The sequence below is a fragment of the Xiphias gladius genome, chromosome 10 (genome assembly GCF_016859285.1).
Source record: "Xiphias gladius isolate SHS-SW01 ecotype Sanya breed wild chromosome 10, ASM1685928v1, whole genome shotgun sequence".
Classification (NCBI taxonomy): domain Eukaryota; kingdom Metazoa; phylum Chordata; class Actinopteri; order Istiophoriformes; family Xiphiidae; genus Xiphias; species Xiphias gladius.
The window spans coordinates 14,006,556-14,128,451 of record NC_053409.1 but is presented as its reverse complement, the minus strand read 5'-3'; the positions used below and the strand labels follow the sequence as shown (position 1 = coordinate 14,128,451).

Sequence of the window (121,896 nt, the reverse complement as noted above, 5' to 3'; positions counted from 1 at the left end):
ACCCTCTCCTTTCCTCTTCTATTGAAATGCAAAATTTCAAATTACAAACAGCTTTTCCAAGAGGGTCTCTGCGTACAGTATGACATCTGCTTTGGCTATAGTTCTTTCTGCAGCTGTCTGGTTGCATTTGGGTTCAGTTTTTCATTACCCGATCAGGTTTGCTTCTAACATAAAGTTAAAAAAAATAACACATTGTGCACCAAAGCAGTGAATAATATGAACATTTTCAATTTTGTGGCTCTCTAAATCACCAGGGGACGTTCAAAGACAGCAGCCGTAACCAGAGCAAATCAAACAACTGCCACTCTGACTTGTTACTCAACGCTGTAAGTTGTTTGCATGCAAACAAGGTCCATATTGAGGATGGGCACTGCTGGTCAATGAGGCCTCTGTTCAGTTTAATAAAGCAGCAGACAGCTTCTGCTTTGGCACCTTTTTTCGGCAGCAAATACAACTTGTTTATAACATTTAAAAAATCTAAATTCTGATACATTTATGATACCATAAAAGTACAGTATAGACTATTTGTTCAAAGGCTACATTCATGACCCTTGTCCCGCATTTTTACGTTTCCCTCATTGATATGCCTGGTGGTGCTTTTCCAGGTCCTATACAATATGAAACAATGTGCTTCTCATATTATGTTCTCAACCTGTACCTGCTGTGTGACCCTGTTTTTACTTTAGATATTTTTAGTTTGGTTTAGTCTTGGTTCGAAAGTTTAAAGCCTGCATTTAGAAAGGCAGATGGTACTGAAAATATAAAGCCATGTCAGTGGTGAAGAGGAGGGCTGGTGTTGTTTGGCACCGCTGACCTCGCTGACTGAGCTGCTGTGTCTCTGGATAGCAGATGTTCACTGGGAGTGTGTTTATTCATTTCATAAGGGAGCTGAGGCCTGAGTAGCCAGTCAGGGTCAGCCTGGGTCTTGGGCTCTTCATTTAGCAGCTTGCCAGGAGACGCTGCAGAGCTGAAAGAATGTGTGAACACTGCCCAGATTGTGATTTAAAGGCTGCCCGGGGTTTTGCCTCGGCCACTGTGATACTATTTATACCGGTAGCTGTCCTGCCGGGGCTGAATGAGCTGGGAAACATCAGCAGATTTTTCATCCCAAAGCACAGGAAAAATGCAAGAGCTCTGGGAGCAGAGACTGTTGTTTTTTAAACTCCTGTTGACAAAAAAATCAGGCATGGGAGAGCGTCTTCACAAGTTTCAGGCAGTGCCCAGTGATAGATTGTTTTCTTTCTCCTCGGCCTTTTTTCCCAACAGGATTTTGGGAGATAGTCTTTTATGTTTTTCATTCTTATTCTTGGCTGTGACCTATTAAAAAATGCTAAACATATCCTCACATGGGACCTCTGTAATGCAGTAGCTACTTTCATGCAAATTCTGGAGCACAGAAATATACAAAATTGATAGTACTCTGTTAATTATTGGTCTAATTAGCCTTTTCATCTGGTGCACTGTGATAACACACTATCAGGTCTCAATACCAGTGTCAGTGCTGATCCTGCTGAGGCTTATCACAAAAGTCTGGATCCCTTTTCTCTCTCTATCAGAGGTGTAACAAAAATGACTCCTCACAAGACAGAAGGTTACATTAGATACAGTATAGTGCACCTGTTGACGCCTCTTAATTGATTCATGTAGTTTACATTAAATCAATTCCGAATCCAGGAAATGCAGATAATGAGCTCTTTGAACATCTGACATGGTCAAAGGACCAGGAGAGTAAATAACAGAGTATTTTCCATTTTAGGGCTTCCATGCGTGAAAAGCTGGCTGCACTTCTAAAGATAAAGCACGTTGAAAACTCATATTCAAGGGTTTGTTTGATATTACAGTCAAAGGAAGGCTGCCTTTTTAAAAAGTCTCACGCTAATCGGCCTAGACTGCAGTGTAGTTTTATTACGTACATATACTCACCACAGTGCTTGTCCCAAAACAAGAGATAATACAATCCTAGCACCCATCCTCCTGTTATTTCTGCTGCAACCACCACTAATTACAGTTGATCTAGTTATTTGTCAAGTGTGCATTTTAATTTCGTTTATAAATTAAACCAAGGTGAATGGTTTGTTCTTTCCCCCTCTTCAGTACACTGAGCTTTGCTGTAGCCAACCCTTGACTGAACGTTGAATGTTTAGGCCATACAGTTACCTGGTATTTTGAACTCCGTCTATGGTCACAATCAGCATCTGAATAAACTGAAAACCTAGTCTTACAAAAAATTAAATGTTATTGGGCTCCTATTGTTGTAACAATTAGTTGTACAATGGCGCTGGATTTGCAGCTTGTCCTCACAGTTTATCATCCAAGGCAAAGCATGCGTGTACAGACCGAGCTCTGTATGTGCCTTTCCCACTTAACGTTACAGCAGAAAAACATACATTACACACACTAATATGCGCTTTACCACGACACTGCATAGTTTTCACACAGATAATTGCTTCTCCTATCTCCACCTTAAGAAAGAAACTACTAGTGGTGCCGTAGTCAAGAGGCTGCTTTTAAGTGCTGTCGGAAATATTTGAATTACACATACCCTGCACTGCACTGGATCAATCAAGTGCCCAAATGAGTGGAGAATAAATTTGGGAAATCTGTATGACATCTGAGTGAACAAACTGAGATTCTTAGAGTATGGAGGGTGTGGAAATCGTGCCAAGAATTGATGCATTTTACTTTATTTATGTAGTTCTTTTTGTGAGATATAGGTTTCATAAAAATTGCTGATTTAACATGGACTGCAGTTTTCGGAAATTACTGAGTTAAACATCAGTTGAATATCGTTGATTGTCTTCTTCCCAGTACAGCAACAGAAAGTCTGTGCGTAGTCAGTGCAAAGTTAGTTGTCCATAACTGTACCGAAGTCATGTTTAAAGTTAATACGGGCCTAAAAGTGTTTTCCCAACTGGGAATCAGAACTACATTGTCTTTGTTTTCACGGGCACAAGAAACCAATGAGAGAGTAGTCATGAAAAATTATGAACGTGTTTGCACTGCAATCGTTTTTTCTGGATTACAATAAAACCCCAGTTTCCATGCAAAGTGGTCGATGCTGTAAACCATAAACACAACCACTGGACCTTACGACCGGAGAAAATATTGACTTACCTTATACCTAACTACGGGGTTTATAAAAAAAGTATATATATATATAAAATAATGTAAACACACTGAGAAACGTTTGTATCAAGATGTAAAGCTTATAAATCGCTGAAACATCAGCTCATGGAATAACGCCGCCCCTGCAAGTTTCTATGCTTGTTCACTACAGTAAGAAACGTTTTTGTTTTTTGTTTTTTAATTTTCTTTGTTTTTTTTTTGTTTTGTTTTTTTAAACTTTGCTAGCTTTAACACCGCTTGGCATGTGTCTTCTTAATTTTCGAGTCTGTTCCCCTCGAGCCACAACGACTCCTCCTACATTGCTTTGATCAAAAATGCACAGTATCAAAGTGTGCCCACTGCCAGGCGTGTTTTGCTACTGCTCGAAACATGCCGCCCACTAGCTTTCAAGCTAATCAAATGCCGTGTGTTCCTCATAAATAGCGGTGCTTGTTAGTGTAACTGAGACTTTGAAGTAATGGCTAGTCTTAGTTCTGTTTTCCAATTGAACAGAATTTACAGACATTACAGATACGGTCTTTGAGCCCATTTTATGAGGTTTTAAGTGTGATTTGTGTATCTTGCTGATTCATTTAACTGGTGAAAACATTTTACTGTTCGGGCGGTGTTTATGGATTTAATGTCCCATTAGAAATTGCCACTGCGGCGAGGACGCGGTTGTTAACGAGGAGCACGTGAAGGCAACATGAGTTCACGCCTTCCGTGAATTCTGATTGGCTCCCAGTTACCAGCCGGCGTCCCCCATTGGCTGGTGCGCGTCCATTGAATCCCCTCCTCTACCTTTGTCAATTTCTTGCGCTCCCGTTGAAACGTCTGGTTGTTGTTTCCCCGGGCACGGAGGACGAAGTTGCTCGCCCCGCACGGTCTCAGGCTAGGGAAAACCGAGAGAGGCTGTAGGCAGCTCCACTTTCTTCTGTGACCAGAGGAGGACCCGTGCAACCGAATGGAAAGGGAGTAAGTGGGCCAAAAGGCAGGAGGGATATAACCTATCCATCACCTTGTGAGCACCGCGCGGTGTGAGCCGCAGCACTGCAACTCCTCGAGCCAGCGTGCGACGGCGGACCGTGTTGGGGAGCAAACAAGGGAATGACATAAACATACCCAGAGATGGTTTACTACCCGCGGGGACCTTCGGAGACACTACAACGACCGCTGCTGCTGTGAACTTATTCTGTCATAAAAACCGCACAGCCGAGACGGAGAGGAACAAGAGAAGCGCTTCTTCGTCTTTCCAGCAAAGGGATTAATTATGCCGGACCAAATCACAGTTTCAGAGTTTGTGGCAGAGACGAATGAAGACTATAAATCGCCGACTGCCTCCAACTTCACCACCAGGATGTCCCACTGCAGGAATACAGTGGCTGCTCTGGAGGAGGTGAGTGACTCCGGTGGGACCGGGATTGTAGTCCCCCTTTCCCACAACCATGAGTTAATAAGGCAAACATCCATCAAGGATACTTATTCTCTCTTAAATGACCCTACCATGATTTTTACGTATGCCTGATAATATTTTCGATCTGGAAATGAAATAAAACCCTTTCAAAATAAAATAAACCTCTTCCAGAATAGGTTGTAAGGAAGGAATATGCGTCTTACTCCTAATTTTAGGAGAGCTGTTACAGATCTTTGTCAACTCAGAGTAGTAGGTCACCTCTGTTCATTTTGAACACAAACTGCCCTCCACTACGCCTGTACCATCCATCATGTTACATACTCCATATTCTGATAAACTCTTTTTTTTTTTTCTGTGTGAGCTAAAGTTTGCCATTATACAGTAGTTTTCATCAAGAGGTTGAATATGCCCCCCCCCCCAGGATGAGCCAGCAAGAGCAGTTACAGTCAGGTCAAGTTTGTTAAATTTTACAGCATATAGCTCAAAATCCAATAATCCAAATTTGCCTCAAAGCGTTTACAATGTGTGCGACGTGCAGCCCTTGATTTGGAACTCCCAAGACAAATCCTTTAATGGGGAAAAAGGGAGAGCAACAGAGGAAGGATCGTTTTTCTAGGATGTCAGACACGCAAAAGATGTCATTTGTACAGTGGACAAAAACAGGAGAAGCACTGAGGAAGAGAAAGAGACAATTTAAGGGAAATAGAGTGCAATCTTATGCAGTTGCCAGTGAGAAGAAGGGACAATCATCTACATGTACACCACTTTCCAGGAGCAGCAATTTCAACTGTTTTGGCTTAATCATTTTTCCCCACACTTAAAGGGAAATGATATGTATTTGCCCCAGTTTACAGCTGCATTGCACTGTATGTGTACAGAGAGCACTTTTGTCTTCCTCCTTTTTACTTGCAGGTCATCAGGAGGAAGGACACTTCCGCTTTGTTCCCTGACAGCCCTCCACCACCTCCCTCCCTTGTTATAGTTTCCCTACTTTGTGTGCTGTATGGCAGAGCCTCGCCCTGCCTGATGGTAAAAATAGATTTTCCCACATGAGCTGCTCGGTGTGTTATGTGTGTTAGTGTGTCTAGTTAGGGTGCGCTTGTAGACGTTAAGTGACGTGCGAGGAAATGGATAATTTCTTCCTGGTTTCAATGAGGAAACCAGGACATTTTTTTTGCCTTAGACCCTTTCCATTGTAAAAACAGATGTCTGAAATCATGATAAATGCAGAGACGAGATAACCCATTGCCGTCTAATGTCAGCTTGACTCAGCTAATCCACATCTGGGCTCAATTCACCTTAAGCTCCCTGATCCTTCACACCTAGGTGAGGATTGTGGCATTTTTTTTAACCTGTGTTTGTGGCGGACTGAGCTGGGCGGCCAGACATACACCTGCTCAGGGTGACAGGTGCTTAACTTGGGCGTCAGACACCTTGCTACGCACTGTTTCATTCAAACCTCTGCTGCTGCTGCTGCTTGTTTTAAAATAGCAATTATCTGCTGTTGGCAATGATTTCAGCACTGCTCAGAGTGGAATGTGCTTTTCTGTAGAGGTAAGCGAACAAGTGTGTGGATTTTACTCCTTTTTAAATAGCAGCTCAGCAGTAATTGCTGGCTTGCGAGGTTGAATTGTTGGGTTGAGGATCCAATTCAGCATCTTTGTTTTAGTGGTCTGCTGTTGAAGCTGCAGAATTGTTGTTGCAGAGATGTGGAGTAGCGTGTTGTTGTTTCACATTGACCTCCCCGCGCTCAGGCTCGGGGAACACAAGCCCTTATTGTTTGGACAAAAAGACCTCACTCACTTTGGTCTGTTTGACCAATTAAACACTGCAGTGGACAGAGAACATTTCCACTTATTGTCTGCCGGCCTGTCTGAAATCTAAAACATGCACGCAAACAAAAACACATTTACATACAGTATGTACAGGCATCCACAGGCTGCATGCGTCTTTTAAAGTTTAAAAATCATCTCTTTTTTTATATTCCTGTTTGCTTTTGACTCTTTCACCCTTGAGTATTATGGTAATACATCTGCATACTGTATATGAAAAATAAAAATATCAGACTCTGCTGTTTCCAGCATTGTGCTTAGTTTCAAACATTGTGCTGATTCTGGTTTTCTCTAGAATAGCAGTTTGTTAAGCGCTCACTTCTTAGTTTTTACCCTCGAGCTGACAGTTGAGGATAGGCTGACTGGAGCAGCACAGTGTTCTGTAATTCTACAGTGGGCTGGTATATCATTTCAGAAGATGCCTCGTGTTCTGTGAATTGGCCCCTCTGCTTTTTGATAATGGGCTGTCTGTTTTGTTGCTGACTTCAAGATTTTTGCTCTCAGTCTCCTGTTGTTTCTTGGACATAGATATGATGATCGTATGGGTTAATATGTGCTGATATTTGCATGATATTTTACGCCATATTTTGGAAGTGTAATCAGGAGTGTGATGGTATATTTTGTTCTTTAAGCTTTAAATTTGGACGCTCTCCAAGTTACCTATACATCTATTCTGCTTGGACACAAGTTAACTTTTTGTGTGGGTAAAACTTGTTGGCAAGGGAAATTCATTTGTTAGTAGAAGAGTGTTTATGAATGTGAACATCTGCTGTTCCAGAAGTGTAAGAGGTTTAAATCCTGTATGCTGTTTGGAACAAATTACATGGACGTTCAGGTCCTTAATCCTGTTTAATTTGCAAAAAACTATAATTTCCTGTCACACTTCTGCCTCGTATTGTAATATGTTATGATGACTTCAAATCCTTGGCTCATGTAGTTATAGTGTGCTTCTTCTTTCAGTAATCAGTGGCTACATTAATATCTTTGAACTATCCAGCCGACCTGCCAGGCTGTTGTTTCCTCTCAAGTGATGTATTTCCTTTTCCCTTTAAAGACCTGCATCTCCCTCTCTAGTTATCAGGTTATCCTAACCCAAATGTATGAAATAATAAATTGCATCTAATGATCTGAATTTCCAATTTGAGCTGTTTTTAAATGGCTGATGCAATTATAGTCTCTCCTACTTAGAACACCTTTAAAACTGACCTCTGGGTCTAGTTGTTTATGGGAAACCTTTAAACACATTAACAGGAGAGGGGACTTAAGCACTCAGAGGTTTTACGTAAACGGATGCACGGTGCTGTGTAATTCTGTCTTTCTAAACTTGATTGCATCTGACATAATCTTAATTAGGCTAGTTGTTTTACTCTGCTGGCTATTAAGAGGTCATTCAGAGAGCTTCTGTGCATGTGTTTGCATGTTTGTGTATGTGTTGGTAAAACCAAAGCAATAAAAACCTGTTTATCCAGTAAGAGGATGTTGGGCTTTGCGTCATGACCGCCCTTTGTGCTCATGTAAAACATGGCTTTTCTTCCTCCACACATATGTTGACTTTTCCTCTGGCAACAGAAGAGTGTACACGTTTTGGAAATAAGAGCTCCAGGTTTCTGATTTCTCTTCTTTAAAGTTCAATTCAGAATGATCTGAATGGCAAGTAGTGACTGATGTAGTACACCGGGAATGCCATGATCCAGCCCTGAAAATAACAATTTTGTCAGTTTCTGATTTTAAATTAGCCCATTTGATTGACCCATTGTTGTGGTATTCAGAACTTTGTAAGTGGAGACTTTTTTTGATTGTTTTTACGTTTTGAGTTGTGATATAGGCCTGTTTTTGAAAATACTGAGGCTGGTAAAATGGTATAAATGGTGAAAACTCAATGCAGAATTCTCTATATTTGAAGAGGTACTATCCATTTTTCTTGTCAGTTGCTTAACAACAGTGTTTTCACTTAAACACAAAGCCAATTGTGTGCTCAACTTTCTGTGTCTGAAACCTCACCTCAATGACCTCACAAGTCCCATTGGAAGGAGGTGTTTTCCCCAAGGGCAGAGCCGACCTCTGTGTTAAGTACTGATCTTGGTGAAAATGCCCTTGTGCTTTTATCTCACTCAAGAAAAACTCTTGTCTGCAGGATGTCTGTCTGAGGCTAGAAACTGGCACACACTGTAGTTGTCTTAGGTCTATTTTTGAATTTGTGACTGTTTTTATGCCCCAGTTACTGAGAGAGAATCTCCTAATATTATGCAATCAATAGCATTGTCTCCTTGAACAAATCTCAAGTGCATCCACTTCGAGTTTTCATGGGTATGAAAACCGATCTGACTGCAGAAGATTTCTGAGTATTAGGGCTGTAAAAAAACCATCGCTACTTGACATTGGCAGTGTAGCCCTTTTGATCAGTCTTTCAGCTGCATATTGTTGCACAGACAGAGACAATATGTTTCATGACATTACAGCTACTTTGTAATCTAAAGTTGTTTGACAGGTAGAGGGCTTGCTTGTAATGCAGTCTATTGTTGGATGAATACAAGTATCCTGAAGTTGTTTCGGACCCTCCTAGCTCATAAGCAAAGTTCTGTGCTTGACGTCCTCAGCATGCCTGTCCTTTAGCCCTGTATATTTACTTGATGTTTATTTTTTACTTGGACAAATACATAGGATCGACCCACCATTCATAACCTTAGCTAGTTTGAAATATTCATCCCTAGATGGGCCTTTGTACAAACACACACAGTTGAATATAAAACCTAGAGAACAGCACAAACCAAACAGTAACACAATAAAAAGCACCATAAAATATTCATGAAAGTTAAGGGATCATCCATGTCTTTAAAAAGAGTTTCAGCATGAGTTTCAATTTCACAGTCCCCTTTGAGTAATATGACCTTTTGAGAGCAAACAGAGAAAGATGTCTCTCAAGAGGGTGTTTTGCAATTACATCCAGTATACAGAAAGTTTTGACCCGTATAATGCTGAAAAGCCCAGGAAAGTAGTTACAAAACTGAAGTCTTTCTTTTGTGCTCCTGACCAATTTCCTACGTCCTTTTTAAATTTTTTTCATTTTTTATTTCAGGACCAAATTCAGTGTCAGAGGAGGTCCTAACAATTATTAATGACTTTCTAAAGCTGGGTGTTGTCCCTACAGTATTTTAAGATGCACTTGAAAAGTCTCTTTTGAAAAACTGATCTAGATCCATTTCTAACCTGTAACTGCAGACCAATCTCCAATCTTTCCATTTTAGAAAAATTTGTATACATACACAATTAAATTGTTTTCTTAACACAAACAAGTCAGAAATGTTTCAGTCTGGATTCAGGGAGTATAATAGTACAGACCACCTTAGTAAAAGTAGTTAACCATATAAGGACAAATCTAGATGCCAATAAACTCTTGGTTTCCATACTACTTGATATGAGTTGTTTTTGATACACCTGATCACCAAATTCTTTTAAACAGGCTGAGGGAGCACTTTAGACTGTGTGGGACTGTTTCTAACTGGTTGACTTTTATCTTTCTGGAAGAGTTCTTTATAGCACCTGAAGATAACATCTTCAAAACCACTTAAATAACTTGCGGCATTCCCCAAGGATCAATTTTAGGGCCACTTATTTTTCATCTAAATATGTTACCCCCTTGGTGATGTCATTAGGAGACATCGCTTTCCATAGATATGCTGATGATACTCAGATTTATGTGGCTGTGTCTCCTGATGACAGAGGAACACCTGATGCTCTTATTAAATGTATTTTAAATACCAGTGTCTGGATGTCGCAGAACTTTTTACAGCTCAACCAGTTAAAAAATAAATCCTATAGGGCTTACCCCAAGCCAGCAGGAAGGAAATCTCGGTATAATCTATGACTCAGATTGAACTTTAACACTCCTGTGGGATTTTCTTTCACCAAATCTGCTTTTTTTTTATCATCCAAAAAATTTTAGCTAAATTACAACCATTTCTCACTCTGAGTGACACAGAGGGACTAATACATGCTTTTTATATCCAGCAGATTGCACTAATTTAATGCTCTTCAATCTGGTCTGCCTAAAAAAGTTGTAAATCAGTTTCAATTGATTCAGAGCTCTGCTGCCTGAGTGCCGACCAGGGCCAGAAGGGAAAAAAACATTAAGCATGTTTTAAAGTCTTTACATTGGTGGCCTGGCAGTTTCCATATTGATTTTGAAGTTTCTTTTGCCTGATTTTAAAGCACGTTATGGTCTTGCCCCGGCCTACTTGTCTGACATGCTTCCATTGTATAAACTAGTACAGCCTCTTAGGTCCTTTGAGTCTTTAGTTGTTCCAAAGTGCAGGACAAAAACTTTTGTTGAGGCAGCTTTTTATGCTCCAAGCCTTTGGAACCATTTGCCTGAGGATCTGGGAGCAGCTGAAAGTGTATTATTGGTTTATATTATTTTATATTTATTGTATCTCATCTTTTTTTTAATTTTTAAATTTTTAAATTTGTCTTGTGCGTCTCAAAATGTTTGCAGATTGTTTTTACTGTGAAATTTTTAATTGCGTGTTTAAGTTTATAATCTGAAGCAACTTGATTATCGTAGTAGCTTTATTGTTGAGCCCAAATACCCATCAACAATCCTGTACTAGTAGTAGGGCTGTGTCCCTAGAGAGAGAACAGAGCTGCTGGTCTATATCCTCCCTTATATAGTGCCAGAATCTCACCCACCCACTAGGACTCTCCCTCTGTCCCATATTCCTTTGTCCAATTTATTCATTTTTTGCTGATGAATAATGGTTATTTATAGCCAAGTCAGCCTTTCATGGGCCATTACTGGTGTTGAGGGGGGGTTGGGGGTGCCTCAGTCCTGAAGGCTGGCGTCATTAGTCTTCCATCTGGTTATTATATAATCTGACAGAGGTCCATCACACCGGTATGCCAACTATGCACTGGTAAGGCATTTTGCCTTGCTGCCTGATTTTGTCGAGAGATTGTTGGAGTAGCTCTGGGAATGGTGATGGTATTCACAACATAGACAGGTAACTATTGGCACTGGCAGTGCAGGCTATACGAGCCTCCAGTCTGGTTCTCACAGGTTCACACATGGGGCTTGTGAAACACTAAGTAGATTCTCAGTGAACTCATGAGTGTTAAAAAAGCAGTTGATGACTGCATGCTGTGAGTGACTTTAGACTCTCATCTCTTTATAGCACCTAGAACCTTAATCTCAGGCCACTAGATGTTTTGGGTACATGCTTTAACTTGACACTAACCCTCATCTTGTGTTAACACAAGATATTTTATTTAGTTTCCAGCTGCCCCAGTGGCTACACTGCTCTGTCTTTGCATAACCAGTTGTTGCAGAACACAACACTTGTTCTTCTTTACTACTGCTTTGTGTTGAAACGTCTCATTTAAAGTCAGACGATTTATGGCTGATGTGTTAACATCTGAACCCAAGCATGCTCTCGTAACTCTTCTCCAAGTGTCAGTCTGTCGGCTTGTGTTGACGCTGGATTTGTTCCCGGGCCAAGGGAAGGCCTGCTCTTCGTCTGCCGTGACCCCCCCCCCCCCATTCCAGGCAGGGTTGGTAGGAACGGCTGTGCCCTGGCTGGGAACAACAGCTGCCCCTCGTGGAACAGGTGGCCTGGAGGAAAGTTTTAACAAGGCTTCAGACAGTAGGATTATCGATGCAGGAACAACCCACATCTAATAGCTTTAGAGGCAAACACATAGATCTGTGAGCTCTCACGCACACATGGCCTTAATGGCAGTCTGGCTCAAGTGAGCAGCCCAAACCCCCAGCCACTGTGGCTAGTCTTCAGTATACTACCTAAGAAGCTTAATACTTCCTATAATTGAAATGGGGATTTCTGGCAGGATGACTGAGCTGCAGTCTCCTCCCTTCACCCTCACTGTACATCTGCTGTCCCCACTGTCCCTTGGCTTTGCCTTACTGTAGTTAATGCACCACAGTGGGCCAAGTACATTGAAGCAAAGCCAACTAAATTCATTCTTTCAAATCCTGAATGAGATCACTTTATTTTTATCTAAGAATTGCTGATGATCTTCCTTATTTATTTATTTCCAGATGCATTCGTGTTTGAGAATGATAATTAAGTTCTTCATAGTGTTGTCATCATTTTGGTCTTGGATAAGTGTACACCAAAACATCACAGAGAGGTTCAAGCACTTTTAACTTGAATGTTTTGTTCTCGGCAGGAGTATAGTTTGGGTAATTGTAATGATCCCAAATGAATGACATGGGAGTTCAAGCACTTGCTTCTCATTTTTACTGATGATGCTAATGTGAGATTCAGTGGTGTATTAATGCTAACTTTGGTAAAAGCAAATTTCAATTTCATCCTTTCTGTGGGACTGCTACCTCAATTGTTCCTATGGGATCTTTGTTTGAAATGAGAGGTGTCTCTCCACCGTCTATAGCCTGGTAATGCTTTGTTTGTGTTATCATCCAGGGACAGGCCCTCATTATGATGCAACAGCCCTCCCAATGAATATACCAGGGGCCAAGGTCACGGTCCTGTTCCAATCGATTCAAAGCAATGATCTCTTTTATCCTACAATGGGCTTTGTCTGTTACAATTTTATATAATTTTACTCCCTTTTTGCACCATCTATCCTCGTGTGTGTGCGCATATTGGGACATGGTCGTGAACTGATTACCCTAGCTTGGAGCCTGTTGGCCGTACTCACGCCTGCTGAATCTGTTTTGTTTGAAAAAGGGATGTCAGGGTTAAAATCATGAAAACTCAGTCCAGCCTGGTGAAGGGGATTGAGGTAAAAGGAGAGACTAGTTGGTCTTGGGCATCTACAAAGTTGGTAGGTTGGACACTAGGGGCACTACGGGTAAATGGGAAGCTCATCTCATCCATCAGAGTGTCCTGGCCCACATTGCCTAAGACGGCTCCTGTTGAATGCTATTGTTCCCTGACAGGCCCTGCTTCTTCATTAATGAACTCCACCATTGATTTGTAGTCCCGGCCACTCAGCTCTGCTTGAGGCCAGGGTGGGGTGGTGGGGGTGAATCCTCAGTTATGTTGTCCTGCTGTCACTTTCACTCAGAGAACGGACCTGGACTTCTTCTCTGTTGGGGAAATGTATTATGATGAACTCCTTGGAGGCTGTAGAGGCAGTTTTAGTAAGATTGCTTGTAACTCGGTTGGGACCAAAAAAGATCAGTTGTCTGATGCTGGAATACGAGTAAAGGAATTTTGCTCATTGACATCTGAAATTAGCCTGCTTTATGCTACATTTGACGATCTATTTAGTATTCCTAAATTTTCTGATGATCCCACAACACCCTCATATTGCACAATACAAAGCAGCATAAAAGAAAATGATACCCACTCTAATTTTACCCATGCGACAAGTTTTACCTGTAGAGACTGTTGGTGGAGTTCTCCTGAAGTCAAAGACCCAGCAGAATATTTGGTTTTATGGTGGGGCTAGGTTTATGTAAAGCAAAAGTCTCTTTGTGCCATAAGTTCCCAGCAGAGTTCAAAAGGTCTCTTTTTGTTTGTTTGTTTTTTAAATGAAGGTCATTTCTTTGCAACTGAAGTGTTCTCTCACACACACACACACACACACACACACACACACACACACACACACACACACACACACAGTCAAGCTCTCTGCACTGTTTTACTGCAGTGTTTTCCATGAGAAAGCAGGTTGTTTTCCCCTCTTCCTCTCTCAGGCATCATCATACTCCTTAGAATTTAATGATAACTATGTGCACTTTGCCTCTGTAACTACTGCTTTAAAACCCTGAGGTTGACACATACGCCTATGTGAAAAGAGCCAAAGAGAAACTCCAAGGTGAAGTCAGATGAGATTTTCCCCTCAAAGTGCAGCACATTTGGTCCTTATTTCCCAGTACTTCCTTCAAACTTGGTTTTTATCAGCCCCCTGCTAGTTTATAAACTTCATTAAATACTATCCTCGTAGTTGGGAGACCATTTTAAAATGTTTTTAAACTTGGCGCAATTAAGCCTTTGAAATTTTTATCCATCATGTTTCAGCATCTTACATGTGTAAGACTGTGGTCTGGTCATGTGCGTACTCCTCACTTTTCCCTCCTTTTTTAAAGTTTTTTTTACAGATGGGGGAAGAAACACAGGCAGTGAAAAAAATGCTAATCTTCAACTGAGAACAATTACAAACAATGCAGTAAATTTTAAAGTCAGATTGGGATTCCTTAGACCAGACACAAAAAAAACATTGCCACTGAAGCACTGTAAACATTAGGCGGTGCAGCCATCTGGGAAAACCAAACAGAAACAAAAGTTCTGCCTGGGTCTATCACCTTGTAAAACATAAAATGTCTTGAAAAATGCCTCAGCCGCTAACATGAAAGTTTTTTTTCTCTAACACTTAACTTACTACAGTTAATGTTGTCATCCCAGTGTGATTTCTGGCAGCTGGCAGTCAAGGCTGTGGTCTAACAGTGATCCTTGTAGTGCTCACTCTGGAGCTGTGAAGCACCAAGTGTCCTGGTGCTAAAATACCAGAGGGATTGTAGATAGATGAGAACTTTGAATAACTGTCAGTCAGGCAGAAAAACCTGCACTGAACTGAATTTAAAGGTCCTGTCACACTGTTTCCCTGCAGTCAGAATCAGAGTTCAAAGGTCCAAGAAGAGAAGTTATTAGGTTCCTTTAGTATATGAAATGTCTCTGACTAATACAGTGCAAGTTTTCATTACACATACAGATTTCTCAACTTTGTGGTGCAGTGTTTGTCAGCTTTGTCAGCAAAGTGCATGTGTATTAATCAGGTTGTGTCAAACAGTCTTATGACACATTAAAATGCACACTCCCCCATTCCCTCTCTCTCTGTCCCTCACTTCCATTGAACTGTCAGGCTGGAGTTTTCCATGCCGCCCCAGGGCAGGCTGACTGCACACATCTCAGCTGTCTGAGAGCACAGAGAAACCCTGCAACCATGGCCTGTTAGTGGTTGCCTGAATGGAACCCACTTCTGTCCAAATATTGACTTTACTCACTCAGCATGGAGAGAAGTTGTGAATGAAACACTTGAAAAGACGATTTCAGATTAGTTTTTTTTTTTTTTTTTTTTTACAGTGGATTTGTAGTTTGGGCTCCATTGAATGGATTCAAAATCAAGACTGTAGTTAAGAGTCGGTCTTACAGTGATGCTGTCTGAAGCAGACGACTCTAAAATGTAACTGCTGGAACAGGGAAAGTTTTTTATTACCGTCAAAAGCTTGACTTCAGCACGTCCTCAGGGATCTGCCTTCTCTTTAATGCCTGCAGGGCTGGACGGTACTGTATATTTGACATGTGTTTTGAATGAGTCACAGCTTTCTCTCTGTGGATGTTGAGATAAAGAGTGCCCTTCTCGTGTTTACCATGACTGTGCCACATGTGGCGCTGTAGACAAGCAGCTCTGTGTTTGGGTGAGAGCTGACCAGCAGAAAATACACAGGACCAGGCGGCTGCTGTAGCGCCACACCTGCAGAAAAGCTGAGAGGTCTCATTCTGTAATATAGTGGGCAAGACTGCCTACTAATCATGTGATATTTTATTTATTTTTCTACAGGGAAACTCTCCACAGATTGCTTTCAGGTGACCTAACATAACTGTTGGCAGCCATATAGGAGAACAGAATTGTGGTCCACTACATCAAGATTCCACACCTGTATGTCATTACACCATTTTATTCTGGTGTGTTATGTGTCCTCCCCGTTAACACATCAAAATGATGCCAAGTGCTGCTCTGCTGGAAGAGGGCAGGAGGCAAGCGTAGGAGGGCAACCACCTTAACAGTTCCAAAAGAGGACTATGCCTTTAAGACTAGACTACGCTTGAAAGGAAATCGTTTCCCATGTTGGAAAGGTGTTCCAAGACGGGTTTCCAGTTGCTGGTCGACGATCCCACAAACACGTTGCCGGAAGCATACTGACGCCTTTACAGCCAAATCAATGTAGAAAGAAACTGACCTCATAACTCCTCATCATATCATGATATACTGCCGGTGGTCAGACCTGTTATTCGCTGTTGATCGGATGCACAGCTCATCTGTAATAATTTGGAGTGATGGTCAGTGTCAGAGGGACCGTTACTGTGAATGTGCCACTGCCAGTGGCAGTTTCTGATCTGAAAATTGATTAAAGAGGAAAATTGATTATGTCTGTCTCACTGAGAGATCCAGTTTCTCATTTAGCTGTCTCTCCAAACAGTGCGGGCTGACCACACCACAGTGGTGAAGTAATTATAATTTACATGATGTAAAGTCTTTCCCATGGTTTTTACATCTAAACCAGGGCTGTTTGTTTATGAACTGTATGAGTGCTTAGAAGTTTACAAGAGCTAGCCCCTTTAACATCCTCTTAGAAGTTTTAGTAGTTTTCTCTGAGGAGTAAAGTTTGTTTGTTTTCAACGTGTAACATCTGGTACCTCAATGAAACATGGATTACAACCCACCACTGCCATCACAGATACTGTACCCGCACATGCACCAAATAAATTGGATAATTACATCCCAGACTGCTGCCTTCTTATTGCCTGATTTCCACCGCATGTGGCAGACTGTTTCCTCGCATGACTGTCACAGCAGGATGGCTTATAGGGTTAGGCAGGGTTAGTAGACAAGTTTTAAAGAGACACCAGACAGAACCCAGATGTGTGTGCGTGCGTGTGTGTGTGTGTGTGTGTGTGTTGTATGGCAATGGGGCCTCCCTCGAAAAGCGGGAAAGCATCATGCTAAGTAGACATGCAGTCATCAGCAGATAGCTCGTCAGCAGGGACAATGGGGCTTGGTCTCTATCTTGTCTGTCAGTCACTCCAGCACGCAATCATCCAGGAATGTCTTTCTTCTTCAGACAGCAGAGAAAGAGGTTGTTAGCTGGACTCACTTTTGTTGTAGTCAGTGGCGTCTTGCTCTCCTCCCTGTCCCACTGTCTTTATGTGAGCTCTTTTTGTCTTCACACTAGCTCAAATATTAGTCTCAGGACTTGGCAGTGCTAAAGAACCGGCCCATTGTCAATTAAGTATGAAAAAGATTTTGATTTTTGGCTATCGCTTAATCATTTTTAAGGACAAATAACACAGTTTTTTTTTCTGCTTTCTGCTCTTCTTTACCTTATAGTAAGGAATCTTGGAACTTGCGAATAGCATTTTTCACTATTTTCTGACGTTTTATAAACCAAATGATTAAAGTATTTAGCAGATTAATTGATGATTAAAATCATTCTTAGTGGCAGCCTTAAGTCACACGGTTAGGTCTACCTGTTCGGTGGCCTTGTTTTCAACAGGTAACAGAGATGTGCTACTGTATGTTCAGTCATTATTGTTAGGCCCAGTGTATCACAATCCAAAAATAGTTCTCTCTTCTTTTTTTTAGAAAGGCAGTCCAAAACTAATTTCCCCTACCTTGTTTGGTATCCAGAATTAGCTTTGCATTCTTCTTGGGTTGTAGCCGTATGAAGGGACTTCAGTGTTTGACTCAGAAAGTGGACAGTTGCTGCGTTATGAAATGTCCATGTGAACCACCTCCTGCTAATTTCCCCTCCTCCTTTTTGGTTTTGAAGACTTTGGCAAATGCTGGGCCCGGCACGTTGGACTTATTAGTTCTGGTTAGGGTCCTTGTGGCTGAACTTTGTGGTTACCCAGCTGAGCTTTGCCTCATGACAGCAGTCAAAAATGCTAGTTTATACAGAAATTAGTTTCCTGTTTTACGCCCCCCCACAAAGTTAGTTGTAGTGGCTGCCAGGCCAACAGGAAGTGGCTGTGAAGACAGAGAGGGAAATCTCTTCAGGATTGACTCAATTTTTACATTTCTTTATTCCTTTTTTTTTTTGGTTCACATTTTATTAATCTCTTGTCCTCTCACATTAGTTGTATATTCTCATTCAGAAGGACCAAACTGACCCGCTTGCCTCTGAACTTAAATTCATCCTGTAGTCTATCTGAACATCCTCAACATTAGTTAGGCTTAAAGTATCTTCTTTCCCTCTCTGTCTGTCTCTGCACTGTGCTCACAAATATCAGTAACCTGATATCAGTAAGTGCTTGACACACGTTACTCTACAATTCCACACCGCAAGCGCATGGATCACCGTGGCAACGACCTCCATGACCCAGCAGTGTTGTGATAGTCTCTGCAGACTGGCTGCGGCAGATGGTGCCCGGCTGTAATCACAATGATGATGATGATGAAGGCGATGATGATGTCATGCATTAAGAGGAGGATTAATTCAATTCAGTTTGGGTTTTTCCTCCTGCTCAGGCCCACTACGGTCAGCAGGAGAGGGAGAAAAGAGCCACTGTGATTAGTTTACTGTGAGCTGCTATCAGGAGAAGAAAATTGCTGACATCGCAGTAAAATCATATGAAGTGTGCTTGTGAAGCAGCTCCAGGCTCACAGAGGCTGGGTCTATTGTGTGAGGATTCAGTTCTAATCCTGCGTTGTAGAAACTCTCTACTGGAATTCCCCTCTCGCTGTGAATAGTTTTTTGGGTTAAAAGTGTCTAATTTTAGAGCGCCCTGTGCTACAAAACAAGAGGGCTCGCACAAAAGGTGGCCTGGTGCTCAGTGAAGAGTCACTTTGTTCAACCCTGGAGAGCACATCAGAGTGGAAATGTGTGAAAGTGATTGAAGAGTCCTGTGTGTGTGTGTGTGTGTGTGTGTGTGTGTGTGTGTGTGTGTGTGTGTGTGTGTGTGTGTGTGTGTACATGGGAGATTGATTTAGGGCTACGTGTGTGTTGTGTTCCGCTGGTTTATTGCCCCGCCTGGCTGCCCCCCCGTCTTGTCTTCCCCCTTTCCCCGTCAGACCACTCTCTGCAGGTTGAAAGGGTCTGCTGGAGCGTGATAGTGCCTGATTGTTTGCGTGTGTGCGCGTGTGTGTGTGTGTGTGTGTGTGTGTGTTTGTGTGACAGCGAGGGAGACTTTGGGTCGGCGGGAGCTGTGATGTCCATGTCTATGTCAGCTTATTAATTACAACAAACTGAAGTACAGAAATGCAAAAGATATGTTATAAACAATGTCGCCATTGTGTACTTTGTCCACCAGAGAGTAGTGACAAGTTTATTTTCCAACTGTAAAATGTCCTGTCCACTACATATCATATTCGCAAAAAAATCTAAGGGAACCTTATCAGAAATGTTTCTGTCACGGGTTGTGTAAAGAAAATTGACATTAGCTGAAATATCATTATTGCTTTTTTGAAACTTTCAAAAACCAGTTTCGGTATCAACCTCAACAATCCTGTGTTCGTCGGGCTTTGAAAGCCACCACTAATTAAACAAAAATACAGCAAAATACGTGATACCTTTTTATTTATCTGGTGCTATAATTTTGTAGATGCAGATATTATGACATGCTGCTTCATATTAGCGTATTTCAACGCGTTCATACCCGGGAGCTTCCCAGTATAAATTTATTCATTCCGATTTTCTAAAAATGTTTGGGAAAATAGAGCTGGTGCTGATTATGATATTATGCGGTAAACTTAAAACCAAGCCTATCTGGATATAGCTAGTTGAAGAAGTGTCACAGTGCATGCAGCTGGGGCTGAACACAGAGCTTCTAATATCAAAGCTGTTACTTAATACTTGAGCAGAACACATAGCTGCCACCTGCATTCACGCAGCATATGCACTAAAAGCTTTAGTCGCAAAGTTAACAAACTGGTATAAGTCTCTTGTCCATTTGGCTTGTCTTCCTCCACAGGAACATTGCTGCTACTGCCAGGGAACACAGCTGAGTCGTTCAGAGCGCTACTTTTTCTATTTGCCTCCTCTTTTGTCATATTATCGTCATTTTGTGCACATAGTGATAAAGTTAATAAACTCAGCAGTGATACTTTGGTTAACTACAAGAATATGTGCCTTGTGTTTAAACAATATTTAAGCGAAGACGGCCATCAACAGAAAGGCCACATTATAGTACAGTTGACTTATTATGTCAAATATGTGTGATTTTGCTTTGAGAATTATGAATTAAACACCACACACTCTCTGGTGTCTAATTGATTATTTGCATCAGTCAGCTGTTAAACACTTTTACATGCTTTCTTGATGTCTGTAGCTCACCCATGTTTGACCTCACATCATCTGTACCCAAACATATTCACACCATCAAATGATTAATAAATAAATAGCAGTTTCGAGTACGTTTTATGGGCTTGTTTTGAAATTCCTTCCTGTAGTCTTCAGTCAGTAATCTTCATAGAAATCCAGAGAATTACATATTTATACAGGGTCAAACTGTAAAGTTTCAAAACAAATGTCTGGACTTTTTGAACAATTTAATGTTTGGGTGTTTGCTTTAGTTGAAATGATTCATTGGTTGATTGAGAATAAAACTGATTAACAATTTTGAGAATCAATTAAACATTTAAGTCATGTTTTCTAGCAAAAAATATATTGGTTGTAGTATTTTAGTATTTAGGATTTTCTGCTTTTCTGTTTCATGTTATTTTAACCCGAATATCTTTGGGGTTTGGACAGTTGGGTGGACAAAATAAGACATTTAAGGACACCACCTTGGGCTCTGGAAATTATGATGGGCTTCACTACTTCCTGAGATTTTCCAGAGCAAGCGATTAATGGATTAATCGAGAAAATTATCGGCAGATTAATCGGTCATTCCAAAAATCATTAGCTGGCCTAGCCCAACCCTAGTCTCTACAATCATATAATGCAAATCTCTTGTTGAACAGGAAATCAATGCGGCTCTCCTGTCAAGCCTTCCTCACCCTCTCAGAAACTCAGATGCCAGAAGAAATGCTTTCAGTGCCCTCAAGTCTTTTGCTCTCAGTACTTAGAGTAGATTTGATGTAGAGAGCAAAGGTGATATCGGCTTTGCTAAGAAAACACTCTCAGTGGTCGTCTCCAATGACCTTTTAAAAGTCTTTGAGCGGTTGGATCTGGTTGGCGGTGCAGACAGAGATATATGATTGTTGCTTTGTAGAACAGCTGTGTTTTTCTCAGTCTCTCTCTCTGCCTTTGTTTGGAGGATACCTGTTTAACAGTATGCATACATGCGTGGCTGTATGTGGTCTGAGCTACAGTCGGAGAGTCTGCCTGAGCCAGACAGAGCCAATGAGATATTGGCATATGTAGCAGATGAGTAATTTAACAGGAGTTGAAGGAACTAAAACCACAACACTGAAGGCTCTAATTTTAATCAGAGGGACAAGTAGCTTCTGGTCGGCTTCTTTTAATTTGAATGTTTTCGGACGTCAATTTGTTGTCAGGCATTATTAGTGCGGACAGTACCTGAGCTATATAAGCTATATAAGGTGAATATGGCCTCATACACAATATGAAAAAGGTTGACAGTGGATACGATGCTGCTATGTTGCCTGCCACTGGCTGTCTCTCAGAGGTCTACCTTTAGGTCAGGCCTGGGTGATTACCTGGGTGTTAGTGTGACTGCAAGTTACTTTGCTTTTATTTTTCAGTCGAACAACAGATTTTGTTGTCATTTTAAATATCCTTGTTAGAGGCAGTATTGTGTTACAGGCAGTTACTCTCGGCAAAATTACTTTGCACTGCTGAATTCAGGTCTGTTGTAGTCCATACGAGTGAGACAGTGGCCACACCTTCATTTAGGGGAGTTTCTGGATTAAAATGTATGGACGATCCATCTCACAGCTCTCTATGATAGACATTCATTGAACTGCTGTTAAAGGTATAAATAGATGAATGTGGTGTTAGTATGATCAGGTCCTTTGTTCCATAGGCTTATTTATAATTTAGATTTTTTTTCTTTTTTTTTCTCCACCATTATCTTTCCTCTTCACTGTGTCCGCCCAGTCAATGTAACTGTATGCCCCAACAGGCTGACTGGGTCCCTCCTTTACAATTCGTAGGTGGCCTCTATGAACCACCACTGATAGAAGAGTGAAAGAGCACATTGTGATTGTTCTTGTTTTCCCTCTGAGCTCTGTGTTCTTTTTTTATTCTGCCTCTCCCTCTACCAGTAACACTTAATTCATCTGTCATTTTCCCTTCAAAGTCACTTCTGTGTTCTCTCTCTCGTTTCGTGTGTGTGTGTGTGTGTGTGTGTGTGTGTGTGTGTGTGTGTGTGTGTGTGTGTGTGTGTGTGTGTGTGTGTGTGTGTGTGTGTGTGTGTGTGTGTGTGTTTGAATGTCTGTGAAATACGACCGTGAGTGGTTCTTCCATTTTTGCAGAAGCAAAACCGCTCATAGCTTGGATATTAATACAGCACCGATTTATGGATTTTGTAAATTTTGTCATCACATCTAGTGCTGTTGGAGAGAGACAGACAGAGTTAGAGAGACAGAGTATGTGTGCGCGTGTGTGTTTGTGTGTGTTTGTGTTTGTGTGTGTGTGTGTGTGTGTGTGTACAGTATTGGTGTGTATATTGCAGCTGAATGGGAGCCATTGTGTGTTTTTTGTTTTCAGAGGGTCAAGGGGATCTGATATATGTCAGTCAGATTAGGAGCGACGCAGGGAAAAGTTGAGCCAACTTTGGCCCGATTGGCTAGACTTACTTAATAAAGTCCCTAAAAACTTATTTCCCAAAATCCCCCTCATCCCAAGAGACTCCTTCACTCATCACTGATACAGTGGTGCATTGTCTGCGCTGGACTTTCAGTGTTTGTTCTGGTTACTGTGTGAGTCTGAGACGAATGCAAGAGTGTGTGTGTAATGCTATTCATAGGTTTGTGTGTGCGTTTGCAAGTGTATATACAACTCAGGAAAATTGTCCTTCATGTAAGGGACCTCAGAATCTCACTGCTCTTGTCCTACAATCTATTATACTGATAAACACACACACGTGTGTGTCTGTGCACACACAAAGCACTAACACAGTAACTGACGAGGGAGCTCTGGTCTATTCTTAGCTTTGTCTTGAATAATGCATTACTTGCAGTCAGAGGGGAGATCGCATAGAGAAACGCACACAAACTGTACTCTCCACATGCAGGCACGTATTCAGGGTGTGGACAAAATAACAGGAGCACCAAACAATATAATTTAATTCAGAAACAACACAAACCTCAAATATTATGTTTCGCTGACAGGGTATGGACAGTTTACAAAGACACCATGAGAAACTGCAGGCTGTTGTATCAGAATGCATGATATTGTCAGGTGCTTTGTGCACTCCTGTTGTACACCTTGTTTATAAGGTATATTGACAATACAAATATAGTTTCATTGATAACATGTCGCCTTTCTCCAAAGGCTTTTTATTTTTGTTAACTTGATATTTAATGGGAGGCTGTTCCACAGTACAATGACAGTATAAAACAATTAACTTCTGGCTGCATTATCTACTTGAGGCACATACCATGAAAACACACTTGCCCTGGTGTTATAGCCATGATGAATATGGACCATCACTGTCTGTGACCACAAGTATTCAGGAGCATGGCCACTGATTATATTGTACATCATGATGCAGCTTCTATTCTTTTACCCTGAGCTGTGCAGGCAGCAGTCCTACACTTCTAAATTCATTACTAACATTAAGATATATCTACAATATGCCAACAGTAATTTGACAGACTGGTACTGGAATGATTTCCTCTTTTATCCACCTCTTCATCTCACTGTCTCCCTCTTCTTGTCTGTCCAGGCTCTGGATGTGGACCGCAGTGTTCTGTACAAGATGAAAAAGTCTGTGAAAGCCATCTACACGTCTGGTCTGGGTGAGTTCTCCTGTCTGTCCCGTCAGGATTTTCATTTCCTTATCGTAACATTCTCGCTTTAGTCGGAAACCTTTGAAGATGTTTTCAAGCTCAATTTTATGACAAACAGCTAGTCCATTTGGCGTTTAAATGATCAGCCAGTTACTCAATTATTACATATCTTATATCAATTATTTCAATAATGTATTTCTCTCTTCTATATTAAAAATTGAAGAATCTGGGGTTTTGTGGCTGCTGGACAACTAGGCAAGCCATTTCAAGACATCCCTTTGAGCTGTGGTAACTCTGCTGAATCTTTGTGTTTTATTCTCTTTACATTTTTTACACAGGATTAGTAGTTTAATCCCCAATTAATGCACAATAAATTGAAATTGAAAATCATTATTAATTGCATCCCTAATGCTTTATTCCACTTGCTTTGAGACAGGGGTAGGGAGGTTAGTTTTTTGCCGCCCTGTGTGTGTTATTACCATGCTCATTGTGGCTGGCTGTGCCAGTGTTGGGTGTTTCCAAGTGTCTTTTGTTTGGCCTGTCTGACAGAACCCCGCTGAGAGAGAGAGAAAGGGAAAGAGAGAGAGAGAGAGAGAGAGAGAGACCTCCCAACAATGTGCTGAGCATGTCTTTTTCAGAACAGTGTGAGCTCTGTTCAGAACAGAGGGACAGCTGTCTGATCCAAACTCCCAGAGGAACAGCTGGGGGGGTTGTGTGTTGTTGTGTGTGGGCTCTGAGGCATGGATACTACCTCATGTTCTCACTTCTCCTCACTGTTAAACATGCATTTATACACATGCTGTACATAGTGCCTCTTTGTGGCCAGACTGCCAGGACACAATAGTCTGATATTCTTTATATGCAGGTGTACATGTTAAAGATTAACCTGTTCTGTTTTCTCACGTTGTTCAGCTGCCAAAATGAAAGACCCCATTGTTGATAAATTGCTGTCATGTGAATCTGTGTGCTTAGTGCAGCAGGTTACACATGTTTGAGAATAAGGGGATGTTTCAGCAAGCTGAAATTTGTTTTCATTATGAATAAGATCATCTGCTGTAGGAAAAACTAGGAGGAAGAAAAAAAACAACGTTTTTGCCTTGAAGCTTGAAGCTTGTCCAGATTTCTGTCAGTGTTGACAATATAAACACTGTTTGGTCTGTGGAAATGCCACTTGGAATGCTGTTATTTACAAGTCTACCAAGACAAACTCGCTTTAACCTAGGTCACCTTTAGTTATTAACAGTTATTATGGAAAAGCTTTCCAGTCTGTGATCTGTTTTGTATACAAACTAGATGACTCCGTGAAGCCTTCAGCTGTGACCTTGTATCTCCAGAGCAAGAGACAGAAACTTGTCCTTGAATGGAAAAAGTAATGATGATGGTATATGTTATAAATATAGAATAGAGTCTGCTGTTTTTACCCCATTTACTACAAATACTGTGTAGTTAAATTAAAGTTAATGAATGTTTTTATGTTAATTATTGATCAAATAACTATGTGTAATGTGATAGGGGTGGCTCTTACTGACGAACCCACAGAGAATTATTACCTGACTATTCAATTCTCCTCAGCCCTACAAAGCGTTTCAGCGTCTTTAAGCATATTGTTTTGGTTTTATGTCCCTCAACGTTACTGTTATTTCACTCTCAGTGCTCTCACAGAGTTGTTTTTGGCTGCAGCAGGCAGCTGTTTTCAGCATTGTGTGCTACCTGTGCAGCACCAAATGGTACACGGACAAAGTTTGCAACTATATTGGAGCATTTGGCAGCTAAAGAGCCAGATATTTCCCTCAGGAGGTGGTGGAGACCAGAACAGGGCTACAGGGGGAGTGTATATTGGACTTAGATTTGTCAGGTAACCTGAAACAGGTTTGCGAAATGTAGAAATAGGCACCTGCTTGCTTACATGTTTACCATAACACCTCCAGAAGCTACCCCCAAAGTGGTTTAAAAACAAAAAAAATCGAATGATGTAGCTATTTTTCCAGTCATTTCAGACATACTCTGGTTCCCGTTCATCTCTGTATGATTAGAATATCAATGACACTCTTTAAAGTAGCTTGAGTTGTGTAAACCATTATGTAGTGTGTTGCTACTTGGGTGAATGTGAGATTATCATCACAAGTGAATGCAGTTTAGCATTTTCAAATCAATCAGCAGTTAAACAACATATAAAATGTATATATTGCATTTGAAAATTGTTTTGTAAAAAAAAAAAAGGGTACTGTCCATTATTTGTAGTTAAAGAGCTAAATCTTGCAAACACACTGTTATGATTCTTTAAGCAAATATGAACTCCAATATATACACTGCTATGTGATTAAATCAGCACTAAACACTTTTGTATGGGCGTAAATACTCCTAAAGAAAGAATGTAATCAATGACATTTTCCCCAGATCTGGAAAATAGTTAATACATGCAGGTAAGATTAAATACTCTGAGGAGCATAATTACAAACAAATTCAACACAACAAAAGCAGTAATCAAAAAATCTAAATACAGCTAAATTGGACTGCAAAAAAAGTAAATAACAACATGCTCTAACTGTAGATGCTGACACGCATGGAAGCAGCTGTGCTACAGTATCTACTGTATGTTTAGAGAAATAGAGAGAGTGATTCTGGGATAAAGCCTGAATAATGAGGCAAACAACAGGGAGCTTCAACGCTGACTCAATACACTCCTGGTGTCACTGACTGTCATGCTCCAAACCCTGCAAGGATATTTCGGCTATGACACTAGGAAACGTAATGATGAGGAGGAAGATTAGGAGGAGAGGATAGAAAGGGTGAAGGGAGATGTTGAGGCTTGGTTATAATGGTGAGGAAAAATAAACAAGTTTACCATGTTAGGGAGAACCCGAGAGGCTGAGCAAGCAGTTCAAGCTTGTACTTCTTTATATACAGTCTATGGCTGTACCACAGAGGAAGAGAAAGATGGGGAAGTGAGAGAGAAAGAGGGAAGAAAGGGAGATACAGGGAAAGCTTACAGACCAGTAAGAGAGCCCTGTGTTGCTGCAGGGACCTGTCAGGCTTTCAGCTAGTGGGTTTTGATGAATAAACCAGCAGCAGCATCTCAAACCTCCTGAAGGAGCTGATCGGGCAGAGCTGCGAGGAAAGGGTCTGCCAAAGCCGCTCAACAGATAACAACTCGAGATGGACGAGTGAACGCCATGTTCAGCTAATGCACCTCCGGATGGGCAGGATAGCTGGATGGAGTTGCGGAATAATAGAGCACTCAGCCCATATTGCTTCAGGAAAACACTGAATGCGATGGCGTCTGGACTGGCCATGTCCCCCGGGTCGCTGCTGCACACACACATACACACGCAAACGTTTCTCTCTTGGCTGCCAGGTAACCATGATAATGAGAGTCCCGCAAGCGCTAATGTAATTAAACTGGATGGATGTCTGAGGAAAAAAAACCTGAGGAGACAATGAAATAAAGGAGGAAGAAGAAAGAAAGTGTAATGAAAGACACCGCTGCTTCTATTCATACAAGTTAGAAATTTAAAGGAATGTTTGACATTTTGGAAAACATGCTTATTTGCTCACTTTCAGAGAGTCAGAGAGAAGACTGATATCACTCATGCCTCTGTGGTACATATGAAGCTACCGCCCAGACACAATTAGCGTAGCTTAGCATAAACACCTGAAACAGGGGGACACAGCAATTCAGGCTCAAGGTACAAAAAAAATCTGCCAACCAACATCTCTAAACCTTTCCAATTAACATGTTATAACTATTTGCTTTAATGTGTATAAAAAGTGTAAAGGCAAAAAGTTGGGGGTTGTGTGCCGGTCTGTTTCTTGGCCGGAGCAGTGACTGAGCTTTAGCGGTGCTTGTAGATGTATTTTTAAGCTTTGGAAAGAGCCATACTGGCTGTTTTCCCCTCTTTCTAATCTTTATGCTAATGTAAGATAACTGGCTTCCGCTCCATATTTAAGGATATGGCATTGGTATCAGTCTTCTCATCTAATGTAACTCTTGGCAAACACGCCCTTCTCTGTGTGCCAGTGGACATATTTTACACTGGACATAGAGTCCAGTGTTGTTTTCATAGAGTCCAAAGAGACACATGGAATTGATCTGAGGACGACCAGGCCTGATGGAGCCGTGTGTTAGGGTTTTTTTTTTGGTTTTTTTACTTGTGTGTGTGTTTGAGAGAGAAGATACAGTAAAGAATGTTGTTCACAACTGGATATTAGCAGGCCATTTGTGTTGGTTGTAAAAGTGTGTGTTTGTGTGTGTGTGTTCAACAGCGTTATGCCTCTGTCCTCCAGTAAACACAAGGTCATCGATTCCGCAGGTCGGGCAACAGGAATCCTTTTCTCTTTCTCTCTCTCACTGTCGCAAACGCAGATAAATGCCACTGCTTATGAAGCTTAATTTGCATTGTATTTTGCTATTTATAGATGTGGAAAAAGCCTATCTACAATATGAACTGAAGTAAGCAATTGTAGCCCCAAGTCGTTATAACAGATAATTGCAGATGATGGTGCATTTAGAGACACTTGGTTCAAAGGGTCTGAAACATGCTACAGTTTTAGGGAGGAAAGGAAAAATATATATAGCCTGTCAAAATTGTTGTTTTTAATACCTGAAGTAAGAAATTAAGGAATAGATGTAAGTTAATTGAGAAGTGTTAACAGCTTTAATTTTGATTTAAAAATTGCCAGGATCTAAATGAAAACAGCCAACGTGCCTGTATATTTATCTCACATAATAATACTGCACACTTTATGCTTATATGCAGTAGGTCTGATAGTCTTTCTTTAATCATCTCAGTTTCTTTTGAAGGTACATGGTTATTTTGTGGTTTTTGTGGTCAGTTTATCTGCCTTTCATACCTCAGTGTAATAATTGCTTGATTTTTCTCTGTTGTGAGCTGATATCTGCTTATGATGGCTGGATGTCTACAGTGTTGCACTTTTATTTAAGCACCAAATACTTGGAAAGCTCTCAGATTCTAATGAAACTCTTGTTATTTTCTTTGAGGCAAAGCACACTGAGAAAATAAACCAAATCAAAACACTGACAGCACATGTACCATTTGTAAAATGAGTATTATGTTACAGGTGCCTAAATATAGTTTTTTAGGGGTCATGAGATGATTAACTGAGGGAGGAAAACAATTACAACACATTTTTGCTACACAGAGTTATGCTTATTTGTAAGACTTTCCTCTAATCTTAGCTTTTTTTTGTATTGTACTTGTGACAAGGGCTCGTAAGTGGAAATTGCTTTGCTTTAAGGGGTCACAAGCTAAAAAGGTGTTTCAGTGGTCACTTCAGAATCAAAATGATACCACAGAGGACGTTCAGTGTTAATAAAAGGCATGTGGCATTGAAAAGGTTTTGAACCATGCAAAGCCCATGTTTCTTTAAGAAAGTTCCTGAACATCAGCTTAATGTATATATTGGAAACATTTAGGCAACGTCTGCAGGCTTTGTTTAAAGTGTAAACTATAGAAAAGACGCCCGCTGTCCTTGTGTCTCACTTTTGGTTCCTTTCCCTGCCACGTTACTTACAAACCGGCTTGGCGTGTCATGCAGCCCTTTGAGCTTCAAAGCTGATCTGTACTGTAGGCTGCATGTGTGATGTGTTCAGGTCATGTTACGACAAATACGCATGTGCTCAGTAAGCAGCCCGGGGGGGGGGGGTTGTTCTGTTTGTCAGTGCTGAATAGCAGAGCTCAGAGCTCTCATGTGCCACTTCAAAAACAACAGCAGGCCACCGCCCTGTTGGCTCTGAGCCTGGCAGAACCACAACCAAACAGCTGGAGCTGATGTGTAAACAGTAGACTGCGGGTGTGTGGTGCAGGTCGCTGTCTGACACATGACGATGATTGAAGCTTATTATGTCTCTTATGATGCATCTCGCTGCTTTGAACCAGAAACAGTTTGAATAGAGTTGCATCTAGGGACTATTTGATTATTTTTCCATATTAATTGGGTAATTGTTGGGTCAGTGAAATGCCAGAAAGTAGTGAAATATGCCCGCCATATTTTTCCAGTCCCCCAGTTAAGAAGAGCGAGAAAAGAAGATTCAAAGGAGATTTAATTGACGTTTCAGAAGCTTGAATTAAATTATTTATATACTCATTGTTTCAACTCTGTTTTTAATGTTGTACATAATGAGGACGGGGTGTGTTTTGTGTTTGTCTTAATTTTTTTTAAATGTATTTTTGAATTTTAGTAACTCAATAATTTATCAAAGAAAATTTTAAAGTATTTGCTGCCTCAAGCTTCTCAAATGTGATAGTTTGGTGCTTTTTCTCTGTTGCCCAATGTTGCCCAAGGTTTTGCCTTGTTTATGTGTTTTGAATAGAATTTACTAAAGCATTAATCAATTTATCAACAAGGCCTTGGGTTTAAAAGAAGTCATATACTTCTCTTTTGTCCAGTTGTGGTGAGAAACAAAAAAAAAAATATCTTAGGTGCTTAATACCAGAAGCTGTTCAACCCTCTCATTTTGCCTCTTGTGCACCAAGTTTCAAAGGAGCCTTATCCTCCGGCTCACCCATTGCATCAGTTGATATTTCAAAGCTTAAATTAGATTTGTCTGATGTGATCAGGTCTGCAGGTAGTGACTCAGAGGCTTTCAGCTTTCCCCTTTTAATAACATGATGGATATCTCTGTGGCTGAGACATGAGCTTATCCAGCTTCATTTATAAACCTGCCACATCTGTGAACCAGCGTCTGGCTGCTTTTTATCAATCTGTGTGTGTGTGTGTGTGTGTGTGTGTGTGTGTGTGTGTGTGTGTGTGTGTGTGTGTGTGTGTGTGTGTGTGTGTGTGTGTGTGTGTGTGTGTGTGGCAAATAAAAGGGCTGACTCATGATGTGGCAGCAGGTGTCTTTGAGTGTACACCCTCACATTTTTAAACATCCCTCCTCTCTTTTCCTTGTTTTGGTCCCTCCCTCATGCCCCATACCATTCGACAAATTCCCCCTCTGTTGCTGTCATGTCTCTCGGTGAGTGTCGTCATAGCAACAGTCCCCTGTGCTCCATCCCTCGCTCCACCACTGTCCCAATGGCTTTAGCTGTTATCAGCTGCCTAGTCTGGCGTGAAGTGTATTAAGTGGAATCATCTAGGCCTAACCTCGTGGTAGATTAGGCCGACTTTAGACACGCTGGGAGACTTTGGTCATGGTTAATTTATAGATTTCCCCCCAGCTGGTGGCCAGAATGGGGGTATGTTTAGTTTAGGGGCCAACTCAGTGTATTTTTCTCTTTTTATTCCTGTTCATCTTTCACTTAATGTTTCCTTTGCTGTCTCTCCTTTTCTCTTGCCGCCTTTCATTTCTCTCTGCCTCCCTGTGGGTTTTGTTATGATCTCTCTCAGTACAGTTATTATTAAAATGATCAAAATATTCCTTTACCTATATTCTGTTATTCTTTTAAAAGTTGTATAAGCCTTCTGTGGCTTTGGAAGGACCTCTGTAGCCTGCTCCTCATCTCTGCTTGATACTAGAGGCTTGAGGTACGTTAGCTGCTATTGTCACGACTCAGCTCAGCAGGGGATGGACTGATGATCACATCAAAAAAAAGGAAAATCCTCTGAGTTTTAACAATTAGGGAAAGTAGAGAAACAGTCCAATCAGCTGTGGACAGTGCTTACCACCTCCACTACCTAGTTTCCCGGGGAAAACCCTGAACTATAATGGATGGATTGATCAGCCGGAAAAGTGCATCTTTGTTCACTTGAGGCTACCATTTATTATTAATACACAATGATCAATTCTTGACTTGTAATGATCACAGAATCAGAGACCCTGGTTTGATTCCCATTTGCTATCTTTCAAAGCTGACCTGTGTTTGTGTGTGTGTGTGTGTGTGTGTGTGTGTGTGTGTGTGTGTGTGTGCGCGCGTGTCTTGTGTTTTCCAGCCCACGTGGAGAATGAGGAGCAGTACACTCAGGCCCTGGAGAAGTTCGGAGAAAACTGCGTGTACAGAGATGATCCTGATCTGGGGTCAGCCTTCCTCAAGTTCTCTGTCTTTACCAAGGAACTCACTGCGCTTTTCAAAAACTTGGTGAGTCTACGCTGTATTTACGTGTGTGTGTGTGTGTGTGTGTGTGTGTGTGTGTGTGTGTGTGTGTGTGTGTGTGTGTGTGTGTGTGTGTGTGTGTGTGTGTGTGTGTGTGTGTGTGTGTGTGTGTGTGTGTGTGTGTGTGTCAGAAGAGTGGATGGAGTTGGGAGAAGTAAAATCTTCTGGGACAAAGATTTCCATCTCGTCCCTGACAGTCTCAATTCCATTGAGTCACTGTGTGTGTTCTCTTACATGCACACTGAGATGTACCGAGCCCAGCTGGAACTTAAAGCCCTCAGGGGGTAGCTCTAGTTTTCCATTGAAACGGCCAAAGAGTCGCACAGCGAATATCTGCTGGATCTAACTCAGCCTGATCCCGCTCGTTTAAAGCCAGGTTTTGCATCGAGGCCAAAGCGTTACTAGAAAAATTTGGCACCGTCATGTGAGGTCTGTTATTCCCCATGGACACTGTATCAACTCACTCTGAGCCTTTGTATTAGTGTTATCTCAACACCTAATATTAAAGAAATACGAGCTGCCGCCTGACCTGGATGTGAAGATGTAATCTCTCAAAACTTAAGCAAAGCTTTAACATTTGCGGCTTTACACACAGAGGCAGGTCTCAAGAGTAACTTGCAAAGGGAACTTGCTTGTCTCATAATAGATCGTTTTATATTTTTGTCCTTAATGATATGAAAATTAAATTTCTCAGTGATTAAAAGGTTTTGCAAAGTGCTGAGGGTGCAAACATTTAAAGTACAAGAGAGACTTAGCAAAGTATAAGAAACTCATTATCCCCCATTGCTTTAGTGATGGGTATTTCCTGACGTCATTTCATTATTTGTACCTCATTTATTTCATTCAGCCTCGTATCATCATCATTTACTGTAGATAAAAGAGCAGAAGACTCTCTCTCGCTCTCTCTCTCTCACACACACACACACACACACACACACACACACACACACACACACACACACACACACACACACACACAAAACAGTGAAATGATTACATCTCAGCGACGTTGCCCCGGACTTTCAGTCTCCTGCAGGTTTACATCCTCGTGCCATCTTTCAACTCTTATCTATCTCTCTCTTCACTTTTTCTCCAGTTCCAAAACATGAACAACATCATCACCTTTCCTCTGGACAGCCTGCTGAAAGGAGACCTGAAGGGAGTCAAAGGGGTAAGAAAACAAAACAGCATGGTCTTGTGTTACTCTGCAACTGGACAGGAAGTGTTTTAAGAATGCATGAATAGAGTCCAGCCTTGTGCTGAGCCATCAGTGGCCTTAAAGAAATACAGCAAGAGAGAGAGTGGACCATATGTTTATTTAGCTGATGCAAGCACTGAATCATCCACATGTCACTAGGAAATCATTTATTCCAGTTTTCTACTAATATATCACACTATGTTACATGCAGTAGGAGACGAGTTATCTCGAAAGTGAGAAATGAAAATACGTAACTGGCAAGTAATTTGAAATAATTATCAGCCCTTTTCTGATAATTCATCTATAACCTCTTACTTTGTGAGGCAAGTAAAAAATTTACACAAAATAAACCAGTAGATTGACATTATAGGCTGTTTTTCCTGGCAGAGGTTAAGCATAGTCCCAAACAAATGTAAATATCAATCGAACCATGTTTTTCTAGGCTGTGTTTAACCTTTACTAGGAAACCAGCAGTACCTAGATGTCATGCTGCATGGTTAAGAGAGTGGTTAGAAGCAACTGCCTGACAATCATTGCCATCCTTGAAGCACTGTGGTCTTCCTTACGAGGTCAATAACAAGCTGCTATGATCTACCTGAGGCCACTTTCCCCCGTTTCCATAAGAATTGAAAGCTGCGTTGAGTAGTAATAAAACCTCAAAGTTGAACTGTCACTGACCAGTGAGGGTTTGAGTATTAGTATGATCCTTGCAATTACTCAGCATGTTGAAAATTATGCTTGTTGTCAGATTGGAGGTTATCATCGCTCAACGTGATGTTTCCTTAAGTTTTACCATGAAGTCGACAATCGCTCAACTTGATGTACGCTAAAGGGTTAGCACAGAACCTGCGATCGGTCAGAGGAATGTATTAGAAAGTGTTAGCGTGGGCGCTTAATCACTCAGCATAACATACTGTATTTTTTTCAAGGAGCGTCAGGTTGAACAATTACAAAAAGTACAACTTTTTGAGCCCAGAGGTAAACTTAAAAAAAAACGAGAGTTAAAAAAAATGATTATTTGAAGTTGAAAAACAGGGTAGTTCCCAAGAACATGTTGTATTTCTTTGACCTATATTCAAAATCAGGACATTGATTGACGTAATCTGATACTAGTGCTGACACAATACAGAGTTTTGGTACTGATTCAAAACCAAAATTTCAACTTACTTTGACAAATATAAACATATTTTTCTAAAAACATCTCTTATTTTAACAAAGGACACTAAAGTCTCTAATATTTAATGTTGTCTAAACACAAACAGGCATACAGGATCTTAAAGCCTAGTAAAACAGTCTGGCTAAATTGGCTAAATTTGATCTGATCTGACTAAGGAAACAAGATAATTTGACCAGATGTTCGATGCCAACTATAGGAACTTGATTCTTATTGATTATCAGTGCTGAGGACACATTTTGGGCGGTATAAGAAATTACTGAGGTCCGAGCCATAGACCTACTGTATATACTGATGCAACACATTAGTTAGTCAGCCAGTCGGTCATGTGTGTCGACCAACTGGACTAAACCCAGGCAGACACTCGTCAACAGCCTCTCCAGCTCTCTAATACGATCAGGACACGTTACTGTCTGTGGCGGTCTGTGACCTTTCACTCTCGCAGCACATGATTGGCTGCGGTTTTCACAGAGGCATGATGCGATTAAGACGGCTCTCTAATGAGGTTGGTTGCCATAGAAACGCCAGTTGTCCCCATGACCCCTGGCCACTTGGCTGTCTCTTGACCTCTGAACTGTTTGTCCTCTTTTGTCCTTTCTCTTCTGCTGCTCTTTGGTTCGTCTCTCAAGTGCAACGTTTCCTTTTCAGCCTCTGTCAACTTTTCTCTGCCATGATTTCCTTTTCTTTATCTTCTTGTCATTATCTTGACTCCACTACTATCTCTCACCCACTTTCCTTTCCCCTGTCTGCCTCGCTTTGTACCCATCATCCACTCCCTCCCTCTGCAGTCCGACTTTGGCAACCAGTCACATCTTTAATACTTACCCAACTTATTCCTCGTTAGCCCTCGGATGATTCTCATTACCCCAAATGACACGGGACTAATGAGCTGCTGGTTATTTTATACCTCAGGGCACACACACATTTGCCCACTCTTAAATGTCACCACTATTGTAATGTCAGTAAACCTCACAAATTAGGCTCTCAGAGTCAGGAAAAGTAAGGTAACAACGAAAGTAGAGAATGAGTCATCCAGAAATGAAGTGATGGATTATTTCTTGTTTTAGTTAGCAGCTACAACCTCCCTCCCAACCTGTTGCTCACCTCCGCAGCCTAAGGCCTTTCCCTCGTCCCTCCCTCGCCCTTCTTCATCTTCCTCCCCCTCTGTCATTATCCTGCTCCTTCACTCCTGTCCTCTCTCAGGGGAATTACCTGTTAAGAGAGGGGGAAGCAGGAAGATGTCCAGACCTGCATGACAGACTGTTTAGACTGCAGGGAGAGGAGGAAGGAGACTATGATGAAGTAATGGTTTAATATGGATGTCATAAAAGAATAAGAGAGATATCAAAGAAGTTCTATGGAGATCAAAGAAGTCTATGGAGAGAAATTAGTCTCAGTACTGGTGACAAACGCACAAATAATAATAAGTGCAATAAATGCGTGTGATGATTTGTGAGTAATTTATGGTGTTCAAAGATACTTTTTCCAATCCACCACCCAATTTGAACAACTGTAAGATTCATTAAGCTAATAACATTTGCTTTTGAAAAGATTCCTGTAAATATGGATGTCTGAAATGTATAAAAACATTGTCCTTTTGTATTCATACAAGTCAGAACAGGGCACAGCCTCTCCATGCAAGACGGGATAAAAACAGTACAGTCAGCGAATTTAAAGTTGCCACATGACACCGCATTATTCCATTTAAAAATACTTGATTAGATATTGTCTGATCAAAGGATGATGAGCTATTGTATGTTTTGGAAAAAAAACCCGCCTTTCCCGCTTTGAAATTCCACATGAATGTGCTGAAAAGCTGGTTGTCCCAGTTTTCCTCCAGCACGTAAACACCTGAAATTGTGGATCAGAGGCTGTAAAAGAAAATTCCAGGTTTCTCTCCATAGAAGGCTGTAGCAGGGATACTGAGCATACAGTGGGCAAGTTACAGCTAAATACTTTCAGGGATGTGAAAAACAGCCAGGGGAATAGGAATATCTAATTGAGGAAGTATTTATGACATATTCCTAAATATTTTGTTCCTAATTTTCATTTAATGTGGAACAAAAAGTGCAATCTGGTGGCTATTCTGCCAGTGCTGTCTTTGGCAATGAGTGCGATGAGCTAACCCCGAGGGAGGCAGCCACTAATGGCTCTGTGATTAGAGGGCTACTACCTAACAACCTGTCAGCACTGTTACTCAGCTAAAAACCCACCATTTTCCACCTCATCTACCTCTATGGCCATCTCACCACAAAGCGTGATTGGGATTTCATGTGTAAAAAGAAAATGACCGTGTCATTTTAAGGTTGCCATCAGTTCTCACCTTTTAATTGCCATACTTACTGTGGTGTTGATGAAGTGAAGGACTCCTGAAAGCAGGTAAAGCGTTTGGGGAAATGACTCTAAATTACCTTTGTTTGACAGAAACACTTAACTGAAATTGTCTTTGTTCAGGAATACAGCTCAGTCACTGCAGTGCTAGCAAAAAATGGCTGGGGTGGGGTCCCTGGAAGACCCCGAAGTATTATTACTGAAGATAAACACACTCACACACACTGGCAGTCAGTGGAAAATGGAAAGTGCTGAGTCCACGAGACCGTTCTGCTAACAGTGGACTTTCAGAGTGGACGCCAGCATGATGTCATGCCTGCAGCGTACCCTCTCATCCTCTGCTTATTGACCAGTCTGTTTTTCTAACCCGCTGTGAGTCATATCAGCTTATCACTATTCAGTCACAGTGTCTGGATAGTTGCCGTAGAATCTACTTTGTTTGTGTAAGTAAGGAGTGTGAGGATGGGGGCGCTGTGCTCTAATGCCTTTGGACTGAGCAACGTGAGTTCAGCTGTGTCCTGACTCATTGTGGTTCAGTGGGTTGTGAACTCCCAAAACCACTCACGCATGCTCGCTGTTTGAGATCTTAGATAAGAGCAGGTCCCTGATTTGACCTTGGCAAAAAAAATGCAAATTGTATCTGTATGATTAGATACCCCTGGAGTACTTGTAATCCGAAGTAAACTTTTTCCAGGTTGCACATTTAGTAGAGCAGTGGGAAAAGGTGTGAGGAATGTGTGGTAGTAGTTAGTAGGAGGTGAAAAGTTTGCGAATGGAGGCCATTGTCAGGGACATGACATTCCTCCTCCATCCTTTAGATTCAGCCAGACAGGGCGCTAAGAGCTCTCTTCTTGCTCTGGGAGTGTTTTGCCCCGTGCTTTGGCCTATTATGCGCTGCCCGTCCCTGCCCAGTGATGTCTCTGTCTGGTATTTTTAGCCATTGTTACGATTTTTCTGCTCTCTCTGGCTCTGACATTTCCTTCCGTTCACCCTCTCTCTTCTCTCTTGCTCTCTTTTGACCTGCAGTTCATTCTTTCAGCAGCTTCCTCCTTTGCTTTGGCTTTTTTCTTCACAGGTTTTCAGCTTTTTTTCTTCTTTTTTTTTTTGTATTTTTCTGGTCTTTTATGCTCTTTCCTCTGCTGGTTTCTGCCCCTGAACTGCTTTAGTGAATGGCTGAGTGCTTCTTGACTAGGCCCAGTGAAACCAGGCTGTGATCCTGTAGGTTGACAGGTTGAGGCAGCCACTCCTCTTGAAGTGGAGGTCAACAGCCGAATCACAGTCTTCTCTGCAGCTCTAACAATGGCAATACAGACATACGCTGCCTATCCAGCTGAACAGAAATATGTGTGCTTTTCACATTTATTGGACAGAAATGTACAGTGATCTCATTTCACTGCCATGTTTCAGCAGGCGCTCACTGTGGTTTTTGGGATTTAATTACAAAGGGAGTAGTTAAGTAGGGTTAGACAAAACCTAATTTTCTTGATTTATTTGTTTTTTTTGTTGCATGCTGTTGAGCAGATTTTTCCGGCACCCTGGCTCCGGTAGTAGGCAACAGTTAATGTTGTTGAATTGGGTTTTTTAGGGAGTGACACGGCTAACTGCAACCAGTAATGTATGCTTTTGTTTGTCGTAATTGCTGTTTAATCAGAACCGCAGCAGTTAGGAATGCTGTTTAATCAAGCGTTTTTCTCAAAGAGCTGTTGAAAGCAAATCCATGACAATGAGAAATTAGCATTGCTTGTTGTCTGCATGAGCATAGGAATCGTGTTGCAAATGCCCAAAACAATCGCACTATGCTCCTGCTTTCCCACAAATCCCTCCTCGTAACCTCACCCGGTTCCTTACTGAGACAGCTGTGTGCTTCTCTGCAACTGTGAGGAGGATGATTCATCGTACTGATTCACATTGTGAATGAACACACACCTGCAAACACACACACTTTGACATGATCTCTTGAACCCAGCGTTGTTTAGTGTTTAACCACAGCTTTTCTGTTTTCTTTTAACGTGGTGTATTTGATTGTGTTAATGTTGACTCGAGCTTTTGATCGTATCCCATGGTCTTTCTCAGCGGATGGAGTTTGCCCAGTTGCCATGGAATTGTAGATGTTCAAATTTCAGTTTTTGTCTTTGTCTTGAAAGTTGAAATTGAAAATTCATTCTTGATCTTGCAAACAGTAGTTGACAAAACAATATTACCGCAAGATCCTTTAAGTAGCTATTCTATAGCTTTCTGTCATATCAAAAATTGCCGTTGAGTAATTTTCTTTTGATAAAGTAATAGATTAATTAACTAATCACTTCAGCACTATATTCCTTACTCTTTTTTTACACCTAAACTTTCTTCTTTTTGTTGTGTTTCACAGGATATAAAAAAGCCTTTTGACAAAGCCTGGAAGGACTACGAAACAAAAGTGTAAGAAACTAAACATACTGTATCTGATCAGCAGTAATGTCAATGTACAACTAGACATTTGATGGTGTTAGTTAATTGGTTAAAATTGTGGTCACATTACATGGTCACATTCATCATCCGTTGTAATTTCAACTTCAAACAGACAAGCAGTCAAGAGAGTTCAAACTAGTCTTATTCTGTCAAACTAACCCATATCTGTGAGGCATTGTTAAATTGTTAAATTGAAATGTACAGTTTGTGTCATGTCTCTGTCTGACTTGTCTTGACTAACCACTCTCCCCCTCTAACATCTCCCTGTGATAATCTGTCAACACATCCCTGAGGATGTGAAAAACCAGCCCTCACTGTCGCCTCGCCACCTCCACACTGACACTCCATTTTGATTGTGCATGCAAAGAACACATGACTTTTTATAGCACTTTCATATATTTTACAAGCTGCAAAGGACATTCTTTACTGAAAGGGTAATACATCTTCTCCCCAAACCATTTTGATCAGACAGTACAGACTTTGTATTGACTTTGAGAGTTCAGCCGGATGCTCTGTGACTGTTCCTCTCTGTCCCAACTTATTATGATTTGACTCTATTGATGGCTAACTGAGGCCATCAATACAGTCCAGTTTTCTGCCGTCTGCTGTCACAACAACAGTCTGTTTTAATTTGAAAGGCACAGAGGGAGATGAAACTAGTTCGTTTTAAGACGGTATTGATTTCGGATTTCCCTAATTTGGTTTGCGAGCCGTTTGCATCCAACACCCGAATTTGACTTTTGTTTTCAGTCTCTAGATTGGAGATGATCTCACTTTGAATGCTGTTAAGTCAGGAAGGAGTGCTTAATGTTCAATTTAATGACTAAAACCGGGCCATTTTTCCTAAATTTAAATGCAGAATGCATATGGAAAAATCAAAAGTCCAGTATCTATTTGGTGAATCGCTTCCTGAAGTGACAGGACTGAAAGTGAATGGGTTCTCAGCCTCATCATTAGTCGAACAACTGTCACTTTGGCTGGCAGCCAAACAGTCTGGCTAGCATGTGTCTCTATTAGTTGAAGCCCTGATGATGCTGTAATGCAGTCAGGGCTGAAGAATCATGTGCTGAAAAAGGCCAGCAGTGTCCTCTCAGTGAAATCAAATTTGGCACGTTCACATGGGCTAAATGCAAGTTTATGACCAAAACTAAAAGCTGTCGGAACTTTGTGTTGCTGTCCTTCAGGCTGTGTGTTCTGGTTTTCAAACCATGTCTAAGACGACTACCTTGGTAAAAACACTCCACCTTCCTTTTTTTTTTTTTATAGAATAGAAAAAAGAGTGAGGGAACTGTGTCTTTTCCTACCTTGACTCAAAAGGTTTTCAATTTGCAGCTGGCACCATTTATTTAAAAAAAATTACAAAAAAACAAACCTCAAGTCAAAGGTAGCATTTGTTTGCAGAGCAATGCTACAAAACATTAACCTTTGAGAACGTGCCAAATTTTGTTTAATTTCTTGCAGACTGCCTACACAACAATAATAACGAATGTTCACAATACAACTTTAAATACAGACTACTTTGCATGAGGGACACTAGATATATTTATTATGAAACAGGAAGAACAGAGATGAATTCACTTCTTCCTTCCATCCTTTCCTTAAGTGGTGTGACATCATGATCACAATGTAAAGGGAGTAACATGGCATTCGAGAAGAAATGTTAAATAAATAATTGGACGTTTTTGGAGATATGCTTATTCACTTTCTGACGGAAAGTTAGATGAGGAAAATCGATACTACTCATATTTGTCAGCCAGGAGACAGTTAACTTAGCTTGGCATAAAGACTGGAAGAAGGGGAAAACAGCTAACCTGGCTCTGTCCAGGTGACCACCTACCAGCACCTCTAAAGCTCACTAACAGACACAGTAATTCTCCTTTGTTTATTCCTTACAAAGACCGAAGGGTAAGATCAAAAAATTGTGGTTTTACGAGGGGATTATATGCTGGACTATTTTGTGGCCAAGATCATTGACTTCCTGGAGTTTTTGTTCTCACCATGAGGTAGCCAGGCACCCGATGGAGAAATCAAACTCTTGGCAAGAAAGTGAAGAAGCATATTTCCCAAAACTGTTGAACTATTCCTTTAAGAGTAGTTGGTAATTTTATATTACAGCAGAAGGTTTTAAAAGCTTGCTCATGCAGTCACACCACTTTGATCTTTCCTCTTTAATGTTTCAAGTCAAAGAATTTGTCTTAAACTGTACTGAGCCTAGCTAAAGGTCACGTAGATAACACAGTTGAACATCAGGGAGTGAAGACTGACTACATGCGCATGAACCAGGCTGAACAGCTCTCAAACAGCTAGCAGTCACCGGCACTGTCTCTCCGGGAGAGAACAAACTGCCGCATCCTTTTTGCAGGGGATATGCTGTCAGAAAAACAGCATATGAAAAAGAATGCCCTTTTGCATGGACTAGTGCCTCCCCTCCTGTGTGTTGCGTGTTTTCTCGATTGCCTGTGGGAGATGCCGTATGCAGAGTTCACGGTGTTTGTGAAAAATCAGCTCTGAGTACTGACTGTCAGGCAATCTAGCATGTGAAAGACTTCACCAGAAACAGACCCAGCATGCTACACCAATCAAAATCCCCGGTCACTCATTCATTGGCTCGTACCCTCCTATGTCCCACTCCTGACCTTTGACCTTTAACTAAACCCACTGTCTCTCCATCATCAGTGAGCAATAACAAGTGTTTGATTTTTCTAACAAGCTTTATGCTAGTAATAGAAAAAAATCTTTATTCTGATCAAAGAAATTCAAATAACACAAGTAATCTTTTCAAATATTATCTGTGTTTACTTCATTAAATGGACCATCTGGCAATGCAAGATTATAAAATAGGTAAAAAATGGTTTACTGTGCATCTGAATGGTTTCTTCAGTTCTGTTATCTGGTTGGGAAAGCCTCGGTGTTTAATCCCGGGCCATGCCTCCCCTAACAAAGAGGATGTGTTTTGGGACACCTGCATGACATATCTTTCTCCAGTAATACCTTTATTCCTGGGTAGAGTTGCTGTTGATATACATAGGCATTGTTATGTCAGTGTTGTAAATGGGGAAACAAGTGAAGTTTCTTGTCTTCATCACAGCAGACCAATGGGCTAAATGCCAAAGTTTCCTCACCCTACAACAGAACTAAAACAAAAGTCTCTTGGCAGAACAGTCAAACCTCTTCATTTTAAAGTGTACAGACCCCTTACCACTTTAATGACTGGGGGGAAGTGACAGACGCACTGTCATTACTCTTACACCAACCAACAGTCCCTGTTACCTGTCCATCTCCTCCCCATGACCATTTAATCTGTGAAACCACTGGTGCCTCGGACAGCCAGCTCCCCCAAGGAGACCCTTCTTTTTATCTGCCAGACAACAATAGGGCTGATTTTACACAATACCACACTTTTTGTGTCTTTGCGTTGCTGTCATGGATGTGCGGTGTGCTCTTTAAATCCTCTGATGTCACTTCCTGCCAGCACCAAGATAGAGAAGGAGAAGAAGGAGCACGCCAGGCAGCATGGGATGATCAGGACGGAAATTAGTGGGGCAGAAATCGCTGAAGAGATGGAGAAGGAGAGGAGATTCTTCCAGCTGCAGATGTGTGAGGTTAGTTAAACCAATGAGTGTTTATAATTTGATTTTTTGATTGTTTGTTTTTTAACTGAATAAGTAATAAAAAAAAAAATGCTGCTCTGAGAACATGACTTCACACAGTTGATGGTGCATCTATCAGGTAGTGTTTGGTCTAGAAAAAAAAAAAAAAACCAAAACATTTTTACACGTTAGGTCCTGCAAACATCCAAACTTAGGTTGAATATTTCAAAATTACTCATACATTACGTTTTACTATGTTTGTGTTTTGTCCCTGCCTTTTTTTGTGTTTTACTTTAATGAAGCTTCACTTGAGAGATGAGGATATTGACCCTGAAGTGTTGTCACAGGAGCTGAAAGGGATGTATATGTTTAAGATGCAGCCTGAGTTGCCTTTTCCTCTGACTGAACCTGGCCCGACCCTGTCTGACTGGATCTGTATTCAATATGTTCACAGTACCTTCTCAAAGTCAATGAGATCAAAATCAAGAAGGGGGTGGACCTGCTGCAAAATCTCATCAAGTACTTCCACGCACAGTGCAAGTAAGACCTAAAACAATTATGCCCATTTTAACTGCTTTGGCTGAGAATAAACCTGAAAATTTTAGTGCCTTAAAAACTGAAATTGGGTATAACGTGATGTGCTTCTTGTTCAGTTTCTTTCAGGATGGTCTGAAAGCTGTGGACAACCTGAAGCCTTCCATAGAGAAACTGGCCACAGATCTTCACACAGTGAGAACCCCAGCAGCCCTATTTTCTTTACTTTACTCTCACTTTTCTTTTTCCTCTCTGATTCACTCATGTTCCTTTTCTGTTCTTTCTCTCCTGCTCTTCCTCTCGATTTTTTTTTTCCTTTTCTTTACAATAGATAAAGCAGGTGCAGGATGAGGAGAGGAAGCAGCTGACTCAGTTACGAGATGTCCTCAAGTCGGCGCTACAGGTGGAGCAGAAAGAGGTAACACACACTCACAAATGTATGCACACGCACACAGCGCTGGAGGTCCTCTATGACCTTTCAACAGCAAAGAACATCCCAGTCAAATATCATAATTTAATCTTCTTAATTCCTATAAATCTGCTCTAAAATCAGATTATATATGATGTCAACAACCCCGAACCTCACTATTAACCTTCAACTTCTTTCAGTGATGACGTTGACTGGGATGCACACACTCGAAACCACACACACCATTTTAAATGTCACACTGTTGACACTAATGTAGAACTCACTCAGGATCGGGATCCACACCATATTTCAACTATTTCAAGGGTCTGATTTCTAACTGAATTTCTTGTGAAAAAAATAACAACTTTAATCTTTCTTGTAAAGTCTGAGAATTGCGATTTGTTTTGCAGAAGTATTTAATGTTTGTTTAATACATGCATTGCTATTACTATTTCCATTTGAATGAAATGAATAGCTTTTTAACTGACCCCAGCCCTGTGTTTAGTGAAATGTTTAATACGCTGCAAACTACATTAGCAGCTCCTGGTCTCACCTGAAGATTGTTTTGTTTGTTGTTTTTTTTTCCTCCGCTGCCTCCATCTTTTGTGAAACAAGTCTAGGAGAGTAAGTGGATTTCTCCTTAAAAAAAACAGAAACAACAACAAAAAAAACTTTTCTGTGGTTGTTTGCATCCTGTGCTCATGTTGGTGTCATTTCAGTTGTAGTGCTAGATCAGTGTTTTGTTGTCTGTTCTTTTATAGTAGCAGGTTATTTATGTGTTTGCTCAAATATGACATTGCCATATTTCAGTGCTTTGGTTAACCTCAGTTGTGCTGTTGAGCTTAAACGACTTTTCAGCGAGAAATGCTTGAGCTGGAGCTGGAGCTACAGTCCTGCTCTTCCAATATTATCCTGTTGGCTGTGTGTCGGTGTGTGTGTGTGTGTGTGTGTGTGTGTGTGTGTGTGTGTGTGTGTGTGTGTGTGTGTGTGTGTGTGTGTGTGTGTGTGTGTGTGTGTGTATGTGTGTGCGTATGTGTGTTTCTGCTGATAACACACCAATAAAATCATTAAAGCCCTTTCAGAGCTGGCCTTCAAAAGTCGTCCCCTCTGTTTCCCGTGGTGTTTCCAGACGGGAAATGACATCACTCATACAAAATGCTGACCTTTGTTTGGTCGCTTTTTAGACGTAGCTGTCGTTAAAGTTGCAGTCAAACCTGAATATTCAAAAGATAATCCATTTAAATTAAATTTAGTTAATGTTATATTTCTTGAAAATGTATCCAGGCTTATAATCAAAATGTGATGTGTCTTTCAATCCTTTCAGAATGACTAACAAGACTAAAATGCAAATGGCAGCTTTTGGCCACCTGCTGTTGCAGACCTTTATTTCAGGAGCGTTAAAGCTATTCTTATTTTCTCCCCTCCCTCATAAAAAAAAAAATTCAGGCTCACAGCAGCAATCTTTCTATTGTTGTTCATACCTTGAAATTTTCAGAGGTGTAGGAGACTTAGAGGCAGAGCCCAAATTAGAGATTTCTTTGGCTCTCACATGCTTGCACTGTGGATCTGCAAATCCAACATGCAGCGAATGCTCTTTGTGTTATTTCTTCATTTGTGTAGCAGCGCCGATTTGTCTTCTCAATTTGTTTGTTTGTGTGGGCGTACATTTTCCTAGGATTCACAGGTTCGGCAGAGCACCACCTACAGCTTGCACCAGCCACAGGGCAACAAGGAGCACGGCACAGAGCGCAGTGGGTACCTCTACAAGAAGAGTGACGGGTGAGTGTTTTTAAAATAGTGTACAAAGATAAGATGTAGTGTTGTAGTGGAAAAAACAGTGTACACAGTGTGTGTTTAGACGGTTTTTCTTTAGTAACGAGCTTTAAATGTATCATGAATACATTAAGATAAGTTTCTTTCATACCAAAAAGGGAAATCTTAACCAAATTAGTATGCGAATAAGGATTATTTTCACTTTTGAGTAATCTGCTGATTATTTTCTCAATTAATTGATTAGTTGTTTCATCTGTATATGTCACAAAACTGTGAAAAATGCCAATCATATTTTCCCAGAGCCTAACATGACATATTAAAGTAGCTTATTTTATACAAAGATATTTAGTTTACTCGTATATTTGACTATGAAAACCAGCAAATACTCAAATTTTTGAGGCTGGAACCTAACTTAACTTAACTTTTGGCATTTTTACTTGAAAATGTCTTAAATGGTTAATCAATATTTTCATTTTACAATTATAGAAATCAGAGAAAAGCAGCAAAACTTTATTTTGGAGAAGATTGAACCAGAACATTTTTGTTGTTTTTGCTTGAAAAATGACTGAAAACATTAATTGATAATCCAATTTGTTGCAGATTAAATTTCTGTCAACCAACTAATTTATTATTATACATCATTATTCGACTAATCAACTCTGCTCCAGAACCAGAACCAATGCTGCAGCATTTTTATTCCATATACTAATACACTTCTCAGCCTGTGTATCAAAACTGATGCATGTGAATCCCACTTGTAACGTGATCATTTTTAAAAATTTCATCAAATGTGTCTGCTCTATGAATTGAGGGTTCACTTTGCCGCTGCATATGTGACATACTAATCGCTGTCTTCTTGGTGTTGCAGGTTGAGGAAAGTTTGGCAGAAGCGAAAGTGCACGGCGAAGAACGGTTACCTGACCATCTCACACGGCACAGTAAGCAAACAATAACACCTTTTCCTCTCTCGCTCTCTCTCTCTCTCTGGGTATTCTGATTAAACACTCGGGCGCACACACTTGTTAACAGACGTCAACACATGCTTCATTTACTCTTTGCCACCTTACCCGCATTAGTTTCAGTGTCCTGGCCGCAGGCCCGCTTCCTCGCTGCAATTTAGATTCCCCCATTAGCCATGAATTCATTAACAGCGAGCGGCAGGGATTGCAGGCAGAGCTCACTACTTAACATTCTTCTCAGCTGAATCTCACTTAACTCTGTTTGTTCCCATATAAAGATTTAAACTCTGGCCCAGTTGTCTCCTCTCACCAACACAGTTCGTCTCACACAGAGCAGCTTATCAAATGTTTCATTTGGCTCCAGCAGCAGATATGGTTAAAGACAACACTCTCACTCATTTATGTTGTTGTTTTTCTCCACCCTCCCTTCCTCTCTGTGCTTCGTCCCTTTCTCTCTGTCAGGCTAATCGGCCGCCAGCTAAACTCAACCTGCTCACCTGCCAGGTGAAACACAATCCTGAGGAGAAGAGAAGCTTTGACCTCATATCACGTAAGTTCATCCCCTCCTTTATCTTTTGTTTTTACTCTCTGTTGACAGTATTTGTTCTTTTTCATCCACGTCTGTGGATGTTGTACTCAAATGCCTCATTTTAATTAGCTCCATTCTTCTGGGCTGCAGCAGGCCTCGACTGGACTTCAAACGCTTGACTATTTAGCCAGCAGCAGCAAACCGGAGATAACCTCATTTTAAAAGAACATATATTAGCAAATCCTGCTCACCTCAATCTAGCATTTAGTTTCAGTCCGAGAGTGAAATAAGGGCAAACAAAAAGACAGCTAAAATGATGGGTCAAATCATCGCTTTGAGGACTGACAGAACATGAATTTGCAACCATTTTGATAATCCATAGTTTGTCATTTTTCAGTCTTTGCAAAATTGTGACCTTTTTTCACAACTGACTTGTCATGTACTAAACGATTAATTGAAAATATCAGCAGTTTGTTGTTGCCTAACATTTCTTGGTTTTTCCTTCCCTAATTATAAAATTACACTTAATGGTTTATTTGCAATCAACAGACAATTTCTGGCATTTGTCCTTTGTGGTTGGTGATGTAGCTAATTACTCTTTTTTTTTTTTTTAAGTATTTAAGAAATGGTATAAAACTACTTCTCTTTCTCAGCGGTTATTAGCAAGTGATTCACATCTGAAAACGGAAACAAGAGCTAAAAGAGTTTTTCAGTTTTCTGTTCAGCAGTTCGCCCTCAGTCTGACCTGTCAGTGGGACACTTCAGTGCCTTCTGGAGGGAATCGCTCATAGCCTTTACTTCATCTTCACTGCTCTGCGATTAATGCCCTCCCTCTCTTTCATTTTCCCACTTCCCTCTTCTCTCCTGTTTTGTCAATCATTTCTTTTTTGTTTTAGACGACAGAACATATCACTTTCAGGCCGAGGACGACCAGGACTGTCAGATGTAAGTGCCTGTTCCTTCCGTGTGTGTGTGTGTGTGTGTGTGTGTGTGTGTGTGTGTGTGTGTGTGTGTGTGTGTGTGTGTGTGTGTGTGTGTGTGTGTGTGTGTGTGTGTGTGTGTGTGGCTTGTGCCTTGTGCATAAGTGCATCCTGTTTACCACCTTGACCACTTTCCACGCACTTCCTACCTCACACCCATTCAGACGCTTGGCCTCATCTTTACCTCCCACCTCCTGCCCATTAACTGCCTTTTACTCCAGTCTCATCTATCTCACTTTTTTTTTTTTTTTTATCCTCCCTCCATTTTTACTCTCATTCCTTTCTGCTTCCGCTGGTCCCATCCCCACCTCTCAGCCTACTTTTTCCTGCTCCTCCTTCTACTTTTTCTCCTTCTCTGCCATTTTTATCTTACTCGCATCTCCTGTATATATTGTCTCATCTCTTCCCTCCTCCAGCTGGATCTCTGTGCTGCAGAACAGCAAGGAGGAGGCGTTGAATCAGGCCTTTAAAGGAGACCAGCATGTTGGTGAGAACAACATTGTGCAGGAGCTGACCAAGGCGATCCTCGGAGAAGTCAAGAGGATGACGGGAAATGATGTGTGCTGCGACTGCGGAGCACCCAGTGAGTGGCAAAGATAAATTGGAAAAGCCTCACCTCCCGAGAAGCAGACAGCACAGAATCAAAACTAATTTTATGATGTTTTAATGATTGTTGCTGATGAAAAGATTTTCTACCTTCCAGGCAGCATTTAGTTACTATTTTATTTCACTATGGTTTGACAATCCACTTGCACACACGCAATACTTGTCTGAGATAAATAATTATTAAATTCATTATCTCCATTGTTTTTTTCCAGTTACATGATCATTGCATGATACTGCAGTTATGGGCAGAAACTGAAAAAACTCAATGAACCTCAGATATCCCACATTTCCTGAGTAGTGACCTATTTTAATTCAAGGAAATAATCAAATTCATTTTTTTTTCTCATGACAACCATGTTTACTTGTTTTTTTTTTGTTTTTTTAAAGTTGGATTTCTGAGAAAATAGTTATGTTTTTGGAAGCCAACTCATAAATTTAAAATGCTAAATCATTCTTGAATATATCACAGAACTTACTTTTAAAAATGATGCTTGCCAGGGTTGGATGCTGGGAAATGAGATCCCGAGGTTCCCCGACAAAATCTGCCCCAAGAGAAATACCCAGGATTTGTTAGCATGTGTACATGTGTGTGACTGTGTGTTCACATGATAAATACAACAGACTGACGCCAAGATGCTTTCTTCAGACCCCATTAATACTATTGCGTAACTGTTGTAACTTTATTCTGACTTTTAAAACGCTGCTTTTATGGTAATGTAACTGCCACAATTTGCATGGCTCTTCAAAACTAAACTAAAATGCATCTTGAGTTTCACCTCTTTTATTTTTCTCAACAATTTATTACAGAGTAAAATATCCAGAAAGATTTTTAATGTGACCAAGGCAGAGTCTGTATGAGGCATATTAACGTCTGAGTTTTATCAATAATGTTCTTCACGTGTCACTGAATATAATTTGACGCTTAGAAAAGACGTCACTACTGATGTTCTGTCGGCTGCCCACCACACCTGTTTGTAGTTAGCACAGTCTACCTGTAGCCATTACACAGCAGCTGGATCGACATGTGCGTTTCCAAGGTGAAAGAGGCGCTGTTCGCATTTTTTAGCACGATAGCATGTTAACGTCATTAATTATTTAAATCTTCTGACACAGGGACAGGATCAGGCAGGAAATAACAGTAATTACCCAAAGCTCTGTGGTTGAAAATTGAATTTATGGTGACAAATGCTGCGAAAAGAGTAACGTATTCTCAAGATGTAATGTCTTTAAAATCATAGGAAATCCCTTAACCCTCGTCCTAGCTTCCTAACTTGGAGATATACTGTTACGACTCAAATCAGTTTTTCTCGAATACATGAAGTCCCCCGGTCATTTTTCTCAAGTCCCACAAAATTTCCTCCTGCAGAAATGTATGCACTTTAACATACTGCATATGACAGACACCCTTACCCAGACATGCACAGTCTATCTAGGCCAGTTACAGTTTGGCTTGGTCACTTTCCTCTGACATTGTGTGCCATGTGATAGCAAAAAGCCCTTCAGGGAACTATTACATTTCCAGAGCCCACAGCTTTCCACAAGGACACATCAAAGTTGGCTCACGTGCTGCAGAAATTACTTTCTGCTTTAGTACTTTTTGCCCAAGGACAGCGTGTCAGCCATATTCATTTCTCCCTCTTTTCTCTCATGTGTTGTTTGCCTTGCTCTTCTCTCCATTTTTTTTGACAATTTCTCGCCTTTTCTGCCTCTCAGACCCAACGTGGCTGTCCACCAACCTGGGCATCCTCACCTGTATTGAATGTTCGGGGATCCACAGGGAGCTGGGAGTCCACTACTCCAGGATTCAGTCGCTCACTCTGGATGTACTCAGCACCTCAGAGCTCTTGGTAAATCACTTTTGGCATCCGTCTTCTCACTGACTCACCTCACGTCCTCTGTTTTTGTCGACATATGAGTCATTCTTTTTGGACGTTTTTAGTCCGGATAAAATTAGAAAAGAGGAGGGGACAGGAGCAGAGGGTGGGTATAGAACAGGCAAGGAATAATGAGGAGGAAAAAGGGATAGTATATCAAGACAGGAGATGAAATTGGGGAGAAGGAAGGTGAATAGCATTGCCCTTGGCTTCATTCTCCTCTTCTCTGAGGCCTCTGGAAGTCTCCTCACTCAGAATAGCTGAGATTTTGTTTGGCTTTTCTAATCACTGTTTGATGAGGAGATTTACTGGCTGTGGGATGGTCGGGATTAAATGCTTCCATTCATGACTGCTTGTAGTTAAGATGCCCGTCGTGTTAGCCACAATCAGACGGGCGTTGTGCATTTATAAGGCTCCACATACACTATTTAGAGTCTGTACTGCCTCCTCATAGAGGTGTGAGTAGAAGTGATTACTTCCAAATGAATGGATGTGGTGCAGAAAATGGCTTGTAATGAGTTTTTGATTTGTGTGTTTGTGTCTGTGTCCGTGCTCCACAGCTGGCCAAGAATGTGGGGAATGCAGGCTTCAATGAAATCATGGAGGCTTGTTTAAGTGCGGAAAATGTGGTGAAACCCAACCCAGCCAGTGACATGTAAGTCACCCCTTTTAACTCTCTCTTCCACACTCAGTCTCTCTCCATTTCCTCCATCTCCTCCTGTTGCCCCCATTATCAGCTGATGTGAATCTGATGGCAGTTCTGTTTTGTTTTTTTTGTTTTGTTTTGTTTTTGTGACTGGCAAAAAAGCGGTCTGATCAGCACTTAATATGACACATTTGACTCAACTTTATATATATATATATAATGATGACATGTTAATGATGAATTATATGATATGATTATGTTTCAGAATACACACCATGTGTTCTTAGGCCTCACACAGTAACTATGTATAGTTAGTGTACTTATCTGTCTTCGTATTTTCATGCATCATATTTAAGATGCAATTTTTCTCAGATGGATCACATGATTTCACAACTCACATTCTGTATTTTAATGTAAGATATTATTTAAAGAAGAACAATGTATTATACTTTTTATGCTTTTCCTTGCAATTTAAACTTATTATGAGACTTGATCAAGCACTGAAATGATAATCAGTTGATCACAGAAATCTAATTTAGTGTATTCATTGACCATTTATGATTATCGGTTGTTAGTTGGTGCATTCCAAACTTTACTGCACAACCGAACATACATGATACAGTCTGACGTACCAGCTGTGACTGAACACCTCCCTCCTTATGTCCTCCATCAGGCAGGCGAGGAAAGACTTCATCACAGCCAAATACACAGAGAAGCGTTTCGCCAGGAAGAAGTGTCCTGATGCGACGTCGCGGCTCCACACCCTGTGTGACGCAGTGAAGGCGCGAGACATTTTCTCCCTCATCCAGGTCTACGCCGAGGGAGTCGACCTCATGGAACCCATACCTCTGGCCAACGGACACGTCAGTACACAAAATATTTCAGCTGTGTGATGTGAAACTTTATCCCCGTAGGGTTTCACTTCTTAGTCATACTAATCTTTATTGCTCTTTACTCTTTACTCATGACTCTTTAAAAGCACCTCATAGTCCCCGTGGGTTTTATGCAAATGTTTTATCTTTTTTATTTCAGGAACAAGGGGAGACAGCCCTTCATCTCGCTGTCCGACTGGTGGATAGAACATCTCTGCACATTGTTGACTTCCTCACTCAGAACAGGTAAACAAATTAAGAAAACAGTTTTTTCTCGTAAATCTACCACTTTAATCTTAGAGAATATCTGAGTTTTTTCTTGGAATATTACCTCCCTTCCTTGGCTCCATGATTTTTTTTTTTTTTTTTTACAATGGCCCCAATATGCCGGCATACTCTTTTAGATTTAAGGTATTTGCTTGATTACGTATTTATTTATTTATTTTCCTGTCATTCTGTCAGTGTTATTCCCTCTTTTGTAGAGTTGTTTTCTGATTTAAACTTAATACGGAACTTCATAAAAATAGTGTACAAATATTTTACTTATTGCACAACTGCAAAAATAACTCTCTGGACAAAGCTTATTATTACATTTGTTGTCTTTTGTTAGAAGAATGTTAGATACCCAGTGCATCATAGGGGCTGGACAGAAGAAGGTAAGGCTTGATTTTATGCCTCAAGTGTTGGGATTTAAACTTTCTCCCTCTCTGTCTGTGTCCCCCTGACAGCTTGAATTTAGATAAGCAGACAGCCAAAGGCAGCACAGCGCTTCACTACTGCTGTCTGACTGACAACAGCGAGTGTCTGAAACTGCTCCTGCGGGGCAAGGCCTCCATAGAGATCGGTAAGGAAACACACCAGCGGTGTGATGCATTTACTGTCCCCTCCTCTTTCTGTTTCTCTTTCTTTCTTTTTTTCACACCTGGATTTGGCTGCACCATCTATGCATAAATCTGTCACAAGTTTGTGTGTTAAATATTTCATAAGTTCTTAATAGCTGCAAGCTAGTTTAAAGGTAGTGATTTAACTAGCAACTAAATCTGGCTGCACCATTAAAACTTCAGGAATTTCTTGACAAATAAAGTAAATAAGTAAAAACTACGCTTTTATTTATGAATACACAGAGAAATATGTGTTTTTTCAGTTAGTATTATTCCTGCAATTAACAGTGACAAACTTAACTAGACCGCTCATGATTAGTTGATTAATTGATAAGTTGATCAGGAAAAAAAATAATCAGCATGTAATTTGATCAGCAATTTATTGTTTAAGTAATTTTCAAAGCAAAAATGGCAAAGATTCAGGGGTTCCAGCTTCTCAAATGTGAATATTTTGTGGTTTTCATAGTTGTCTGTGATAGTAAACTGAGAGTCCCTGAGTTTTTGGACTGTTGGTCGGACAAAACAAGACATTTTAGAGTGTGTTGTATTATACTGTATTAGTTTTATCTAGGTGTACCTAATAAATTGGCAAGTGACTGTATGTGTCACAGCAGTCCTTTTGAATTTGTGGTCCAGTATTGTCTGATGACGTGTCTGACAAATAGGTCAGATGATGATGATGATTAGGTGATTGAATAAAAGTGAGATGAGGAGCATGTTTTAAACGGGCACTGCACTAGGTTTCTAAAATCTGATGTTTCATAATTCTAGTGCTGCAAACCTGCCGTATTTTGTGCTGTTGTATTTCTACAACATGAAAAACAGGTTGGAATATCCAGACTGCACAGTCAAATAAGGATTTTAGAGATCCGTTATTGACAGTAATGTCTATAAATTTTGAGGTTTCTGCAGATTTACCACTTTCTTAGTATTTAAAATCATCTCAACCAGGCACAACAAAAATGCTCCTTACGTGATTGTGCAACAGTGATAATAACCCCATAGAATTAATAATAATACTTAAAGTACATCTGGCTATTAAAACTTAAAATCTTTACATACTTAAGTGAGATTTTCAATGCAGGACTTTTACTTCAGTTTTTTTTTTTTTTCCCCTTCTTACATTGTTGTTGCATTACTTCTACTTAAGTAGAAGGTCTGAGTACTTCAACCACCACTGCCTCAGACAAATTTTTCTCTCACTGCATTTCATCCTCTCTCACTCTAATACACACAAACAACCTTTGGTCCAAGTCCTTCGTGTTTAGGTCCCAGAGGTGCGAGCTTTGCCAAAACACCATGGCAACTGTTTCTCACAACACTAATCTTTCTGCTCCGCTCTGACATCAACCACACAACGAGATAATGGATACATAGAGAAGGAGGACAGAGAGAAGCCAGAGAGTTATTCAGTGTGGGAAACAGTCTAATTACACATTTCTCATGGCACAGTGAAAAGGGAGGAAAGAAAATGTGCTGTGTGTTTGTACTCATGTGACATGTGGATACACCAATGATTATATGTTTCTTTTGTTTTCCCTTCCAGCTAATGAGGCCGGGGAGACACCGCTGGATATCGCTCGGAGGCTCAAACACCTACAGTGTGAGGAACTGGTGAGCTTACTATGTTTAGACTCGGCTTATTCCTGCAAACATATCACTCCCTGAAACCATGTCAGTCATCTATGTTTGTGTGTGTGTGGATTTGTTTGTATGTATAGTTGAACCAAGCTCTGGCAGGGAAATTCAACGCCCATGTCCATGTAGAGTATGAATGGTGTCTGCAGCATGAAGACCTGGATGAGAGTGACGAAGATCTGGATGAGAAGGTAAGAGACACTTTTGTAAGAGCGAATAATAATACAGTATTTATGAAGATGTCATGAAAAAGCAGAGTTTAGAGAGTGCCATAAAAGTAGGTCAGAAAACAAGAATAAAAAACTACATAGAAGGAATATAGGAAAGGATTGAAGAGAGGAAATATTCTGCAGCTCATAGAGGCAAACTGAGACCTAAGAAAAATATGCATTGCCTTTGGTGGAAATGTTTGTCTGTTTGGACAAATGTAATTTTATAAGATCTCAGTTTGGGAGTAAGAATTCCCTGAGAGGCTTAGTTCAGGGTAAGAAATTCCCCCAATTGTTGATCTACATTGTTTACAAGGAAATTGGTTTGTTAAAGTTTAGTTTGATTGGACCTCAGCAAATCATTTTAATGACCGGCTAAATTTTTAAGAATAACCTGCTATTGAATTTTGTGTTGAAATATTGCTGGGATTTGAGAAATTTGCAAATTTCCTCGAATAGTGTGTACATTTACTGAATCTGTGTTTTTTAGGGGACTGCAAATAATTGCAGTAGAAACTGTGTGATAGACAAAGGGTTTTTCTTCTTCTCAAATGACACAATATTACAAAATTCAGAAGTAAGCTAAATCAAATTCATTATGTCAAGAAAGCCTAAGAGGAAAAGACAAAAAATGGCAGAAGTCGAGTTTTGCTTCCATCTACTAGAAAATTTTGCTCTGTAAAGATATTGTGAAGAGATCAAATCTCATGAACCACGTCCGACCCGTTACATTCTCATATTACGTAATCGCACATCTCGAACCCTTACATGCATACTCTACCTTTGGCTCACACTGACCCTCTGATGCCCCTCCAGCCCAGCCCTCATCGCAGAGACGAGCGCCCGGTCAGCTGTTACACCCCGAGCAGCAACTCCAACCTGGGCCCCGTAGGCCGCGACGCAGTCGGCCTCGCCAAGGACAAACAGCGCGCCTACATGCCCAACCTGGTTAACAACGAGACCTATGGCACCATCCTCAACACCAACCCGCCTCAGCCCGCCACCACCTCCGCGCCGCCCCTGCCCCCGAGGAACCTGGGTAACGTCAGACACAGCAGCATCACAGATAGAGGAGGGGAAGGCAGATGCAGAAAGCTGCTAGTAGCAAATTACATCTCATTGTCATTGAATTCACATGTTAAAGTTTATATGGATGAATAGAAGAAAAAAGATGTTCGGACAATCCAGATGAATCTGATAACCTGATTCTGACCGCTGTCTGTCTTCTGGAAATGATATTTCTAAAATATGCACTAGAGGAAAAACCTCATTGAGCTCTACAGCAAAGTCTCATTTTTCCATGTGTCACTGGTTGCAGAGGCCTTTATGTTAATTACTCTGTGATTTTCATTGACATTTCGACCTGTTTTAACACCACAGATGTCTCTGGGTACTGAAGCAGAGAAAAGTCACATTGCAGACAGATGCTTGGGCTGCTTTTGCAGAAAGTTGGTGACCTCTTCTCTAGGGAAAGTTTTCCTCATACATCCATATGGTGTCGAATCCAAAGGGCAGGATTTCTTTTCATGTTGAAAAGAAGTGGTTTGGGATACCGACTCCAACTTAATGAGCAAGACAGGTGCTTTAACAGGTGTGATATTGTTTGATGGAAAAACAATCTAAAACCTTTTCTGATAAAAGTCTGTTTATGTGCTGCTAAAAAAAACTCTCATCATAGCTCTTTAGGCTAACTGACTTGTGACAAGTCCACCTCAGTCAGGCTTTAATAACGTTAGCAGCCGTCTGGAGTGCTGCCAAGAGAGCGGAGGAGAAACAACCAGCTGCGTTGCCCACCTCACCTCGCCGCAGCCCCCATCCTCGACATTCTGCACATTCCCTCTCCCCATTAAGTGTCGCTCTCAGTTACACTCAAATGGAAACGACTTTTAAAGTGGACGGTGGTTCTGGCAACTCTCTCTTCCCTCTTAACGATCTCCTTTCTTTCCCCGTCTCTCTCTCTCTCAGTCCAGTTATCCGGTCTGGGAGGGATCAGTCAGTCCTCGGCGTCCAGCAGCTGGAAGCCCGGTTCTTTAGACCTGATGGGGCGACAGAGATCGTCCTCAGACCCCCCAAACATGCACCCTCCTGTCCCCCCCATGAGACTCACCTCAACTGGAGGTACGGATAGACCCCACCCATTCTTCCCTCTCAAACTAGAGCATTTCCTAAGTGCAGGTAGTGATAGATCCAAACTTTGTTCCTCCGTTTATGTCTGTGGAGCCCAGTTCAGTGTGTCATAAGTGCCTGTGTAAGGAGGCATTTAATGTCTGTTTCTTAATGGGCTGTCCAAAATATTCAAATCCTCCATGGATATATGCACATCTGTAAATTCTTTGCAGGTGCTGGGTTTGAGTTTTGCTTCTTTACACAGAGTAAAATAAAACAAATGACACACAAATGACCATGAAAATGTTATGACTTAATTCTATTAAAACATATTCACACTGTTAAAAAATATCCAAATCAATTATCTGGACAAAAAGCAGAAAAAGTACCTGCACACTGCTATCTCTTTTACAGTTCTTTTTATTTTACATGTACTGTGGTCCAGAAAAACCAAAGTATTTTAATAGTTTACCTTCATTTTTTCAATTTTATTTATTGATTTAGAAGTTTATTTTAACATAATTATACCAAAATGATAATAATTGAGAATGATATAATTACCCAGCGATCTAGCAAAGAGTCATTGTAGAAGAAAATGATTGGGTGGAGAATATACACCCACCAAGCACTTTATTAGGAACACCACACTAATACTGGGTAGTTCCCCCCGTTGCTCTCAAAACAGCCTCAGTTCTTCATGGTATGGATTCCACAAGATGTTGGAAACACTGAGATTCTGCTCTATGTTGACTTGATACCATAGTTTCATCAGTTTTCTCATCAACAAGGTTTTTCCGTCCGCATAGCCAGCGTTCACTGGACGTTTTTTGGTTTTGTTTTTTCGCACCATTCTGGGTAAACTCTAGAGACTGTTGTGTGTGGAAATCCCAGGAGATCAGCAGTTTCAGAGATACTCGAACCAGCCCGTCTGACACCGACAATCGTGCCAAAGTCAAAGCCACTGAGATCCCTTTTTTTTTTTTTTAATGTGAACATTAACTGAAGCTCTTGCCCTGTACCTACCGGATTTTATGCTTTTCACGGCTGCCACATGATTGGCTGATTGGATTATTGCATGAATAGGCAGTCGTACAGGTGTTCCCAATAACGTCTCGGTGAGTGTAATTACTCTGAACAAATGGACACATCACTGAGAAGACTAATGGTTGTTTTGTTTTCTTAATTGACCATTTTATTATCTATTTATCTGTTTATTTTAACAGTTAACTGATGAATTATTTAGCCTGCTGAAATAACCACGTTACCAAAACCAACTGGGATGTCTTCAAATTATCTTTTTTTTTTTTTTTTTTTTTTTTTTAAATGGTCAAGAAACCTCAAAAATATTCACTATACAACAATATGAAGCCAATTAAAGTAAGTGAGATGCGTTACCATGTGTCCCAGGTCTGGGTCCTCCTCCTGTGGCGAAGATGGAAGCTATGATCATACAGCCCAAGTCAGGCCAGGGACCACTGGGGTCCCGAGCAGTGCCAGCAGGGTAAGAACCTAAAAACACACGTATGCAGGTCCCCATGTACAGAAACATGGCCAGAATGGGTTTAGTGGTGTCTCCCCAGCTTCGTCAGCTCACGCCGGAGGACAATAGATCCATATAATTCAGTACACATACACAGGAACATAATGCATTACCCCGGGGTTGTGTATCTTGCTGTTGTGAGCGCTTGTCTTGTAATGTGCTGTTTGTTTCCCCAAGAGGAATGAGCCTACATGGCTGCTGTTTAGCCGCTTCATTAGCTCCCAGGCTAAGCTCTGTGTGGAGCCAGACGAGCAATAACTCTCCACCACGGTCGCCCTTTTGTCTTTTTATCTCCCAACGGGCTGTTAGTGCTGTAATAAATCTGCTGTTGAGAGTTTTTGGAGGGCTGGACAGTTTTCTGTTACATTTCTGTGTCTTTTTATGACTATTACTTTGTTAACGGGGGTACATTTTTTACATCCGTTTGTTGCTTTTCAGCAATGATAAAAGCTTCAACAGAGGACCTTTGAATCGAACACAGTCTATCGAAAGACCGGGTGAGTAAATACAAAAGACGGGCAAAATATCAACTCTGTCCGATCCGTGTCTGTCCAGTGTCCAGAAAGTCACGCACAAGTTGTTTTGCTATCTGCCAGATCCCGTTTCTTCTTTGGAAACGTGGAAAGTTTAGTTTTCTTCATGATATAATTTCCTCTCCCTGTTCCAGCTAAGGAAGTGCCCGGATGCCCCCAGAACTCCATAGGTCAATCTCTGCCTCCAGCCCCCATGCCGAGGAAGGCCTACCCTGTGAGTCCCTTGTTCTTCCTCTCATTATCATCCAGATATTGTGGAGTGTAAAGTGCTTATTCATTGATACTGTTGTACTGAATCATTGGCTGCTGATTTAACAAGTCATTGTTTATTCCGTTTCTAGTGTTGTGTAATTCCCTCCTGTGTAGGGTTGACCTGTAGTCTCAGTTTTTCCAGCGTCTACTCCGGCAGTAAATTTCCTTCCTGTGCTCTTACTCTGCTCTGTGCTCATTCATTCAGTTTTTGTAGAGAAGCTCTTTGTGTAGCTCTGTTTGAGGGTTTTCAAGGAGGACGAGGGACATTCATTTACAACTTTTTAGCCCACAATTACAACTAACAATGACATTTCTTTTAGTTTGTCAGCCAGTGGAGAATCGTAGGCTTATATCAGCTTTTTCATTGTTTTCATTTTGTGACAATGTGTCAGAGCCTGTGCTGTGCCAGTTACATGTTATCGTGCATCATGGATGAATCAGCGGTTTTTAATGTCTAATGATTTTTCACCATGCACAGAAAAATGGTGCATTGTCCTTCTCATGTTGACTAATGATGACAGTGGAGGGTTACACTCTCAGTATTACTTGTCTTTAGTTCCCAATAATAATCAAAAAGTATAGGAGGAACATGAGACACAGGAACAAAAGGCAAAGCAAGACAAAAGAATTAACCATGACTGTGATGTTACCACACGCAATTCTGAACATTTTCTGCACACACTGGATAAAACCTGTTTGCTCCGTGTTGTCTTTCAGAAGCAGAGGCCTAAGCGAGTGAAAGCCATCTACAACTGTGTAGCCGACAACCCAGACGAGCTGACCTTCTCTGAGGGTGAGGTAATCGTGGTGGATGGAGAGGAGGACCAGGAGTGGTGGGTCAGTATCTCTCACGCTGTAGACTCAATGTGCGGGTGTGTTTTTGCATTCTGGATGCTTGCGTATGATTTGAGATTAAAGCACAAAGCACTCCCAGTTCAACTCATGTCCGAGTCTGGTCCCATTTTCACCACGTGGATGCGCTCAGTAACCATGGCGGCTAAAAGCATAAAAGCCATGACCTCATTCTGGCTGATAACCCCCCCCGCCTCCGCCTCTTCACTATTTTTCCCCCACTATTTTTCCGTCTGCTGTTGCTTCCTCTGTGGAGCCTGTTGTGTGTGAACATCAACCAGCTGCAACTTGTTTTTCCTCTAAGCCACCTCTGCAGATATGCCCGTATTTAGTCACTCTCTATCTCTGTGTCCCTGCATGGACCCAAAGTCCCCCGACGTCCCCACCACGCTTCCTCTCTGTCCTGCATTCAGTTACCGCTCTTTTTGCGTCTCAAATATTGAAATGAAAGCATAGTAATGAGGCAGCACAAACGGGGGAGGAAGTCGCTACAGCTGTTAAATTGAGTTGGTTAAATTGGTCTATCACCTGGTAAACAGGCCCATTATATGAGTCAAGGTGCAACATTTTGTGCAGAATAAACGTAAATGACAGAAGGATGTTTCGTTGTTCGTAGAAGCGGTGTTTATAACGTGATTTTTAACTCTGATGTGGTTTCAGTTGTACCCAGATCACACTGGACCAACACTTGATAACACCATTGTTTAAAATTGTGTTTTTTCTTTTTCTTCAGTGGCTTGTCCTGTTTCACTTTCAGCCTTGTACAAACATTGTTGGAGCAGAAACATGTCCTAGCTTTTTTTCCCCCCAGGTATAGAAGATGTTTAAAATGACATAAATGGGCATAATAAGAACTGTCTACTTTTAAGGTAATATAATATAGGAATGTCATTTTGAAATGTAATACTGAGATAGTTGCTGTGATTTAGTCTCTTATAATAGGTCCACTCTACGTGGTCCTTTTTTAGATGGTGTTTAGTGGGGACAGATGTTGGAACTGATCTCCAAATTGAATTCAGTTTTGATTCAGAAAGCCCTAATTTGTTTCACTTTGATTTGATTCTTGAAATTTAACTTAAATCAGACAGATACCAAAAATGCAAAATTTTGTACTATTTTTCTCCCACAAATAAACAGATGTTATATGTGTTACTTTGTGACTGAAAATAACCTTTTTTAGCATGTTGTAATACGTCAGTTTCCACTATATAGACATTTTTTCTCAACATATATCCCTAACTGTACCATTTATAATCACTAGTAATCACAGCCTATACACAACATTTAGTACACAGAGATTCACAGAGAAAAGACTCCGATGCAAAAATTCATCTTGGAATTTCAAGAATCAGTATTTAATCCTTCAACCAAAAATCACAATTATTTGGAATTTTTTTCTAGCCAGTCCCTTGTGTTTTAGTGATGTGCATAGTCTTTAGATTACTAACTTTGGTGAGAGTAGTCAAATGTTTTGGTGTCTTTGTAAAATTACCCCTCTCAAAATAGCTAAGATGGACTACCACTCTGAATACACAGTATTTTGGGTTGTAGCTGCCCTTTATCATCCTCTGACCATCGCCTCTGTCTTCCTTCCTCACAGCTGGGCCACATTGAAGGCGATCCCATGAGGAGAGGGGCCTTCCCGGTTACGTTTGTACATTTCATCGCCGACTGAAAGGTCACTCTGGGTCTCAGAAAGTGTCCCTGGATGCAGCGTCCCTCCTTTGCCCGTCTGTGTCTGTCGGCCAGCAGAACATCCACCATCGTCCCAGTGGTTGTTGTCGACATCATCATCTTCATCTTCATCATCATCATCTTCACTGGCATCATCGGCGTCCTCGTTGAGGTGGTCGCTGCTGTGTCATCACCTTGGCTGCAACTGTGTGTGGCTGTCGTCATGGCAACCATGGCAGACTTGTGCCAGAAAGTCTGGGTGTCAAGGAGGACTCATGGGACTGTATGTGATTTTAATGCTTGCTGTTAATGTTTCTGACACAGACTCTTAACATTTAAAAAAAACAAAAAAAAACAATGATTGTAGTGAATGACCTCTCGCAATAAATGCACTTTCCTTGTCTTAATCCTTATTACAACGTAAGATGACGTGACATAATGAAGGTTGTATGTACAGTATTCATTTCTCCCGTTTTCTGTTCAGCTGCAATGTACAAACACTCCCTAAAGTGATAGTACTGAAAGACTACGGCAATGTATTTTAACTTACTAACAACTGTAAAAGTGAACATAGTCAACATGCTTACATTCCACCTCTGTGCATGAGCGATCCTTAAAAGTCTACCTGCTTCTAGGTGCAACTGTTTTCAACTCTATAGTAACCCTCCCGCGTGGAGGTTTGTCTGATGGTGCTAAGTTAACCCCAGAATATGCTAGAAGCTGCACCCAAGTGAGCGCCTCCCTGTCCCCGTTTCAAAGGACGAGTGGCATCGCAAGAGGGATGCTGCGTGTAAAAACAGCCTCCAACTCCACACACCTGGGAGAACCCACTTTCTCCCGTGTGTGTAGAATAGTAGAGCTGAAAGCGAATTCTACGCTGTGCATCTTCCACGAATGCTTTTTCCACACACGCTTCCGCCTGTACTATTTTAGGATACTATTCAACAGCAACAATCCAGTTCTTCCTCCCGTGCTGTTTTAGGTCAAATGATGAGACTGACTGGAGCTGCAGCAGCCGGTAATTACCTTTATCGGCGAGTCTGACACCTCAGGCTGTCTTCACCTGTCATCTGCCTTATTAGAGGAATAGGAAGTGTGTGTTTGTGTGTGTGTGTGTGTGTGTGTGTGTGTGTGCATGTCTCGTCTGCCGGGAATAAGCTGAGAATGACAGGATATTGAAGTAAGAGGAAATTAAAAAAAAAAAAAAAAAGTGTAGGAATGTGACGAAAAGCAGGAGTTAGCTGTGACTTTTGTTGCTCACTCTTGCCTTTTAGAGCACTCACACTCTGACAGGCTGTTTATTTTTCTGTTCACAAAGGAGCTAAATTAAGTCTCTATCTCTCTATACAACCAGACATAGAGAGAACACCCTTCCTACAGCTTAAGCCTCTCATATTTGTACATTTTCTGGGGTTCCATTATGTAGAAAGATGAGTTTATCTATAGTGTTATGAAATAAATATAAAACAAACAATGTAATTAACTTCATTTTGGTTGCAGAGCAACTTTCTTTCTGTTCATAATGTTGATATTGAGGCATCTAACCTGAAACCAGAGCCTTCCATGGATTTGTGAATGACAAGAAGAGAAGCATGCGAATCACAGCCGATACATTCTCTTCGTCTTTAATATTAACTCACTGGAAACAGGAAGATTTAATAATCTATTCATGTAAATAGATTTGGTTTTGTTTTGTTGATATTTAAATGTATAAGAGTAAAGAGCAGAGTTAACTTGGGCAGTAAATGTCTTTTAATGCACTGTGGTGATGAGCAGTTACAGATACGACCTCAGCCGGACCTCTGTGTGTGTGTGTGTGTGTGTGTGTGTGTGTGCGCCAAAAACACAAATACGTTTTCATACATACACACACACTGCTGGGAAAATAAACTCAGTTCATTCTCATTAACTGTCTGTGGATCACCGCATCAACTCTTAACTCTATTGTGTAAGAAAATGGGAAAATGAAACTGGAATAATAAAATATGTAATAATAAAAGGCTTTGGTCTGTTTCTTAAGAGTATTAAGGGAGTTTGTGATCCATTTGTGCAAATAACGATTCCTACTTTTACTAAATTATTGCTGGCAGCACATCAAGGGTTTACTTTCGGGGGAATATTTCAGTCTTAAGACCTTTATGCACAAAACTACTGTTCAAGCTACTGACCTGCATTTTAATAATACAATACAATTTCACCGGTTTGATTCTTGTCAAACTAAAAGTCAGATGATGCGAGAGCTCCCTCTGATGGGCAATGTTTCAGAATGCACTGAAGTGAGAAAACGTGCATTGTGCTATGGTTTGGGGAGAAAATATATGTAAAAAAAGAAAAAAAAAATTACCACCTACCACTGAGGCAAAAACTGCAGCAATTCATGATTAATAGACAGAAAAAAATAATAGACAAAAAAAAGACGCATTCGACAGTAAAGATGACTCTGACATAAAAATGAGAGAAATTACACTTTAATTAGTAAAATACTTATCAAAAACAAAACTCTTCCTCTCCTTTATTGTACCAGGTCAGATTCTTTGATTACCTTACTGTCACACATTTTTAAGCCCAGTCTTAACTGGACTAAGGTGAAAAGGAGGACAGGGAGAAGCCATTGCTTACTCTTATGTACAAGGCGAAGTCAAGTTAGTGCCACAAATGTAAACATGCTTTTTCTCCTCCAAAATCTCTCTAATGCTACTTAGCACCGACTAGGATTTCTCTTATGTCAGCAAATCTAATGAACTGAATGCATATTTAATCACTACGTCAAAACAAGGACTAAACAAATCATAAAATACATCAAGCTTTTGGTACCAAGAAATTTGCAATGTAAAGAATTTTTAACGAGACAATAAAGTCAAAACAGCCATTAAAAGTGGGTAAATCCCACATATTAAGAAAAAAAGTAAGATTCTTCTCATACACGTGACAAAACATCATAAGCTGTGGGGCAAAGTTAAAGCCTTTTTGTAACGCTCCTTCCAGTCAAACAGTGACTGCTATTATACCAATACTGTTGTTCAAAAAACAAAACACACAAAGACCACATGAAGAGAACCAAACCGTGTGCATGTCGTCAAATCTGCGTACCGTGGAGTTTCTCCACTGACTAATGTCTCCCATGAATGACCATATGCGGACACAGCTGGGTGGAGATGGGTTACAACATGATGTGCCACTTTGTACCATAATTTATATTAAATAGGATTCATTTACACCGTGCGCTGTATTCCAAAGTTGTTTTGTTTTGTTCATGCAACCATTTCCCTCCTTTTCAAACTTTACTTTATGCTCTTTACTTCATTTTGAAAGGTCAAGGAAACAAGTGAGGTAAAGGAAACCAATTCCAAGGGGAAATGATTCGGACAAATTCACAGTAGTTCGGTCTCAAATGGAGAATGGTGGGAAGGTGACTTTACCTAACACATGCTGGGCAAGACGAGACTTTGCAGTCAAGACACAGGCTTGTATCATGTCTTCCTGCAAACTAACACAGAACAGCAGAGCAGATTTGCCCTAAAAGAGCAAAGAGCAGTTGGGGGGAAATGGTTACAGTTTTTTGGCAATCACATTGTAGCTGTGGGGGTTTTCTTATTAGCTGTTGCTATGTTTGCAGTTGTTTTACTTCTCCTCGAGACAGATCTCAGCTCCTGTCCATCTCGCTGGCCTCAAGACTTGTCGGATGTCAGAGCGCAGTCAAAAGAAGCCGACAGCACTTTGCAGATGGACTGAGCCTGCTCCTGTTCAGAGAGATAACACACATGGAAATGAAAATATAGATATGTAGATTTTTTAAAAATACTGCAAATCTTTATTTTTAATTCTTAATACCACAAACAAACAAAAAAAAAATCCAGCCAACTGTTTCATTTTGTACTTTGTCACACTCACTGAGCTGCTGCACTGGTACACCCAGATGCTGCACTCTTCTTGTTGTGGATCAGTGGTTTTGAGAGCCAGGAGGTTCTTCCCTGCACCGAGGCCATCATCGTAACACAGCATACGCACTATCAGGTACAGAGGGTGGCGATGCAGCACATCCTGGCCGGGGGAAGCACTTTATTACCGACTCATCAGATCAAGCATGCATTTCTTACATGGTGCCATGTGTTCAAGAGAAGTACTCATCCTCCATTAATGTGGTTTCAGATGTAAATCTGTATTGATACTAATCGTTCAGCGTAGCACTGCACCAAAGATATAGAAAATTCAGCTCACACTGCATTAGTTCCCATAAAGTGGAGGGAACATCGGGGGAATTGCTGAAATACTTGAGTCAGCAGCTCTGTGCATGTCAAAAACATTAACTGATGCTGAATTTCAGAAACCATGCTGCTCGGCTACATCGATGAGCCAGCAATACAACAGAGTCTAATCGATGAGCATTCAATTTCAAGTACAGTATCTCACTTTCCTATTGCCCTGCTACTCACACACTGGTCCAGTGAGGCCACTTTGACGCCGTACTTGGACACTCCCAGAATCATGTCCTCGTCTCCAGGCACGAAGGGCAGCTTTCCGTCTTGCTGTGAAAAAGGAGCAGAATCTTTATAGCGTCTTCTCTCTCTCCGAAAGCTGTCACTGCCACTTGACGGCTGCGCCTGTCCCTCTCCAGCGTCTTACCTGAGCAGCATCAATATAGTTGATGAGGTCCAGAGGCTCCTGGAGGGTCTTGCTCATGTTAAACTGTAACTTCTCAATGGCTCCCACATACTTCACCCGGAACTCGGCACATGTATCAGATGTACTGTTACCTGATGGGCCATGTGTCAAAGAGTCAGTTGGTTGAGAAAGAAAAAGGAATAACGGAGGGAGAAGGGGAGATGCAGGTTCAACGTGTTGACTGACCTGAGCTCTTGGTGGAGTCTGTATCGAGGCTGGCGACGGTGCTCGATCTGGACAGCCCTCCCAAACTGGAGTCCACAGACTACAGAGAGACCAAAACATGACATGGTGTTAGCCGAATCTAATAAGAAGACTGATTCTGGGTGTGTGTGTGTGTGTGTTTACTGTACCTTGCTTTTGGTGCTGATCTCACTGCTCTGCGAGCTGCTGCTGCTGTGGCGCTTTTTGACTTTCCGGAACATCCTTCACCATGACGACAGCATCCAGCCCTCCAGCCCCGCCGATCTGGATCGTCACAGACCACAGTGTTCAACACAAGACGGCCCTGCCTTCTCAAGTCTCAACAGAGATGATGAATTATTGAATGCAGAGCATAGCGTCGTCTAAATTTTTAATGATGGCTACGTGAGAGTGTAGACCTTGAGCTATATAATATTTTTCTAGTTATCCTTTGCATGTTCCAATTCTTTCTGTGGCAGCAGCACAGCCATTCACATTACATAAATTAAGAGTGGTAGTTAAGCTTTATTTTTCCAGAAGTCTTACGGGGGATCATCTCTTCTACAGGAGAGATCTGAGAACAAACACAAGACATTTCAGCCACAGAAAGCTCTCATCACACACACAGAGAAATCCTAATTCAAATAAACCACAAATATGATTAAAAAATATCAGCGAGTAGAGTCCCAGAAAGAAGCGAGTGTCTCTAACTCCAGGCTGTTTTGCAGTTCATTCCAGTAGTCAAGTGCATCGTACTGAAGACCAGCCTTCCTCCAGTCCAGAGCTGGTGTGAGAAAGCTCATTTATCCTGTGATCTGTTGCCGTGGATGTTAACAAACTTAGAAGTGGGAATCCAATGGCTTTTGAGATTTCCTGGTGAGATCTGATGTCAATATTTCGGAAACAGTGCTGCCCGAACACATAAATGCTTTTTAAGACGCTGAGTATAAGTCGTGTCAAAAAAATCTAAAATCCAAGGCCTGTTTCACTTTCAGTTTCAATTTACCATACTTTAATTGTGCAAATGTTTCATGATTTTGCCTTGTTACTTGTTTTGACCATTTCCCTAGTTCCCCATTCAACAGCTGGAGACGGCTGGAAAACATCAGGGTGGGTAAGATAACTGAATATCACCTTAACAATGTAACACTAATAAATGGTACCTATCTGCTGCTTATAATATTGAGTTAAATACTGACATTTTATAAGTGGAGTTTGTTCAAATGCTGCTCATTTTTAAGACTGTTGTTTATTGAGAGAGTAAGCAGGATTAACTGCAAATGGAGTCAAAGAGGGGCCCCAGGTAAACTGGGAACCAGTCCATCTGTTGCACCTGCCACTGTTCAACGTCTTCAACCTCCATCGTGTCAGAGTAATAGCACCGCAGGAGGGCTCACAGTGATGGAGGGCGGATCTGCACCGTGGATCCGTGTCCCGTACTGGGGTGAGGGGTTGGGGGTTGCGCATAAGAAAATGACACCGGAGCCCCTATGCTATAAATAGACCACAGACGGACCATACACCAGAATCAACAGGTAGCGTTCGATCACGTACCTGGGCAGCTGAAACACGCGCTCGGCAGAAAAACGTCGCTACTGACTATGTACTGCAACTTACATCCCCTGAAAGAAAAAGGCAACCCGTCCTACTCCACCTTAAATGTCCCCCACCGCACTCACTGTCACACTCCAGTTGAAAACCGACGACTTTCTCCCGGGGGTGGTGGTGGTGGTGGTGGGGGGGGGCGTCAGCGGAACACAAACGCGTTGGGACGGTCGGCTGCGAAACTTCCAGCGCTCCCGCTTGGGCCGTGGCCGGCGTGTCTCAGCGTTCCGTTGAGCGTTAGTTTTCTCCAAACGCGCTGTCTGTTTACCTACGGTTTGATTCCGCAGCGTCGCCTTGAGTTTCACAGCCTACACCCAACACATCTTAAAGGCGACGCAACGAAATGTTCAACCCGAAAAAGAAAAAAAAAAGGTAGCTCCAAAGTTTAATATCGAGCCGACTAGCATGTGGCTAATATATATTCTCAAGTGTAGGATAATACCAAGTACTTTTTTTATATTTCTAACGGCAATATCCCCTTTAACACTTAGTTTTTTCAGTCGTGTGAATTCGTTACAGCAAAGACAGACCGACGTCTGACCCGGAACTTTTGTCAACGCTCCTGATTCTAGTCGGCGGTGTTTTGGCACACCTCCGGAAGTGTGCCGTCCTCGGTCTCATTCATTCAGCAAACACAGTCCCGCTATGGCTGAATTTATTTATTTATTTCAACGTCCTCAAATGTAGCTGCTAAATTCAGCACACATGGCTACGAAACGCAAAGTGGAGGTGATTGTCCCCGCTGAGGAGAGTGACCAGCTTCTTATTCGTCCGCTGTGAGTTGATTTGTATTTTTTTATATTATTAATTGATTATGAATATTTTGGGCCGCTGTTTCTGTATGGAACCACGATAGCAACAAATAAATGTATTATTTGTATCGTGTACAGAGGTGCTGGTCAGGAGGTCGGAAGGTCATGCATCATCCTGGAGTTCAAAGGGAGGAAAATTATGGTAAATGTTTTTCGTCCTGACTCTGGTTTAGAATTGAAGCGATTAGTAGATTAATCGGTTAGTCGGCAAATTGCAGCTATATTGAAAATCGAATAATCGTTTCCTGTTTTAATTTCTGTCATTTTTCTAGCAAAAAGACTGACAAAATGCCAAACATTCTCTGATTTCAGCCTCTCAAATGAGAGGATTCGCTGCTTTTTTTTTTTGCCTATATCATTATAAACTGAATATTTATGGGTTTGGGTTTCAAAGACTAAACAATTGATTAAAAAGAAAGTTTTTAAGTTCTAATTGTATGCTGCTGTTTGACTTTAAACAGACAAAATGTATATGCACCTGATTCTACATTGAAGTTTTTAAAATGTAACAAATATATATGCAGACATTATTTCAATCAAGTTATGGAAAAGCAGTAACTATAAGATGATGGTCTGTTTGTTGGAGCACGACATGCAGTTTTTATACAGTACTTACCTTGTGCAGGCCGATGCTATTATTTTATATTTTTTAGCTATTTTATTGTGTCATGTGTTGATTTTATACTCACAGAACGGTCTGGAAAGCTTTATTCTCGGTGAGCAGATTATGCTGGGCAAAATAAATAAAGTAGTATTTTTGTGTTTTTACAGCTGGACTGTGGCATCCACCCTGGCTTGGAGGGAATGGACGCTCTCCCCTACATAGACTTGATCGACCCAGCTGAAATAGATCTGCTGCTCATCAGCCAGTGAGTCTCGCCTGCTCTCTTTTATGTTTTGCACTGTATTTTAAATTAATTGTAGATGATGTGTTGGTATTTTCCTGCACCACTATCACAGAGCCAAGTTCTTCTTTGTTGGTCAAATTAAGTTACTTTGATCATATTCTGGAACAGGGACGCGTCATTTGATGTTGATGTTTGTATCTTCTTATTAGTTTCCACCTGGATCACTGTGGAGCTCTGCCCTGGTTCCTCCAGAAGACCAGCTTTAAAGGCAGGACGTTCATGACCCACGCCACCAAGGCCATCTACCGCTGGCTACTGTCAGACTATGTCAAAGTCAGGTAGGAGCAGAAGCGCTTATCCCATCGGGAAACACGCTACTCGGCTCAGTTATAATGTAACTTAATTGTTTCATGTATTGCAGCAACATTTCTGCAGATGACATGCTGTACACGGAGACAGACCTGGAGGAGAGCATGGATAAGATTGAGACCATTAACTTCCACGAGGTCAAAGAGGTTGCCGGAATCAAGTTCTGGTGTTACCACGCTGGTCATGTGCTGGGAGCCGCCATGTTCATGATTGAAATAGCTGGAGTCAAGGTAACAACAACAACAATCACAGGACATCCCGGTTTGTTTTATTTTCTGTTTCTGTGTAGAAACTAGTTCAGTTAACATGTGTGTTATCTGTCTTCGTTCTTGTGCTTGCTGTGATTTGCTGAGATACAATCTAATTTTTCCCTTTAAAGCTGCTGTACACGGGAGACTTCTCCCGACAAGAAGACAGGCATCTGATGGCAGCTGAGATCCCCAGCGTCAAACCCGACATCTTAATCATAGTACGCGATAAATGCATCATGCTTAAATTTCAAAATTTCCATTAAACACTCTTTTTAAAGGATCTTGAGGTGAGCCAACACAGGGCAAATGCTGTTATTTTTATGTCTGCAGGAGTCAACTTACGGGACCCACATCCATGAAAAGAGGGAGGAACGTGAAGCTCGGTTCTGTAACACAGTCCATGACATTGTCAACAGAGAAGGTCGCTGTTTAATCCCTGTGTTCGCCTTGGGACGGGCCCAAGAACTGCTTCTCATCTTAGGTGAGAGCAACATGTTCATTAGAGAGTCTTGACCCTTGTTGTATTTCACATATTTTTAAAGTTAGTTTTGTCTTTTGCATCCTCATTCATTATTTATCTGTCAGAACATCTGTGAGGTTGTGTTCTATGTTCCCCTCTAGATGAGTATTGGCAAAACCACCCAGAGCTTCATGACATCCCCATCTACTACGCTTCGTCCCTGGCCAAGAAGTGCATGGCTGTGTACCAGACCTACGTCAACGCAATGAACGACAAGATCCGCAAGGCCATAAATATCAACAACCCTTTTGTCTTCAAGCACATCAGCAACCTCAAGGTAGAGAGCTCTACGTATACAGACGCCCAGACTGTTACTGTATATCTTTAGTCTGAAAGCTGCTGAAGAACTGTAACCGTGTTCTTCCCAGAGCATGGATCATTTTGACGACATCGGTCCCAGTGTGGTGATGGCGTCTCCAGGTATGATGCAGAGCGGGCTCTCCAGAGAGCTCTTTGAAAGCTGGTGTACCGATAAGAGGAACGGAGTCATCATCGCCGGATACTGTGTGGAGGGCACACTGGCCAAGGTCAGAGCGCACCAGGGCAGTAGAGTGAAAGGGCGACGTGTTATTTGGGGTTAATAACAGCAGCTTATTGTGTTGTCGTGTGCTCCCTGCAGCACATCATGTCTGAGCCGGAAGAGATCACCACCATGTCGGGACAGAAGCTGCAGCTGAAGATGTCAGTGGACTACATCTCCTTCTCTGCCCACACAGACTACCAGCAGACCAGCGAGTTCATCAGGGCGCTCAAACCACCACACGTGGTAGCCAGGAAAAAAAAAAAAAAGTTTTTTGTAAAATTCTCAGCTCTCTGTAACCGTCATATTTTCAGCTGTAAATATAAATACTTTAAGCTTTCTTGACTGTAAATTGAGGTCTGCATGTTTATTCTCAGATCCTGGTCCATGGGGAGCAGAATGAGATGGCTCGTCTGAAGGCTGCGCTGATCAGGGAGTACGAGGACAATGACCAGGTTCACATTGAGGTCCACAACCCTCGCAACACGGAGGCTGTCACCCTCAACTTCAGAGGAGAGAAACTGGCCAAGGTCACCAAACTGCCTGTCTGTCTCTGTCTAATTTTTCTCTCGATAAAGGCTTTCAATTATCTTTTTATGGCTTTAAGCAACTATGTGCTCCTTCTGACTTAAAATTGCTGCAAAGCCATGATTATTACATGCATTAGATGACACTGCTATCGTCCTTATACGTGTTTACATAAATCCACTCTTGAAAATGACACAGAGCGTCTAACTTAACTCTGTTCCCTCTCTCAGGTGATGGGCTCTCTGGCTGATAAGAAGTGCGCTCAGGGTCAGAGGGTGTCAGGCATACTGGTGAAGAAGAACTTCAACTACCACATCCTCAATCCTTCTGACCTGTCCAGTAAGTAACATTCATGTCTCCCAAATTCTCCAACCTGAGGCACAGGACCACCTGAACACTGGTAGCAGTCGAGGACGGCTCTCTATCAGGGCTCTGGGAATCTAAACCTCACAGAGGTGGTTCCAGTTTTTTCCTGGTTGAGCACTGACTGAAAAAAAGAATGAAACAATAAGAAAATGTATCAAGAATGTAATTTTGCGAGCTGATTCGTCTGTTTTGCAGCATACACAGAGCTGTCCATGAGCACAGTGAAACAGACCCAGGCCATCCCCTTCACTGGACCTTACTCGCTGCTCGTCTGCCATCTGAGGAACCTCACTGGTAAGACCTGCCATGTTAGCACACGATGAACTTTTTTCAGCGTCACTAAATGTGAGTTCAGCCCAATGTTGACTGTCTTTTTCTCTGGGTCAGGTGACGTGGAAGAGCTGGATGGAACTGAGAAGAACACTTTGAAGCTCTTTAAAAATATCATTCTGACCCACGAGGTCGGCATGGTGCTGCTGGAGGTGAGCGGTCGGAACACTTCAACTACAGGTTGTCCTGCTTAGTCTGGTGCAGGACAGATCTGCTCTGTTCAGACCGACCCAGTCTCCTTTTCATCCTGTCTGATGTAAAGCGTTTACAGTCTAGCCCTAGAGTGTGTCATCTTATGTATTCAGTGGTGTTCACAGAAATTCATGTTGAGTCCAGCACAGGGAATCTGGTCATTCTCGCTCCCTGCTGGTTCCCTCACACTGTTTTTCTCCTCTTTTAGTGGATAGCTAACCCTCTGAATGACATGTACGCTGATGCTGTCACCACTGTAGTGCTGGAGGTCCAGTCGAACCCAAAGGCTCAGAGAGGTCAGTTTGTTCACCTACGAACATCTGTCCATGCTTGTAGTTTTGAATGTTTTCATTAACTGCGGGAATTGTGTCAACCTATTTCCTGTTTTACTGTCACTTAAAAAGTGTAATGTATTGTTTCTGGTTAATGCTACGGAGTATGGTTTTCTGAAATCCAGTGATTCACTGTTTTTCCATTAACAGTCATGGAGACCCAGAGTGCCATTATGGACATGGATGTCTTCCAAACCCGACTAGAAGTCATGCTGCAGTAAGTTTTACAATACATCTGTACTAACTTGTTTATAACATTGAATAAATGGGAAACTTTGTTAGAGCATAATATGAAAATCTTGGAGATATTAAATTCCTCAGATATGCAGTTCTTTTGTTAACATTGAGTTCTAGTCTTTATTTGTCCCTTCTCTGTCTTTAGGGACATGTTTGGAGAAGAATGCGTGGATTTCAATGATGGTAAAAACATCTCTGTGACAGTAGATGGGAAGACGGTTCACATTTGCTTGGAAACGAGGGTAGAAGCTTTCAGCCTGACACACTAAGACACAGAATAATGTATTTGGTGCAGTAGTTTTTTACTATTTCTCACCGACGTTCTCTTCCCTCCGCAGTCGGTGTGCTACGAGGATGAATGCACGGAGGACGACTCTCTGAGAGAGATGGTGGAGCTGGCGGTGCAGCGGCTCTATGACGCCCTCAACCCGGTCATCTGAGAACAGACACGCGACCGCCAGTCTGCAGACGTTTTCAGAACCAGCTAGACAGTTTCCCAGACTCGCTTATCACAGATACAAAAACAAAGAGAACTTGTACAAATTCTGTGTTAAAAGTTAACAAGCAGCTTGTATTTGTGTGCTAAACACTGAGTAACGTGTGCTCCTAAGGATCACAGTGACTTGTCTATCTGATAGATTACTCTCATCCATGCTTCTACACTACCAGGATCTATAGTTTTAGCTCATTCTTTTGACAAAACAAATCAGGCACAATGCAGCGGATTGACCTATATATGTTTTATCCATTAGATCCAAATCATTAGGCACTTTCCCGGTCTGGTTTGGTGTAATTAAAGGCCTCGACAGCCAATCCCACTCCCACCTTCTGAATTCAATCCTAAAAGACTAGATTGGCCCATTACTAATTGATGGAACATTATGGAGAGTTTATGACCTGTGACCATAGAGCTACCATGTAAGAGAAGGAAATAAATAAGCTACTGTAGGTAGATCGGATTTATTTATATAGATTTTAGTTTTGTTTTTTGTTATGCAAGTACTTTTATTTGTAATATATTTAATAAGTTAACTGTATTTGTGTGTAGATGCACTGTAGCTTTTGTTTCACATGAGTTAGTTTCTAATGTGAACTGGTAGGGCTGACTTGTGTCTACTTTTAACTGTGATGTGAACTGTGAATTTCTAAATGCACTAAATATCAGTGTTCATTGTATGATGTTTAAACAGGAATGTCAGTTAAAAATGAGTCCGTAATTTTGTTGGCTCTTAAAAATTTGGTTGGTCGTTATTTTCATGTTTTAAATCATTGTGGGTCTTAATGACTAAAGATCGTGATACATGTCAACAAAAAGGAAAGACTTGACATTTATTTCACTTTGCTCTGACGGGAGCTAATCAGAATTTATTCGTCAAATATCTGGACAATAAAACCAACAATAAATATCATCCAAGGCACAGTCTTAACTTAGGGGCATTCAGGAACTGTAAGCTTATGCTGTTTAATGGGCTCTCAAGACATGACTGATCCGATATCCCTTCCATTGTTACAAATATTTCATAAATAGCAATAAACCCTCATCAAAACTTCCGTCACCATTAAAATTAAAGAGATCTACTAGACAGAAGACTTTATAAAAGCCAACGGAGTTGAACCATAGGACTACCAGGTTGTAAATGAACCACTGAATCTTCCTCTATCAGCATGTGGCAACATGTTTACAACATGCTTGGCACAGTGGGGAATTACTGCTGAGTGTCACGCTGACTGTGTGACTTACAGACTGAGTGACAAAGACTGGATCAAGCAAAAAAAAAAAAAACAGTGCAACAGGTGACAGTGATTTCTTTCCGTTAAACTATTTGCTTTACAGAAAAAGTAATGAATACTGTATTCACACAAAATAAGAAGTAGTATAGGTCTGTAATTATACATTATTGTTAGTACTGATTGATCATTTGGTCTAAAAAAGGCCAAATAATCATGAAGTAACATAATCTAATCGCCTGTTTTCTTCAACCAATAGTCCAAAACCCAACAACATTCGGTTTAATATCACAGGACAAAAAAAGGCAGCAAATTCTCACATTTGTTTGGCATTTGTTCTTGAAAAAAAGAGACTTGTGACAGGAAAACTGATTATCAATCTAGATTCCAATTCATTTTCTGGAGATGACCTGTTACAGCTCTATGCATATATACCTCTTTAGTCTTTGGTTAGCAGCTTGCAGGAGGACAATGTGATCTATAGAAAACTGCACTGTGTCGCCTTGAACCAAAAGATGATGGTGTTTCATGTCTCCTTCCACAGAGAGGTGATAGCGAGGGGCTTAAGCTTAACAGAAGTCACAAGTGTGAAAGTCGATGGCAATTCAAGGGTCCCACAGTCAATGTATGTCCGTGTCCAGTAATCCTAGCTAGGGCAACAGTCCCTCACACTACAACCTCCTCCCTCACCCGCGTTTTAAGCTGATCATTATACCGGCAGCCATCAGCAACATCACCCCGACGCAAAGCTCCATCATCCTGCCAAGCCTCCTCTCGCCCATCGCCTCCTGTTTCTCCTTCTGCCGCTCCTCTTTGCGGACTCGGATGTCCCTCTGTCTCTGCAGCTGCTCGTTGTAGTGCGACTTGAAGAACTTGTCGAAGTCAAAGACGCCTCCTCCGGTGTCCACGCCCACGACAGACCGACGGCTCTCGGCCTGCTGTTTCGCGGGGCTCCCGGTTCTGTCCTTGGCGGCGGGTCTGGCGTTTGCAGTGAGGTCTGACTGGCTGAGCAGCCCCCGGTCGTACTTCTTCCTCAGTGCCTTGTTCCCCAGCACCGTGTAGGCCTCGCTGATCTCAGAGAAGCGGACAGTGGCCTCCTCCGTGCCGGCGTTCCGGTCCGGGTGGTAGACGAAGGACTGCTTGTAGTAGGCTGTTTTTATCTGGGCGTGAGTGGCGGTAGGTAAAACCTCCAGTATTTCATAATAGCCTGTTTTGGTTTTGTACAGGGGCTCAGATCGGGTCCCGTTGCCTCCGTAATCCCGGATAAACACAAACTGCCCGTGTCCCCAACACAAACGCCGACTGTAGGGGCTGGAGGTGCAGAAAGTCCTCCGAAACTTGGCGTTAGTCCGGCACCGAGGGAGGTTTCTCTCTATAATTTGAACCCGGGTCTTGTTAAAAAGTGAATACTCTCTACGTCTGCGATAACAGTAATATTCAACAACATTTCCCCTTTCCCACATGTCAGTAAGAGCACCGAGCACCGGCGTTACCCTTGTGTAACTGTCCCGTGAAGCTCCAACGGTCACTCTGTCCGCAGCATTTTCAGCTCCGTACAGGTCGCCCCTTTTAATGCCACCCGGCAGAAACCCGGCCGACAGATGCGACGCCTGTGCTGCAGCTTTAACCGGCTTATTGGGACTTTCCAGGAGTTGACGGTTGTATATTTTGTGCGCAAAGTCGTACGCTCCCTTGCCAAATCGTTGCCTGACCTCCGCCATGTTTATCTTCTTCTTCGAATGCGGGTCCGGCAGGCTGTGCGCTACGAAGCGTAATGCTGCCCCCCAGCGTTACGAAACAAAATGAGTCGTTACAGTTCGTACTCTTAGAGTATAAACCAGTATAACGCAAAAAGTTCAAAACAGCCGTCCTAACCAGCCGATAGTTACTCCCAAAAAGAGGACGACTTCGTTGAAAAGCAATAAACTCCCAAATCAGACAGCTCTTTAAACAGTTGTTCCCTTTCAACTCTGTAGGCAAGACGGAGTTTCTGGACTCCCACATGAACATAAACCATCCGCATGCTTTCCTGCAAATTTCAAACAGTTTGCTAGGCCACAATGACCTAGTCGTAACCCGGCCATGATGACTTCATCTCTTCTTTTAGAGCTGAAATATAACCTTTTCCTTTTCCCTGTGTCTCGCTAAGAAAAATAAAGCCTCCCCCTCTTTTCTTCCTTCCACTCCTTTTGCCACTCATTGCTTAAAAGACTCCTCGATGATGCTGAAGCATTCAGGCCTTTAAATCTGCATTTTTCCCTTGCAAGAGACTCAACACTACATCCCGTCTTCTCTGTTCCGTATAAACCGACACACGATCTACAGGATCAGGTCAGGGTTGAGCCCTTGATGTCCAATTTTTAAGAGCAAACAAGGCAGCAGCAGCAGAATCTGAGGGGACGGGATTTTTTTGTCTGGTCTCCTCCGTCCACCACATGGCCCACAGGACTGCCGTCAAGTCTCCCGTGAACACAGGAGATGCCTTGTGGAATCCCAAGGCTCGCAACATAGCAAAAACTGGATCCTGAGAACCATCAGTAGATATCTGAAACGGACCACCACCTTAATTAATTTACATGTTGATCAATAGTGTCAAATGAGAATCTTTTTTTTAACACATCAAAGCAAGAAACAATAAGCAACACCAGAGGCTCGGGGAGGAACCAGAAGGGAACAGAGGACCTCACAAATCCCATCACGCCGTCTACTAAATGAATCCCTCACAAAATGTTTAATGTGACTAAAGAAACTCTCTTCTAGCAAATTCCCAGGACTTATCTAAAAGACACTTGACAGAGAAGCAGTGCTTGAAACCACTTAATTTGAACCAGTAATGTAGACTCAATTTGATTCTCCTACTGAGGACAGATTTAGCCGGCGTTTTCTATGTCGACCAACACCCCTACTGGCGCCAGCCTACAAATCATGGCCCTCTTAATATCCTGATCTAATATGGTAATAGAATCCATAGTGCTTTTTTCATTCTTAACTCCATTTTGATACTGTACAAAAAACACTGCATGTTTCCACTTTATTAGTAATTTGCCTTCTTCCCAAATGTAATTAAACAGAGTGAAGATTTCTTCTAACACAACATCATCTGAATGTTTAATGAATTCATAGCATATTCCCCCCTGGCCTGGTGTAGAATTTGACCCAGCCTGAATTGCACAGCTCCTAACACCATCTGCCTTTTCTTCGAACCCTCCTCACCCAGAGATATAGAGTTATGAACCTCCGGAAACACCTCAACAAAAATTTGCAACATCCATCTAATGCACACGCACAAACATGGTAAACGTCCTCATAAACCCCCAGCACTAGGAACACAAATAAACCACAATTATTTGAAGACATGAGAACCGTTCAGAAAATTACTTTTCCATTGTGACCTGCGGTCTGCAAGTGAGCAACACAGACATGTTGCAGTATGAATAGCAGTAGTATTCAAGAAGACAGGCACAAAGGGGGTCACTGTAAAAACAAATCCTTATTAGCAGCTACTAAACAATGAACCAGCTGCTCCATAAAAGGATAAAGAATGTAGATTGTCCCAAATGTTCATTGGGCATATTCAACCTGACAGGCTACTAACAGTGATTTACTTAACCTACCCAACCTGAAACTGCAGGGTCCTGACAAATGATCAAGTTTCTGGTCAGCTTTTGTTTCGTAAAGCTTCAGGTTTAGGTCAGATGCAGGTTCGGTCATTTTCAAATGTAATTTTTGAAGAAATTTCAGTCTTTAGTACCGAGTGAAACAAGGCAAAAATGTAGCTTCAGGTTTCAGTTGGGTTTTAAAGGGGCAAAATGAAATTATTTTAGTTTAAAACATTCAAAAATTTGCTAAGATTATCAACAGAATGTGAAGAAATAACAGTTTTCTTATGTCCTATTACGAGGGACCAAAAAGAGTGCATCTCCTTGTTTCTTACAATAGGGGTGGACATCCCAACCTTCTGGTAATATACTGCCCCCTATTTGTTTGGAGTATGAATCTGAAAGTTGGCCAATTCTCACGAACGGCCCCTTTAAATTTGGAAGTAGCCAGGACAGGTCATAAAGACATGGGTAAGGTGACAGAGCATGTCTGTCTCTTCCATTATAGCATTTGAGTGAAGTTTTTTCAAAGCTGATATTTTGGCCGCTCCACAATTCAGCTGAAATAACAGGAAATGCGAACATGATCTTTAGAAGTCGCCATGCTGCTGGCTAATATCCACACAAGCAGCTCAGAACTGGAGCTGGAGCCATGGGATTTCCCAACCTATTAACCATTACTATTTTTATCCATCTGGCCTACTGTAGAAAAAAAACTGTTCTTCTGAGAATGCCATGTCGAATGACGGAAATAGATGCCTTAGTTCTTAGGCTATGGAGTGTACGGTGGTTACTCAAATATACACCTTAAGATTAAGAGAGAGGACTCGGTTGTGTTGGAAAGTTAAAATGTATTTTTCACTGAAAATACTGATGTTTGAAATAGTAGCGTAAGGTTTATATTTTATGTTTGTAGTGTCGATTTTCTGGGAAAGAGCTCATCCAGAAAACTTGTAATGAAACTCTTGAAATGAATTAATGCAAAACTGAAATTGTACTGTCAACTATAAGGCTTTCCTCATCTCTTCACTTAGTGCACATTCACAACCAGCAGGCAGGTTTGAACAGTATATATAGCTGTGTTTTTGGCTGTGTGTGTGTGTGTGTGTGTGTGTGTGTGTGTGTGTGTGTGTGTGTGTGTGTGTGTGTGTGTGTGTGTGTGTGTGTGTGTGTGTGTGTGTGTGTGTGTGTGTGTGTGTGTGTGTGAACAAAAGCAAGCCTAAAGAGACCATTTGAAATTGCAATGGATCGGGCTCTGTCCTTTTAAATGTTGCAACTCAAATCTTTTTTTTTAATTCATTTTTGTCCTTTTTGTATTAACTATTTTGTTTTCATCAATTAAATATATTGTATGCAAATGAAGAATTTAACACTTTTATACTCTTATGCTCTATCCTTCTTGTAAAACATGTGTATCCATGATTTGCATACATGCCTCAATAGTTGCTCCTTTTATGGTGCAAAAACTACGTGGACAGAAAATGGCAAAACTGCACCTAGAATATAATCCAAACCTTTGGAAATACAGCATGCCATAGGATGGATGTTTATGTCTTCTTACAATGTAAACAGCAACTGGTGAAAATCACGACTGATTAAGGAGGCAAATGCTTCGCTTACCTGTATTATAATCTCTAAATCATGACAAGTGACTGGATTGCACTTTGATTCATCTTGAATTTTTCTTTAAATTACTTGTGACTCCTCACTGCCACCAAGTCCCCTGAGCGCACCAGACAGCTGGCTTCATCATCAGGGAGTGGGTGTAAGAGCAGGCCTGCAGTCAACCATGAAGAAGAAAGAAGTCAAAAAGTAAATAACTAATTAGAACGGCCATTTTTCAATTACTTTCTCCTACACAATCAAACTCTTTTAGCCCGTGGTCTGGGAGTGACTATTGTGATATAGTAGGAATGCAATTAAACCATTAACACAAAGAAGAAGGAATTCAAAAAGCAGCAAGAACAAAGTGTTCAACTCTTTTATCAAATATTAATCGTCTCTGTCTTTCTGTCTGTCTGTCCTGGCATCGTCCTTCTGAGGCTTTGATGAAAGCTCTCATTAGGACAACCGGCTTTCGGGAATGGTAAATAATGCATCTGTGGTTCCCTTGCCGGAGTATGACTAAGCACACAGAATATGGGAGAAATAATAGACTGTAATACAAGCAGCTGATAGTATAGGATGAAAACTGAGGCTGTATTTTGTTGTATATGCTGCATGTCAAGCCCAGTAATATATATTAATTCACTGAAATAGGTTTTACATTTTCCTTATACTATTGGTTGGATCAAAACAGAGAGAATTATTAACCAACCAGTGTGATAACACTTGCAGGTTTCTGGCAGCATCATGGTTCGACCTGAAACGTGCCACACGGGACCTTTATGTCCACTGGTCACGCTGATCTGTAAAGTGTCAGAGAAACTGAATGACTGACAGCAGGTTTCAGCTGAGACCAACTACGCCCTGGGGTTTTTACCCATTATGTAAGCCCACGCCTTTTCATGGCCTCAATAGCTTGTCACTCTGCCCTCCTCTGTGACTGAGAGGTAAAGCAAGGGGGAGATCAAGCAAGCACAAAGGTCAGAGTGAGAAGGTTTGTATTGTGTAAGAAACAGGCTTACAAAAGACCTACGAAGATGGTGACTGATGGCAAACACGATTTGAAAAGAAACTGTCCCTAATGTTTTCCCAGCAACTCATGCTATCTGATGTTTGAGCCACTGTAAACTGTGCACCGACTGAGTCAGCTATTGGAGAGAAGTGCCATTCACATGTAGGGCTGTTTCAGTGCAGACACACTGACATATAATGAATCTATAGGAGCCCTGTGATCGGCTGGCGATTGTTCAGGGTGTAGCCTGCCTCTCGCCCAATGTCAGCTGGGATTGGCTCCAGCCCCCCACGACTCTTCAAAAGGATAGGTGGTATAGCTAATGGTTGGGTGGATGTATATATAGGTGTTTGTTTAATGTACATACAAGGTATGTCTGTTGAATACTTCTTGTAGCAAATAATTGCAAATTAAATGATATGTCTATTAATAATCTGAGTTATCCCTAATGTCAAAAACCCAAAAAGACCAAAACTAACCCTGAAGTGAGCCGAATAACAAGTATAATCGGTGCAGCCAAAAGCCCGATATAACTTTTTTCCCCCTGTGCCATACAGCTTCATTTTTGCCCAAAAACTATTAAAAACACATCACTGAGCCACAATGTTGCACTGGGTGACATGTTCCTTCAGTTCAACGGACGTCATCAGCAGATAGAGTTTGCTCAGTTCACATGAGTAGAAGTTAAAATTTCCATTTTTTTCAGAGCACTGTAAGGAGTTTTTGTCCATGTTGGATTTAAAGTTGAGTTTCAAAATTATTTTTTTGACCAAAGAAACAGGTCAAAAGTTAAAAATATGCAATAGTAGGTCACGTTTCTTTACCTTTTAATTCAAGCTGATTAGCTATTTAGTCAAGATCTAGATTTTTAAAGTATAAATTATTGCATATTGCATAAGGACTGACTAACTTACTGCTTCATGGTTTTGACGATCGTAAGTATTTTTTTTATTTGTCATTCCTAACATTTATAGTTTTTCTTTTCCTTGCAGAAATGGGCTTCCAAAATGTAATGATGAATGATGATGAATATGTTTTTTGTTTACACACACACACACACTCACACACACATATATATATATATAGAATTTATATAGAATTTATATATATAGAATTTATATATATCATTATTTTACAGAACATTTAATAAAACATTTAACAAAAAAAGTCTTGATGTTAAGACTTTTTTTGTGAAGTATGGTAATAAGTTCGCCCCTAACCGGAAGTTCGTTTTAAACTGTGCAGTCAGTTCCTACTTCCAGTTTCATGATGTCTAAGTTCAAAACAGTAACTTGGCCTAAAGTGATTTTATTTGGCGACTCCATCACACAGGTTGGCTCATGCAATAACATCGACTTTACGGAGTGAGAATATTCTGCATTTTGTCTGCTCCTTCATTTAGTTAGCATGAGCTGCTAGCCTGTTAGCTTCGGTTTGGAATGAATAAAACACTGCTGTTGTTTCTTTCAGTTCTCATTTCAGGCCAATGGGTGGGGTGCAGAAATTGCCAACAAACTGGCAAGGTAAGTAGTTCCCATGTATTGGTTTCTGATTTGTTGTTATTTTACCAGCTCTTCTCTGTGTTTTGCATGTAAGTCAGGTGAGCAACCAAACTAATGTTTCTTTGTCTGATACCTGATCGTGACATTGTGTGTTTTCCCTTCAGAAAGTGCGATGTTGTAAACAGAGGACTGTCCGGCTACAACTCCAGATGGGCAAAGATCGTTCTTCCTCGCCTCATCGGCAGCCAGAGCGCAGCAGACAACATAGCTGCCGTCACTGTCTTCTTTGGAGCCAACGACTGTGCACTGGAAGGTACAGTTCAGGAAATGTAGGATCCAGCCTTTTTGGAGCCAAACCAAAGATGAAAAGTTAGGATATCTATCCTCTGCTGCTCAGACTTTGACCCTTCTTATTGTAATCTGTCACATGCAAGTCCCTAAACTTTATGGAAGTTCAATACTAAGTGGCTGGAGTACCACTTTAAATGTTCCCAAATGTCTCACAATGCATTTTAAAACTTTGGTTAATTTAGGAATTGTTTTGAATTTATTCAAAATGACTGTTACTGTGATTATGTCACATAAAAATACCGTCACTGTTGACTTATCATTTCTGCCTAATGTTTCCGTATGATTTTGCCTCCTTCCATCCATTCCTGTCATGCAGATAAAAACCCCCAGCAGCACATCCCTCTGCAGGAGTATTCAGAGAACCTGAAGGAGATCACCTGGCTTTTGGCTTCAGCCGGAGTACCAGCAGACAAAGTTATCTTCATCACCCCTCCACCTGTTCATGAGTCGGCCTGGGAGAAGGAGTGCATTTTGAAAGGTAGCAGTTGTGGGCAAATTCTCTCTAGTTCTTTTACCGTTGCACAGACCGTTTTCCGACTCCGGGCCTGCAGAGATCACGAGTGCCTCTTTGCGTCTCTTCCAGGAAGTCCTCTCAACCGCCACAACTCTGTAGCGGGGCAGTACGCCCAGGCGTGTGTTCAGGCTGCTGGTCAGTGTGGCACAGACATCCTGGACCTCTGGACACTCATGCAGAAAGATGGACAAGTGAGCATAGTGCATCAGTATTGGTTGCTGCTGCTCCCCCATGTCAATAACTTAAAGGCGTTTAGTCGTCTCAAAGGTGTATCATATCCACAATTTATTTAAATTTAAAACATCTAAACCTGCAGATAACTTGAAAAATGTCGTATGACCATATTTTCATTATTTTATTGATATTTTTGGTTTGTTTTTGTAGCATTAGAGAAGCAATTTCAATATTTGTTGATCCACATTTTAGATTCTTAAGAAATATTGTACATACAGTGAATATGGTGGGTGTCCTTTTAATGTTTAGAGTAGGACTGATGCAATTAGTCCATCAACAAAATGTTCAACAGCTGTGATAGTCACTTTAAAATGCGAGATCTTTTGTTCTCCGATCCACAGGACTACACAGTGTACCTGTCTGATGGACTTCATCTCTCAGAGAAGGGAAATCAGTTTGTGGCCCAACACCTGTGGGGGCTGCTGGAGAGCCGAGTGGCCGACCTGCCCTTCATCCTGCCCTACTGGGGAGACGTGGACGCCAAGAGCCCCGAGAGCAGCCTCCTCTGTAACCAGTGAAGAAGAGGTTGTCGGACGTTTTCCCTTGAGGGAAAATATTCTGGACTGGACATTTTATAGAGAACCTGACATTGGACTGCGTTCCTGCTATGAAACAATGGAGCAGCTGTGTTTTGTGTTTGCCAGGTATGTCCAATACAAGACCATGTATTAATGTTTAAAATGCACAATAAAGATTTTTATTTAAAGATGTGCATGGGTAATGCAAGCAAAAAACTTAAAAAAAAAAAAAAAGGAACTTAAGGGTGAATAAGCAAACAAACGTTAAGAATATACACATCAGAATATAGACCACAGAACATCTGCTCGCTTTGTAACAGTTCATATCCATCCAGTACAGGCTGTGTTAGCCACACGGTCTACTTTTTCTTGACCTGCAGTTAAATACATATTTTACAATTTTATCATGACACAGCAGGCAACAGTGGTGAGACATCATTAAATGAGAGAAAGAGGTGCTTTAACTCACAAAGGTTATGCACAAAATCTGAAAAGGCACCATGCTGTTTCATACAAGGATCAAGCACGCAGAAAAAATACATGACAAATAAAGAGAACATTAGTGTTGGCTAAGTTTCAACGGTTGGACAAATACAGTAAGTATAATGCTGAAGAGTCTACCACTCAATCCTTGCACAATATTAAAAAGTGAAGTACAAATTGTTCAGAAATATCAAACAAGCCTGCAATGTTTTTATTTAAAGACACCATTTGACACAGCACAGTAAGTATGTGTATAAAACTTAATTCAACTCTCTGATGTGAAAAATACTTCAAGTGCAGTTAACACAGAGATTCATGATAAAACAGTAATTTTTTTTAAAGTCAAGTTCAGTCTCCACCTGCTAACAGATCACACTGTAATGTTTCCTTAGTAGAGCAAACCTGTCAGGTTGAATTGCCTGAAAGACAGTTCTTTGTGCACAAGCGCATGTTGGGATGGGGGGGGGTGACAGTGTTAATAGGGGGTGACAGTGTTAACTTCCTGACACTGTTAACATGATGCTTTTTTCCCCCTTGTGGTCCACAATCAAAGCTCACTTTATTTAGACCGGGAACACTGGCAAAAGTAGATAGAGCCATGGGATCAATGTAATCAGTTTTCATCTCTTTTGTTCTTTGAAAAGAAAATTTTCATATATCAAAAACCCATTTAGCCACTGGGTTATGACGAAAGGATAATTGAACTAACTGATGTTTTTGAGGAACTGGCCCACGGTGGATTTACTTCCACAGACCTCCTCAGATTTCACAGGCTTCATCTGGTCAAGGATATGATCTACCTATCTGTAAAAGGCACAGCATTATTTCACACAGGCTCACAAAAACATGAAATCACTCAGTAACTATTTTATATGCAGTCACAGGGATTTGAGACTATTCATGCATTATTTGTACAGTGATTCAATCCAAGTTACAGCTGACTGAGAAGTATCCACATCTAGTGTTGCCTGAAATGTTGTCCTTAGCTGTGTTACACACAAAATCTGACGCATAAAACATGTATGCCATTGACTCTAAACAGTTGCTTTCTGTGACCTGTGAGAATAAAAAAAGCCTTTGATGCTGTATGTATTCGCATGTTGCATGTACATGTTGGTGCTCTCAAACAAAAAAGGGTGGTTGTTTATTCTCAGCACTCAGTCTCTTTAGTATCAATGCAGTCCTGCCTCTTGAGGCGCCGCCGTTCCCTGGCTGGTGGGTTCTGTTCTGTCAGATCCTCGTAGGAGGATTTCGTAGCCAACGAGCAGGCTCCTGCGGTTGTGAAATCGTCCGACAGGCCCTCCTCTCCCAGGTGAGAGTCGCTGCTGGTGTCCTCCTGGATGGTGGCCATCCGCAGCCCCCCTGCGCTGTCCGGGGTGGGGCCGTAGCTCGGGCCGGGGCCCTGGGTACTGCTGCTGCTGGCCGCGGGAGGGGCCCCGGCCTGGCTCAGCTGATGAGAATGCATGGGATGGGAGGAGGGCACGGTCCGGCCGGCGGAGGAGGAGGGAGGCTGAGGAGGCTTGACGATGCGCACGGACGCTGACTCGAGGTTGCTCAGCATTTCTTGACTCTGAAGAGCAAAAACAACAAGTGAGACAGAAGCACATCAAAGCTGTCCCTCTCTGACTGAGGTGAGATTCATTCCCTTTTTACAACATTCGGTTAAAATTAGACCATCCTATTCAACATCATGACTCACACAGTAGTTTTATTATAAGAAACCTCATGTTATTTCCAATATACTTAAGAGAAATTCAACAACTATCCGCTATCTCCATCTCCATTAACATTCCCAATACCCCCAGTAAAAGTGGGAATGAGTAAAACAAACCTCTCTCACGGTGGATATTTTGTGTTGTCAAACAGAGGTGTAAATAATACCAATGATGGCCACAGTCCATTTAGGGGCAACAGGGCCCTGATATCGTGCAAACTGGTTCACTTCCAGGGCTTACTGGGACACTTATATTTGAACTTAGTTATTAGTTGCACCTGTGCTCTTTTTTCTATTACAAGTCAAAATGTCTACTGTGAGAAAAGTCTATAGAGGAATGGACCCTCAGTCTCCACATGTTCCCAATCAAACCTAAAAAAAAAAAAAAAGGGACTTAACACAGTGCAGACAGCCATCAAAAAAGAAAAAGATGGTAAAAAACAATAAACAAAAGAAACAATGACCTAAAAGACATTACCCTCGCCTTGCTGGGGCTTTGAACAGCAGCAGATGCAAACTAAAAATGTTGACACACACTGCATCTGATTCCACAAAAGACAACAAGGTGCAACCCGTTTGGTCCTCTCTATGTTTTAATACCCCTAAAATGCAATCTTGCTTTCTTGAAGTAATTTCTGATCAGATAATGACTCTGCACTGATGACATCTGTGCAGAGGAACACACTTACAGCTCTTCAGTCACATTTAACTGTTTTAATTTGAGCCCTTTCTCACCTCATCTCTCAGATCAAAAGACACGGGTGAGTTTGTGAGCTGGAAATGTGCAGCTAGATCAGTGATTACATCAAGGAGTAAGTGACTGCAGGAGTATCCCAAACGTGGGCCACTGACCATGCATCATCATGGACTCAATGGCAACGCATTGCAACACCAAGTTACACGCACTCACCTACAGCGGGAGCTCTACTACAAACTTCCACCATCTGCTGCAGTTCCAATGAGAACGGAAAGGGCCAAGGCAAAGAGTGATGGACAGGTCATTTGCGGCTTGAACCCAGCAGAGACAGCGAGGCCGTTACAGACTGATAACCTGACCACTGGTTTGCTCTGCCTCTGATTCAGTTCTCATCCCTGTATGCTCAAGACTGCGAGCTAATTTTTAGTCGCCAGATTTGTCAAAACACTTCTGAGAACGATGTTAGAAAACTTGCAAATCAATGTTTTGTAGTAGCAAATACTGTAGGCTATGTCAGAGAGACAAGAAGTATTGTTAGACAAAAAAAAAAAAAACATCTAACGAATTACGAAGAACGGCATTTCTGATGCCAAAAATAGCATTTCTTAAAGATCCTGAAAACTCTGTTTCGAATCCTCCTCCACACAAAAATGTGTTTTGCTTGGATGTGTGACCACTGTGCAGAAAGATGTATGTGCAGAGTTTGACACTAGAACTCTATTTTAACATTTACCTGCTTTGAAAGAGGAAAGTTTTTCTGTGTTCACCTTAAATAGCCGTTTAACACATGTACATTCAGGCAGGGTCATCTGACATCACAACTAGTTTAGAAAAAAATCATTGTTCTATATGCAATTTACACAAGTTGGACGTGGAAACCTGAAGCCTACAGTGAACATATACTAAGACCAGATGTCTCATAACATGTCTGAATAAGATCTTTAAGTTGTTGCCAATAACATTATATATTTTTGACTAAATGAGCTACAATCAAAGTTAAAGTTTTGAAAGAGACATCCTTATGTTTTATTTAGTTAAGCGTTTAACACTCAGAAACTCAAAAGCTAATCTCTTTATCAAGACTGTGTGGGTCAGGTGTGACTTACAGCAACCTGGAAACATAAGCAGACAACCCCACAACTCTTATAAGACTTTGATTTAAATGTCGCTAAATCCTGATTGATGCACATTTCATAACATTTCTTCATTTTTTAAGCTTCTTCAGATAATTTTGGTGTTAATAATGCAATAAGTAAATTCATTGTTGGTGATTTTGTCTTCTCTTTCCCTCTCAGTGGGATTATGGCTGAATTGACATGTTAAAACACCTAGGTTTTAATGACGACAGATCATGTAGAGATCCATAAACGGGTTCAGAAAAAAGGTAAATACCCCACCCTGAACAATTAACCATCATGCCCCCTTCCTTGTTAAACATGTCAATGTTTTCAAAAAGCACTGGGATTGTATTAGTTTGGCTAGTTTGGCAGCTAGGCTAATGCACAGGATAATAAATGAGCATAAGAGAGGTGAGGAACTTACACTTGGAGGGTAGTAGAAGGACTTTGTGTTCTCCTCATACTGCTGGTCAAGTCGTTTGTCCTGCAAAAAGAAACACAAACAGGACAGCACTGTCAACAATTGAAGCAGCAGAACTAAACCCATTACTGCAGCTTGAAAAGAAGAGATCTAACTTCAATCACAGTAATAAAAATCCAAAAAGGAGCAGTTTGCGGCACAAAGATGACACTGGGAACTAGTGAAAATAGATGTCCAGCAGTTTCTTACCACACAGTGAACCAGGATACTGAGAGGAATCCAGAAGATGAGGGAAAACACCACGACTGAGCCCACTATGTTATCAGCCAGGAACTTCCCTGATGGAGAGGTAAGGTTGGAGATGATTGCACAGACAAACACAGAAAGGCTAAGCTTGTACTTGACTCAGCTACGATAGTCATCAACCAATCAAAAATAAATATCAAGATTAATTTTCGAAATGCCTTTGGAAATGATTAACAGTATTTCACATTGCTATGTTTGTTAAAATTTGAAAGCAGCCTATTGTAACCAACTTACCAAATGTGTTAATGTCCAGTTTGTCAATAAAATCCCACAACCTCTCGATCACGTCCTGCACCTGCTTCATGCACTTTCCCTGTTTCAACAAGAGAAGGTTGACGCAGCCAAATAAATCAAAGTCAATAAACTCATTGTAACATTCATACACTTTTATAAGACCTGTCAGAGCCGGACTGTGTCAGGATCTACAGAAAGAAAACAAAATATAATGGAAATACGGTGTAATCTGTTTGGATCCTGTCTGCAGAGCTGAAAGATATAAAAGGTTTGGTGACTCACGCCCTCGTCACAGAAGCCCACAGTGCATGGTTTTCCTTTGCGAAGGAAAAGGAAACTGCCATTGGACTGGATGAAGGGAGAGCAGATGCCATCTTTACCCTTGCAGCACACTTTACAGGAGTTCTCAGTTTCTGGAAACAGAATGGAAGATTAATTTAAGTTTTACACCTATGCAACAGATATTTCATCTATACCCTCCACTGTGTCCGACAGTGATTGTGCGCATGATACATTCAGTTTGCTTTTCAGAATAGAAATTTAAAGATTCATTCAGACAGGACTCATTCATTCAGAGATCACCAAGCTAAACAGACTAAGATGATAGCTGAGCCTATGTGTACAATCTTTTTTTTCTTTTTTCTTTTCCTAATCTAAACTTTCCATAAGGCAAAGAAGCACTTGTTTGTGTTCGACAACAATATATTTGAATTTATTTGACTGTTTTATGAAACGGTTTTATAGGCCCAGAGGTATAGGACCGTTCAATCATTCAGTTGATGTTTAAATTATGAAAACTGCAAAAATGTAAGTGTGCTAATGTCACAGTGGGGGTGTTTTAGTGTATGGTTTGTTTTGTGGGTTGAGAAGTTTGACAATTTATTCCTCAAAATCTAAATTAAAGGGATTCAAATTTTAATCTCCCCCAAGTATGATTTCCGTTGTTTTCCTCAAATTGCATCTCTTTGACTGTTTGGGATATATCTCTCTATACTCCAGATCCATGATCACTGGGAATCTGCTGTGTGACAGCTCAGATTGCCAGTATTCACAACATCATTCAGACAATCCACTTTAAGCTTTTATCAGTTTGCGACTCTTGCACATTTTTCTCTGGTCTTGAGATTATGAACACCGTTTACCATTGCAGGCACAGGACTGAAGGTTCTGCATGGCCTCACAGAAAGGGTTGCACTCTCCTTTGAGACAGCGGCCGTTGTCAACACACACAGTGTTGTCAGGTGCACTGGCAGGAGGTGGACATTCACTGCTGTTACCTAAGATGTGAAGGTGAGATTGAGATATAATGTTTCACAATATTTTTAATTTATCAATATGAAAGAGGGGCCCAACATCACAGCAAACAGCCTTCCTGTAATTGCTGCAGTTCTTGTGTTAAACCAGCAGGTGGCACTCACCTGTGCAGGAGGATATGCCTTTACAGGTAGCACTAATGGGTTCCTGACACCTTACGCCTGCCTGCTCAAACTTGCAGTTTCTACAGCAAGGGCTGTTTCTATCACTGTGGAGAGAAGAAGAACATGTGAATCTATGCGTTACTCCTAGTAGTAACAAAGATTTTCTGATTCATCAAGTTCAATCGATTGATCTGATGTTTGAGTATGTATTTACACATCACCGCTGTGTTTTGTACATTTTCTTTTGGATGATCTTTGGATCTCATACCTGCACTGTGCACCGGGTTTGAACATGCAGTCGGATGAGCAGCAGGGGTCATCGTTGAGGTGGAGTAGCCCGGGGTCGCATTTCTCCCCATCCTCCACTCTGGAGTTCCCACATACCTTACTGTTCCTCTCCTTGAAGCACACTGGAGCCTTGGAACGTAATGTCTTTCCTATGGAGATCTTGCTGCAGTTGGAGAAACGCTTTAGGTGGGAAGGAGAAGTAAAAAGGGGTTAGATATGAGCTAGGAGTGGAAAGGTGATGGTGATAAAGGACTGTCATGAAGTTTAAACAGAGCTGTTAAAAATCTCTTTTTATACCTTGCAGATATCTTAAGAAAGTCCAGCTTCAAGTGCAGAACAAATCGCAACAGAAAATCAACTGCACATTTCACCTTAAACTGCTGCAAAAGTCAATGCATATTAGCTGTTAAGCCCAATGGTGGAGGAGGTAGAGTACATCTACTGCCTGTCATTACATTTCACAACAAGTCTGACTAACATTTATCTAACACTCTGCAGAAGCAACTCATTTAGAAAAGGCATTCACACTTCATATCATAACTTCGCATCATAACTCGGTGTGTCCTCTTAGCTGACTGACAGCATAGTTTGTTATATGCCTAGCAGTTTTGAAAGTGTGATGCGTCCGTTTCATCACACTGTATGTTGAAGTTAAATACCATTTTTGACTTGTCTGTACCTTGTTGTTGACATGGTCTCCGCTCACAGCAATCGGGTACATGACAAACTTCCCCCCTTGGTCATCACTGGGAGCACAGTAAGGAATGTTGTCAGGGTCGTGCTCTGCTCCAAAGTTATGGCCCAGCTCATGTGTGGTCACCAAATCCGCTTCCTGATGGGAAACAACCACACCAGATTTATTCACGATAAACATATTGTTTACTACTGGATCTGTGGATCAATCAAAACGAAATTCTATCAAGCAACACTGTCAGTCAGGACTGACATTACTTTTTACTCAATAGAAAGATGCAGGTGTTCATGAGTATTGCACAGTCTCCTACTCAAAATACCGATTTCACCATATGTATATTCTCATACGGGTTACAGTATATATCCAGTAAGCCCCAAATTCAAAAAAGTCTTCCCAGCTCAAATTAATGTTTTGAAACTTTGCTGTGAAGCATGAAACACACAGATACTTGACGTGTCAAAATGCAACAGGGTTGACATCATTATTTATAAAACCCACACAAAAAGGTGTGTCTGCTCTACTGACAATTTCAACTTGGCAACATGACATGTTGCATAACATCCTAGCTGAAACCAAGTGCACCCAGCAATTAGTGTTGTCAGAGATGATGACTAAGAAATGAGTTAGAACAGACCTTTGTGAGGATGGTTTTGCCATAGTTCTTGGTGCTGGTCAAGCCTGTGTTGAGGTAACTGGGCTTCTTGACAGAGTGAGATGGGTAGTAAGCTACAAAAATCACACAATCAAAGAAAGAGGTCAGTATTTTTTTTTGCTGTAAAAAAGCCCCAGTTTGCAAAATGCAACTTACTGTTTAACTGTAATGGCTTTTGCCCGACTTCCCAGCCATTTTTGGCAATTCACAGATCAGTATTCATAAGACTCTGCTCAACTACTTTCACTTCTCATGAATTTAACAGATTTAATGTTGCAGGAACATAGATGGGCTCTAAAAACATGACACACAAGCAGCACAACAGAGCAAGGCAACTTTATAAAATATATCACTGATGTAGGTGTTGCGATACATAGCTGTATATATAGCATTTAATAGTTAATTTATGAAAACGAGGCCATTTTGCTGCTAAGGGCTGCGTCCTTACGTTTAGGACAGAGGCCCCCCAGGGCCTGAGCTTTGGAGGGGGCCACATAGGCCAGCCCCAGTGTGCCCTCATCAAAATCCTGGTAGGTGAAAAGGTGGGCCAGACACACAGTGGAGGCGTTGCCAGCTATGTCTGAGCTGAATTGCTGAAGGACACAAGTAGAACTATTATCTACCAACATTTGTATCTGTCAAAATTAATTTTGCTGATACAAAAAACAGAAGTCATAAAACAAGGACATTAATATTGAGAAATGCAAATATTTGTAATATCAACACTCTAAATAACATCTATCGCATAGAAATCGGATGCCTTAACACTGACGACATTAAGTGCGGTGTTATAGCAAAATATTTTTCATCAAGTGAGCGTTAACGACTGCAATTTCACTTCAGCATGCAATTATCATCACTCAAACTGCAAGTAAGAATGTACAGTAGACACAGACCAATACTGTGTCTACACAGATTTGCCTGCCACAGATTTTAGTGGCAGGCAATCTGATAACGAGACCTTGGCTGATGCTCAAACTTTTTTTTTTTTTTTTTTTTTAAATGTTAACATAAACACATAAATAGTTTTGATAATGATCCCTTGCATTTGGTTATTAAAGAATTTCGACCAATATTTGTTGAGTGGGACATTTTACATCCACTTATTACCTCAAACGTATCTCTGATATTTTTTACACTGGCATTTCTTGTTATTTATCGACTGACATATAAGCCTATCCCAATATATCTGTGATAAGCCTCTATTGGCCCAGCTTGATTGTAGAGAGCATTTTACACATTTGTGTGAACTCTTTTCGTATTTTGAACCAGATTCAATTTCCCCACTGTAACCCCCCCCAAACTCTTCATGTACATCACGATGATTTTCACAGTTAACTTTGTATATCTAGACATTCTGTCTTTACGTCTCTCTGTCTTTTTGACTCCTTTTCCTACCTCCAGAAGTTTCTTCACGTCCCAGACCTCTTTCCCTCTCACAGGGCTGTTCTCCATGTTATAGTGGACCCAGCTTGTGCCAGCATAGTCAGGTGGAGGCCCTGTAGGTTCCTTGTTGATGATGATCTGAGAATGGTAACCAAAGATGTTATTTATTCACAATTGCTCATGTTTAAATTCGGAATCATTCAATTTTATTTAATAATTTAAACAAATCTTATTTAAACAAACGGAACAGTTCCTATCATTTACGATATCCGTTGAAGTTGAAAATAGTCCAGAATTCAAATAGCATAAGCACATTACATTTATTTCTCAAAGGACTGATGCATTATAAATTACAGTAAACTGCAACATAGGCTGTCAGAAGTGGCCTAAGTCCAGACCTATAGCAACTTTATAACATATGAAATCATTAAAAAGGATCATGTGAGTCTCTATATGGCACTCCAGTCAGTTAGCATCATATTTTGGGGGTTTGCGTTTCAAGCCATAAAATTTCTCCAAAGATATTGGGGTTAGAAATAGCACAATGCAAGTTCTTGACTTTGGTGTGAAGAAAATTGTAATATAACTCTGAATAGCTAAATGAATGCATATCTTTTCAGTGAGGAAACCCACGACTCATCGTATGACAAACAGTGTCTCTATTCATTCCCAAAGCCTGTGGAACAAATTAAATTACCCCACAAGGCCCACACAAAAGCTCTCAGTTCAAAACCCACTGAGGGACTGTGTTATTCTCAGCTCCACTTCCGGGAGTGACTTGATGTAAAACAAAGCTATTGTGCGCTGGGAGCAGTGATGTCTGATGTTTAAGTGCTGCAAATTAACATCAAACATATTTCAATGAAGTATAACACACAGCCAGCCACACGCACCTGATGGATCTGAACTCCGTAGCCTTTGAATTCATCATCCCAAGTTGTGTTCCTATAAATGTCATCAACTCGATCAATCAGCTCGATCTAAAGTGAGAAAAAAATAAATAAATAAATAAATTTTAAAAAAAATCACATGGCAAGAATGGTTAAAGCACAGAACTTTATAAATAATACTACAAAAAATATATATATTTTTTACAGATAAACACACCAATTACAGATTATTGATTTGTCAATACCTTAATGTAAAACTACTAAAACTACTCTGCTCTAGTTCCATTCAATCTAATACCCAAGGGATACATGTTGAACCTTTACATGCTTTTCTGCACTACTAAATTAGGTTTTGTACATGGGATCATAACGACAGACCAGGTAATTGAGAGTGACGCTCTCTTGTCCGCGGCCCATTTGTTTAAAGAAGCGGTAATCTGCAACCAGCAGCAGAGGGCAGGTATTCTTCTTGTGGTCGTGGACCTGTCTTTTCTCTCTGTTGTGGTACTCTAAAAGGAAGAAGTAGCAGAAGCAGTTTTAGAGGTAAATGTATAGGAAGTGGTACAGGAAGAAAAAAATGGTCACAGGCAGAAAAACAAAAGAGGAAACAATCACGTGTTTTTTTAAGCACTGCCATATTCTAACAGCCAAGGGTAATCTTACATAAAGACAGATACATAAGGACATCAAGAAGTTAAACAATGGGGCCATGCTCCAGTATCCCATCGTTAATTGCCCTCATTTTCACATTTAGCAACATGTCTTCTTTATTGTTTGCCTGTGAACTGATTAAGCTCTGCCTCTGTTCTTGAAGCCAGAACTGTGGTTTATCTTGAAAGTAGAAGCCTGAGTGCAAACTAATAAGTGTGTATAAGGTCTACTGTATACTTTGACAACTAGATAAGGCAGTCATAGCAAACTAAAGCAGATTTCACTCATAGACCATGCAGTGATGTTAGGGTTCAGTTATCCAGCTAGAGCCGAGGTTTTTTGGGTACATTCAATGGTCTTCACTTCTATAAAAACTATTCTTTGTTGTAGCTGTAATCACATAACTTGACTCTTCCAAATAGATAAAACAAGACTTAGCATCTGCATTAGTGAGTTTTAACTTTGTTAAGTTTAGTGCTGCAACCAACTAGTATTTTCATAGGCGACAAATGAGGTAATTATCCTCATCAATTTATCATTTAGTCTATAACTCTAAATTATTAAACAAGAAAAGTTGAATTTGAAATAATATTATGTAGAACATGAACTTTTTTATTCATGTTTTTCAAGAGAAACATGAAAAATGCAAGTTTAGCTCTGCCCAAACTGTGATTGTTTTAGACAAGTTCTCCCACTACAATGATTGTGAATCAAATCTTTCAGGTTAATTTATACTTCAAAGCGCTCCACACTTTCCCCCTGGTCATCTATTCCCACTGGTCTGACACCACTGGTCAATTTTTAGAAAGTAGTTAAAAATGTCTATCAAATTTTTCCATGATGTCTTAAAATTGCACATTTTGTTTGACTCGCTTTGTTCAACCAATAGTCCAAAACCCAAAAGGCCTTTAGTTTACAAACAAATTCAGCAGCAATTCTTCACATTTTAGAAGCTCAATGATCAATTAATAATTTAAGTAATTTATTTAGCAAAAATGCCAAACATTCTTCAGTTCCAGCTTCTCAAATGCAAAGTACTGATACTTTTCTTTGTCTAATGTGACACTAAACTGAGCAAATTTGGGTTTTGGACTGCTGGTCGGACAAAATGAGACATCTGAAGGCACTTGGTTAGGCTTAAGGACATTGTGATTGTGAGAAATTGTGTATTTCCACATTTTTCTGAAGAATCGAGAAAATAATCAGCAAAATAATCAATAATAGAAATAAATGTTAGTTGTAGCCCTATTGAAGCATCATTATTCCAACTCCAAAATAGGGTGTTAAATTTATATATTCATGTCATTTTATCATAAAATACACAAAATGTGTAAAATGTTTTTGGATTCACACAGGAATTCTGGAGAGATGCCTCAAAACTACATCCTAAACTCTTTAAATAGTCAGTAGTATAGAATAACAGCACAACAGGAAGATATCCCATTTGAGCATTACATCATACTGTACAACTGGCTCAACACTGTTCAGAAGTGTGGGTGTGCAATGCTCTGGCTTCCACAACAAGCAGTGGGAGACCAGTGACGACTAAGAGTTATCTCATTGGGCAGCAGAGCCTCCATGAATTTTAATGCCTCCTCCATAAGAACCTTCACCTCCACTCATCTCCCCAACGAGTGCTTTCAACCAGAAGCTAGTGAGAGGTGTTTTAGATGTCTCCTCTGGCACATTATCACTGTTGTATATTATACGTTTCCAACGCAGCACAAAAGAATCAAAAGATATTTGGCTTTTACATAATACCCACGTGTCAGTTGTGTGTATGTGCATAACATTGGCTAGGTTTTACAGATAAAAAGGCTTTTATTAAAGTCACTGTTACAGAATCTAACACCCACCTCCTTTGTCTCACTACTACAGCCTCCTCTTTCCTTCTCTCCACCTTAAACATTTGTTATGCTCCCACTCTTTGCCACCCAGAAACAGGAGCAAAGAGCCTAGGCTGCACCAGATTTTTGATCTTCAAACCCTTTTATACACTTCATCTTCATATTATCACTACACAGGAGCAAATGTGAACAAATCTGCAAGACTCTCCACCCCTACTAAGGGAAACAGACAGCAGAGCTCACCCTTTTTCTGGTCCACCTCCTGCCCGTCCCAATCCCTCCTGGCAGTCTGTGGCAGCAGGTCCCTGTCTTCTGCGTGGACGTAACCGCACACTTTTGGAGAGACGATGCGGCTCAGGTTCTTGATGTCGTCGGAGCGATAAACCAGCAACCTGCCATCAGTGGGGGAATCTGTAAACCTCCACAGGGGCTGGATGGCCAAAAACCCAGAGGTGGTATTAGAGGGCAAAACAGAGGAGTCAGAGGGGGTCACAGGGAGGTGAGAGGTTCAGAGAAAAAAAAAGACAAGGAAACAAAATGAGAGGAAAATATGGAAATAAAGATATGGGTGAGGAATGATAACAGGAAGAAGATAGATAGGAACGCCTGTGATGTAGTGAATTTAAAAATAATTAGCAATGGGAATGTGTGTGAGGCAGAAGACAGATGACAAAATGTACCGTATATTTAGCTTTTACATCCCTACAATTTAGATGTGGTAAAATAGAGAAGTGAGTAAATATTTTCCCCATGCAAAATATGCTCATTATGGGAGAAACTTAGCTATAAGCATCGATTATGTACTTGTCTCCCCTTTTACTCTTCTTTTATCTTTAAAATCAGTTACTCGATCTATTTACTGAGACAGCAAATCCAATGATTATACCAATTAAAAAACAATACAACAACAACAAGTTCATCACAGTCTTCAACAGTGTGGCCTCTCTACTGTTTTTGGGTCAGTTCTGCCTCCATTTGGATTCTACACAGAAACAATGATTTTACAACTGCGCCTCACCTCCACATTGTACTCTGCTTCATCGGTTAGAATGTGAGCAGAAAACTCATCTCCGTCTATATGTGCCTGCACGCGTGAATTCTCCTCTCCTGCAAACACAAAACAAGTAAGGATACTATTATTGAGAGATTGACATATACAGACTAAATCCTGTAATCTATTACGTAAAAGGTGCACTGCCCCAGATACATTAACATATTATGGCGTCAGCCAATATCATCTTAACGAATCAGTACTGTCATCAGCCCAACATTATAGTATTTACTGATATTCAGAAAATAGTGACAATTATTTGATCACAATTATTTTCTTGTTAAGCTTTACTTGTTTTGCACATGCAAACTAACACATTGTGAAAATGCAGGATCAAGGAAAATATCGTATTAAAAAAACAAAATAAATAAATAAAAACAACTAATTGGTGATTTCCTAAATGTGTAGGTCATCCACTCACCAACAACATGTCCAGTGAAATAGTTCTGAAGCTTAACATCATAGTTTTCCTCAGTCCCATGTTTATCAACAAACACAGCTTTGAAGTTGTCAGTGAAAAGGTCTGTGTTGGTGGTCAAGTAAAGCTTGAAATGCCTGAAGTCAGAATAAAGAGGATGAAAACATGACATCTAGCCAAACATAGTTACATAACAGCTTTATAATATTATAAGGAGTCATGCTGGATTTAGTGCTGGGTCAAATTATATCATATTCATATTTTTTCAAGCTGTCTCAATACAATACAAGCATGCCCATATGTACAGTATGTTGACAGAGTTGTTGGTCTGGTAGCTGTAACTGTACGTTCTGTCCGTATTGGCTGTGAAGTGATCCTCTTTTAGTGTGACTCCAATGTAATCCACAGTCCTGGTTCTGTGCAAATATGCATCCCAAAATTAAGATGAGGCTACCATGAATCTTCAGCAATCTTAGTTAGAAAAATCAAAAGTTTTCCTTCCAAAGATAGTCGGTTTTAGTAGATTAGAGCAACACAGCGAGGGAAGTTCCTACCAAAAAAAAAAAAAAAGTTGAATTTTGGAATTGATCCACTTCATCAGACAAACTCTGCTTGCCAAAGCAGAATATTAAGTTGGCTGTTTCCTGTACTTTAACATGTATTTTTCACAGGACAGTGACTTTTGACCTTCAATTCTTATAGCCCCCCCCCACTACCAATACAGCAACCATGAACTTTTTCAACATGCAGTGCATATGGGCATGTGAGAATTGGTTTAAGACCGATTTAATCAATTATGAATCTGTCGTTTAAAATAAGATCCTACCATGCAACATTACTCCGAAGATCAGAACAATTGTACTTTGAGGCAGGCTTATATCAGACATATTGCTGCTGCTGTACCTGTGCAGGGCTCTGAAGCTCACCAGGCGCTCCAGGTGGGATTGGGTGTGGATGTCCCTCTTCCTTACAGAGTGCAGCTGGAGGCCTGACAATGGCAGTACCTCAAAGTCTGAGAGGACGGAGTTCAGAGCATCTGGAAAACACACGCGACCAAGTAAAAACTGCGTCTGTTCATTTAAAACACACCAGAGTACCACTGCCAAAGACCACAACCTGGTCCTGACAACCCGCCTCCTCACCTCATATGATGCGGTTTTATTTAGCAGCTAGCCAGGCCTGACTGACTTAAGATTTTATAACACCTTAGTCAAAGAGTGGTATAGATTATCACTGTAAACAAAATGCAACATACGCGCTATTAAGTTATAGTAATATCGGTTACGGTCATTATTCCACAGTCAGCTAGCATTTACATTAGAGCTAACGTTAGCTTAGCTTAGCTTGCTAGGTTACTTACCGAACTCCGGGTTTCCTTCGCGATTCTCCTCAGTAACAGCTCTTGACTTACTAGCACCGTTGACCCAGCAAGGAGCCAGAAAGGCAAATAACAGTAGGGTCCTCATTTTCAGGCAGCTCAGACAGCTATTCTAGCGCTCTCATTGCCCCAAGTTTTCTCGGTTTGTCTGGACCGCTAACATTAGCTGAGCTATCCGGAAATGCACCGACTGGAAAACATCCGGATTTTAGCATAGTGAACATAGTTAGTTAGATAGATACAAGTGAAAGTCCTGCCTATAAAGGTAAAAGTGCAGAATTATTAAAAGTAAAAACTACCAAATATGCTGAAAGGCCCCTTTAAAATTGTTAATATATAGTATTACTAATAATATGTTATCTGTGGTGGAAGAAGTATTCAGATAAATTAAGTATCCTTTAATGTAGCAATACCACACTTAGATAATACATCACGAGCTAAATACATAAAATTAATCAATTTTTGAAAACTGACTATTTACATTCAGCATTTACCTGCATCTGTCAAAGGTAATTTGTTCCTTAATTGTATGTTTCATGGTTATTTTGTTTATTTGATTACTTTTTTTTTTCCGTTATTACATTTTTAATCATCCTATTTATGAAGTCCTATGAATATTTTACGTCATTGTACAAGATAGTCCTTCGTTTACGGTGTAGGCTTCAAAACAAAGGTATTTAAAACCGTAAACGATGTAATATCCAACTTTATAACTGCCACATTCCCAAAATATTTCTAGATTGTTAAAATACAGTTTTTGTCTTTAAATTGTGTTTTGACATACTGAAAGCGAATTTCCTTTGACATGAAGGGAATAGTTCTATGGACTAAAATGGGTATTTCCCATCTGAAATGGAAATGAGAACTTTAAACAGATTAATTGGACCAATTATTACTCTGAAGAAGGTAGCCCGGAAGTTTGTGTACAACAACGTTACCAGCGGCCGAATGGCAAAACTCAAACGTGCCACACTGTGTTTTACATTCAGAAAAATGATTGTTGTGTTGTTTTGCGATTCCCTTTTGTGTCTCTCATTATATTTTTCAGCCGTGAGAAATGACAGACCCATTATTAGTGAGTTTAGTTTAACTTTAATGTAATTTAATTGAGTAAATATAATTTAATGAATTTCACTCAATTTGATTTAACTGAGTAAATTTAAAGTAATTTATATGAGTGAATTAATTAATTAATACATTTATTTTTGAGTTTATTTACTTAATTGAGTAAATATAATTTAATTTAATTAATTTAACTAAATTTAATTTCGCTGAACATTATTTAACTTTATTAACTTAACTCAACATAATGTACAGGAGGTGTTCTACCTGCTTGGCTTCTCTGCCTCCTGCACCTCCAACAGTGCACCCTGGGCCAGCTGCAGGGTTGTCAGCTCGCCCCTAGCAATATTACTATGTACCCCACAGTATATGCGCGAGGGAAAAAAGAATGGAATGAAGCGGGAAATCAACGAACCGGGCAGAATTGGTGTCGTTTGAAAGTCCTCATTAACAAATACAGTTAGGTTCAAGTATTTGGACAAGGACCCAATTTTAATAATTTTGTCTCTGTACACTACCACAATGGATTTGAAATGAACAAATCAAGATGTGATCGAAGTGTAGACTTTCTGCTTAAATTGGGGGGGGGGGTTAACAAAAATATTGAATTGACCATTGAGGAATTATAGCCATTTTTATACGTAGTCCTTCATTTTCAGATGCTCAAAAGTAATTGGACAATTGAAAATTGTTCGTGGGAACCCTCAACACGTGGTCCAAAAAGGCGTCGACACAAATGAAGGAGGCCATCATAAGCCTGAAAAAACAAAACAAACCTATCAAACAGATAGCACAAACTTCAGGAGTGGCCAAGTCAACAATTTGGTACATTCTTAAAAAGAAGGAATGCGTTGGCGAGCTCAGCAACACCAAAAGGCCTGGAAGACCACAGAAGACAACTAAAGTGGATGATCACAGAACTTCTTTCCTTGGTGAAGAAAAACTCCTTCACAACATCTAGTCAGGTCAAGAACACTCTGGAGGACATAGGCGTATCAACGTCGAAGTCTACAATCAAGAGACGCCTTCATGAAGGTAAATACAGAGGGTTTATAAGAAGGTCCAAACCACTGGTAACATTCAAGAACAGAAAGGCCAGATTAGACTTTGCCAGAAAACATCTAAAAAAAGCCTGCCCGGGTCTGGAACAAGATTCTTTGGACAGATGAAAAACCGAGATTAACTGTAATAGAATGATGGGAAGAGAAGAGTGTGGAGAAGGAAAGGAACGGCTCATGATCCAAAGCCACCACATCATCCGTCAAACATGGTGAAGCCAGTGTTATGCATGGGCATGTATGGCTGCCAGTGGATCTAGGTCACTAGTGTTTATTGATGATGTGACTGCTGATAGAAGTAGCAGGATGAATTCTGAAGTGTACAGGGCTTTACTCTCTACTCAGATTCAGCCAAATGCTGCAAAACTGATAGGATGGTGCTGCACGGTACAGAAGGATAATGACCCAAAATATACTGTGAAAGCCACCCAAGAGCTTCTCAAGGCAAAGAAATGGAATATTCTTCAATGGCCAAGTCAGTCATCTGACCTCAACCCAACTGAGCAAGGTTTTTTACTTACTGAAGACGAAACTGAGAGCAAAAAGACCCACAAACAGGCAGCAACAGAAGGCGGCTGTGGTAAAGGCCTGGCAAAGCATTAATTTAATTGAGTGAATTCAATTAAATGTAAATCAACTTAATTCAATTAAGTAAATTCAATTTAATTTAAATTGATTTAATATGATTTAGTTTCATTAATTTCAACCAATGTAATTGGTTGGTAAATCAAATGTTATTTTATTAAGTAAATCAAGGTAATTTAAATGAGTTAATATAATGTAATTTAATTGAGTAAATATAATCTAATATAATTAATTTAAATAAACTTAATTTGATCGAGTAAATTCTAAGTAAACCAGCCAGCCGGGAATCGGACCCAGGAAGTTGCGGCTCAAGGAATTTACAACCATGTGGTATGCACCCCAACCACTTGGCTATCGGATCATCTCAGTTGAATTTAATGGATTTAACCAACTTTATTTAAGTTGAATAAATGTAATTTTTATTGATTTAGACATTTGACATTTGGCAATACTCACCACCCCATTCAAAGTATACCAAATGTCAAAATTAAAGGAACTAACTGTTATATTTTGACATTTGGAATACATTTGAATGCGGTGGTTGTTTTTCCCAAATGTCAACCAAAATGGCTAAATTGTTCCCAAACGTCAGCCAGGGACTTGGTTTTAAAAAGTCAGCATGCTGGATCGATCATGGAGAGAATTAAGGTAGTGTAGAACAAAGCGCCCTTTGAATGTTGCAACGTGTGTCTTTGAACCTACCGGGGTTGTAAGATGTTTATGGATTGCATATTGAGAGTTATGGCATCTCAAGGAAGGAAACTCAGCTTTGGTGATGTCCATGGGTTTCAGACTTCAAGGTCATTTACTTCAAAGGATTTTCATACAAGTATTAAAAATAATTGGTTTTTCCAGTTAATTTTGAGCCTCTGAAAAAATAAAAATGGCTGTAATTTCTAAACGGTTAATGTTATATTTTTGTTAAAGCCCTTGAATCAAAGCTGAATGTCCACACTTCAGTCACATCTTAGTGGCCTCCTTTCAGACCCATCATGGTGGTGTACAGAGGCAAAATTATGAAAATTGTGTCACTGTCCAAATACTTATGCAACTAATTGTAGGTTCCTTCAAAATGTGTACCCCTAACTGCTTCCTAGAGGAAGCAATTATACTGACAGACCCACAAACACACACAGATACACATACACAAACTGCTCTCCAATTATAGTACTAGGATTACTGGTACTTGGTTAAGCTGTTTTAAGAGTGAATCAATAGTGTTTACTATTGATGGATTTTTGTTTTGGATTTAGCTGTTATTAAAATATGAAATAATTGTCCCCATTTTGTCATATGAAAAAAAATATTAGTATAAAATAGAGATTACCCATGGAAAGAACTTCAAAATTGTACTTTTATTGAATAAATTTACTAATTTCCACCACTGCCAAGAATAAATTAACAGCTAGAAAAACGAAAACTCCTACATGGATAATTACCTGCATATAGGTAATTGCCATCATGCTTCTGTGGCCCTTTGATTTTAAATGTTATCATTTTTAGTATGGACAACCACAGGTACTTAGTCTGTTGTTATATATTGTGTTTCATAAAGTCACCATGTTTTGTATGATAATAAATAAAGTACATTTTCATCTGAAATGTAGTGGAGTAGAAGAAATTGAAATACAAGTACCAGTTAAGTACACTACTCGAGTAAATCTATTGTGTTCTTTCCACCATTGATGTATGACATGGGTGTTATTCATCTGTAACACAAAGATAATCACTGTGTTTTTTCAGATTTTTCCTCATATCTATTTTTCTTTGATTTTTTCCCCCCTCATATAACAGGAGTGCTGCTCTCAACTGTTGACTTGTAATTTCAGTTCAGTTTTGCGAAAGCGAGTAGTAAATTTAGCAAATGTTAAACTTCCCCAAGGAAACATTACAGAAAGACTCATGATTAGCGGTACGGCATGGACCAAATGATTAAACTGAATTTCCTTTAAAAAAGTTAAATTCCAAAAGAAATTAAATCTCAGTCCTGTCCAAGGTTGAGAGCCATTGAACTATCAAGTCAAATATAGCATTTTGCAAGGATAATAGATACAGGACATTTACAAATACCCAAGCACATTGATTATAAAAGTAAAATAAACAAAGACGAACTTGGACTTGGTTTATAAAATGTTTTATTCATGTTAACATAGCTGATACATAGGGATTCAAACAGTTCCACAAGGCTTTTGGGGACTACAATTGAATGAATAGCAAAACAATAGTGGTCCAAATCTCTAATGACAATCACTGGACAGACTAACAAATCACCCTTTTGTAGGATGTGTACAAACCTGCATTGAAAATTACTAAACTTGACACTTGGACTTGTGTGTGTGTTACAGCAATTGTTCCCATTCCAGTGTAATATCTCAAGAGACATGCATGACAGAATTGTCTTCTTCCCATGAAAAAGGTCCCTGCATTTGGTCAGACAAACAAGCACCACCATCCCCCAACCCCCCCCACCCCCTACTCCCACAAACAGACATGCTTCGGTGATAGAGTGGCATCATAACCAGAGCAGAAAGTGAGGATGTCACCAATGGGCACTACTTGGCTGTATTAATAGTATTTGTTGCCAGCATGTAAAGTGCACTGGCTTTCCCTGCAGTATGAAAATTATATTTGTTTGAAGTTGGACTTCAGCTGCTGTAACCGTACCACATAACTGTAGAGAGACAGACACACTTTTTAAAAAAGGTATGGGGGAAAACTAGTTTTTATATCCAACATTTCTTTTTGGGAAAAAAAATCCAAATTTTCTCAGTTGATGGGATTTAGGCTTATTTAGGTTCAACGATGGGACTTAATTTTTTCTCCCTCTAAGTAGAGCTAAGAGTCTGATACCATTGTCAAGCTACCAATCACTTTTCTACAGCTGAAACTGCACACATGGGAAGGCCAGGACAAACACAAACCAAAAGAATGGAGGGTTTCTCTTTTCACCACTTGTCCAAATCTGCATTGTGAAAAGAATGATTATTTTTTTTATTTATTTCTTTACACAACTCTTTTCAGCAATGTGTTTCATTGGTAGAATGTTTGAGTGGAGGAATAAGGAATGAAGGATGTGTAAAAAGTTTTTTTTTCCTTTTGTTGTTTTTGGAGATGACCCCAACATTGAGGGATTTTGTGTTTTAGTTCTCATTCTCGCCACCCTCTCCTCCTTCTCCGCCATCGCCCTCCTCAGGAGCGTTGTCTGATGTCCATAGCTGGGGAGGGAAACAAAGATGTTTGAAATACACTCAAATATCCATATGCCATTGCCATTTCTGAATTTGACAGAAATTGCTTTGTAGGAGGCACTAACTGGCAGCGATTACACATTTGAGCCTTATTAGAAATGTCTCTGAACATCTGTACACGTCTCTGCCTTTTGGACAGTTTTTCCAGAGACTTGTTTGGTCTTGGCTAAAAATTTCAGGTCATGGAATTTCTTCCTGAACATTTCTACATTTTGGCCTATTCATCACTACCTCCTGCCTACAAAGAAGTTCAGTCTCTGGAAAGTAAATTAATACTAAGGCAACTCCGTATACTTCAAACAAAGCGCTGGTCCGATCATCAAAACACATTTGAAATTCCTTTTCCGACAGCGAGGAGAAATGTAGCGACCAAATGATTTCATGAAACCAAATGATTTCATGTAACTTTCTCGAAACACGCAGACCGACAATTACAGCTACTTTACACAGGGATTGGCCATGTACTCCCATCACTTTGTGTATGTACAATCAAATGCAACACCATGTCTGTGCTGCAGCATATGCTTTGGCAACTGGAGTTCACCGCAGCCAGTCTGTTCTATATGTCAATGTCCACTGGACGTGAGTAGAGTGACTAACTATTTTTGCTATTTTCTTTGTGTTGAATTTATGTATATAAATGAATTAATTTATTCATAAAATTAACAGTTGATCATACTTCACGTGATGATTATCTACTCATCTTCTGTTTGTTTCTAAGCTTCATTTATGTCTGCATCTGAGTTACATCTCTCAACATAATTTTATCATGCTCTTAAGAAGGAGATGAAGGCAAAGTTTCAGTAGAAGCAAGAGTAAAAAGAAAGAGATGCACTTCAATGACGCATAACCGAAGCCCCATGAGAAAACTTAATATATAAAACAGCACAAAATCTGTCTGCTGAAGCACAGGTTACTTGGAAGACTTTAACTCTTTCAGTGGACGCTGGATTTGCAATATTATGATACAAGGTGAATCCTGTTCCAAATGCTGAATGCTTTGTTCTACACAGTCCATATTTTGCGTGGTTTTTTCAAAGCCATAGCAAACAATGTCCATGTGAAACCGGCAAATGAGAGGTAGAATGTGCATCCCTCCACGAAAGACAACATACTACTGTGGCCTCCTATACCTACAATCATAAATGACTCATAGTATGTCTACTGATTGAAAAAAAAAAAAAAAAAGTTTAAAGCTGAAAGTCTGTCTTAAAGTGTGCGCTTTAACAGCCATTTTGCCATTTGGATGGCAATTTTGCTTTTAGACAGGACCGAGCCTCATGTAGTATGAGCTTGTTTGAAGCATACTGATTCTTCGAGACAGACACTGAGTCAAGCAAAAAACCACTGTTCCACAGTAATGATCATTTTTTTGTGCCATGTGAGATCAGAACACTCACTGTCAGGTTGTCTCTGAGGAGCTGCATGATAAGAGTGCTGTCTTTGTAGGACTCCTCATTTAGCTGGTCGAGCTCTGCAATGGCATCATCGAATGCCTGTAATCAAAAAAAAGGATAATGTTAACACTTTGAAAGTACTACAGAAAGCTGAGGGTAAGTGACAGATTTTTATAAGAAAAGTCTGCAGACCTTTTTGGCCAAGTCGCAGGCTTTTTCTGGGGAGTTGAGGATCTCATAGTAGAAGACGGAGAAGTTAAGTGCCAAGCCCAAGCGGATGGGATGTGTGGGGTCCATCTCAGTCTTGCTGATGTCAAACGCTTCCTGGTATGCTTGCTGTGAGTTTTCAATGGTCTCTGGATAAAGAGGAAGAAGTCAAAAAGATTATAATAGTCAATGTATGTTATAAATACAAGTCAAATTATGGCAATATGATTTTAAACCTCTTAACACACCACACACAAAGTTTAATTTGAGCAAAATTTGTCTGAGCATGTTATCTTAGATGGTAACATATTTTTTGACAATCATACATGCTTCAAGTGAAAGCAACAAAAATAAAACATTCTGCCTCACTTAAACAAGTATGAGTGCAATAGTTTGACTTCACAAAAACTCCAGCGTAAAAATGACAAAGTTGTGCTTTTAGGGGAGTTATACGCCAGACTATTCTGCACAGTTTCTGCAGCAGTTGCAAAGAAATCATCACAGAATTCAGGAGGTTTACTGGTCCTGGCCAAGAAATAACTGCGAGTAAAATAAATTGTCATTTATACATTTCAGGTTTTGTATGAATTAAACAGCAAGATTTAATGTGTTAATTAGTGAGCTTTATCAGTTCTGGTTGGCGGATTCTGTTACCTTTGGGCAGAGCCAGGCTAGCTGTTTCCCCCCTTTAACTGTCTTTGCGCTAAGGTAAACTAATCAGCGACTGGCTCAAGCATTATATCTACAGCACAAACATAACAGTACGAAACCAACCATGAATTGGTCTGACTAAAAAGTATTAGTGGAGCTAAACTCCAATGCATCTTTTTACTTTGCTCCATAGAGCCCCATAGTTGTCCAAAAACTATTAAAAATATCAATGAGCCACACCACTGCACTAAGTGACATGCTGCTGCATTACCATTAAACATGGGCACCGTAGTATATTTGGAATGAGTATTAATCAGCACCTGAAAATAATCCTCCAACAGAGACAACCCACAACGCACTGCTTACTCCGGTTGTGGTAAATTTTGTTACAAACTATAGTGCTCAGATGTTTCAGAAAATTACTTTTTTGGAAAAAAAATAATTGTTTTTCGCCATTGTTAAAGATTTACATGTTCAGTAGGAATCAGTGGTTTTAGGATTATGTGACAGTAGTGGGGATATCAAAAAGTACTGAGAAACCGACTGTCTTCACAAGAACTGTTGACCATAAGAGAAATATTGAATAACTCCGCAACCTTGTATTTTATTTTGAAATTTTCAGTTACTATTGTAACATCAACATAAGGCTGCAAGATAATGTGACAGTTATTGCAATACCAAATATTATCTGTATCTGAATGTTATGTTGTATACGATGACAAATTCACATAGGCAGCGGTGATAATTTAATCTTAAATTTTTTAAGAAGTTTGCTTGTTTGATGAGTCTTTTGGGAACTGGAACATTGTAAACATTAAATCAAACAAAGAATTCTTGAATGACAGCTACAAACCAATATTAGAATTACCAGAAATACCCAGGTACCTGATCAGAGAGCAGGAAAACTTCAGTATCAGCACACCAATAACCTTTAGTTAATTTGATCTACCTAGAATACACACTGCTAATAAGAGAGCAGTGAAGGCTGGTGGCGAAGACATTCCTTTAACTGTACATTTTTGCCTGTGGGAAATCTGCCGCCCACTCCTGCATTGCCCTCCTGTAAGATGGGACCCTGTAGTCCCTCGACCATGACACATCAAACCATTTGACGTCATTTCCAGCTCTTAACTCCAAGACAAAATCTGACACATTCCTATTTGGAGTGTGAAAGGGCCCAGATTCAAAAAGACAGAGGGCGGCTTATTTTAGCCATTACATACAAATGAAAAAGACACCTGGGCACTTTAAAGTCTCCCCATTACACAGTGCACGCAAAAAAACAACAAAGCAGTCAGAAAGAAACAAAAAAAAGAAAAACAGTAACTGAAAATTTGAAATGTCAATGTCTTGAAATAAATTAAGTACTATAGTAAGGTAAACTCACTTGATTTGTCGTCCCCAGAGGCAACTTCAGCAAGGTATCTATAGTAGTCCCCCTTCATCTTTAGATAGAAGACTTTGCTCTCGGGATTTGTGGAGTTTCCAATTAAAAAATTGTCCAGCAGTTTCTGCGAAGACAAAAACATCAGATCAATTTAATTGGATGCATAGAGGAAATATTAAACAGCAAGACCTTTCAGAGCAATCATCTAAACCACAAGCACACCACGACCAAATCTGAAGGATGATAATAGCGTCACTCACCAAACTGAACAGTCACTAAATGTGCCAAACCAGGCACAAATTAAGGTGAAGAACACACAAAACATACGTGGGGCCCATCCATTGACGTGTCCCATTAGCCTCCATCCACCATCCACTAGAGAGCACTACTCTCTTAGGTCTTCATAGCTGCTCAGCTCATGATTAATTAATATAGCTCTGCTCCATCAGGAGTTCGGTGCATGTGTTCACCCAGTGTCATATAGAAAAAACATTTTGTTCTGTGTCAGTTTCCACTAAAGTCGCTCCAAATCGTCCACAACCAGGCCAGGCCTCTAGTGTGTCCCCAGCTGTCTTCTGCCCCAGATTCCACAATCTTTTTATAAGCACTCTCCCCATGTCAGCACTGATAACAAAATTTGATGTCTTATTGCTGACACCAGTCTTACTGCTGATTTTAAAAAGACTTGGCATCACTCATTCATTCCCTAGTGAAAGTTACTCACGAATGGTCCATTAGCAGAGTCTAGGGAAAGAGACAAGCACCACCTGCGTTGTCTCATACTCCCAATTATGACTTGAAACCGCAGAGCTCAAAAAAAGGATCATGCTTGCAGCATGTGAATGTATATTTTAAAAAAAAAAAAAAAACACAAACAAACAGATCTATCTCTGGCAAGTTCAGGATCCACCTCTACCTAGTCTATAAAGTTCAGAATTTGGATCGAAAATGACAGCTAGAAGAGAAATTGAGGTCAGATGTTCAATTGTGAGTTTACTACTGCAAGAGATCTACCTGGTCATTTTCAATCAGATCACCCTGCAGCTTTGAACTTAATTACACAATATATAGCAGAACAGTGAAATGAAATTGTTATTTTAATCAAACTGCTAAATTGATTAAATTGCTAACAAAATTTAATCTGTGCTTTCCCACTAAAAAGGCATAATGCAGATTTTAGAGACTATGCCCTCTAAAAGTAACAACTGGTTGTTTATTATATACTTTAAATCCTTTTGCTAATGAAACAAAGTAGTAATAGTAGTAAAATATTTGTTAATGTAGCAAAATATAAAACCAATCACATGTGTTACAAATCACATCCTGTGATTACAGTCTAGGCCAAGTCATTCGTCTTTCAGTGGACATGAGAAGATTACTAGGGCTAATCTCTGTCAGTGAAACCACGGCTTATGCTCAAGTTAACCGATTTAGAGAGCAGATTAAATACTTCACTCAAAATGAAATTGTTTGCCAACACTTCAACCCTAATGACAGTCCTGACTGAGAAGTAATACAGTGTTCAGAAAGGATATCAACATCCCCTTCATCTTTAACTGTGTCTGTAACGGAGTTACAGAAGCTGCTCTCGTCTGAGCCAAACCCACCCCAGTACCCACTCCTCAGTAATTTAGTGACACACAGATTGGCTCAGCCAAAACACGTGCATGTCTCAAGTGCTAAGCATTCCTCATGCACTGCACGCTCTGCACAATAGACAAGAGGAGTAGCCTTGCTCCCAGTGCTTTCACACAAAGCTCTGATTTCAGTCACCAGCGCTCACAGTGAAGCACAAAAATTGTTGCTGAATGAATACCTGACTGATTAGAAGCACTACAATTAGCTACAGTGAATAAGATTTAAGGTGGTTCTTGCTTTTTTCCCCCCTCTGCTCAGCAAATGTGATAATCAGCAGGCACAATAATGAAATGTGCCAATGCCCCACCACTAGAATACCCTATTTACCTTTTTGTATTATTTTATTTATTCGGAAGCTTCAGATGTCAAAATACAGTCATATTCTGAAGTCTGAAGAACCTGAATCTACTAAGCTGACACCCTGTCTGGTTTACAAGCTCTACATTCCCACATCCTGTGAGGAAACTAGAAGCCAAACATCCCCATGCCTCTGCTGCGTCCCAGCTGAGACCTGCTTTCACCTGAGATGCAAGTCCATCTGGCTCATCAGTCTACTATGCAGGAAATCAAGAAAGAGGGGCAGACAAGCAGCTTGCTTGTCTACTGCGGTCTCTGCGCTTTTGCCTTTGTGGGTACAAGTTAAGGCATGAAGGCTGACACACCCTCCTCTGCTGACAAACCCTCAGTCAACACTCACTAGCACAGATACTGAAAGCTGAGTCACAGCCGTGCAAGCACACAGTCTCAGGAACACCCATGGGAAAATGATTGGCCCCAGCAGCTTTGCACTGCACTTTAAAGACAGTAGCTCAGGGAAATTATCTCAATCTTACAGCTAAGCTTCCACCCAGATCTCCTCTAATCCATTATGAAGGCAGGCTAGAAATAATATAAAGCACCAATCAGTGCTGTTGCATTAGATTAAACAAGAAGTGAAAGCATACGCCGCCCTACCAGTATTCCAGTAAGGCTTAGCCTTGAAATGCTGAGAGTAATGTCTGAGAACAAATATAGTTTTAACTATCAAGCACAGTTTCCCTGGTTTCAATCTGTGGCTCAGCAGGAGGGTATCATTTTTGGTGAGCTGTACAAACTGGGCTTTAGCCTGAATATGAGTCGTTTATGCATGTAAATTCTTGCACTTGGCTAACCACATTAGGCTTCTATCTGCCAGATGGGACTGCATGGATACGGAACATAGCACAGCTTTGCAGAACACGGAGTATACATCTTATCTTTCCTGGGTGTTCTCTCTCCACCCATTCAGGCACACCTTGCTGGTGTAGTCACTTTGACCTTTTGTAAGTTCACGCCCTCACAAGGTTTCAAACCCATTGTTCTAAATCCAGATTCCCAAAAGGCAGGAACGGTGGGAGGACTACATAATACTTCCGTGTCCTCTCTGGCTTTAGAGGCCATATTTATACAACAGAGGAGCTCACAGGAAACAGGGAAGATGCCATTTGACACAGATTATTGGACTAAAACAATCACGTCACTGTCAGAATTGTGTGGACATGTTTCATGAAAACTGACAACTGTAAAAGATACAATGCAAACATGTTAACATTTAAGTTGTGCAAATACAGTTTCTTCCACCTTATTTTAAGTGAATGCCTAAATATTTAGGCTACACTTGACATTTCTTTAAACACAATATAAACACTTCAACCATATCTACTTACCTCTAGAGTAAGAGTGGGGGAGTGTTAAAGAAATCACAATGCAGTTTTAGTCATCACCGATTCAAGATGGTTAAATTCATTGTAATTGAACCTGCAGCAAACTAATAAAGCTCTAGTTTGAGAGTACTTTTTTCAGGGAGGTGGTTTCCATCTCTCGTACAGGTAGGAATCTAAGCAGCAGACTTTAAAAAAAAAATTAATTTAAAAAAAAAAAAAAAAAAAAAAAAAATCAGGGTAAAATTTTAATAGTTTACCAAAACGTTGTTGCATATCTCTTGCAGCTCCTTCTCCACCTTCTCCCGATACTCCTTGACCAGCTGCTGCTTCTTGTCAGACCCCTCGGACTTCAGGCCGATGCTGGACATCACCCTCCATGCGGACCGCCTCGCCCCAACCACGTTTTTGTAGGCGACGGACAGCAGGTTCCTCTCCTCGTTTGACAGCTCGCCTCCCTTCTCTGTAACCTCCTTCATGCAATCTGCCATGTCGTCGTAGCGCTCAGCCTGCTCCGCCAGCTTGGCCTTCTGAATAAGATCCGTTCTATCCATAGTTTATATATTTTAGGGGACTGAGAAATCAGAAATCCGGGGGTATGTGACAGTCAAGGACTGATGAGATGAAGAATGGGTGCAGCAAGGGATCGACGATGTTATTCCCCACAGTAACGTTACAAGCTGCGGAAAGGAATTGATAAAATTAATAGATAATAAGAAAATAATACATAATGTAGATATTACTACATGTAACTGGGGGGTTCAAAATAATCTGCCGATCATCACCATGGCATAAAAGGACATGCATCCGCCCGGTATATGAAAGAGGCACAATCTAGGTAACAGCATTCATTAAAATACTTAAAGCGAAAGAAAATCCGTTTCCAGACACTTTTACTTCAAGTAACAAAATTACCAGCCCACTTTGACTATCATTAACGTACAGAAATCCTCATAAGCTTGCAGTGTAAAACAACGAACAAACGCCGTCTTTTTAAGCGGTTTCTAAGATGAGGCTGGCTACGAGCATCGGAGGCAGAAATCTGCTTGCAAACCCGCCACAAAGCTGTCTGGTGCAGCTAGCAAGTTAGCCCAAGCTAGCTGGCGTTAGCTACATCGGCCACTCCTTTCAATAAAGAATGTCACGTTAGCGTTACTCATACAAAACAGTAAATGAACCACAATCTGTCAGTTTAGCGACCACCCTGCGATAACACATTTAAAGGAAAAGGAAAATAATAAAATACTCATCGTTTCTGACCTACTGAGGTCCAAATTTGCTCCACAAATTGATCCGATATGACAGATTGGTCAGAAAGGCAAAGAACGGCAGCAGCAGCTAAAATCCAACTCTACTTGCTGGAATGGGGCGGCACCTCTGGATGTCGACTCTCCAATCGTAAATCGTAATCTCAGTCGATCGACAGGAATGTTTAGCTGTGTGAACCAGTAGTTGTTTAGCGCGGGGGAAAGAGGCGGGCCTTCGGGGATAGTTTGAGAGACCGGAACGCTGCAGCGGCTGGGGCCACGGGGTTTCCTCCAATTAGAGCAAGGGATGAAGACGTCATCGCATTGCCATGGTGATGCTCATCCAATCGCTCCCTGCTTTCACACGCTGTAGGCTCTGTAGGCGGGTGTGGCACTCTCTCCCTTAGTCAGACGTTCGTCTCTCGTAAATTTATAAGTTTTTATCCGGTGATATTTTATAATTTTCTGATTGTCAACAAATTACATGAAAATACCGAAACCGACGATCACTTGATCCCACCTACGAGTACTGTCTCTTTAGCTCAAGCCTGATGTAGCTCATACGTCTGTGTCAAAGACCTCCGTCGCTGTCCACAAACTATTAAACAAAACATGCTCCCTCATTGCCATGAACCGTAATGTAGTTCATTCCGACTCAATCCCACATACACAATCTCTTTCTTGATTGAGCGACACTAAATACAGTGCCCAGCAATTTTGCGTTATCTTTTTTTTTTTTTCAAATGGAAAATATAGTCATTATCAGATTTGAAAGATTTCTGTCTCTTTAGTAGGAGCCAATGGGCATGGAGAATTTGAGAAGTAGTGAGAGATGGACTACCACACAGTTGACTTTGGTCTTTTCATGAAATTTGTTGACGGTCCAGAGAAACATAGAACAACACCAACCTTGTGTTGTTCATAATCCGGCCATGCTGTTAAGACATACCTTCCCTTCAGCTCTTACTAATGCAATGCCTCTAAGCTAAGAATTTATAGGTGATCCCTGTTAAGCATATCCAGTGTGTCAAGCCCCCCTCCCAAAAAGCCACCTGTCTAGTTTTGGACGGACAAAGCCCTCCTTGACTGGCTTAAGTGCAGCTCTGCACAGCTGAAAGTTATATTTTTAAATCCTCATTGAGGTTGGGGTTTCCAGGAAACCCAGAGCCTTTTATATGTGACACGACCATTACAATTCATATGACCATATAGACATCCATCATTCTATGGGATTTGTAGTCAAATGGAGTTGTCCATGAGTGTGTTGTGGGTACACTGAGGGGATTAAGATTAATTGTCCACATACCTGACACCACAGGATCATTATAATATTCTACCAGCGGTTATTTTCAGTTAAATGTTCTAGTTACTATAGCAACCACTACTGCCAACATTCCACAGCATCTGTAGTTTAACTGACGTTATTAGCTACATCCACCATTTTGTCAGATCACAGACCAAGCAAATACTGACAAGCATCTTTTATTTACTCCACAAACGCCCTCGTTGGATTCTTATCTGTAGCTACTCTTTATTATACCTCCTTTGTGATTGTTGTTTGTAATTTGAGGTGTTAATTTATTTTCCCTGCCATTAGCTTACTAACTTAACACACCTGACACAACATTGTTTGCAACTGGTCATTTTACTTTTGGGCCAACTGCTGATGTTTTTTTGCTCTCTTTTACTCCTGTGCACTATATTTATATGTTTCCCATCTTAATTACTCCATAGGGGGAAGTAATGTTGTTTTTTTTAGTGGTTTAGTTTAGTATTTCTTCCTAACATGAAAGATAATGTCAGTAATTGTACAGTTTACATTATGTGAACCCAGTTTTCTTGTTGGTGTACTAATTTATTTTTAAAATGCCTTTGGTTTAACTTTTATTTACGCTGCCTCATCTTTTTCTGATTTGTAATCACTATCACTAAATGTGTCGTGTTAACCAATACTGTTCACAACCGCTTCCAATAAAAACTACAAAGGTTAACTCCTGTCTTCAGCTTTCATTGGACGTGTGTGTTTATCTCACTACATAGCTCTCCATCTATATGCATACTGAGGGCAGAAGAGATAAAATGAGCAATTCAGACTATCTTAAATTCAGGAAACCTTTTGTAATTATCGGCATGGCCAGCATAACCTGCTGGGTTGCCCGGGGGCGAAATTGAGCTACTGGGCTCCCACTAACCCCTTGTTCCTCTCACTCTCTCTGCAATGTGACCAGTTTTTAGATGCTGGAATACTACACGGCCACAGAATGGCTACGTGGTCATTTGATTAAAAACACAGACTCAGAAAACTGAAATGATAAAGCTTTTAAAACTATGTTTTGACACAGGGGCTCTCTTCAAGACATGGCCTTAAGATCAGGTAGTAAAGCAAATCTTTCAACTTAAACCACCTTAATCTGGTGCATATCTTACAGGGATGAAAAAGGTAGATGGACAGTCCGCTATGTTTTCTTCTAGGCTCTGCTCTGCTCTACTGTACTGTGTAAGTATCTCAGTTATTGACTATGCCCGCCTGCTGCGTGTAGGGGATGAAATTGGCCTCCGTACATCAAGGAAAGGATCAGTTTCTACTCTGGAATGCATACATACAGCTACATTTTTTTTTTAAGTAAATAAAGACCTACTAATTTCCTAAAACAGGTGGTCACTGTATTTTTTAGTAAACTTTACTCAAATGGGACTAAATGGTGAGTTTCTTTGGGACTATTTTCAGTTGTGGATTGGATGAGTGAATATTTATGGCATTAGGACAAACATTTCAATTCAATGACAACAAACTCAGGTAGGGTCATGTGATTTGATCAAAAGCTCTACAACAGCTACAAAAAGGACCTTGCCGCTGCTGCTGTTTCTTCGGTCAAAAAATAATTTTGAAACTCAACTTTAAATCCAACATGGACAAAAACTCCTTACAGTGCTCTGAAAAAAATGGAAATTTTAACTTCTACTCATGTGAACTGAGCAAACTCTATCTGCTGATGACGTCCGTTGAACTGAAGGAACATGTCACCCAGTGCAACATTGTGGCTCAGTGATGTGTTTTTAATAGTTTTTGGGCAAAAATGAAGCTGTATTGCACAGGGGGAAAAAAGTTATATCGGGCTTTTGGCTGCACCGATTATACTTGTTATTCGGCTCACTTCAGGGTTAGTTTTGGTCTTTTTGGGTTTTTGACATTAGGGATAACTCAGATTATTAATAGACATATCATTTAATTTGCAATTATTTGCTACAAGAAGTATTCAACAGACATACCTTGTATGTACATTAAACAAACACCTATATATACATCCACCCAACCATTAGCTATACCACCTATCCTTTTGAAGAGTCGTGGGGGGCTGGAGCCAATCCCAGCTGACATTGGGCGAGAGGCAGGCTACACCCTGAACAATCGCCAGCCGATCACAGGGCTCCTATAGATTCATTATATGTCAGTGTGTCTGCACTGAAACAGCCCTACATGTGAATGGCACTTCTCTCCAATAGCTGACTCAGTCGGTGCACAGTTTACAGTGGCTCAAACATCAGATAGCATGAGTTGCTGGGAAAACATTAGGGACAGTTTCTTTTCAAATCGTGTTTGCCATCAGTCACCATCTTCGTAGGTCTTTTGTAAGCCAGTTTCTTACACAATACAAACCTTCTCACTCTGACCTTTGTGCTTGCTTGATCTCCCCCTTGCTTTACCTCTCAGTCACAGAGGAGGGCAGAGTGACAAGCTATTGAGGCCATGAAAAGGCGTGGGCTTACATAATGGGTAAAAACCCCAGGGCGTAGTTGGTCTCAGCTGAAACCTGCTGTCAGTCATTCAGTTTCTCTGACACTTTACAGATCAGCGTGACCAGTGGACATAAAGGTCCCGTGTGGCACGTTTCAGGTCGAACCATGATGCTGCCAGAAACCTGCAAGTGTTATCACACTGGTTGGTTAATAATTCTCTCTGTTTTGATCCAACCAATAGTATAAGGAAAATGTAAAACCTATTTCAGTGAATTAATATATATTACTGGGCTTGACATGCAGCATATACAACAAAATACAGCCTCAGTTTTCATCCTATACTATCAGCTGCTTGTATTACAGTCTATTATTTCTCCCATATTCTGTGTGCTTAGTCATACTCCGGCAAGGGAACCACAGATGCATTATTTACCATTCCCGAAAGCCGGTTGTCCTAATGAGAGCTTTCATCAAAGCCTCAGAAGGACGATGCCAGGACAGACAGACAGAAAGACAGAGATGATTAATATGTGATAAAAGAGTTGAACAGTTTGTTCTAGCTGCTTTTTGAATCCTTCTTCTTTGTGTTAATGGTTTAATTGCATTTCTACTATGTCACAATAGTCACTCCCAGACCACGGGCTAAAAGAGTTTGATTGTGTAGGAGAAAGTTATTGAAAAACTGCTGTTCTAATTGGTTATTTACTTTTTGACTTCTTTCTTCTTCATGGTTGACTGCAGGCCTGCTCTTACACCCACTCCCTGATGATGAAGCCAGCTGTCTGATGCGCTCAGGGGACTTGGTGGCAGTGAGGAGTCACAAGTAATTTAAAGAAAAATTCACGATGAATCAAAGTGCAATCCAGTCACTTGTCATGATTTAGAGATTATAATACAGGTAAGCGAATCATTTGCCTCCTTAATCAGTCGTGATTTTCACCAGTTGCTGTTTACGTTGTAAGAAGACATAAACATCCATCCTATGGCATGCTGTATCTCCAAAGGTTTGGATTATATTCTAGGTGCAGTTTTGCCATTTTCTGTCCACGTAGTTTTTGCACCATAAAAGGAGCAACTATTGAGGCATGTATGCAAATCATGGATACACATGTTTTACAAGAAGGATAGAGCATAAAAGTATAAAAGTGTTAAATTCTTCTTTTGCATACAATATATTTAATTGATGAAAACAAAATAGTTAATACAAAAAGGACAAAAATGAATTAAAAAAAAAAGATTTGAGTTGCAACATTTAAAAGGACAGAGCCCGATCCATTGCAATTTCAAATGGTCTCTTTAGGCTTGCTTTTGTTCACACACACACACACAAACACACACACACACACACACACACACACACACACACACACACACACACACACACACACACACACAGCCACAAACACACAAACACACAGCTACATATACTGTTCAAACGTGCCTGCTGGTAAGCCTTATAGTTGACAGTACAATTTCAATTTTGCATTAATTCATTTCCCCTATAAAATTTTAGTTAGTGGTTCAAAATAGGCATGACAGCGGTTTTTGTTCAACTCCACAAAATGTCTTTAGTATCTTCTCAAAAATTATAGAATAACCAATGTCTTGTCAGGTTGTCTGGTGGGGTGTATTGCTGAGGACCTAAGGAAGTGCAGTGTCAATTGTGAAGTTTTTTGGATGAGCGGTTCAAGAGAAAATCAAAAACAAAGTCATAAAACAATCTATATGAACACTACACAACCATCCAACTAACAGAAGGTTCTATGTAATGTCATAGAACATCACTGGCACATTTTGAATGGGCACTGCACTAGTTATATATAATTTTATATTGTGACTAAATACTTTGCTCATATGTGCATTTTTATCATCGACTTATTACCAAATGGTGGCATGCAACAACAGTATTTGATGGCATAACTACATTTAATCACTCCAGTCCCATCATGGTTTGAAAAATGTGAATTAATGAGTTGCACTTAAGATTAAGGGTTGACTCTTTGTGTTTATTGTGTTATTATTCCTGTAAAAGATAAAACTAATGTTGTGTATTTTCTGACAATTTTGCAGAACAGTCTTTTGACAGCAAATACATCTGCTCCTGTTGGGACAAGCCACGGAAAGATTAGATTCAGCACCTGGCCATGTGCTGTATCAACGCTGACAACAGACAGACAGTGCATGAAGACCCTCTTTCACAGCCAGCAGTGCAGGTCAGGATACATCACAACAGCTACCATTGCTCTCAACAGGAAAGAACGTAAAGGGTAACATCCTGTCAATGGCCAAACCCAACCACGCAACAAGCCTTTTCTTGTTTTTACAGACTCCGAGGAATTTACACTAATAGGGCTAACTGATGAATAGCTTCCATTCATATGTTAAGAGCAGCTGCATTAAGGTAGACAATTCTAAAACAGGTTAAGGTCTGATGTAATGTAGTGGTCTGTGTTTTAGGACTCAAGCAAGACACTTTCAAATCTAAAATCTAAAAAAAAAAAGATCATTCATTTGGAAAAAGTCCAAATGAATGAAATAAAAAATTGATAAAAGTGTATAGGAGCTACTTCATGCACATGCATTCTGAACGTGTATTTCAAACATCAATATTTTCAGTGAAAAATAGATTTTAACTTTCCAACACAACCGAGTCCTGTCTCTTAACTTTAAGGTGTATATTTGAATAACCACCGTACACTCCAAAGCCTAAGAACTAAGGCATCTATTTCCGTCATTCGACATGGCATTCTCAGAAGAACAGTTTTTTTTCTACAGTAGGCCAGATGGATAAAAATAGTAATGGTTAATAGGTTGAGAAATCCCATGGCTCCAGCTCCAGTTTTGAGCTGCTTGTGTGGATATTAGCCAGCAGCATGGCGACTTCTAAAGATCAGGTTTGCATTTCCTGTTATTTCAGCTGAATTGTGGAGCGGCCAAAATATCAGCTTTGAAAAAACTTCACTCAAATCCAATAACGGAAGAGACAGACATGCTCTGTCACCTTACCCTTGTCTTTATGACCTGTCCTGGCTACTTCCAAATTTAAAGGGGCCGTTCGTAAGAATTGGCCAACTTTCAGATTCATACTCCAAAAAAATAGGGGGCAGTATATTACCAGAAGGTTGGGGTGTCCACCCCTATTGTAAGAAACAAGGAGATGCACTCTTTTCAGGAGAAAAGTGTAACTGAGTGGCATCAACCTTACCCGTGAGTTCAGAGATGACAGAGTCAGAAAGACATCTGTCCATTGGAACAATGGGCATTTGATATGTCTGGTCAGCCATCAGATGATCATATATTTTATCGACCAGTTCATTTGAACTGGTCTCGCCACTGGACTCGACGTTTTCCAGTGTTTAGCCGGCATGTGATGCACGTTTGTCTGGCTCGTGTAGCTTGTCAAAGAAGCTGTCAACATCAGTTTTTATGGTCTCAAAATCAACTGAAGACTTCTTTTTTCTCGTGCTTATCACTGTCGTCCTGCCGGTTGGAGTGAAAGTTTCAGGTGTTCTCCTGGGAGAGTCTGGAACTGCTCCTTGTATAATGTCTCCAACAGCTTCAACAGAATCATTGGTTTCATGAGTCTCAGCTGAGAGGACCATTGATGCTGCTTGAGACTTAGCAGGAACTTTGTGTCTTTTGTCTGAAACACGCTCTTCAGCTCTGCCATCATTTTTTCAAATTGTTTTTGGGCAAACCTGGAAAAGCTATGTTTCCAAACTATTTGATTGTCATCTGTGCTGTCTTCTGGAGGTGTGGTTGTGAGGCAAAAAACTCTCTCACCTTGGTAAAAATTAACCCCATATTAAAATGAGGTCTCGATGAGTTGCTCCATACTAATTGTGTTTGTACCTTATTCATATTGTTGTATTAAAATGTGTATGTCCTAATTTTGTGCTTGGATAT

The 121,896-nt window shown here is 40.6% G+C and overlaps 7 protein-coding genes across 14 annotated transcripts; 3 read left to right on the top strand and 4 right to left on the bottom strand.

The window, feature by feature from the left end:
- Positions 1–3,479: 3,479 nt before the first annotated feature.
- On the top strand, positions 3,480–62,890 carry asap2a (ArfGAP with SH3 domain, ankyrin repeat and PH domain 2a). Of its 2 annotated transcripts, none has more exons than XM_040137037.1 (28): positions 3,480–4,501; positions 23,907–23,979; positions 31,861–32,006; positions 33,118–33,192; positions 39,093–39,142; positions 42,645–42,774; positions 43,217–43,302; positions 43,416–43,491; positions 43,628–43,714; positions 45,381–45,484; positions 46,347–46,416; positions 46,900–46,987; positions 47,863–47,911; positions 48,363–48,529; positions 50,266–50,399; positions 50,987–51,081; positions 51,746–51,935; positions 52,105–52,190; positions 52,673–52,788; positions 54,372–54,439; positions 54,547–54,654; positions 55,489–55,711; positions 56,638–56,790; positions 58,186–58,279; positions 58,757–58,815; positions 58,986–59,065; positions 59,824–59,940; positions 61,556–62,890. In XM_040137037.1, the coding sequence occupies exons 1-28, from the start codon at positions 4,376–4,378 to the stop codon at positions 61,628–61,630; spliced, it is 2,925 nt and encodes a 974-aa protein (XP_039992971.1). In that variant the 5' UTR covers positions 3,480–4,375; the 3' UTR covers positions 61,631–62,890. The 2 variants fall into 2 exon arrangements, with proteins under 2 accessions (XP_039992971.1, XP_039992970.1); XM_040137036.1 differs by having other exon boundaries at positions 3,482–4,501; positions 59,821–59,940.
- Positions 62,891–65,171: 2,281 nt separating this feature from the next.
- itgb1bp1 (integrin beta 1 binding protein 1) lies at positions 65,172–69,693 on the bottom strand. Of its 5 annotated transcripts, none has more exons than XM_040136803.1 (7): positions 69,581–69,693; positions 66,645–66,759; positions 66,478–66,556; positions 66,253–66,383; positions 66,063–66,155; positions 65,521–65,670; positions 65,172–65,369 (listed from the first exon to the last, which is right to left on the bottom strand). In XM_040136803.1, the coding sequence occupies exons 2-7, from the start codon at positions 66,714–66,716 to the stop codon at positions 65,298–65,300; spliced, it is 597 nt and encodes a 198-aa protein (XP_039992737.1). In that variant the 5' UTR covers positions 66,717–66,759; positions 69,581–69,693; the 3' UTR covers positions 65,172–65,297. The 5 variants fall into 5 exon arrangements, with proteins under 5 accessions (XP_039992737.1, XP_039992735.1, XP_039992739.1 ...); XM_040136801.1 differs by lacking the exon at positions 69,581–69,693 and adding an exon at positions 68,154–68,265; XM_040136805.1 differs by lacking the exon at positions 69,581–69,693 and adding an exon at positions 68,154–68,265 and having other exon boundaries at positions 65,521–65,636.
- Positions 68,588–74,708, top strand: LOC120795170 (cleavage and polyadenylation specificity factor subunit 3). Of its 2 annotated transcripts, none has more exons than XM_040136798.1 (18): positions 68,588–68,855; positions 68,970–69,033; positions 69,663–69,760; positions 69,949–70,077; positions 70,161–70,338; positions 70,488–70,577; positions 70,690–70,840; positions 70,981–71,156; positions 71,248–71,406; positions 71,499–71,645; positions 71,777–71,929; positions 72,158–72,266; positions 72,489–72,587; positions 72,681–72,775; positions 73,024–73,111; positions 73,298–73,364; positions 73,530–73,626; positions 73,723–74,704. In XM_040136798.1, exons 1-18 carry the CDS (start codon positions 68,785–68,787, stop codon positions 73,822–73,824), a joined length of 2,073 nt encoding a protein of 690 aa, XP_039992732.1. In that variant the 5' UTR covers positions 68,588–68,784; the 3' UTR covers positions 73,825–74,704. The 2 variants fall into 2 exon arrangements, with proteins under 2 accessions (XP_039992732.1, XP_039992733.1); XM_040136799.1 differs by having other exon boundaries at positions 68,785–68,855; positions 73,530–73,567; positions 73,723–74,708.
- Positions 74,707–76,887, bottom strand: LOC120795171 (dnaJ homolog subfamily B member 12-like). Its single transcript, XM_040136800.1, has one exon. The coding sequence runs from the start codon at positions 76,831–76,833 to the stop codon at positions 75,799–75,801; it is 1,035 nt and encodes a 344-aa protein (XP_039992734.1). The 5' UTR covers positions 76,834–76,887; the 3' UTR covers positions 74,707–75,798.
- Positions 76,888–82,536: 5,649 nt separating this feature from the next.
- iah1 (isoamyl acetate hydrolyzing esterase 1 (putative)) lies at positions 82,537–84,637 on the top strand. Its single transcript, XM_040137333.1, has 6 exons — positions 82,537–82,660; positions 82,799–82,851; positions 82,995–83,143; positions 83,498–83,659; positions 83,765–83,886; positions 84,271–84,637. The coding sequence occupies exons 1-6, from the start codon at positions 82,595–82,597 to the stop codon at positions 84,445–84,447; spliced, it is 729 nt and encodes a 242-aa protein (XP_039993267.1). The 5' UTR covers positions 82,537–82,594; the 3' UTR covers positions 84,448–84,637.
- A 485-nt stretch (positions 84,638–85,122) lies between these two features.
- Positions 85,123–100,309, bottom strand: adam17a (ADAM metallopeptidase domain 17a). The gene is made up of 19 exons (XM_040137332.1): positions 100,076–100,309; positions 99,619–99,751; positions 98,719–98,852; positions 98,265–98,353; positions 97,490–97,676; positions 95,127–95,257; positions 94,752–94,838; positions 93,871–93,996; positions 92,921–93,065; positions 92,455–92,546; positions 91,806–91,958; positions 91,107–91,306; positions 90,839–90,942; positions 90,563–90,697; positions 89,703–89,833; positions 89,421–89,499; positions 89,130–89,218; positions 88,884–88,943; positions 85,123–86,500 (listed from the first exon to the last, which is right to left on the bottom strand). The coding sequence occupies exons 1-19, from the start codon at positions 100,179–100,181 to the stop codon at positions 86,081–86,083; spliced, it is 2,601 nt and encodes an 866-aa protein (XP_039993266.1). The 5' UTR covers positions 100,182–100,309; the 3' UTR covers positions 85,123–86,080.
- A 4,607-nt stretch (positions 100,310–104,916) lies between these two features.
- ywhaqb (tyrosine 3-monooxygenase/tryptophan 5-monooxygenase activation protein, theta polypeptide b) lies at positions 104,917–114,398 on the bottom strand. 2 transcript variants are annotated; one of them, XM_040137261.1, is made up of 6 exons: positions 114,266–114,398; positions 113,266–113,685; positions 109,689–109,812; positions 107,636–107,799; positions 107,447–107,542; positions 104,917–106,013 (listed from the first exon to the last, which is right to left on the bottom strand). In XM_040137261.1, exons 2-6 carry the CDS (start codon positions 113,557–113,559, stop codon positions 105,939–105,941), a joined length of 753 nt encoding a protein of 250 aa, XP_039993195.1. In that variant the 5' UTR covers positions 113,560–113,685; positions 114,266–114,398; the 3' UTR covers positions 104,917–105,938. The 2 variants fall into 2 exon arrangements, with proteins under 2 accessions (XP_039993195.1, XP_039993196.1); XM_040137262.1 differs by having other exon boundaries at positions 114,270–114,394.
- Positions 114,399–121,896: the final 7,498 nt, after the last annotated feature.

Excerpts from the sequence above, each read along its gene's own strand:
- iah1 (XM_040137333.1), top strand. The coding sequence starts at position 82,595 with ATGATGTCTAAGTTCAAAACAGTAACTTGGCCTAAAGTGATTTTATTT. Across the intron at positions 82,852-82,994 it reads ATTGCCAACAAACTGGCAAG|AAAGTGCGATGTTGTAAACA; the intron begins GTAAGTAGTTCC and ends TTTTCCCTTCAG. Across the intron at positions 83,887-84,270 it reads TCATGCAGAAAGATGGACAA|GACTACACAGTGTACCTGTC; the intron begins GTGAGCATAGTG and ends TCCGATCCACAG.
- LOC120795170 (XM_040136798.1), top strand. The coding sequence starts at position 68,785 with ATGGCTACGAAACGCAAAGTGGAGGTGATTGTCCCCGCTGAGGAGAGT. Across the intron at positions 69,034-69,662 it reads TCAAAGGGAGGAAAATTATG|CTGGACTGTGGCATCCACCC; the intron begins GTAAATGTTTTT and ends GTGTTTTTACAG. Across the intron at positions 71,157-71,247 it reads AGCACATCAGCAACCTCAAG|AGCATGGATCATTTTGACGA; the intron begins GTAGAGAGCTCT and ends TGTTCTTCCCAG.
- LOC120795171 (XM_040136800.1), bottom strand. The coding sequence starts at position 76,833 with ATGGCGGAGGTCAGGCAACGATTTGGCAAGGGAGCGTACGACTTTGCG.
- ywhaqb (XM_040137261.1), bottom strand. The coding sequence starts at position 113,559 with ATGGATAGAACGGATCTTATTCAGAAGGCCAAGCTGGCGGAGCAGGCT. Across the intron at positions 107,543-107,635 it reads CCTGCGACTTGGCCAAAAAG|GCATTCGATGATGCCATTGC; the intron begins GTCTGCAGACTT and ends TTTTGATTACAG. Across the intron at positions 106,014-107,446 it reads TCCTCAGAGACAACCTGACA|CTATGGACATCAGACAACGC; the intron begins GTGAGTGTTCTG and ends TTCCCTCCCCAG.
- adam17a (XM_040137332.1), bottom strand. The coding sequence starts at position 100,181 with ATGAGGACCCTACTGTTATTTGCCTTTCTGGCTCCTTGCTGGGTCAAC. Across the intron at positions 98,853-99,618 it reads AGCTTCAGAGCCCTGCACAG|GCATTTCAAGCTTTACTTGA; the intron begins GTACAGCAGCAG and ends TTCTGACTTCAG. Across the intron at positions 95,258-97,489 it reads GGAGGTGGACCAGAAAAAGG|AGTACCACAACAGAGAGAAA; the intron begins GTGAGCTCTGCT and ends TCTTCCTTTTAG.
- asap2a (XM_040137036.1), top strand. The coding sequence starts at position 4,376 with ATGCCGGACCAAATCACAGTTTCAGAGTTTGTGGCAGAGACGAATGAA. Across the intron at positions 43,715-45,380 it reads TACAGGTGGAGCAGAAAGAG|GATTCACAGGTTCGGCAGAG; the intron begins GTAACACACACT and ends ACATTTTCCTAG. Across the intron at positions 54,655-55,488 it reads ACGAAGATCTGGATGAGAAG|CCCAGCCCTCATCGCAGAGA; the intron begins GTAAGAGACACT and ends ATGCCCCTCCAG.
- itgb1bp1 (XM_040136803.1), bottom strand. The coding sequence starts at position 66,716 with ATGTTCCGGAAAGTCAAAAAGCGCCACAGCAGCAGCAGCTCGCAGAGC. Across the intron at positions 66,384-66,477 it reads AGACTCCACCAAGAGCTCAG|GTAACAGTACATCTGATACA; the intron begins GTCAGTCAACAC and ends ATGGCCCATCAG. Across the intron at positions 65,671-66,062 it reads TGGCCTCACTGGACCAGTGT|GATGTGCTGCATCGCCACCC; the intron begins GTGAGTAGCAGG and ends TCCCCCGGCCAG.